The sequence below is a fragment of the Triticum urartu genome, chromosome 6A, assembly GCF_056163025.1.
Source record: "Triticum urartu cultivar PI428250 chromosome 6A, HENAU_Tu73, whole genome shotgun sequence".
NCBI lineage: Eukaryota > Viridiplantae > Streptophyta > Magnoliopsida > Poales > Poaceae > Triticum > Triticum urartu.
Window position 1 is genome coordinate 524582441 of NC_141878.1, and position 144179 is coordinate 524726619.

The 144179-nt window shown below is 46.9% G+C and overlaps 2 protein-coding genes, 1 long non-coding RNA gene and 1 other non-coding gene across 5 annotated transcripts; all 4 read left to right on the forward strand.

Annotated features, from left to right (window-relative positions):
* The first annotated feature begins 28597 nt into the window (after window positions 1-28597).
* Window positions 28598-29545, forward strand: LOC125514617 (uncharacterized). Its single transcript, XM_048679952.2, has one exon. The coding sequence runs from the start codon at window positions 28741-28743 to the stop codon at window positions 29275-29277; it is 537 nt and encodes a 178-aa protein (XP_048535909.1). The 5' UTR covers window positions 28598-28740; the 3' UTR covers window positions 29278-29545.
* Window positions 29546-34109: 4564 nt separating this feature from the next.
* On the forward strand, window positions 34110-38759 carry OXP1 (oxoprolinase 1). Of its 2 annotated transcripts, XM_087528605.1 has the most exons (3): window positions 34110-34299; window positions 34635-38391; window positions 38653-38759. In XM_087528605.1, the coding sequence occupies exons 2-3, from the start codon at window positions 34680-34682 to the stop codon at window positions 38754-38756; spliced, it is 3816 nt and encodes a 1271-aa protein (XP_087384731.1). In that variant the 5' UTR covers window positions 34110-34299; window positions 34635-34679; the 3' UTR covers window positions 38757-38759. The 2 variants fall into 2 exon arrangements, with proteins under 2 accessions (XP_087384731.1, XP_048535910.1); XM_048679953.2 differs by lacking the exon at window positions 38653-38759 and having other exon boundaries at window positions 34111-34299; window positions 34635-38589.
* Window positions 38760-42352: 3593 nt separating this feature from the next.
* LOC125512545 (uncharacterized) lies at window positions 42353-54499 on the forward strand. The gene is made up of 3 exons (XR_015608717.1): window positions 42353-43574; window positions 44363-44470; window positions 54244-54499. It is a non-coding gene; the product is annotated as an uncharacterized LOC125512545 (transcript).
* Window positions 54500-67268: 12769 nt separating this feature from the next.
* Window positions 67269-71382, forward strand: LOC147966056 (uncharacterized). Its single transcript, XR_015608719.1, has 2 exons — window positions 67269-69711; window positions 70953-71382. It is a non-coding gene; the product is annotated as an uncharacterized LOC147966056 (long non-coding RNA).
* Window positions 71383-144179: the final 72797 nt, after the last annotated feature.

Here is a 144179-nt window from a genome sequence, read left to right on the forward strand (position 1 = left end):
GTCAGGATTCTTGAAGCACTTTCGAAGCTGAGAGACATGGAACACGTCATGAACATTTGCAAAGTTTGAAGGAAGCTCGAGTTGATAGGCGAGGTCACCTCTCTTGCTGACAATCTTGAAAGGTCCCACGTATCTAGGGGCAAGCTTCCCTTTGATACCGAAGCGACGAGTACCTTTCATAGGAGAGACACGGAGGTAAACATGATCTCCGATCTCGAAAGCCAAATCACGGTGCTTACTATCATAGTAGCTCTTCTGGCGGGATTGGGCTGCTTTGAGGTTATCTCGAATGACTTTGCACATTTCCTCTGCTTCTGTGATTAAGTCATTACCCAGCAGCTGACGTTCACCGATTTCAGACCAGTTGAGAGGGGTACGGCACTTCCTGCCATACAGAATTTCAAATGGGGCCTTGCCCGAACTTGCTTGAAAACTGTTGTTGTAAGAGAATTCAGCATAAGGAAGACAATCCTCCCACTTCATGCCGAAGGAGATCACACAAGCCCTGAGCATATCTTCAAGAATCTGGTTGACACGCTCGACTTGACCGCTTGTTTGAGGATGGAAAGCAGTGCTGAAGCGGATGTTAGTGACCATGGCCTTCTGGAAAGAATCCCAAAACTTCGAGGTAAAGATGCTGCCACGGTCTGAAGAGGTCACTTGAGGAATACCGTGCAAAGAGACAATGCGGGAGGTATAGAGTTCCGCCAATTGAGCTGCAGTGATTGACTCTTTGATAGGCAGAAAGTGAGCCACTTTGGTGAGCTTGTCGATGACAACGAATATAGCATCATTGCCACGCTTGGACTTTGGAAACACAGTCACGAAGTCCATTTCAATGTGGTCAAACTTCCATTCTGGAATGGCAAGAGGTTGGAGGAGACCAGCTGGCCTTTGGTGTTCTGCCTTCACTCTTCTGCAGACATCACATTCATTCACGAATTGAGCGATCTCGCGCTTCATTCGAGTCCACCAATAAGCTTGCTTAAGGTCCTGATACATCTTCGTACTCCTAGGGTGGATGGAGAGGAGAGAATTGTGAGCCTCGTTCATGATCACTTTACGAAGTTCACCTTTGGGCACAACAATACGATCCTCGAAGAAGAGAGTGTCCTTGTCATCAAGGCGGTAGCACTTGTACTTGGACTGACTCTTGGCAATCCCAATCTTCACCTTTTTCACCATAGCATCAAGAAGCTGGGCTTGGCGAATCTGGTCTTCTAAGGTAGGAGAGACTTGAAGGTTGGCGAGGAAACCTTGAGGAACAACTTGCAGGTTAAGCTTGCGGAAAGCTTCACAAAGCTCGGGTTGATAAGGCTTGAGAATCAAACTGCTGCAGTAGGCCTTTCTGCTCAAAGCGTCAGCAATCACATTGGCCTTGCCTGGAGTGTACTCAATACTCGGATTATACTCTTGAATCATTTCGACCCATCGAGTTTGCCTGAGGTTGAGATTAGGCTGAGTGAAGATGTACTTGAGACTCTTGTGATCAGTGAAAATGTCCACTTTTCTTCCCAATAGAAGATGTCTCCAAGTCAACAAAGCATGCACAACTGCCGCCAACTCGAGATCATGAGTGGGGTAGTTCTTCTCATTAGGCTTCAACTGGCGAGATGTATAAGCAACAACTTTCTTCTCTTGCATCAAAACTGCGCCAAGGCCTTGGAGAGAGGCATCACAAAAGACCTCGTACGGCTTGGATTCATTAGGCGGAGTCAGAACTGGAGCAGTGATCAATTTCTCTTTCAAAGTGTTGAAAGAAATATCGCACTCCGGAGACCAAACGTACTTGACGTGCTTCTGAAGAAGATTAGAGAGAGGCTTCGCGATCTTAGAAAAGTTTTCAACGAATCTTCGGCAATAGCTTGCGAGACCGAGAAAACTGCGGAGTTGCTTCACGTTCTGAGGAGGTTCCCAATTCACAATCGCAGACACCTTCTCAGGATTCACGGAAATGCCCTTGGCAGAGATGATATGACCAAGATAAAGAACCTCATCGAGCCAAAATTCACACTTGGAGAACTTGGCGTAGAACTGATGTTCTCTGAGCTTATCAAGAACCAAACGCAAATGCTTGGCATGATCTTCCTTGTTCTTCGAGAAAACCAGAATGTCGTCGAGATAGACCAAAACGAAATCATTGGTGTAGGCATTAAAGATGAAGTTCATCATGCGAGAGAACGTCGGAGGAGCGTTGGCGAGGCCAAAAGACATGACAGTGTATTCATATGAACCAAAGCTTGTTCTGAATGCTGTCTTGGGAATATCTTCTTCACAAATGCGAATCTGGTGATAACCCATATGGAGATCAAGCTTGGAGAACACTTGGGCACCTTTGAGTTGTTCGAACAGCTCGTTGATGTTGGGAAGAGGGTATTTGTTCTTGATGGTCTTCTTGTTCACCGGACGGTAATCAACACAAAGTCGGTCCATTCCATCCTTCTTCTTCACAAAAAGAACACCACAACCCCACGGAGAAGAACTAGGCCGGATGAGACCCATTCTTTCTTGCTCATCGAGTTGCTTCTTCAGCTCCTTCAACTCTTCAGGTCCGAGCTTGTAAGGACGTTTGCACACAGGTTCCGTACCAGGCTCAAGATCAATAACGAATTCAACTGGCCGGTGCGGAGGCATTCCTGGAAGCTCTTCTGGAAAGACGTCTTGATATTCGCAAACGACTGGAATTTGAGAGATGGCATCCAATTCACCCTTCTCATTGAGAGAAAACAGACGGATAGTATTATCCCGAGCGGCAAAGACAATTACATCCTCAAACGAATGAGTCAATTGAATCTGCCTGGCTGCACAATCAAGCTAAGCCTTGTGCTTAGAAAGCCAATCCATTCCGAGAATAAGATCAATATCTGAGTTACCAAGCACCATAGGAGAAGAAAGGAACTTGTAGTCGCCCAATGTGATAGTAACATCCGGAGCCATCATTTTGGTGTTCATGAACAAACCCGGAGAAGAAACCGCTATCGGCTTAGGCAAATCAATAGTATGCACATCATGCATGGATGCAAAAGGCTTCGACAAAAATGATAAAGATGCCCTAGTGTCAAAAAGAACTCTTGTGGGAATGTCATTAACAGGAAGGTTACCCATGATCACATCTGGTGATTCCTCTGCCTGAGCTGCATTCAGCAAGTTGACCTTGGCGGACTTGGGGTTATGCTTGACCACAGCTGTACTTGCCGATCTGACAGGAGGAGGAGGAGGAAGACGCCTCTGGTTGAAACACTTGTTGGCATAGTGACCCTTCTGTTGGCACTTGTTGCACGTGACCTCTGAAAGCGGACGGTGATACGGAGCACTCGATCTTGGAGCTTGAGACAAAGTCTTGTTCTGAAAGCCAGGGTTGGGTGGGTGGGAAGAACCACTGCCACCTTTGCTCTTCTGCTGATACGGCTGACGGAACGGAGGAGGAGGAAGCCAAAACTTCTGCTGCTTGGCCACTTGAGTAGAGGAAGAAGGAGTAACATCTCTGACTCGCTTCCTGGAAGCATCACACCTCAACTGAGCAGCCTCTTGCTTCAGTGCCATGTTGTAGAACTCATCGTATCTCAAGGGCTCAAAGAGAACAAGAGCGAGCTGAATATCTTCTCTGAGACCACCCCTGAACTGGTATATCATGCTCTTCTCATCAGGCACGTCCTGCTTGGCAAAGCGGGCAAGCTTCTGGAACAACTTGTTGTAGTCATAGACAGACAAAGAGCCTTGCTTCAGATTGCGGAATTCCTCACGCTTGCTTTCAACCACGCTCTGCGGAATATGATGAGCTCGGAAATCTCGACGGAAATCATCCCAAGTGATAACACGTCCACCTCTGGAATCCTTGTACTACTGGAACCATTCTGCAGCTTGATCTTTGAGTTGGAAGGAAGCGAACTTCACAAAGTCCTCAGGCCTGACGTTGCTGCACTCGAAATGCTTACACAGATCCACAAGCCAATCGTCAGCATCGGTTGCCTCAACACAATTGCTGAAAGTCTTTGGCCCGTTAGCAAGGAACTGGTTGAGTGTAGCAAAGTGACTCTGATTGCTGCCTTGATTCCCTTGACTGCCTTGATTGCGCTCTTGAAGAATTTGCATGATCAGCTGTGTGTTTGCATTGGTTGCGGCCATCACAGCTTGCCATGCCTCTGGAGGAGGTGGAGGCGGTGGCGGATCAGGATTCGGAGTCGTGCGTGTTGGAGGAGCCATCCTGAAGAGGTTGACCACCATTAGCACATTGACAGATAAATATTGAAGCCGAAACCAATGGAATGAAAATTGCAACATATAGTCTTCACATCCGAACAAAATGAACGAATGCATTCCTCTTGAAATGGTCACATATCCATAAATTGAGAAGCCACGTACAATTAAGGTAGAGAAATAAATCAACAAGGTATGGATCAAGAACGAATAATCGGTAAGAAATCCCAATCTCAAACCAATATCCGTGGAAGAAGAACTAGAGCTACTAGAATTCCCACCTATGAAACTCCCGAACCTTTCCGGTTATGCAATCAGGTGTTGGGGATACAGGGGAAGCATAATATCTCACCCAAACTAGCAAATCCTACATCCAGCTGTATCCATCCTTCAACACATAACCAAGAAAACTTCGGAAACCATCTACCTCAACCTTCGAAAAGCATCCGTTATGCAAGTTATGGCGATACTCCTGAACTCCCGCCCCAGTACTGGGTGGCGTCGAGGTTATCTCACCAACGAACTGCATAAAAGAGATTTTCGATGTCGGCGAACATATCTCAAGTATTCCAGAATTGCAACGATAAAATTATGATGACAACACCTCAGAGCTCAACTCCCCGGGACACTTCCACTAAACCCCTGACAGGAGGCACCAAGTCAATGTTCTCATCATAAGCCATCGGAACGATTCCAAGATACTCGCGTGATCCTAAAAAAAATTTAGTGAAATTTGAGAAGAGAAGAGTCAAAACTCTACGTCAGGATGCCTTACTAGAGCGATAAGGAGACTGGGAAGTAAAAAGAATTCCTAAACTCTCTGATATATAATTCCTAAAGACTCAAAACATTTTTCTAGACACAACTCGGCCGCTAAAAACGATCAAGCAATGGGGCTTCTAAGGTCGGGGATGGCTCTGATTACCAACTTGTAACACCCTCGATGCGACTATAGCTCCCACGTGTCGAGGCACGACTTAGAGACATAATCGCATTGAAGGCATATGTCGCAAGTTAGGCAATCTTCACAACATCCCATGGAATATGAATAATAAAGGGAAGAACATAGTTGGCTTACACTCACCACGTTAATCAAGAACATAAATAACATTACATCATCCAAAACACTCATGGCCCGACTACGGCACCAAAATAAAAGAGAACCCAACATGCGACACGGTCCCAATCACCCCCAACTGGGCACCACTACTGATCATCGGGAAAGGAAACATAGTATCGCTGAGAGTCTTCGTCGAACTCCCACTTGAGCTCGTACTCGTCACCTGGAGCGGAATCACCTGGACCTGCATCTGGAGTTATAGTATCTGTGAGCCACAGGGACTCAGCAATCTCGCACCCTCGCGATCAAGACTATTTAAGCTTGTAGGAAGGGTAGGCAAATATATGTGGAGCTGCAGCAAGCGACTAGCATATATGGTGGCTAACTTATTCGCAAAAGAGAGCGAGAAGAGAAAGCGAAGCACGAGCGAGAAACTAGAGGAACAACCTGCGCAAGCATTACTCCAACACCGTGTCCACTTCCCGGACTCCGCCGAGAAGAGGCCATCACGGTAACACACTCAGTTGATTCATTTTAATTAATTAAGGTTCAAGTTATCTACAACCGGACATTAACAAATTCCCATCTGCCCATAACCGCGGGCACGGCTTTCGAAAGTTCAATCCCTGCAGGGGAGTCCCAACTTAGCCCATGACAAGCTCTCACGGTCAACGAAGGAATAGACCTCCTCCCAAGACGTTCTGATCAGACTCGGTATCTCGGTAACTCAAGACACTTCGACAGGTTAAAACAAGACCAGCAACACCGCCCGAATGTGCCGACAAATCCCGATAGGAGCTGCACATATCTCTTTCTCAGGGCACACTCAGATGAGCAAGACGTCGGGTGGGCCAGCCCAGAGTTTCCCCTGGTAGCCCCGGACATCGCTCGGTTGGACCAACACTCAGAGGAGCACTGGCCCGGGGGGGTTAAAATAAGATGACCCTTGAGTCTGCAGAACCCAAGGGAAAGAAAAGGCTAGGTGGCGAATGGTAAGACCAATGTTGGGCATTTCTGGAAAAGCTTTAATCAAGGCGAACTATCAAGGGGTTCCCATTATAACCCAACCGCGTAAGGAACGCAACAATCCGGGAACATAACACCGATATGACGGAAACTAGGGCGGCAAGAGTGGAACAAAACACTAGGCGAGAGGCCGAGCCTTCCACCCTTCACCAAGTATATAGATGCGTTAAGATAACATGGCAATATAATGATATCCCAACAAGTAAATAAATGTTCCAACAAGGAACGGCTCCAATCTTCACCTGCAACTAGCAACGCTATAAGAGGGGCTGAGCAAAGCGGTAACATAGCCAATCAACGGTTTGCTAGGATCAGGTGGGTTAGAGGTTTGACATGGCAATTGGGAGGCTGACAAGCAAATGGTAGGCATCGTAGCATTGGCATAGCAAAGAGCGAGCAAACTAGCATAGCAAAGATAGTAGTGATTTCGAGGGTATGATCATCTTGCCTGCACAGTTGTCAGAGTTGACTGGATCCTCAAAAGCAAACTCAACGGGCTCCTCGGTAGCGAACTCATCTCCCGGCTCTACCCAAACAAGACAAACAAGCAACAAGGATACAATTAACCACGTGCAAGGATCAAGCGATATGATGCAATGATGATATGCTATGCGGGATGCGATGCGGGATGCAAAATGCAAGATATGACAGGAAATGCATGAACCTGGCCTCAACTTGGAATTCCAAGGGTGCCACTGGAAAGATGATATGAAATCGCTTGAAAACGATATAAAGAACGCCGGAATCGGAGTTACGGTTTGGAAATGGCAAGCGTTTTAAGATATGACACCGGTCTGCGATTTACAGCAAGTAGGCATCTAAATGCAATGAAATGAACATTCTACAGCCACCAAGCATGACAACAAAATACATGGCAGGGATGCACACAAGATGCTTAACAAAATACTAGCACTGAGCCACGGCCAATTCATCCATTATGAGGTTCAAACAAGCATGGCAAAAACGCAAATGCAAAACAGATTCCAGACTTAGTGAAATTAACACTTGTCTGAAATTTCAGATCACGAAGCCCTCTTCGGAGCAGCAAAACAACATGATACATGACCTGATTAAGACAAGTAAGAACATGGCATGGAGCTACTCAACAAGCTTAACAAAATAACCAAAATGACCTGGGGCCAAAAGGGTTCACAAAATATACTAACGGGCACACGAACATAGCTAAAACACAATCAGTTTTCAGACTTAGTGAAAACTGAGACATGCTGAAATATAACTCACGAAGGCATGTAAACGAGCTCGATGCACTCACTACGGTACAAGTCATGGCAAGGCAAGCATACGTCCATTACGAAGGCAGAAAAATACAAGGTAGACATGGCAAGAACAATGGCATAGCATGCACGGATCAACTACAATTGCATCGGCAAAATCGCAAACGAGTTGATGATCTGCCCAGATTCACCACGAAGTAAAAGTAGAGCTCGATTGACTCAAGCTAGGGTGCTCCAGAATTGCAAACAAAGACATGGATGGATAGAGCATAACATGATTAACAAAACTCCTTTACTTATCATCCTCAAAAGAGACACGGATCACTAGGAAACAACACGAACATATGGCATCATGAACTAAATAATCCCAGACTTAGTGAAAACTACTAAGTCCCTGAAAACAGATTTACCGGGTGCATCACTTTGCAAGCTTGCACAAGTCACCACACATATCCTAAAAATGCATGGGTTACACCTCTGGAAAGATAACAAGATGCTTAAGAAAACATATGAAGGACTCACAGGCATATCATGCACACATTAATCATGGCAAAAATGACAAAAGTCTAGAACTAGCAGATCTGACAATTTACTCACGAAGCCTCCTTCTAACAGCATTTCGGGCATCAAGATGAGCTCAAATAAAAATGATGCAATGGAATGAAATGATGTACTCGTCGAGGCGAACATTTTGATATACTATATGTCCAAATGGGAGCTACGGATGCGGAGATACGGCAGGTCAAAGGTTGCACAAAAAATTAGAGGGAGAGGGGAAAAGTCAACTCTAGGGTTTATTTTCAGATCTGAGATCCGCACGGATTACGAGGTCGCCGGAGAACACTGTAGCGCCCGAGGTCGAGGTGGCCGAAAACGATGGCCGCGGTGGCCGGCATTGGAGGGGGCGGCCGGATCCGAGGCCGGTGAGACGAGGGGGCGCCGGGGCGCGGTCGTCGGCATCGGGCGGTGGCGGCGCGCCTAGCCGGCGAGGTGGCGGAGCTTGGCGTCGGCGGCGGCGGGGTGTGGCGTCGACGGCGGCGGTCGGCGGCAACGGCGGGGCGGTGGCGGCGGCCTGCGGGCGAGGAGGCGGCGGAGGGAGTGGCCCGCGGTGGCGGAGTCGGGGGCCGGCTCTGGGCCTTCGGGCCCGGCGGCGGAGGTAGGTGGCGGCGCCACGTGGCGGTGTCTGGTAGGCTGAGGCGGCGGCGGCGATTTCGTCCGGCCGGGTCGGACACGTCCGGCCGGCGCGAGGGAATTTTAGGGTTTCGGGGAGAGGGAGAGATCCGAAAATCGGGGGTCCTATTTATAGGCATAAGTGGAGCTAGGAGAGTCCAAAAGAGGTGCGGTTTTCGGCCACGCGATCGTGATCGAACTCTCTAGGACATGCAGCAGAGTTTGGTGGGTTTTGGGCCAAATTGGAGGGGTGTTGGGCTGCAACACACATGAGGCCTTTTCGGTCCCTCGGTTAACCGTTGGAGTACCAAACGAAGTCCAAATGATACGAAACTTGACAGGCGGTCTACCGGTAGTAAACCAAGGCCGCTTGGCAAGTCTCGGTCCAATCCGGAAATGTTTAATCCCCACACACGAAAGAAAGCTAGAAATGACCACCGGAGGAGAATGAAGCGCCGGAATGCAAAACGGACAACGGGGAAAATGCTCGAATGCATGAGATGAACACGTATGCATATGCAATGCACATGATGACATGATATGAGATGCATGAAAACGAAAACAACACACGGAGACAAAGACCCGAACCTGAGAAATAAATATAACTTAACGCCGGAAACGACAAGAGTTGGAGTACAAATTGGGCAAGTTATATCTGGGGTGTTACAAGCTTGCTCAGAGTTCGGTGCTGCACCGGGTCGAATTCCCACAGGTTGAAAGCCCGTTGTTGACACGAGAGGATCCGGCAGATGAGCATAACCTGGACTACGTTGACAAGTTTGAGCTTCTTGTCCACCAGGGTTTGGACGCATGTTTGGAGTCCAGTCAGCTCTCCTTCTTTACCCCATGACAGGCCCGTCTCTTTCCAGGAGGTGAGCCGTGTAGGGGGTCCGGATCAGAACTCAGGGGATGTGACCCATTCAGGGTCGCACGGCTCGGTGATGTAAAACCACCCCAATTGCCACCCCTTTAGGGACTCCACGAAGGAGCCCTCGGGCCATAGGACGTTGGGCATCTTGCCCACCATGGCGCCTCCGCACTCCGCCTGGGTGCCGCGCACCACCTTCGGCTTGACGTTGAAAGTCTTGAGCCATAAGCCGAAATGGGGGCGGATGCAGAAGAAAGCCTCGCACACGACGATAAACGCCGAGATATTGAGGACAAAGTTCGGGGCCAGATCGTGGAAATCCAGGCCATAGTAGAACATGAGCCCCCGGACAAATGGGTGGAGAGGGAAGCCCAGTCTGCGGAGGAAATGGGGGAGGAACACCACCCTCTCATGGGGCCTAGGGGTGGGGATGAGCTGCCCCTCTTCGGGAAGCCGGTGCGCAATGTCGTTAGACAAGTATCCGGCCTTCCTCAGTTTTTTGATGTGTCCCTCTGTCGGTGTCAAAACCGGCGGATCTCGGGTAGGGGGTCCCGAACTATGCATCTAGGCCGGATGGTAACAGGAGGCAGGGGACACGATGTTTTACCCAGGTTCGGGCCCTCTTGATGGAGGTAAAACCCTACGTCCTGCTTGATTAATATTGATTATATGGGTAGTACAAGAGTAGATCTACCACGAGATCAGAGAGGCTAAACCCTAGAAGCTAGCCTATGGTATGATTGTTGTTCGTCCTACGGACTAAAACTCTCCGGTTTATATAGACACCAGAGAGGGCTAGGGTTACACAGAGTCGGTTACAATGGTAGGAGATCTACATATCCGTATCGCCAAGCTTGCCTTCCACGCCAAGGAAAGTCCCTTCCGGACACGGGACAAAGTCTTCAATCTTGTATCTTCATAGTCCAGGAGTCCGGCCGAAGGTATAGTCCGGCTATCCAGACACCCCCTAATCCAGGACTCCCTCAGTAGCCCCCGAACCAGGCTTCAATGACAACGAGTCCGACGCGCAAATTGTCTTCGGCATTGCAAGGCGGGTTCTTCTCCAAATTCCGTGTACCTGTTGAACAGTGTCCGGTTTCTTGTAAATGTAGTGCTCCTTGGCTTCTACGCCCAATAATGGATGTTTTCCACGTGTCAAACGAATACGAAAAGTCAGGGTGTTTTTATATTTACACCCCTAGCCGCGTGAATGAGCCGCCTATTTTAGGGGACAAGGATTTAGATCCAAACCACACCTTCTCCCTTCCGCGAGTATTCATCAGAGCGTATCCGATAGAGGTCCATTCCATCATGGCCGGCCACCGCAGCTCCTCCTCTCGCCCTTCCAGCCCTCAGCCTGGAGATTGGAAGAGGTGCTCCATCCCGCACAGCGAGCTAGTGACGCTCCAGACCAAGGGATTTCTCCCCCGGCCTATATGGTCCCGGTTTGAGCCGGACTTGCCACCTATAATGGCGGAGAGCAAGCGGAGAGCGCCCCCAATCCCAAAGGAGAGCGGGTATGCCTTGCCCCTTACTTAATAAGAGGGCTCAGATTTCCAATTCATCCGTTTCTCCGGGGGCTTCTAGAGTTCTATGGCCTCCAGCTGCACAACCTCACGCCTGCCTCCATATTGCATATCGCGGGTTTCGTAGCCCTTTGCGAGCTGTTCTTGGGCTACGAGGCTCATTTCACGCTATGGAAAAGGCTATTCTTCCTTGTGCCCCGCTCTAAGGAGGGGTCAATATATCAAGTGGGCGGAGCCGAAGTGTGGCGCATCGCCGGGACCGGATATCTATCCGGAACCCCAAAGAAGGCGTCCGAAGACTGGCCTTCGGAATGGTTTTATATAGAGGACGTCCCGCTGCCGGATCCTGTCCGGATCGGCCTCCCTGAGTTTGACAGTGCTCCCCTAAAGAAGCGCCTAAGCTGGCGTCCACGGAGCCCTCAGAGGGAAAGTGACAGGGACGTTATTTACTTGATGGGCCGGATAAGATTGTTAGCTCATTCCGGACTGACCACGATCGGGGTCATGGCCGCATGCATCATGCGAGGGGTGCAGCCACTTCAGTATAGAGGCCGCCCCATGTGGGACTTCAACGGGGAGGACGACGCCACCCGCTACGGCCGTAAGGGGCCGGATTCGGCTGCCGCTCTAATAAAGACCTTGTCCGCTTTGTACAAGAGAGAAGAGGAGGAATTTCTCCACGTCAACCCACAGGGTGGATTTTCTATGTACAATCCCCCAAGTTGGGTAAGTGGACACTTTTACTTGCCCATCCGTTTTATATTCCCATTGTTAAATTTTTAGTCTAACGACTTCAACGCAGGAACTGCGCCAGGCTGTTAAAGAAATAAACAGCCCTCCTCCACAACCCGAGGATCCGGGACGGTCCCTCGACCCGGCCTCTCAAGAGGATCCGGACTTATCTATGGAGCTGATTGATGGAGTGTTTCATCAATTGAGCAAGGACAACGCCTTGGTGGCCATTACGGCCGATTATCCAGGGCTACTCCCAGCCTCACAGGTAACTGAGACCGGAGTCGTAGCACTTTGAAAAGGGATCTGTCCTCGCGTGTTTTCGATTGCCGTATGACAACCGTGTTTTGCAGGGGAGGACCTTGAGACGGGAGGCCGAACCTGCGGTGACTAGCCACCGAGGGGCGGCAAGGCCCCGCGAGCTGAAAAGAAGTGCGGTCCGAACTGAGGCACCGGCGCAAAGGTATAGCGCGCCGCCTTATTCCCAGGTGTTATTCCTTCGAGTCATATTAACGCTCATGCTCTCTTCGGGATGAAGAGACCTCGCCGGACTATATCCGGAGAGGCTGCCAATCGCGCCTCCACCAGCCAGGCTCCAAAGCCTGGTCCGGAAGCGGAGGCGAACACGAGGCGCGCACCGGACGCTCCTCTGACGGAGGATGCGGACAGGCTGTCTGCCACCAATTCTGAGGTGGAGAGTGCCATGAACCACAGGCGTCGCCGGACAGTTCTTCGCGACGCTTGTTTCTCCCAAGAGGCATTGGATGCCTTCAATTCGGGAGACGCGTACCTCCGTGCCGCTCAAAATGGTCTAGCCAGAGCCACGGAGCAGTATGTGAAAGACATACGGGTAAGAAAATTTTGGTAATTATATATATATACCAGTAGCCCCCGAGACTTGAAACAGTTGGAATAACTGTTTTAAAGATCATTTGTTATGCAGGTTCTTACAGAAAAGAATACCCTACTGTCCCAGGAGCTGGAAGAGTGCAAAGCCCAACTTGAGGCCGCACTAGCCGCGGCAGGGGAGCCCAAGGAGACCCCCTCTGGTAATATACGCTTCGAAAGATAAGTATTTTGCAAAGTGCGGCGTGGGTGCAAATCTGACAAATGAAATTGCAGATGGCGCCGGATTAAATCCGGAAGTGCAACAACTCCGACGCCAGCTAAAGGCTGGTGAGAGCGTGCTGACAAAGTTGAGGCGGGAGAAGAATGATCTCCAAGATTCCAACACCAAGCTGGGCGTTGAACTGAAGGACGTTCGTGCCCAGCTGTTGGACTCCATGAAGGAGAATCAGCGGCTTCGACGCGGCATATATAGTAAGTGCTTAAATGAACTTTGAAAGAAGAGTTCGGCGAGGAAGTCGACTAACAAAGTAATGTCTGTAGGTATGCTGACAGGTCGTCCTGCAGAGGAAATGCCCGATTCTACGGGTGACCTTCTTCCCGAGCTCTCACAACTGCATGAGCGAGTTCGGCAGGTGATGCAAGGCGTCGCCCAGGCCTTGTGGCCATCCGTCTCCATGCCCGAAGGCCTTGGAGAGCTTGTAGAGAAGATGAAGGGAGCGCGGCGGCGCTTCCGATTATGGAAGATGCCGGCCTGCCGTCAAGGCGCCAGGGAGGCCTGGGCCATGGTGAAGACGTGGTACACGAAGGCTGACCCAAACCACATGGACGAGGTCGGGCCCGCAGGGCCCGATGGGAAGGAGATCCCTGTGAGCTTAGTATACGTCCAAGTAGAGTTGGCCGCAAAGTATTCCCAACAGGACTGTAAACTAGACAGCCTATTAGATGGTATTGAAGAGGAATACAATCAGTCATATTGACTATGTAATTTTAATTGACATGTGTAATGCCTTCTAGCCGGATTGTAGATCGTTTGTCATGGCCAACCTTTTCGCTTCAACCTCGGGACCTGACGGTCCGGAGTGTGTCCGAATACCCTCGTGGTTATATAAGAACCAGAGTATGCATGGAGACTAGGCGTAGGGGTCATTAGTGCTTGAACAGACAAGTGCCCAACTAGTTATGTTATATTACATGGTTAGTAAGAAACATCTTCCAGGGAGAATAGTTCCGTTAGGGGTTCCTTTCCCTGGGAGGCATGCCCTAAAGTGCATGTCTATTCTGCGAAAAGAGACGCAGGAAAAACATCTGAGGGTGTATAGATAAATAAGTGAAAGAAAAGATCATCTTTAGTTCACCGACCGAATATAATCCCTTAAGAACGCTAGCTTTCGGCTTCACCCAGTCTGAGGTACACATCCGGCTGACCCGGCAGTAACAATCGCAGAGGTGCTCCCTTTACCACCTAGCCAAACAATCGGGAACATAGGGGTAAGCACAGAAGCCAAGCAACCCAGCTTGGCCAAAACTTAAGTCATATTGATGCATATAATGGCGAATAAAAGGTACACGCGGAAGTATGACACATGTGTTGGGCATGAAGCCCGTATAAATAAGCTTCTGTTTAAAGAAGCCCCCAAGTTTAATGAGCGCGGATAGCGCGTCACTTTATGAGCCTTTAAAGGCTATAAGAGAGAGAGGAGAAGGAGAGAAATGTAAGACAGAAAGTATATAAAAAATGGACAGAGGAAGGAGACGAACACAGAGTCCGGCGCTAGGCATAGAATCTTCGTAGACAGGCTGCGTTCCATGGGTTCGGCTCGAGTCGGTTATCCGATGCATCTCGCAGGCGCTACGCTCCACCAGTTAGGACTTGGTCGATTATGAGGGGACCTTCCCACTTGGGCTTGAGTTTGTCCTTTTTCTTGTCCGGCAGGCGTAGAACTAATTCGCCAACGTTGTAATTTTTGGCCCGTACATCTCTGCTTTGGTATCTTCGAGCCTGCTGTTGATGGAATGCGGAACGGGCTTTTGCCACGTCACGCTCTTCCTCCAAGGCATCCAAACTGTCCTGCCGATCGAGCTCGGCTTCTCTTTCTTCGTACATGTGCACTCGAGGTGAGTCATGAATTATGTCGCAGGGCAAAACTGCCTCTGCGCCGTACACCATGAAGAATGGTGTGTATCCGGTGGTGCGATTCGGCGTGGTCCGCAGCCCCCAGAGTACGGAGTCGAGCTCCTCTACCCAGTGCGTATTAGATTCCTTAAGGGACCGCACTAATCTGGGTTTGATGCCGCTCATGATAAGACCATTTGCACGTTCGACCTGGCCATTGGTTTGTGGGTGATAGACGGAAGCATAATCGAGCTTGATGCCCATGTTTTTGCACCAGAGTTTTACCTCATCGGCCGTAAAGTTCGTGCTGTTATCAGTGATGATGCTGTGGGGGACGCCGTAACGGTGTACAACCCCGGAAATAAAGTCTATCACCGGTCCGGATTCGGCCATCTTAACAAGCTTGGCTTCTATCCATTTGGTGAACTTATCCACCATGACCAGTAAGTATTTTTTCTTGTGGGTTCCGCCTTTAAGGGGTCCAACCATGTCAAGCCCCCAGACCGCGAAGGGCCAAGTGATGGGGATAGTTTGGAGGGCGGTGGGTGGCATATGGCTTTGGTTTGCAAAAAGCTGGCAACCGACGCATCGTTGGACTAAGTCCTGGGCGTCTGCCCGGGCCGTCGGCCAATAAAAGCCTGCACGGAAGGCCTTTCTTACAAGGGACCGAGCTGCAGCGTGATGTCCGCCGAGTCCGGCATGAATTTCCGCCAGGAGGTTCCGCCCTTCCTCTTCGGAGATGCACCTTTGAAGGACTCCGGTAGTGCTTTTCTTATAAAGCTCTTCCTCATGGACTTTATAGGCTTTAGATCGCCGCACTATGCAGCGTGCCTCATTTTGGTCCTCAGGGAGTTCCTGCCTGGTAAGGTAGGCGAGGAATGGTTCTGTCCACGGGGCGATGATGGCCATTATTACGTGGGCTGAAGGTGTTATTTCATTGGCAGAGCCTCCAATTATGTCAGAGTGTTCGGTGTCAGGCAGTGCGGTTGGGTCCGGGCTTTTATTGCCAGGTTCCCCTTCCCATAATACGGACGGCTTGAATAGCCTTCCCAAGAAGATGTTGGGGGGACTACATCGCGTTTTGCACCGATGCGTGCCAGGACATCTGCCGCCTGATTATTTTCCCGGGCTATATGGTGAAATTCAAGCCCTTCGAACCGAGCTGACATTTTTAGGACGGCGTTGCGATAAGCTGCCATTTTTGGATCCTTGGCATCAAAGTCTCCATTTATTTGGGATATTGCGAGGTTCGAGTCCCCGCGCACCTCTAGGCGTTGAATGCCCATGGATACTGCCATCCGGAGACCATGTAACAGGGCCTCATATTCAGCTGCGTTGTTGGAGTCTGTGTACATTATCTGGAGTACATATTGAACTATGTCTCCTGTGGGGGACGTCAAAACGACGCCAGCCCCTAGACCGGCCAACGTTTTGGAGCCGTCGAAGTGCATGACCCAGTTTGAATATGTGTCGTACTCTTTAGGGAGTTCGGCCTCCGTCCATTCTGTGACGAAGTCGGCCAAAACTTGCGACTTGATAGCTCGCGGTGGCTTGTAAGTTATGTCAAACGAGAGGAGCTCAATGGCCCATTTTGCAATCCGGCCCATCGCGTCGCGGTTGTTTATAATATCGTTAAGTGGCACTTCCGAGGCTACTGTTATTGAACACTCTTGAAAGTAGTGTCGCAGTTTCCGGGATGCCATAAATACTGCGTACGCAATCTTTTGATAATGCGGGTACCATGACTTGCACGGAGTAAGGACAGTGGACACGTAATAGACCGGCTTTTGAAGGGGGAATTTGTGTCCGTCCGTTTCTCGTTCAACGACGAGCACTGCGCTTACGACCTGATGGGTTGCTGCAATGATTAATAGCATTGGTTCGCCAATGTTTGGCGCGGCCAGGACTGGGTTTGTTGCCAAGATGGCTTTTATTTCGTCGAGTCCGGTCGTGGCTGCATCCGTCCACTCGAAGTGTTCGGTGTGCCGAAGGAGGCGGTAAAGGGGTAGGGCCTTTTCTCCTATGCGGGAGATAAAGCGGCTTAGAGCCGCCACGCATCCGGTTAATTTTTGTATTTGTTTGAGGTCCTTCGGGATATCCAATTGTGACAGAGCTCGGATCTTAGCTGGATTTGCTTCAATTCCTCTACCGGATACAATGAAGCCCAAGAGCATTCCGGCTGGAACGCCGAAAATGCATTTTTCCGGGTTGAGCTTGATGTCGTATGTTCGGAGGTTATCGAATGTTAGCCTCAAGTCATCTACTAGAGATTCGACATGTCTTGTTTTAACGACCACATCATCTACGTATGCCTCCACTGTTTTGCTGATCTGGTTTGCCAGACATGTCTGAATCATGCGCTGATATGTTGCGCCGGTGTTTTGAGCCCCAAGGGCATTGTGTTGAAGCTGAATGGGCCGTATGGTGTGATGAATGCCGTTGCGGCTTGGTCTGACTCTGCCATCTTTATTTGATGGTAGCCGGAGTATGCGTCGAGGAAACACAACGAATCGTGTCCTGCGGTAGCGTCGATAATTTGATCGATGTGGGGGAGAGGGAAGGGATCCTTTGGGCAAGCCTTGTTAAGGTCTTTGAAATCAACGCACAGGCGCCAGGATTTGTCCTTCTTTGGTACCATCACCAGGTTTGCTAGCCAGTCCGGACGTTTTATATCTTTGATGAATCCGGCCTCCAATAGCTTGGCTAGTTCCTCTCCCATGGCCTGTCTCTTAGGTTCGGAAAAACGCCGAAGAGCCTGTTTGACTGGCTTGAATCCTTTTAGGATATTTAAGCTGTGTTCGGCCAGCCTGCGTGGGATTCCTGGCATGTCTGAAGGGTGCCAGGCGAAAATGTCCCAGTTCTCTCGTAGGAACTCTCGCAGTGTGGTGTCTACATCAGGGTTTAACTGTGCCCCGATGGAAGCTGTTTTATTGGGGTCCATTGGATGGACCTGGAATTTGACTATTTCGTCCGCCGGTTTAAAGGAGGTGGACTTGGATCTTTTATTGAGTATCACATCGTCCCTATTTACCGTGGAGCGCAGCGCAGTCAGTTCCTCAGCCGCTAGGGCTTCGGATAGCGCCTCGAGGGCCAGTGCGGCTGTCTTGTTTTCGGCGCGGAGTGCTATGTCCGGATCACTAACGAGAGTGATGATTCCGTTAGGCCCGGGCATCTTGAGCTTCATGTACCCGTAATGGGGTATTGCTTGGAAGACTGTAAACGCTTCCCGCCCTAGCAGAGCATGATATCCGCTATTGAACGGGGCCACCTGGAACATGACCTCTTCGGACCTGTAATTATCCGGCGTGCCGAACACCACATCTAGTGTGATTTTTCCTGTACAGCGCGCTTCCCGACTAGGGATTATTCCTCTAAAGGTTGTGCTGCTTCGCTCAATGCAGTTCCAGTCTATTTCCATTTTTTGAAGGGTTTCCTCATAAATGAGGTTCAATCCGCTGCCGCCATCCATGAGTACCTTGGTAAGACGAAAGCAGTCCACTATTGGACTGAGGACCAATGCGGCTGGTGCTCGGGTTGTTCGGAATTTAGGTTCATCACTGGTGTTAAAAATAATAGCCGTGTCACTCCATGGGTTTATTGTTGCTACTTGGTAGACTTCGGCAAGGCCGCGGAGTGTTCTTTTTCACATATTATTTGATGCGAAAGTCTCGAAGACTGTTAATACCGTATTGGTTTCTCTGGGGTGGCTTTATGTGGCTTCTGGAATTAGAAGATCTTCGCCAATTTTTGCCACCTGCCGGAGTATCCAACATGCTCTAAGGCTGTGAGTTGGTGTGGCGCCCTCTGCACTGTGGATTTTACAGGGTCCATTAAGCCATCCTTCCAATACAGTTCCGTGCCCTGTAGAGGGCTTTTACTTTTTGGTATTGAACCCGGGTGTCTGGCGATGATGCACCCTTTTGTTTCGGATTGGGTTTGTATTCAGGGCCGGATTGTCCCAAAATATTATTTCGGCTTTCCAGGCGCTTTCCATCGCACAGTACTTTCGTACTATGGACGCCAAGTCAGCGAAGCATGTAATATCACGGCGACTTATGGCGTTGAGGATTCCCTTGTCCGTGCAATTATTGCAGAAGAATAAAATTGCGTCTTCCTCGCGGCAGTCCTTTATCCTGTTCATAACTAGGAGGAATCTGGCCCAGTAATGATGTACTGTTTCTTCGGGCTCTTGCCTAATTTGGGATAGATTGCTTATGTGCGGGTGGGTGGGCGGAATCAAATCCGAAACCTCACCCAATCTGAGACCCAGGGGCCAAGGAGTTTCCGAACTCGGAAGTTTGGATTCTTGGATGTTGTCCAATGAATCTAGCACGTCACCTGACTTTAAGTTCAGGTCTTGAGTGATGTCCTCCCCTCCGCGGGTGTCCGACTTGGAGGGATCGGGGATCCGTACATATCTAGTCCTTAAGATAGATGAAGGGTCGCCGCACTGTCCCTCTACCACGGCAACATAATGGGTGACCTGGGGGGAGTTAATCTCTCTCAGATCGGGTTTAGACCCAATCTGGACGTAATCCGTAGCGACTCCCAGGGCGGCGAAGCGATCCAAGAGCTCGTTTAGGGAAGAGAGCTCCATTGGATCTAGCTTCTCGGCGAATTCCAAGCTGATGTGAAGATTGCTTTCGATGACCCGAGAGGTCATTGTCGGCGCAGCAGCCGAACGGGTGGTCATAAGGAAACCACCTAGCCTGAGAGTCTGGCCGACAGCCAAAGCTCCCTTAGCAACGGTGCCGTCTTTAAAGACGGGATGAGGCATCCTTCCTAATGGTGACGGCACATAGGAACTCTCAATGAAAGCACCAATGTCGGTGTCAAAACCGGCGGATCTCGGGTAGGGGGTCCCGAACTGTGCGTCTAGGCCGGATGGTAACAGGAGGCAGGGGACACGATGTTTTACCCAGGTTCGGGCCCTCTTGATGGAGGTAAAACCCTACGTCCTGCTTGATTAATATTGATTATATGGGTAGTACAAGAGTAGATCTACCACGAGATCAGAGAGGCTAAACCCTAGAAGCTAGCCTATGGTATGATTGTTGTTCGTCCTACGGACTAAAACTCTTCGGTTTATATAGACACCGGAGAGGGCTAGGGTTACACAGAGTCGGTTACAATGGTAGGAGATCTACATATCTGTATCGCCAAGCTTGCCTTCCACGCCAAGGAAAGTCCCTTCCGGACACGGGACGAAGTCTTCAATCTTGTATCTTCATAGTCCAGGAGTCCGACCGAAGGTATAGTCCGGCTATCCGGACACCTCCTAATCCAGGACTCCCTCACCCTCCGTGACGGAGGAGACCATCCACTTGCCTCCCGCTCCGGACATGGCTGGAGAAGGTTGAGGTGGGGTGTGCGGACTTGGGCGCTAGAGCTCGAGTGCGCGGAAATGGATAGGCAAAGGAGGAAGAAGGCGTGGATGAAAAGGTGGATCCTTATCCCCTTATATGGGCGGACGCGACTATGCGCCCCCACCAGCCTGGTAAAACTCGCTTATCTCCCAAGCGCCGTAGTCAATGGCGCGGTTGGGTTACCCACACCTGTATTGATGGACACGATCTCTGCTTTAACAAGACTTGCCAAGGAAACCGCCTCACTAAACGCGCTGAGGTGGGACAGTAAAACGATTCGAATAAAGACTTGGCCGTGGTGTGATGTCACGCTACGGAATACGTCAGCAGATTAGATTTGTGTAAATATTATTCTCTCTATGGCAATATGTGGAAACTTATTTTGCAGAGCCAGACACTACCTTTGTGTTAAAAATCTTCTATGAAGAACTTGGAGGAGGAACCCGCCTTGCAATGCCGAAGACAATCTGCGCGCCGGACTCGTCATCATTGAAGCCTGGTTCAGGGGCTACTGAGGGAGTCCTGGATTAGGGGGTGTCCGGATGGCCGGACTATACCTTCGGCCGGACTCCCGGACTATGAACATACAAGATCGAAGACTTCGTCCCGTGTCCGGAAGGGACTTTCCTTGGCGTGGAAGGCAAGCTTGGCGATACGGATATGTAGATCTCCTACCATTGTAACCGACTCTGTGTAATCCTAGCCCTCTCCGGTGTCTATATAAACCGGAGAGTTTTAGTCCGTAGGACAAACAACAATCATACCATAGGCTAGCTTCTAGGGTTTAGCCTCTCTCATCTCGTGGTAGATCTACTCGTGTACTACCCATATCATCAATATTAATCAAGCAGGACGTAGGGTTTTACCTCCATCAGGAGGGCCCGAACCTGTGTAAAACATCGTGTCCCCTGCCTCTTGTTACCATCCGGCCTAGACGCACAGTTCGGGACCCCCTACCCGAGATCCGCCGGTTTTGACACCGACAGGGGGTGAATGTAAAAACGCCATGGCGCCTCGTATTCATTCAATGCATGAGAAATTGCCCTTATTGGGCGCAGAAGCCAAGAGGATCAACATTTATGGGGCCGGATACTATTTACAAACACTTGGAAATTGGAGAAGAACCCGCCTTGCAATGCCGAAGACAATACCGCGCGCCGGACTCGTCGTCATTGAAAGCCTGGTTCGGGGGCTACTGAGGGAGTCCTGGATTAGGGGGTCTCCGGACAGCTGGACTATATCCATTGGCCGGACTGTTAGACTATGAAGATACAAGATTGAAGACTTCGTCTCGTGTCCGGATGGGACTCTACTTGGCGTGGAAGGCAAGCTAGGCAATACAGATATGTGTATCTCCTCCTTTGTAACCGACCTTGTGTAACCCTAACCTCTCCGGTGTCTATATAAATCGGAGGGTTTTAGTCCGTAGGACAACATACAATCATACCATAGGCTAGCTTCTAGGGTTTAGCCTCTCCGATCTCGTGGTAGATCTACTCTTGTACTACCTATATCATCAATATCAATCAAGCAGGACGTAGGGTTTTACCTCCATCAAGAGGGCCCGAACCTGGGTAAAACATTGTGTCCCCTGCCTCCTGTTACCATCCGCCTTAGACGCACAGTTCGGGACCCCCTACCCGAGATCCGCCGGTTTTGACACCGACAAGCGTCGTTACCCGAAAGGGATTGACAATCTCTTTAACACGTCGGGTTGCGAGTGGTTGTTATTTGTGTGCAGCGGTTGATTACGTTGTGTTTCTTGGTTCTCCTACTGGTTTGATAACCTTGGTTTCATATTTGAGGGAAATACCTACCGCCGTTGTGATGCATCATCCCTTCCTCTTTGGGGAAAAAACCAACGTAGCTTCAAGCGACATCAATAACTACCAGAGGGGCCCACCAGGTGGCCACAACCCACCTGGGCGCGCCAGGGAGCCCAGGCGCGCCCTGGTGGGTTGTGCTCACCCAGGACCACCTTCGGTGCCCATCTTCTGGTATATAGGTCATTTTGACCTAGAAAAAATAGAGAGAGGACTTTCGGGACGGAGCGTCGCCGTCTCGAGGCAGAACTTGGGCTGGAGCACTTTTGCCCTCCGACGGAGCGATTCCGCCGAGGGAACTTCCCTGTCGGAGGGGGAAATCATCGTCATCATCATCACCAACAACTCTCAAATCTTGGGGAGGGCAATATCCATCAACATCTTCAACAACACCATCTCATCTCAAACCCTAGTTCATCTCTTGTGTTCAATCTTGTTACCGGAACTATAGATTGGTGCTTGTGGGTGACTAGTAGTGTTGATTACATCTTGTAGTTGATTACTATATGGTTTATTTGGTGGAAGATTATATGTTCAGATCCAATATGCTATTTAATACCCCTCTGATCTTGAGCATGATTATCATTTGTGAGTAGTTACTTTTGTTCTTGAGGTCACAGGAGAAATCATGTTGCAAGTAATCATGTGAACTTGATATGTGTTCGATATTTTGATAGTATGTATGTTGTGATTACCTTAGTGGTGTCATGTGAACGTCGACTACATGACACTTCACCGTATTTGGGCCTAAGGGAATGCATTATGGAGTAGCAATTATATGATGGGTTGCGAGAGTGACAGAAGATTAAACTCTAGTTTATGCGCTATTCCGTAAGGGGCCAATTGGATCCAAAAGTTTAATGCTATGGCTAGAATCTATTCTTAATACTTTTCTCGTAGTTGCGGATGCTTGTGGGAGGGTTAATCATAAGTAGGAGGTTTGTTCAAGTAAGAACAACACCTAAGCACCGGTCCACCCATATATCAAATTATCAAAGTAACGAACACAAATCGAACCAATATGATGAAAGTGACTAGATGAAATTCCCGTGTATCCTCAAGAACACTTTGCTTATCATAAGAGACCATTTTGGCCTGTCCTTTTCCTAAAAAGGATTGGGATACCTTGCTGCATTTTTGCTACTACTATCGTTACTTGCTCGTTGCAAATTATCTTGCTATCAAACTACTCCGCTACTTACAATTTCAGCACTTGCAGACATTATCTTGCTGAAAACCACTTGCCATTTCCTTCTGCTCCTCGTTGGGTTCGACACTCTTACTTATCGAAAAGATCTACAATTGATCCCCTATACTTGTGGGTCATCAGTAAGCCGTAAAGCATGGTGCACTAAACTATCAAGTAGTCATCATACCGAGCTTGTCAAACGTTCATAATGTTTGCATCTGCTCCTGCAATAGGTCTGTCACCTAGCGGTGCATCACGAACATAATTCTTCTGTGTAGCAATGAGGATAATCCTCAGATCATGAACCCAGTCCGCATCGTTGCTACTATCATGTTTCAACTTAGTTTTCTCTAGGAACATATCAAAAATAAAACATGGGAGCTATACGCGAGCTATTGATCTACAACATAGATATGCAAATACCATCAGGCCTAAGTTCATGATAAATTAAGTTCAATTAATCATATTACTTAAGAACTCCCACTTAGATAGACATCCCTCAAGTCATCTAAATGATCACGTGATCCATATCAACTAAACCATGTCCGATCATCATGTGAGATGGTGTAGTCTTCAATGGTGAACATCTCTATGTTGATCATATCTACTATATGATTCACGTTTGACATTTTGGTATCTAGTGTTCCGAGGCCATGTCTGTACATGCTAGGCTCGTCAAGTTTAACCCGAGTATTTCGCACGTGCAAAACTGTCTTGCACCCGTTGTATGTGAACGTAAAGCTTATCACAGCCGATCACCACATGGTGTCTTGGCACGACGAACTGTCGCAACGGTACATTCTCAGGGAGAACACTTATACCTTGAAATTTTAGTGAGGGATCATCTTATAATGCTACCGCCGTACTAAGAAAAATAAGACACATAAAAGATAAACATCACATGCAATCAGAATATGTGACATGATATGGCCATCATCATCTTGTGCCTTTGATCTCCATCTCCAAAGCACCTTCATGATCTCCATCGTCACGGGCTTGACACCTTGATATCCATCGTAGCGTCGTTGTCGTCTCGCCAACTATTGCTCCTACAACTATCACTAACGCATAGTGATAAAGTAAAGCAATTACATGGCGATTGCATTTCATACAATAAAGCGAAAACCATATGGCTCCTGCCAGTTGCCGATAACTTTTACAAAATATGATCATCTCATACAACAACGTATATCTCATCATGTCTTGACCATATCACATCACAACATGCCCTACAAAAACAAGTTAGACGTCCTCTACTTTGTTGTTGCAAGTTTTACGTGACTGCTACGGGCTTCTGGTAAGAACCGTTCTTACCTACGCATCAAAACCACAATGATTTTTTGTCAAGTGTGTTGTTTTAACCTTCAACAAGGACCGGCCGTAGTAAAATTCGATTCAACTAAATTTGGAGAAACAGACACCCGCCAGCCACCTTTATGCAAAACAAGTTGCATGTCTGTCGGTGGAACCGGTCTCATGAACGTGGTCATGTAAGGTTGGTCCGGGCCGCTTCATCCAACAATACCGCTGAATCAAAATATGATGTTGGTGGTAAGCAGTATGACTATGATCGTCCACAACTCTTTGTGTTCTACTCGTGTATATCATCTACGCATAGACCTAGCCCGGATGCCACTGTTGGGGAACGTAGCATGGAATTTCAAAAATTTCCTATGATCACGCAAGATCTATCGGAGATGCATAGCAACGAGAGGGGGAGAGTGTCCACGTACCCTCGTAGACCGAAAGCAGAAGCATTAGCTTAACGCGGTTGATGTAGTCGAACGTCTTCACGATCCAACCGATCAAGCACCGAACGTACGGCACCTCGAGTTCTGCACACGTTCAGCTCGATGACATCCCTCAAATTCTTGATCCAGCAAAGTGTTGAGAGAGAGTTTCAAGACCACGACAGCGTGGTGACGGTGATGGTGATGTGATCCGCGCAGGGCTTCGCCTAACCACTACAACAATATGACCGGAGGCGTAAACTGTGGAGGGGGCGCCACACACAGCTAACAATGTTTGTTGTGTGTTCTAGCGGTGCCCCCCCCCCACATATATATAGATAGGTTGGAGGGGAGGAGAGGTAGCCAAGGGCGCGCCCCAAGTAGGAGAAATCCTACTTGGGGTCCTCCCAATTCGGCCTCCCCCCTTTCCTATTCCTATTCGGAGTAGGAAGGGAAGAGGGGGAAGGGGGAATCATATTCCCTTTTTTCTTTCCTTCTTCCCCTTTCTTTCTCCAATTTGGCCAACTCATAGGGGGGGCACACCAGCCCCTTAGTGGCTTGTGTGTTTCCCCTCTTGGCCCATTAGGCCCATATAGTTTGCCAGGGGTTGCCCGGAACCCCTTCCGGTGATCCAATACATACCCGGTACCCCCAGAACACTTCCGGTGTTCGAATATTATCGTCCTATATATGAATCTTTACCTCTCGACCATTTAGAGACTCCTCGTCATGTCTGTGGTCTCATCCGGGACTCCAAACAACATTCGGTCACCAAATCACATAACTCATATAATACGAAATCGTCATCAAACGTTAAGCGTGCAGACCCTACGGGTTCGAGAACTATGTAGAAATGACCGAGACACTTCTCCGGTCAATAACCAACAGCAGAACCTGGATGCTCATATTGGTTCCTACATATTCTACGAAGATCTTTATCGGTCAAACCGTAATGACAACATACGTTATTCCCTTTGTCATCGATATGTTACTTGCCCGAGATTCGGTCGTCGGTATCTTCATACCTAGTTCAATCTCATTACTGGCAAGTCTCTTTACTCGTTCCGTAATGCATCATCCTGTAAGTAACTCATTAATCACATTGCTTGCAAGGCTTATCATGATGTGCATTACCGAGAGGGCCCAGAGATACCTCTCCGATACTCGGAGTGACAATCCTAATCTTGATCTATGCCAACCCAACAAACACCTTCGGAGATACCTATAGAGCATCTTTATAATCACCCAGTTATGTTGTGACGTTTGATAGCACACAAGGAATTCTTCCGGTATTCAGGAGTTGCATAATCTCATAGTCAAAGAAATATGTATTTGACATAAAGAAAGCAATAGCAATAAAACATAACGATCATTATGCTAAGCTAACGGATGGGTCTTGTCCATCACATCATTCTCCTAATAATGTGATCCTGTTCATCAAATTACAACACATGTCTATGGTTAGGAAACTTAACCATATTTGATTAACAAGCTAGTCTAGTAGAGGCTTACTAGGGACACCGTGTTTTGTTTATGGATCCACATGTATCAAGTTTCCGGTTAATACAATTCTAGCATGAATAATAAACTTTATCATGATATAAGGAAATATAAAATAACAACTTTATTATTGCCTCTAGGGTATATTTCCTTCAAGAACCGCGCCATCTGGAGGATGGCCGACTACATCGACTCCTCGTCCTCTTCCAACGTCACCGACGGCTCTAATGACCTCCTGGCGCCGAATCCTACACAGCCGGCTACAACTGTGCCAATGACCGTGAGGGCAAAGGCCGGCAAGAAAGTGGTGAAGAAGCTCGACCCTCTCCATCTTTATTTTGGTTTTTTAGTAATTTTAGTTTAGAACTATGTTTCTGGACTGAAGTGTGGTGCTTTTTTGTCTAATGTTCGGATTATGTGGATTTGTATGTCCGTTTGTTTATTTCATTGATCACCTATCATAATAGCTTTCATGTTGTTTGCCTAGTACTTCCTCCTTTCCATAATGTAGTGCATCCACACTTTTCGAGATTTAAACTTAACCATAAATTTAACCAGCATGGGTGATTGCGGCGGGAGCAAAAATTATACCATTGAAAACTTCTTCTGAATACGAATTCATACCATTGAAAATTTCTTTTGAATACGAATCTGTACCATTGAAAACTTCTTTTGAATACGAATTCAATGGTATAATTTTTGCTCTCGCCGCAGTCATCCATGTTAGTTAAATTTATTATTAAATTTAAATCTCAAAAAGCACGAGTGCACTATATTATGAAATGAAGGGAGCATAAATTAGTGTTTTCAGATATGAGATAAACGACTGTGGACCGAGTTGAAGATTAACCAGTCACGATGTACGGACGCGTCCGCGGCAGATTTATATGGTGTCGTGTTTGGTATGTATGGCTGGAGATGCTGTTATATGCCTGAGATACTGGACGGTACGATGGCTACTCCATGGCTTGCTGTGGCCCATTGGTGATCGATCGGTCGATCGTATCCAAACACGCACGCTCGATCAGGTCCATCTGCTTTCTTTCTTATCCTTTGGGATGGGGCGGTCAATAGCGGTCCTTTCTCCATTCCTCTCTACATATTTGAGACAAAAGTTATCTGAGACAAAAGTGAATCCTGATCATCATCATTCTGAAAAGAAGAATCGACAGCCATGATCAAACTGATACCTGAACGGATAGACGAAGACACAGCCCAATTCGCTGTGGTATGCCTGGAGCTGCGGCCACAAGGAATCCAGATCCAGGCTGCTGCTTGGCCTGGACTCGAAAAAAGATAGACCCACGCTGGTCTACATAATTAAGCGTTCCCTTAAGCGTATTATACAACGAACTGACAGCAGAAAGATAGACAGCTATTTGGCCTGAACACGAACAAGCGCCATTATCGTCTCCCGTCAAAACCTGCTCACGTACAGTACATGCACAGTCAGCCGCCAGCAGTGCAATGATCTGCTGCCTGTCAGCAAAATCAATTCCTTAATCATACAGTGCCAGAGTCCATGCAGCTGCGAGTAAGCAAAACCTCGTGCCGGCGAATCCGCGGGCCGTTCGCGGCGCAAATGGCACGCCGCTCGCAACCGCTTCGCACGACCGGCAGCAGCAAGATCTCCCGCTCCCCGTCACCCGCAGGACAGAGCGCCCGATGTGTCCCGGCCAGCTTCGTCCCCCGGTGTCCGCGCTGTCGCTTCGATCCCTTCCGACTCCACCCGGCGCACTTCATCATTCACTAAAGCAAAAGGCGCAGATAAATGTGATCTTTTTGGATAAAAAAGCACGGGATGAAATGAATCTCATGTGACTAGTAACGCACTACTATGCCGATCGCCGTCAGAAACAACCGTGAAGCAGCCTGAAGCTGAATGTTTCTCCAACGCCACCACCGGATAATAATAGTAAAAGATCCACAGCCTGTTGATCGGACCGTGTCATGTTTACCACGACTCCAAGTGGACAGTGCCAACGAGCAACCTCTTCGCTGATCTGCTGCGAGACGAGGGAGAAAAGTAGTAAGCGTGTCAGTTTTTTTTTTAAGAATTAGGAAGCGTGTCAGCTTGGTAACAAAAGATCTACTCTGGCGAACGTTGGGCCCCGCGGATTCCGGCCCACGTCAGCCGGCCGCGCCCACCGTTGACTCCCCCACCCCGCCCACGGCCTGCCCGCGGCGGGCGGCCCCCCGATAAAAGGCCCGCACGCCATCCGCTGCCACGACACGGCGCAACTGCACGACAGGCCGAAGAGACCAGACCCAACCACATCGGCTCGGCGGCCGGCGCAGGGGTTTCCTTCCCTCCTTCCATCCACGATCCACGGCCGCGGCGAGGCGAGGCGAGGCGATGGACGCCGACCACGGCGGCGGTGTAGACGAGGCGGAGGCGGCCTTCTTCGCGCGCCGGGGCAGCCGGTGCTGCTGCTTCCCCTGCTGGCCCTCCTCCGCGCCCTCCTCGTCCTCCGCGCTCTCCCACCAGCGCGCCGGCGGCGGGGCGGCGGCGGCGACGCTGGGCGGGGAGGAGGAGCACTGGTGGCAGGGCGCGGTGGACGCGCTGCTCAAGGTGCGGGAGTGGTCGGAGCTGGCGGCGGGCCCGCGCTGGAAGACCTTCATCCGGCGCTTCGGCCGCGGCCCCCGCCCGCACCACCACGCCTTCGGCGGCGCCCGCAAGCTCAACTACGACGCGCTCAGCTATGCGCTCAACTTCGACGAGGGCCACGGCGCCACCCCCGACGCCGGCGGCGACCACGCCGGCGGCTACCGCGACTTCTCCTCCCGCTTCGCCGCCCCGCCCGCCTCCGCCAAGTCCTCCATGGACCTCGGCGGCCGCGACGCGCCGCCGCTCTTCCCCCCGCCGCCCGCCGACGGCGCCCCGCGGGCCTGACCTCCCCTCCGCCCCCCGTCCCCCCGGATCACACAACACCACAGGGAAAGTAAAGGTATCGGTCGATGGATGATGGTGGTCAAACTTCAAACTTTCAAAGCGTGGCAAAAAGACGGTGGCCTTTTCTCGGATGGTTCGGCTGCGATGGGGATCGTTTCTTTCTTCCAGTTCTTTCTCTCCTCTCCTGCTCCCATGATTGATTGATATTTCGTCGCTGTACAAAGAAAAACGAAGAAGAAGAGAATCCATTGTTACATTCGTTGTCATACTTATTCATCCGTCTTATCAAAGTTTTGTCCCCGATTACGGCTGAGAAATTCTTCACTCGCGTCAGCAATTTCGCCATTGTTTTGCTTTGCATAAACAAAAGTTGAGTGTCCGGCCGGAAACTTGCGCGATTGGTAAGAAGAAGAGGAATTCTGAGCCGAATTCTAAACGCTTGGCGTGCTCCAGCTGGGACTGATTGCGACCCAAGAAACGACGGGTGACCTTCGGCTGGAGGCGTTCGAGAGCCAGGATAGAGATGCTTGTCGCGACCGTGCACGTCTTGCACGAGACGGCGGTGTTCTTGGCCTCTTGGGACGCATGTCCCCACTTTTCTCAAGCCTTCCACGGCTCGGTACATGTGAACGATTATCAATCGCTGTTACTCCTCGCTGTGAATTGGATGGTGGAGGGAATTGATGTGAATTCATCGCGGGAGCCGTGATCTCGAGAGAATCACGGACCGCGGTATCGAATTCCAGACGGACAGCCTTGCTTGATGTTAACCTCCAACCATCCATGGCCGGACCAGAATAGAATGCTCCTGGGTTGTCGTGTGGATACAGGTCGCACTGGGAGCACAAAGTACTCCTACAAACTTTGAATGGTTTGTGCAATGAAGCCATCATCAGCCCATAGTGGATTCCTCCCTGGAGTATGTAGACCATCTTTGACAAATATGAAAACCATACGCCATGCTCATCAATCATGGTCAGGTGCATGAATATATGTAGCATCATCTTAACTTTGTCACGACCCACGGCTGTGACGAGCTCATGCAGTGCTCCGTCCATTTCAATCATGCAGAGGAATAATAATCCTAGTCTCAGGGCTTTGTTGGGTATTGCAATGCTGATCTGTGCCGAGTGCTCTGCCATCAGATTTTGTAAGGGGCGAACCTGGCTTTCCAACAGAAAGTATATGTTATAAGCTGTATCATACCATCAGATATGACAACTAACAGCAGCAACTGAAAACTATGGTGTAAACAAACAAACAATGATGATGCACTGCCGTATCAGCATCTGGTTGATGGATGATTGCAGCAGCTGTGTGGGCATCTGGTAGTATGTTCATCCCTAGTAGTTGAACACTAATCATTTCCACACAAATACATAATTTAGTAGACCAGTAGCATTAGCAGTAGTAGCTCACATCTCAAAAGCAAACTGCTGGAATTATTGTCGGCATCTCCGGTTGTTTAATCATCAGTATGGGTGTGTGTGTGGAGGGCTGTCAGTTGTCACCTCTTCTTGCTGTCTGATTAAGTATGCTGGCTATCATGATATGATAATCAGATAACGTACATAACTTGCACTGTTCCACACCACTTACAGCTTTCTGTCAGATAACAACATTATAAAATCTCGAGTGCAGCCAGAAACCTGGCAATCTCGAGTAAGCAGAAGGTGGCGGGATTTCGATTTGGATGCCGAATACTTGCGGACACGATGGGCTGAACAGGGTGCAAGGGTGCAGGGATCGAACGGAACTGCAGAAATTGCACTGAAATTTCAGTGGACATAAGCCGATGCAGAGCATGAATTGGAACAACGGCTCGAGAGACTGGCGCTGAAAGAAATTAACGGTGAGAGCATTCTGGCAACAGTTTAATTAACCATGTGTGCGTGCAGGCAAACACCCTGATCGGATCCCTGACAAGGCAGCAAACAGGACTGCAATGTGGCATGACTCATGTGTCATGCCCCAGATGCCATCGACAGATGCAGTTTATTCGACGTTGATCTTGGCTGGTGAATGCATTTTCTATAAAATTTTACTATCCAAATAGGGCTACAACATAACATGAAAGAAAGGGAGGTCGTTGGTACGTGAGATAGGTCTATTTGACCCCTAAACTATGTCTTTTTGGACACTTCTCTCTTTATTTCATTTTTTGGTCTATTGTAGCTTGTCCGTGTCCGGTAATCCACATCTGAGTCCAGGCTCAAATATCCCGTGAGCAGTAAATTCTGGAAATAGCAACACAAATTAGAAAAAAACTATTTTTTTAATTCAAGATGGTCGAGTTTTCTAGGAGCGTGTAAATTTTCATGCTCAAATGCAAGGATTGAAAAGGCGGTAGGCGTAAGTGAGGCGGTTGGCCTTCGCCTAATGCCTAGGCGGTGCCTAAGCGCCCTAGGCACGGCCTAGGCGGTAATATTGTTTTTACTCCTAGTATATATGTGATTATTATATGGGTGTTGATATTAGTTTAGGACATATAAATAAGTGAATTACTGCCATTGGAATATAACCTGTTTGATATGTCAGTGTAGTATGTGGCATGATTTCTTGCTTGGGTAGGCAATTCCTTACTTACCCTGCCTAGACCTCCATTTATACCCTAGACGAGGCGTTTGGCAATTGCCTAGTGCCTAGGCGTGCCTAAGCGTCTCCTAGGCATTGCCTTTTTCAACAGAGCTCAAATGATATTTCGAGAAGCTCATACAAAAAAAGTAGGGCCTAAGCAACGCAACTTTTCAAAGTTTCTCCCAGAGACATTTTTTCTCTTTTCTTTTTGCCACGAGCTCCTCACCCATCTGAGGTAAAGAAAATGTTTTTTAATGAATTTACTGTTCACGCATGGGTGTGCGTGCATTGATGTTGTCTTGTGCATCTCAACTCTGCTAGGTCGGGTGGGTGCCCATTGTGTTTGTATCCTCCTAATGCTTTACTTTGAGCCAATAAAATCCATACTTTGTCGATAAAAGAAACTTCGGGGCTTAGGGTTGACCGCCGTCACTAGGTGGCGCCCAAAAATCAAGCTACCTATTTAAGAAAAGTATACCAAGGGTTGCAATCCTGCAAAATTCATTAGAAACCCCTTTACATCAAAATCAAATAAGCAAAGAATCAAACCATCGCAAATACCCTAGCCGGCAGCAAGTCTCCTCCACGCCGCCGCCTGCCCTCCCTCCCCTCTTATTTCCCGTCCAACAGTTCATTGGCCGCTAGAGGAGTAGGGACTTCTCCCTTCCATTTTTTAAGGTCGAATGTGTTCTTGTTTTTCTTAGATTTTCTGTTAGCTTGGTGTGTCAACAACGGGGTGGCGGCGATGTGCATTGGGATAAAGTCTCTTCTGTCCCTTCCTACCTCAACGACATCTTACTCAGTTCCAAGCGAAGGGCCTATGAGTGTAGGTGTCATCAGATTTGTTGACTCTTTTCAGATATTACCAACTGGCGTGTCAATCAATGAAAACCGTTGGCTGAATTTTGGTGTGACGACTTCGACATGTTCTTTCGAGTTATTTTGCGGCATGGCTTGATTTCTCTACCCATCTGGACTGATGGTGAAGAACTGCAAGCATGCATTGCGTGAAATAATGCCTCAACTAATGTTTCTTCGGTGGCTACTAGATCTTATTTTCCAGTGATGATTGGCTATTGCCTCCTTCAAAGCGTGTTATGGGCAAAGCGTTTGTAGTGTCCATTTCCCTTACTATTGGTCCACTATGTTTTTCAAACTCCAGCAGGCTGCGTGCAATCGAATGAAAAATACAACCAATATGATCTTTTATGTAAGTTTATTTTTTTACTGATTGTTTTTGTCTTGATGCCTTTACATAGTACCGTTAACTTTGTTTTATTTAATGATATCTGTTTTTTAAATGCCACTCAAAAGCCCAAGGGCGTTTGATATTTGATATTTATCAAGAAAAATAGTAGACAATACAAATGAACGAGACACAATACAATATGTAAAAATAATAAAATTACATAGAAAATCATACTAGTCATCTTCTTCCTTCACTTGTTCGTCGCCCGTCGAAACTTTAAAAATACACTAAACATGCAATGAGCGACATGGACACATGCAAACTCCATTGTCATACAAGACTTTGAAGATCATAATAGCCACTCGCTGCAAACAATAAGATCTCGTAGCTGCTGAAGGAATTTCGGTTAGGGCAACATTCCACGCAGCATAGACCACAATCCTTCACAGCCAATCCAAAGGGTTATAAAAACAGGACATTGTTGTGGGACAAAATAAATGAAGAGGTTGAAATCCCACCCGAATAATCAGCCAACTGTTTCCTGTCTTAGACACATCAACTGCCAAGATCCAAAGAGAACCAACAGATCTGGCAAAGCTTACCGTCACACGCCCTTCGTTGAAGCTGAATTGAACTCCCTTGAGATAGACAGAGGCCGAAGAGACCTTATTCCAGTTCCACGTTGTCGCCGCCATCTAGCCGATGCCGCTATGGAAACAAAATCTAAAAAAACACACGACTTACTAGAAAAAACAATGAAGAGGACAGGTCTCCACTACTCTAACCCTCGGCGTGGCCGCCAAAAGGAAGAGAGAAAAGAGTCGTGAAGACGCTGCAAAAAACCCCCTCACAAGAGTATTTTGAGTTTGATTTCGTCGACAATAATATTCAGTTTTATGGATTTTTGGTGCCTTTTCTCAATAATATTATTTTGAAATGGCAAACTTCTGAAGAAAAATCCTTGAAAATTAGCAAACCTTACCCAAAACCCTTGTGTGAAATGAGAGTCTTGTGTGCAAAAACGACCCCAGAAAACAGAAAAATCGCCGTGTCACCCCTCCTTATCCTCTTCGTTTCCTTTTTCGATTTTGCCTCCCCACTCCAGTGTCGACGGCCACGGCGGCAAGGCCACCACCGCCAAGCAGAAGACGGCTCGACGCCTACTTCCCCCGGCTCCCAGATTCTCACGGCACCATCACCCCTCGCCGCCGGACGCTCCCCCGAGCCCCTCGCCGTCGGAGCACGCCACCGCGAAGGTATTCTTCTCCCACAGCCCCCCCCCCCCCCCCCCCCCCCCCCCCCTACTAAACTGGAGTGGAGATCCGTCCGGGATTGGGTTGATTCCTTCCGCCGGTAGAGTACTCTAGCTTGCTTGGATCGTTGGAAGAAGTTTGTTCTAGTCTTCGCTGCTGTGAGCAATCTAATCTAAATCGTTATATCTGGGATGAGATACTCCAGTTGATCCCATGGTTGGATTTTTTTGTACTCCAGTGGATCCAGTTTCCTACGGATTCGTTTGCTCGGCGGAGTAATGCTAGCTGGTTGCAGGTTATAGGCAGTTACTAACGACCATGTTGTTTAATGCTTTCAGAGGACTCAGATTCCCGGGGTGTTTGATATCTGAGGAGGGGGGAAGATGGGCAGCGTGGACAAGTTCAGGTTCTGCATTGATCGGGGCGGCACGTTCACCGACATCTATGCCGAGGTCCCCGGCAGGCCGGAAGGCTATGTCATGAAGCTCCTCTCCGTCGATCCGTCCAACTATGACGATGCTCCGATAGAGGGGATCAGGAGGATTCTAGAGGAGTTTTCTGGTGAAAGAATCCCCCGGTCGTCCAAGATCCCAACCGGCATGATCGACTGGATCCGGATGGGCACCACGGTGGCCACAAACGCGCTTCTTGAGAGGAAGGGTGAGAGGATCGCGCTCTGTGTCACCCGGGGCTTTAAGGACTTGCTTCAGATTGGTAACCAGGCCCGGCCGAACATATTCGACCTCAAGGTCTTGAAGCCTTCGAATCTCTACGAGGAGGTGGTCGAGGTCGATGAGCGGGTTGAACTTGTTCTTGATGGTGAGAGGGATGATTCAGCTATTGAAGGGATCTCAGGGGAATTGGTCAGGGTGGCGAAGCCAGTTGATGTGGAGTCATTGAAGCCTTTACTTAAAGGTTTGCTTGACAAGGGTATACGGTGTCTGGCGGTGGTGCTGATGCATTCATATACCTATCCCCATCATGAGCTCCTCATCGAGAAACTAGCCCTGGAAATGGGATTTAAGCATGTATCTTTGTCTTCGTCGTTGACACCGATGGTACGCGCAGTACCTCGGGGCCTCACAGCCAGTGTGGATGCTTATCTAACACCAGTCATCAAAGAGTACCTATCAGCATTCATGTCAAGATTTGAAGGGGGAGCTGAACAAGTCAATGTGCTGTTTATGCAGTCAGATGGTGGTCTTGCCCCAGAGAGCAGATTCTCTGGGCACAAAGCAGTATTGTCAGGCCCTGCAGGTGGTGTTGTTGGCTACTCACAGACCTTGTTTGAACTTGAGACATCAAAGCCACTCATTGGGTTTGACATGGGAGGTACATCCACCGATGTGAGCCGCTATGATGGAAGCTATGAACAAGTTCTTGAGACCCAAATTGCTGGGGCAATCATTCAAGCTCCCCAGCTTGACATAAACACAGTGGCTGCTGGTGGCGGATCAAAGCTTAAGTTTCAGTTCGGAGCCTTCAAGGTTGGGCCAGAATCGGTTGGAGCACACCCTGGTCCAGTTTGCTACAGGAAAGGTGGTGAGCTGGCAATTACTGATGCCAACTTGATCTTGGGGACCGTTATTCCTGAGTACTTCCCATCCATATTTGGTCCTAATGAAAATTTACCCCTTGATTATGAGGCTACAAAAAAGGCATTTGAGGAACTTGCTGTTGAGATAAACTCTTATCGGAAGAGTCAGGACCCATCGGTGAAGGGCATGACAATTGAGGAGATTGCTCTTGGGTTCGTCAATGTTGCAAACGAGGCAATGTGCCGACCTATACGCCAGTTGACAGAAATGAAGGGGCATGATACTAAGAACCATGCACTAGCGTGCTTTGGTGGTGCAGGTCCTCAGCATGCATGCGCTATAGCAAGGTCCCTAGGCATGTCTGAGTTACTTATTCATCGTTATTGTGGCATATTGAGTGCATACGGGATGGGCCTTGCTGATGTTATTGAAGATCTGCAAGAACCATATTCTGCTGTTTATAACACAGATTCTGCCGCAGAGGCATCTCGAAGAGTAGCTCATTTGGTAAAGCAGGTGAAAGAAAAGCTAGTGGAGCAGGGATTTGGAGATGAGAGCATCAGGACAGATTCATACTTGAACTTGAGGTACGAGGGAACTGATACAGCAATCATGGTTAAAGAGCCCGAGAAAGACTCTGGATGTGATTATGCGGATGAGTTTGTTAAAATGTTTCAACAAGAGTATGGCTTCAAATTATTACACAGAAATATACTCATATGCGATGTAAGAGTCCAGGGTGTTGGTGCCACCAACATTTTGCAACCTCGTGAACTGACGCCAATATCAACTAAACCCTTGCAAGAAAGTTCATGCAAAATTTATTTTTCACATGGATGGCAAGAAACTCCACTGTACAAGCTCGAGAATTTGGGTTATGGACATGTCTTGGAGGGCCCTGTGGTTATTATGAATGGGAATAGTACAGTGATAGTAGAAAAAGACTGCAAGGCTGTCATCACTAAGTATGGCAACATAAGAATTGAGATCGGTGCATCTCTGAGTACTGTAGAAATATCAGAAACAGTAGCTGATGTAGTTCAACTTTCTATCTTTAACCACCGATTCATGGGTATTGCTGAACAGATGGGTCGGACACTTCAAAGAACTTCCATTTCTACAAACATAAAGGAACGGCTGGACTTCTCTTGTGCTTTATTTGGTTCAGATGGTGGCCTTGTTGCAAACGCCCCTCATGTTCCTGTACACTTAGGAGCCATGTCTAGCACTGTATGCTGGCAACTTAGTTATTGGGGTGATAACCTGCATGAGGGCGATGTTCTTGTTACAAACCATCCATGCTCTGGGGGTAGCCATCTGCCAGATATCACAGTTGTCACACCAGTGTTTAATGATGGTAAGCTGATCTTTTTTGTTGCTAGTAGAGGTCACCATGCAGAGATTGGAGGTATCACGCCAGGAAGCATGCCTCCTTTCTCAAAATGTATCTCGGAGGAAGGTGCTGCCATCAAAGCGTTTAAACTTGTGGAAAGGGGTGTTTTCCAAGAGGAAGGAATAGTTCAGTTGCTGCAGTCACCCTGTTCTGATGAACTTACCGGTGATAAGATTCCAGGAACACGCAAGATCGCGGACAATCTTTCTGATCTCCGTGCTCAGGTGGCAGCAAACCAACGAGGAATAACACTTATCAAAGAACTGATAAATCAGTATGGCTTGATCACAGTGCAGTCTTATATGAATCACGTCCAAAAGAATGCCGAGGTAGCTGTGAGAGAGATGCTCAAGGTAGTCGCATCTAGAGTTGAAAAGGAGACAGGGTCTTGTGTTATTGAAGATGAAGACTACATGGATGATGGCTCTGTGCTCCATTTGAAGCTCACCCTTGATTCTCGTCGAGGTGAGGCTACCTTTGACTTTGAGGGCACCAGTCCTGAGGTGTATGGTAACTGGAATGCTCCTGAAGCAGTAACAGCAGCTGCTGTCATATACTCCCTGCGATGCTTGGTGGACGTAGATATACCCTTGAATCAAGGTTGCCTAGCTCCTGTCAAGATCATCATCCCCAAAGGCTCTTTTCTTTCACCAAGCGACAAAGCAGCAGTGGTTGGCGGCAATGTGTTAACCTCTCAGAGGGTGACAGACATTGTCCTAATGGCGTTCGAAGCCTGTGCCTGCTCCCAGGGCTGCATGAACAACTTGACCTTTGGAGATGACACTTTTGGTTACTACGAGACTATCGGAGGTGGCTGTGGTGCCGGGCCGAGCTGGAATGGTACAAGTGGTGTTCAGTGTCACATGACGAACACAAGGATGACTGATCCAGAGATCTTTGAGCAGCGGTACCCGGTTCTTTTGCACAAATTTAGCATCAGAGAGAGCAGCGGAGGTTCTGGTTTCCACAGAGGCGGTGATGGCCTTGTAAGGGAGATTGAATTCCGCCGCCCTGTTGTTGTGAGCATTCTTTCTGAGAGGCGGGTGCATGCTCCCAGGGGACTGAAGGGAGGGGAAAATGGAGCCCGTGGCGCAAACTATCTAGTCAGGAAAGATGGCCGCAGAGTTTTCCTTGGAGGGAAGAATACTGTCACAGTTAATGCCGGTGAGATTCTTCAGATTCTCACTCCTGGTGGTGGCGGTTTCGGCTCTCCTTGATGGTGTCCTTGTGGACGCTCATCTGCCTTGTTTTCTATTTACATAGAATAAAGCTTGCACATACATTATCTGGTACAGATCCCAGCTGTTATCGATGCTTCTGAGGCACTAGAGCTGAATAAATCATGATCATTGCTTGCTTTTATCCGAACTACTTTTGCTCGGCGTTCTAATTTGGCCTACTAATATGCTGAATCATGTTGTCCATGAACTGTGCTGCTTGTTTCCTTCCTGCATGGTTCACTTTTGGTCTCCACTTCTCATGCTGCCATCTATGCTCATGACAGTACAGACAAACAAAATCATATCTAATCATTGCCCCTGGTGCCTTGAAGCTTTACTGTTTGCAACACATCCATTCTGTTAATTGTTTGTTATTTTTCAGTTCTGTGATCTTTGGGATGGTACCGACCAATATTGTCCGTTTATCTATGAGGAACTGTGACACAATTTTATGCTACTAGCTTTTCTGTAGTACTCGCATTAGGCACTCTTTAGAGGTTCATAATGTTGGATATCGGGCTCAAATTGGTCTGCCTGAAAAGAGCGAATATGAGAGCATCTGGCGCCTCAAACAACCGGACGGACGGCCTGGTCAGTGGCCGGTCAAAAAAATGTGTCCCAGATTTGCACCTTAAACCAGCCTCAAACGCCCAGGTTGAACTATACCCTTCATATCCAGCCCAAATCTGGGGCGAATATGGGGAGGCCTGGGTGCTTCTGCCAAGTCGGAGCCGGAGCACGTTGGCCCACCCTCCTCCACATATATTCTTTTCCCGTTTGCTTCCCGGACCAAATCTTAGCCACTCCACCCCTCTCAGTCCAGTCGTCACCCAAGCTCGTGAATTTGAACTGCTAAAAAAAAGCTCGTGAATTTGAAAAATGTTCGTGATTTCAAAAAATGCTCGTGAACTTAAGAAATGTTAAGAATTTCAAAAGTGTTCCCAATTTTGAAAAATATTGGTGAATTTTGAAAATGTTTGCAATTTCAAAAAAAAATCACGAATACTAAAAATGTTCACCCCAACCTGTTTTGGGCTCGTTGAGGAAAGAAATGTAGGTTTTGCCCATGCACACCCCAACCCAACATGATGCATAGGCCCACCCCCCTGAGTGAGAGCCGAGAGGGAGGAGAGGACACCGCACCAGAGAGCCACTTGTCTTGGGCGAGGCTTGCGAACGAAGTAGCAGCTCTCGCCTTGCCACCTCGCTCCGGAGAGCTCGCCGCCGCCTCCTCCGCCGCCAGGTAGCGTTCTTCTGCCGCGCTCCGGCCGAATCGCATCCTCGCCGCGTAGATCTCGTGTAGAGTAGAGCGATTCCAACTTGCCTAGATTTCTCGGTGTTCCCGCCCGTCGCGTTTTCCAGTTCTGCTGCGGCACCGCAGCGCAGGCGGAACCCTAGCAGTAGCCCCCGTTCCTCTGCTCTTCCCGTGCCTCCGCTGGAACCTGCCGTTCTAGATGCCTTTCTTTGTTCTTGTCGATTCGGCGTCTTGGGGCTGTGGGGTTTTGCGGTTTGGGGGTCTCCCCCCTCTGCTTTGCGTCTATTTCGTCGGACAGGGTGCGGTTCGTCGAAGCCCCGCGATGTCGGCGCTAGGTTTTTTGGATCAAAAGGTTCGTTCTTGGCGGGGATTTCACATGTTTGTTGGTGATTCCAGCCGAAAATCGACCTTTTTGTTTGTTTGGTTGGTTTCTTTCGCGCAAGCTTCATTCGTGGAGAGACGCTATCAGGAGCCATTTTCTATGGATTATTATGTCACAGCTGATAAGTCGTTTGAACCAGTTTCTATGGATTATTATGTCATGGATGTGATAAGTAGGAAGTGTGCAATCTTGGACATGGTTCAAACATGATGTTATGAGAATGTCACAGCTGATGTTTCCGCTGTTATGTTTATGCATGGTCCATGTCTCTTATTTTGAGGGGCGACGGATGAGCCGTCGTCTCCAGGACCACCCGGAGGTTGATGACATGCATCAGCGGTGCGTCATGAGGGCGGCCAAGCTTCGTGACATTGATGTCACTATTGGTATGTCAGTCAATACCTCTAATTTCATTCTGCATTTTTCTAATAATGAGATTATTAATAATGCAAGTCAATTAGGAGTCTCACTAGGAAGAAATGATAGTGAAATCTCCAATTTCGTAAATGATATTCTGGATTTGGAAGCGGAACGAGCTTTAGAAATGATTCGTCACTTAGCTGCGGTCAGGCCTATAAATGATTCTGAGATAGATGCGTTGGGGGTCAGGGTACTCGATAATTTTTGTGCGGATCTTGTACCATCCAATCCTGAGTCAGAGGTAGAGGATGATACCTTTGATGATGAAGTAGTTAGGTCCACGGAGCCCGGTTGTGAGGATCGGGTGGAGGATCAAAACAAGCCTAAACGCAAGTGGAAGCGGAAGATCTATCTTGCATCGGCGGTGCGTAGGAGTGCTAGGATTCGTACTACTAAAAAATTTCATGATGAAATATGAAAAGAATCTTTTGGAATAGCAGATGTCTGAAAGACTTGGCTAAGAGAAGATTTCTTGCAGATGCGTCTATCGAGCATAGGTTGGATTTTATTGCACTCTCGGAAACTGGTAGAGATAATTTCTCTCCCCAGTTTCTTAGTAATTTATCGGGCGGTATCGATTTCGATTGGCATTGCTTGCCTCCGAGAGGAAGATCGGGTGGGATCTTACTTGGAGTTAGATGCGATTCGATGGAAGTCCGAAGTGTAGTGATGGGAGATTTTGCAGTTAAGTTCCGGGTTAGGTCGAAGGCCGATGGGTTTAATTGCGCTCTAGTGGTGGTTTATGGTGCCGCATAGCCCGAACTCAAACCAGAGTTTTTGGCAGACCTCGTTAGAATTTGCGGTTTCGAGCAGCTTCTAATCCTGGTTGGGGGTGATTTCAACATTATTAGAAGAAGAGAGGAAAAGAACAACGATAACTTCGACGGCAGGTGGTCGTTCATGTTTAATACCATAATTGAAAGATTGGATCTGCGAGAGATAGAGCTTTCGGGTAGAAAGTTTACCTGGGCAAATACTTTGCCAAATCCGATGTTTGAGAAGCTGGATCGAGTCCTTACAAGCGTCGAATGGAAACAGAAATTTCTTTTGGTTACGGTCCAGGCGCTTTCGCGCGGTATTTCTGACCACACGCCTTTGCTCGTGGACTCTGGTGAGGCCACTCGCATGGGGAACAAAAATTCATTTTCGTTCGAAATGGCATGGTTTGAACGAGAAGGCCTTTTCGATCTGATAGCCAGGGAATGGGCTAAGGATGCAGGAGGTAGGACCGCAGTTGAGCGTTGGCAGAATAAGATAAGGCACTTGAGAAGTTTCTTGCGTGGGTGGGCTAAGCATCTTTGTGACGCCCCGAGTCCGATGCGCCATGTGTCTTTCAGTTATTCGCCGACGTTGCCATGTCATTTGCTTGCGTGTTGCATCTTACCATGTCATCATGTGCATTACATCATCATGTTTTCAAAACTTGCATCCGTCCCGGCCTCCCCGTTTCTTCCGTTGTCCGTTCTGAGTCCAGACACCCTTGCACGCGCCCGCGACACGTCCGAAATATTATTTTATAAGTGACCGGAAAATGTTCTCGGAATGGGTTGAAAGTTGGCATGCGGTGTTGTTATAGTGTAGATAGGCCGCCTGCCAAGTTTCATCACGTTCGGAGTTCGTTTGACGCCCCAACGGATAACTATCGCGGCAATATAGCCGGTCTAACGTCGGACGTTTTCGGTCTTCAGAAACAATCGCCGAGCCTTTCTCTCTTCTCTTTTCTCAACCTGAGGCCTTCTACACAGTCCACTACCTACCGTCGGGCCCAACCTAACCTCTCTCATCAGCCCGTAGCCTCCTTGCGCGCGCGTCCGAAAAGCTGTCCCGGACCCGACCCGGGCAGTCGTCACTGTTGGGTCCGGATTATCCCCAAACATCTACAAAACGTCTTCGTTTTATTATTTGGGCTTCCTAGTGTATTTTTCTCGACCGCTCGATTTTAATCGGAGGGACGGATTAGCCCCTAAACTCTCCCCTTTTTTCCTTATATATACGCCTTAGTCTAAACCGGGACAAAACTCTAAAACCGAGGGCACTTGTCCCATCTTTCCCTTTCGGCCGCCGCCACTCTCTCATCGGGATACTCCCCGATCCACCCACCTCCGCTCCCTTGAATTCCCCATCTGGCCAATCCCGCAGCCTCCTCCCGATCCACCAGCCAGCCACCACCAAATCCTCCTCCTTGCCTCGATCAAGCCCACAAGAGAGGAGCTCCTCCTCTGCTTTCTCCTCGAGGCCGCAACCTCCTCGTCCCGATGCATGAGCGACTCGTCGGAGTCCAGTCGCCGGTCCAGTAGCTCCCCTGCCTTTCCCTTCCCTCTCTCTCTCCCTCTCATCTCCCTGCTTCCTCTCTCTCGCAGGGAACCGTGCCTCCAAGGCGTCGTCACCCCGACTGCCTGGACCGCACGCGCGTCAAGTCTGCTCGTCCGCTTCGACCCGCCGCCCCACCAAATCGTTGGAGTCCGCCGTGGCATCTGAACCCCGCTGCTGCATCCTCTCCATCCTGCTCGTCCCGCCGGCCTCCCTGTTGCCGCGAGTGCAGACGCCGGTGAATCTCGCAGGTCGCCGCCTCGCCAAGTCCCTCGCCTCGCCGTCCTGCGCCTGGAGCCGCGCCCCTCCGTCATCTCTTCCTTGAGCCACCGCAGCAGGCGGACCTCCGCATCCGGCCACGCCGCCGGCAAGCCCTGCCTCCTCCACCTCAACTCCGGCCGGATCGGTTCGGTTCCCCGCCGCCCCGCCAAGTACAGGGAGCCGCCTCTGCTTCGATTCGGCAGGGAACAGGACCCCGACGACCTCCACCGCCCGGATCCGTGTCACCCATGCCGCCAACTTCCGCGTCTACTTCTTCTACCCACGCTGGCGCGCCGCCCTTAGCCAAGTCCACCGTCGCCGGCCTCCGCTTGCTCTGCTTCGAGCAGAGACGAACCTCTGCAGCCGCCGCGCCCTGCTTCTCTGCGCTGAGGACGAGTAGCGGTGCCCGCCTTGACTCCCTCCGTTTTGACCGAGCCGGCCCACCTTTTCTTTTCCAGCAAGGCCGGCCTACCTCTCCAGATCTGGGCTTTGGCCCATGGTGAGAAACCCCAGCCCATCTACCCGTCTGCCCCTGCGCACTGTTGGGCCATTCAGTTTCGGCCCGATATCTGTTTTTTTTCCAGTTCCGCGATTTAGTTATTATTCCAGAGAACGCCAGTTTTGCAGTTTAGACCCCTAAAATCATGCATATTTTAACTCACAAACTAAGCATCACATGTAAAAACTTAATATATGAAAAATGCTTAGAATCTTGTCTAGTTTCATAATATGCAATTTTCATCCATGTTTAAAATATTTAAAATGTTGTTTGATTAATTTTTTCTCTATGCCATGTTAAAATGCTTTAATTCATAACTAAATAACCATAGCTCCAAATTGTATAAACTTTATATGTAAATGGGGTAGAAAAATGCATAGTTTAACATGGTGGAATCTCTTTGCATGTTTAACAACTATAAAATATGGTTTAGGGCAGAACAGTACCAAATCCATAATTATGCTCATGAGGATTTTTCCGGACTTGTTGCTTGTTGTTCCGTCCTCATTTAAACTTGTCTAGATAGGTAGTTTCTTTTGCTTCACCCTCTTGCCATGTTTAACAACATTTAATATTGTTGGGTACATAAACGAGATCGAACTAAATAACTTGAATGTGGTGTTCCGTCAATATGCAACTCGTTGCATATTGAGCTCCACTTAATTTGTAGGATTGTTTGTGCACTTTGCCATGCCATGTATCATTAAACCAGACATGCATCATACTTGGTTGTGCGTCATGCCATGATTATGTGTTGGTTGTTTACTATGTTGTGTGCTTCTTTCCAGTGTTGCTTCTTCGGGTTGGTTCCGATAACGTCGCGTTTGTGAGGACCCGTTCGACTACGTCCGTTTGCCTTATTCATGGACTCGTTCTTCTTCCTTGCGGGATTTCAGGCAAGATGACCATACCCTCGAAATCACTTTTATCTTTGCTTGCTAGTTGCTCGCTCTTTTGCTATGCCTATGCTGTGATACCTACCACTTGCTTATCATGCCTCCCATATTGTTAAGCCAAGCCTCTAACCCACCTTGTCCTAGCAAACCGTTGTTTGACCATGTTACCGCTTTGCTCAGCCCCTCTTATATTGTTGTTAGTTGCAGGTGAAGATTGGAGTTTGTTCCTTGTTGGAACATGGATATTTGTTGGGATATCACAATATCTCTTATTTAATTAATGCATCTATATACTTGGTAAAGGGTGGAAGGCTCGGCCTTATGCCTGGTGTTTTGTTCCGCTCTTGCCGCCCTAGTTTCCGCCATATCGGTGTTATGTTCCCGGATTTTGCGTTCCTTACACGGTTGGGTTATAATAGGAACCCCTCGACAGTTCGCTTTGAATAAAACTCCTCCCGCAAGGCCCAACATTGGTTTTACCATTTGCCACCTAGCCCTTTTCTTTTCCCTTGGGAGTCGCGCTCCCGAGGGTCATCTTTATTTTAACCCCCCCGGGCCAGTGCTCCTCTGAGTGTTGGTCCAACCTGTCAGCTGCCGGTGGCCACCAGGGGCAACTCTGGGCTGGTCTACCGGAACCTTGGACAATCTGGTGTGCCCTGAGAACGAGATATGTGCAGCTCCTATCGGGATTTGTCGGCACATTCGGGTGGCTTTGCGGGTCTTGTTTTACCATTGTCGAGGATGTCTTGTAACCGGGATGCCGAGCCTGATCGGATTGTCTTGGGAGAAGTAATATCCTTCGTTGACCGTGAGAGCTTGTGATGGGCTAAGTTGGGACACCCCTGCAGGGATTTGAACTTTCGAAAGCCGTGCTCGCGGTTATGGACAGATGGGAATTTGTTAATGTCCGGTTGTAGAAAACCTGAAGCTTATCTTAATTAAAACGCATCAGCTGCGTGTGTAACCGTGATGGTCTCTTCTCGGCGGAGTCTGGGAAGTGAACACGGTGTTGGAGTAATGCTTGACGTAGGTGTTGGAAATATGCCCTAGAGGCAATAATAAATTGGTTATTATTATATTTCCTTGTTCATGATAATCGTTTATTATCCATGTTAGAATTGTATTGATAGGAAACTCAGATACATGTGTGGATACATAGACAACACCATGTCCCTAGTAAGCCTCTAGTTGACTAGCTCGTTGATCAATAGATGGTTACGGTTTCCTGACCATGGACATTGGATGTTGTTGATAACGGGATCACATCATTAGGAGAATGATGTGATGGACAAGACCCAATCCTAAGCCTAGCACAAGATCATGTAGTTCGTATGCTAAAGCTTTTCTAATGTCAAGTATCATTTCCTTAGACCATGAGATTGTGCAACTCCCGGATACCGTAGGAGTGCTTTGGGTGTGCCAAACGTCACAACGTAACTGGGTGGCTATAAAGGTACACTACAAGTATCTCCGAAAGTGTCTGTTGGGTTGGCACGAATCGAGACTGGGATTTGTCACTGCGTGTAAACGGAGAGGTATCTCTGGGCCCACTCGGTAGGACATCATCATAATGTGCACAATGTGATCAAGAAGTTGATCACGGGATGATGTGTTACGAAACGAGTAAAGAGACTTGCCGGTAACGAGATTGAACAAGGTATCGGGATACCGACGATCGAATCTCGGGCAAGTATCGTACCAATAGACAAAGGGAATTGTATACGGGATTGATTAAGTCCTTGACATCGTGGTTCATCCGATGAGATCATCGTGGAACATGTGGGAGCCAACATGGGTATCCAGATCCCGCTGTTGGTTATTGACCGGAGAGTCATCTCGGTCATGTCTGCATGTCTCCCGAACCCGTAGGGTCTACACACTTAAGGTTCGATGACACTAGGGTTATAGGGAAAGTATGTACGCGATTACCGAATGTTGTTCGGAGTCCCGGACGAGATCCCGGACGTCACGAGGAGTTCCGAAATGGTCCGGAGGTAAAGATTTATATATGGGAAGTCCTGTTTTGGTCACCGAAAAAGTTTCGGGTTTTATCGATAACGTACCGGGACCACCGGGAGGGTCCCGGGGGTCCACCAAGTGGGGCCACAAGCCCCGGAGGGCTGCATGGGCCAAGTGTGGGAGGGGACCAGCCCCAGGTGGGCTGGTGCGCCCCCCCACAAGGGCCCAAAGCGCCTAAAGGGGAGGAAGGGGGCAAACCCTAAGGGCAGATGGGCCTTAGGGCCCATGCCTGGTGCGCCTCCCTCTTCCCCTCCCCTTGGCCGCCCCCTAGATGGGATCTAGGGGCTGCCGCCACCCCTAGGGAGGGAACCCTAGGTGGGGGCGCAGCCCCTCCCCTCCCCCTATATATACTTGAGGTTTGGGGCTACCCAACATAGGTGAATTCTCTCCCAGTTGGCCCAGTCCTGCCCCTCTCCCTCCTCGTCTCTCGTAGTGCTTAGCGAAGCCCTGCTGGAGTCCCGCGCTCCTCCTCCACCACCACGCCGTCGTGCTGCTGCTGGATGGAGTCTTCCCCAACCTCTCCTTCTCCCCTTGCTGGATCAAGGCGTAGGAGACGTCACCGGGCTGTACGTGTGTTGAACACGGAGGTGCCGTCCGTTCGGCACTAGGATCATCGGTGATTTGGATCACGACGAGTACGACTCCATCAACCCCGTTCTCTTGAACGCTTCCGCGTAGCGATCTACAAGGGTATGTAGATGCACTCTCCTTCCCTCGTTGCTAGATTACTCCATATATTGATCTTGGTGATGCGTAGAAAATTTTGAATTTCTGCTACGTTCTCCAACAGTGGCATCATGAGCTAGGTCTATGCGTAGTTTCTATGCACGAGTACAACACAAAGTAGTTGTGGGTGTTGATTTTGTTCAATATGCTATCCGTTACTAGTCCAATCTTGATTCGGCGGCATTGTGCGATGAAGCGGCCCGGACCAACCTTACACGTACGCTTACGTGAGACCGGTTCCACCGACTGACATGCACTAGTTGCATAAGGTGGCTGGCGGGTGTCTGTCTCTCCCACTTTAGTCGGATCGGATTCGATGAAAAGGGTCCTTATGAAGGGTAAATAGCAATTGGCATATCACGTTGTGGTTTTTTTGCGTAGGTAAGAAACGTTCTTGCTAGAAACCCATAGCAGCCACGTAAAACATGCAAACAACAATTAGAGGACGTCAAACTTGTTTTTGCAGGGTATGCTATGTGATGTGATATGGCCAAAGGATGTGATGAATGATATATGTGATGTATGAGATGATCATGTTCTTGTAATAGGAATCACGACTTGCATGTCGATGAGTATGACAACCGGCAAGAGCCATAGGAGTTGTCTTAATTTATTTATGACCTGCGTATCAACATAAACGTCATGTAATTACTTTACTTTATTGCTAACTGTTAGCTGTAGTAGTAGAAGTAATAGTTGGCGAGACAACTTCATGAAGACACGATGATGGAGATCATGGTGTCATGCCGACGACAATGATGATCATGGAGCCTCGAAGATGGAGATCAAAAGGAGCAATATGATATTGGCCATATCATGTCACTATTTGATTGCATGTGATGTTTATCATGTTTATACATCTTATTTGCTTAGAACGACGGTAGTAAATAAGATGATCCCTCATTAAAATTTCAAGAAAGTGTTCCCCCTAACTGTGCACCGTTGCGAAAGTTCGTCGTTTCGAAGCACCACGTGATGATCGGGTGTGATAGATTCTTACGTTCACATACAACGGGTGTAAGCCAGATTTACACACGCGAAACACTTAGGTTGACTTGACGAGCCTAGCATGTACAGACATGGCCTCGGAACACAAGAGACCGAAAGGTCGAGCATGAGTCGTATGGTAGATGCGATCAACATGAAGATGTTCACCGATGATGACTAGTCCGTCTCACGTGATGATCGGACACGGCCTAGTTGACTCGGATCATGTAATCACTTAGATGACTAGAGGGATGTCTATCTGAGTGGGAGTTCATAAGATGAACTTAATTATCCTAAACATAGTCAAAAGGTCTTCGCAAATTATGTCGTGGCTCGCGCTTTAGTTCTACTATTTAGATATGTTCCTAGAGAAAATTTAGTTGAAAGTTGATAGTAGCAATTATGCGGACTAGGTCCGTAAACTGAGGATTGTCCTCATTGCTTCATAGAAGGCTTATGTCCTTAATGCATCGCTCAGTGTGCTGAACCTCGAATGTCGTCTGTGGATGTTGCGAACATCTGACATACACATTTTGATAACTACGTGATAGTTCAGTTAAACGGTTTAGAGTTGAGGTACCGAAGACGTTTTGAAACGTCGCGAAACATATGAGATGTTTCGAGGGCTGAAATTGGGATTTCAGGCTCGTGCCCACGTCAAGAGGTACAAGACCTCTGACAATTTTCTTAGCCTGCAAACTAAGGGAGAAAAGCTCAATTGTTGAGCTTGTGCTCAGATTGTCTGAGTACAACAATCGCTTGAATCGAGTGGGAGTTGATCTTCCAGATGAAATAGTGATGGTTCTCCAAAGTCACTGCCACCAAGCTACTAGAGCTTCGTGATGAACTATAACATATCAGGGATAGATATGATCCTTGAGCTATACGCGACACCGCAAAAGTAGAAATCAAAAGGGAGCATCAATCGTTGATGGTTAGTAAAACCACTGGTTTCAAGAAGGGCAAGGGCAAGAAAGGGATACTTCATGGAACAACAAATCAGTTGCTGTTCTAGTGAAGAAACCCAAAGTTGAACCCAAGCCCGAGACTAAGTGCTTCTGTAATAAGGGGAACAGTCACTGAAGCAGAACCACACTAGATACTTGGTAGATGAGAAGGCTGACAAGGTCAATAGAAGTATATTGGATATATATTGTGTTAATGTGTACTTTACTAGTACTCCTAGTAGCACCATGGTATTAGATACCGGTTCGGTTGCTAAATGTTAGTGAACTCGAAATAAAAGGCCGCGGAGTAAACGGAGACTAGCTAAAGGTGAGCTGGCAATATGTGTTGGAAGTTTTTTCCAAGCTTGATGTGATCAAGCATCGCACGCTCCCTCTACCATCGAGATTGGTGTTTGCGTTGAGCGTAGACATGATTGGATTATGTCTATCGCAATACGGTTATTCATTTAAGGAGAATAATGGTTACTCTGTTTATTTGAATAATACCTTCAATGGTCTTGCACCTAAAATGAATGGTTTATTGAATCTCGATCGTAGTGATACACATGTTCATGCCAAAAGATATAAGATAGTAATGATAGTACCACCTACTTGTGGCACTACCACGTAAGTCATATCGGTATAAAACGCATGAAGAAGCTCCATGTTGATGGATCTTTGGGCTCACTCGTTTTTGAAAAGTTTGAGACATGCGAACCATGTCTATTGGTGTATATGCATGAAGAAACTCCATGCAAATGGACCGTTTGTACTCACTTGATTTTGAATCACTTGAGACATGCAAATCATACCACATGGGCAAGATGACTGAAAGCCTTGTTTTCAGTAAAATGGAACTAGAAAGCAACTTGTTGGAAGTAATACATTTTGATGTGTGCAGTCCAATGAGTGCTGAGGCGTGTAGTGGATATCGTTATGTTCTTACTTCACAGATGATTTGAGTAGATGTTGAGTATATTTACTTGATGAATCACGAGTCTGAATTATTGAAAGGTTCAAGTAATTTCAGGGAGAAGTTGAAAGATCGTCGTGACAAGAGGATAAAATATCTATGATATGATCATAGAGATGAATATCTGAATTACGAGTTTGGCACAGAATTAAGACATTGTGGAAATTGTTTCACAACTAATACATCCTGGAACACCATAGTGTGATGGTGTGTCCGAACATCATAACTGCACCCTATTGGATATGATGCATACCATGATGTCTCTTATTAAATTACCACGATAGTTTATGGGTTAGGCATTAGAGACAACCACATTCACTTTAAATAGGGCACCACGTAATTCCGATGAGATGACATCGTATGAACTATGGTTTAGAGAAACCTAAGCTGTCATTTCTTAAAAGTTTGGGGCTGCGACGCTTATGTGAAAAAGTTTCAGGCTGATAAACTCGAACCCAAAGCGGATAAATGCATCTTCATAGGACACCCAAAATGGTTGGGTATACCTCCTGTCTCAGATTCGAAAGCAATAAGGGATTGTTTCTAGAATCGGGTCCTTTCTCGAGGAAAAGTTTCTCTCGAAAGAATTGAGTGGGAGGATGGTGGAGACTTGATGAGGTTATTGAACCGTCTCTTCAACTAGTGTGTGGCAGGGCATAGGGAGCTGTTCCTGTGCCACCTACACCAATTGAAGTGGAAGCTTATGATAGTGATCATGAAACTTCAGATGAAGTCACTACCAAACCTCGTAGGACAAGGATGTGTACTACTTCAGAGTGGTACGTAATCCTGTCTTGGAAGTCATGTTGCTAGACAACAATGAACCTACGAGCTATGAAGAAGCGATGGTGGGCCCGGATTCCGATAAATGGCTCGAGGCCATAAAATCCAAGAGAGGATCCATGTATGAAAACAAAGTGTAGACTTTGGCAGAACGGCTTGATGGTCGTAAGGCTGTTGAGTACAGATGGATTTTAAAAGGAAGACGGACAATGATGGTAAATTTCACCATTAAGAAAGCTCGACTTGTCGTTAAGATGTTTCCCGACAAGTTCAAGGAGTTGACTACGATGAGACTTTCTCACTCGTAGCGATGCTAAGAGTCTGTTGGAATTATATTAGCGATTACTGCATTATTTATGAAATCTTGCAGACAGGATGCCAAAACATTGTTTCCTCGATGATTTTCTTGAGGAAAGGTTGTATGTGATACAACCGGAAGGTTTTGTCAATCCTGAAAGATGCTAACAAGTATGCAAAGCTCCAGCAATCCTTCTAAGGACTGGAGTAAGCATCTCGGAGTTGGAATGTATGCTTTGATGAGATGATCAAAGATTTTGGGTGTATACAAAGTTTATGAGAAACTTGTATTTCTAAAGAAGTGAGTGGGAGCACTATAGAATTTCTGATGAATATATGTTGTTGACATATTGTTGATCAGAAATGACGTAGAATTTCTGGAAAGCATATAGGGTTATTTGGAAAGTGTTTTTCAATAGAAAGCCTGGATTAAGCTACTTGAACATTGAGCATCAAGATCTATAAGGATAGATCAAAACGCGTAATGGTACTTTCAAATGAGCACATACCTTGACATGATCTTGAAGGTGTTCAAGATGGATCAGTCAAAGAAGGAGTTCTTTCCTGAGTTGTAAGGTATGAAGTTAAGACTTAAAGCTCGACCATGGCAGAAGAAAGAGGAAGGATGAAGGTCGTCCCCTGTGCTTTTCTCATAGGCTCTATACGGTATGCCATGCTGAGTACCGCACCTGATGTGTGCCTTGCCACATATCTGGCAAGAGGGTACAAAGGTAATCTAGGAGTAGATCACCAGATAGCGGTCAAAATTATCCTTAGAGGAATAAGGATATGTTTCTCGGTTATGGAAGTGATAAAGAGTTCGACGTAAAGAGTTACGTCGATGCAAGCTTAACACCTATCCGGATAGCTCTGAGTAGAGATACCGAATACGTATAATGGAGCAACAATTTAGAATAGCTCCAAGTAGAACAATTATTTGAAATGGCTTCAAATGTAGCGTAGTAGTTGCATCCACAAGATGACATAGAAATTTGCGAAGTACATACGGATCTGAATGTTGCAGACCCATTGACTGAAACCTCTCTCACGAGCATAACATGATCAAACCCAGAACTCTTTGGGTGTTAGTCACATGGGGATGTGACCTTGAGTGTTAATCACATATCGATGTGAACTGGATTATTGACTCTAGTGCAAGTGGGAGACTGTTGGAAATATGCCCTAGAGGCAATAATAAATTGGTTATTATTATATTTCCTTGTTCATGATAATCGTTTATTATCCATGCTAGAATTGTATTGATAGGAAACTCAGATACATGTGTGGATACATAGACAACACCATGTCCCTAGTAAGCCTCTAGTTGACTAGCTCGTTGATCAATAGATGGTTACGGTTTCCTGACCATGGACATTGGATGTCGTTGATAACGGGATCACATCATTAGGAGAATGATGTGATGGACAAGACCCAATCCTAAGCCTAGCACAAGATCATGTAGTTCGTATGCTAAAGCTTTTCTAATGTCAAGTATCATTTCCTTAGACCATGAGATTGTGCAACTCCCGGATACCGTAGGAGTGCTTTGGGTGTGCCAAACGTCACAACGTAACTGGGTGGCTATAAAGGTACACTACAAGTATCTCCGAAAGTGTCTGTTGGGTTGGCACGAATCGAGACTGGGATTTGTCACTCCGTGTAAACGGAGAGGTATCTCTGGGCCCACTCGGTAGGACATCATCATAATGTGCACAATGTGATCAAGAAGTTGATCACGGGATGATGTGTTACGAAACGAGTAAAGAGACTTGCCGGTAACGAGATTGAACAAGGTATCGGGATACCGACGATCGAATCTCGGGAAAGTATCATACCGATAGACAAAGGGAATTGTATACGGGATTGATTAAGTCCTTGACATCGTGGTTCATCCGATGAGATCATCGTGGAACATGTGGGAGCCAACATGGGTATCCAGATCCCGCTGTTGGTTATTGACCGGAGATTCATCTCGGTCATGTCTGCATGTCTCCCAAACCCGTAGGGTCTACACACTTAAGGTTCGATGACACTAGGGTTATAGGGAAAGTATGTACGCGATTACCGAATGTTGTTCGGAGTCCCGGACGAGATCCCGGACGTCACGAGGAGTTCCGAAATGGTGCGCCCCGGAGGGCTGCATGGGCCAAGTGTGGGAGGGGACCAGCCCCAGGTGGGCTGGTGCGCCCCCCACAAGGGCCCAAAGCGCCTAAAGGGGAGGAAGGGGGCAAATCCTAAGGGCAGATGGGCCTTAGGGCCCATGCCTGGTGCGCCTCCCTCTTCCCCTCCCCTTGGCCGCCCCCTAGATGGGATCTAGGGTCTGCCGCCACCCCTAGGGAGGGAACCCTAGGTGGGGGCGCAGCCCCTCCCCTCCCCCTATATATACTTGAGGTTTGGGGCTGCCCAACATAGGTGAATTCTCTCCCAGTTGGCGCAGTCCTGCCCCTCTCCCTCCTCGTCTCTCGTAGTGCTTAGCGAAGCCCTGCTGGAGTCCCGCGCTCCTCCACCACCACCATGCCGTCGTGCTGCTGCTGGATGGAGTCTTCCCCAACCTCTCCTTCTCCCCTTGCTGGATCAAGGCGTAGGAGACGTCACCGGGCTGTACGTGTGTTGAACACGGAGGTGCCGTCCGTTCGGCACTAGGATCATCGGTGATTTGGATCACGACGAGTACGACTCCATCAACCCCGTTCTCTTGAACGCTTCCGCGTAGCGATCTACAAGGGTATGTAGATGCACTCTCCTTCCCTCGTTGCTAGATTACTCCATAGATTGATCTTGGTGATGCGTAGAAAATTTTGAATTTCTGCTACGTTCCCCAACAGTAGGTTGTTCTAGGATCACTTCTTGATCATAGTTTCTCGACCGTGCTTTTGCCTTCTCTTCTCGGTCTCATTTGCGTATGTTAGCCACCATATATGCTAGTCGCTTGCTGCAGCTCCACCTCATACCTTTTACCCTTTCTATAAGCTTAAATAGTCTTGATCGCGAGGGTGTGAGATTGCTGAGTCCCCGTGACTTACAGATACTTCCAAAACCAGTTTGCAGGTGCCGATGTTACCGAGCAGGTGACGCAACCAAGCTCAAGGAGGAGCTCGATGAAGATCTTGTCCTTTGGGTTGTTTCGTTCTAGTCGATCAGTAGTGGAGCCCAGTTGGGGTCGATCGGGGATCTGTGTAGCATTTGGGGTAGTCTTCTTTTATTTTGGTTCCGTAGTCGGACCTTGATTGTATCTGGATGATGTAATGCTTTATTCATGTTTTGTGTGAAGTGGCGATTGTAAGCCAACTATGTATCTTTTTCCCTTATGTATTACATGGGTTGTGTGAAGATTACCTCACTTGCGACATTGCTTACAATGCGGTTATGCCTCTAAGTCGTGCTTCGACACGTGGGAGATATAGCCGCATCATGGGTGTTACAAGTTGGTAATCAGAGCCTTCCCCGACCTTAGGAGCCCCCTGCTTGATCGAATCGTTGGCGTTGTTGAGTCTAGAAAAATGTTTTGAGTCATTTAGGATTATATATATATCGGAGAGTAGGAATTCTTTTTACTCCTCAGTCCCTTCATCGCTCTGGTGAGCCATCCCGACGTAGAGTTTTGTCTCTTCTATTCTCAAATTTCACTAAAAAATTTTTTAGGATCACACGGGTATCTTGGAATCGTTTTGATGGGTTTGTGACAAGAACATTGTTCTTGGTGCCTCCTGACATTTAGGGGTTGTGGCAGTGTCCCAGGGAGTTGAGCTCCGAGGTGTTGTCGTCACAATTTTATCGTTGAGATTCTGAAATACCTGAGTTTCGCCGACATCGAAAATCTCTTTTATGAAGTTGTTGGCGAGATAACCTCGACACCACCCAGTACTGGGGCGGGAGTTCGGGAGTATTGCCATAACTCGTATAACGGATGCTTTTCGAAGGTTGAGGTAAATGATTTCCGAAGGTTTCTTGGTTATGTGTTGAAGGATGGATACAACTGGATGTAGGATTTACTAGATTTGGGTGAGATATTATGCTTCCCCTGTATCCCCAACACCTAATTGCATAACCGGGAAAGTTTCGGGAGTTTATAAGTGGGAATTCAAGTAGCTCTTAGGATATCTTTCCGACAGATGTATGATATGAAATTGGGGTTCGACGTCTAGTGGTCCGCCTATCCATGGTTGATTTTACAGTGGCCTCGTTGTGTCTTAAAGAGTCCTTGGCTATGCTGACTCGGGGACGCTTCGTATGTCATGTGCACTGCCTTGTACATGATGGTGCTGTACGATCGAGCCCGTGTAGGCCCCACCACGAAAACTTCGGACGGAATCTCTATCATATGTTTGTTACGGCTTATTCTGCAAGCCAATCCTTTGTTTTCTTTTCAGTTGTGGTATTCGAGTTGCTTCGAAGTCAACTGTTGATTCCATACCTTTCCTAAGGGGTGCTCTCATACCTCTATGTGAATACTAATCCTTCATGATAATCGAGATTGTCATGTCAATTCTTTTCAACCGGCGTGTCTCTCTTCAAGTGGATCCGTTCATTTCAACATCCGCAAGATCAACTCAAAGTCTTCTCAACGTTGTTTGTTTCATCCGTCCTAAGTTGTCTTTGTTTTCTCGCCCTCCCACCCTTTTTCTTCAAGGACTCATATATCTTAATCAAGTATCCATTTTATTCATGTGAATTTTCTCCATTCCTTTCTTTCAATGTTCTTACCTGGTGATTCTCATGAAGATACTAATGGGGCCTCAAGTTCATCATTCTTCATTCGTTTTCTTCTCCGGTGGATTCAAGTCAAGCTTTGTTGATCATATCCTTTCCTCGTTTCCATGCTTTCTCATGCCGGTGCACCTCTTAATCATCCATTTCTCGCTATTCAATTGTTCCGAAGTGCTCAAGATATCTCAAAAGGCTCGTCTAGTCATTCAAGATCCATTCAACCTATTTTGAGGATATTATCTCATTCAAGCCTTTTAATTCAACCGGTGCATTCTCTCTTTTAAATCGTTCAACGGTGTTTTCTTTTGAGTGGGTCCTAACCCACAAGTCTTTCCCAGGATCTTACCTGACTCTTCTTATTCTTCCGGAGCTTTTCAAATTCTTTTCCAAATTTGTCATAAGAATGATTCATCATCAGTCATATGTATTTCTCCAAGATCTTTCAAATTCTTTTCATCATTTGGTTCAACCTTTCTATTCGTCATCCCGGAGTATCTCAACAATTCATGGTGCTGTCTCTCATCGTCATTCTCAACATTTGAAGACCGAAGAAGAGTTTTACCTCCAAATCTTGTCCGTTCTCTCAGAGATTCGTGATTCTAGCTTGTTGCCATCCTCTCATAACTATTTTTGATTGTGAGATATTATTTTCACCCATCTAGAGTAATTCAGAGTATTTTCAATTTGATTCTCCGGAGCCCATCATCTCATAATTATTCATTCCCAGTTTTCAGTTATCGTTCACCTAATCTTACCGGTGCATCGATCAAATATCCTCTAATCAGTTCTTGATCTCTTCGTTCTCATGTATCTAAATCCCCTCAAGCTTCTTCGTTCATTTGCTAATTCTTCGCGATGTTTCTTTATCTTTTCTTCGTTGATTTTCAATTCTTACAGTGGTTCATTCAAGATTTCTCTTCCTGGTTTATCATATCAATTCATTCGTTCTTTCCAATCCTACCGATGGTTCGTGGAAGACCTTTCTAAAGTTGGCGCTATATCTATCTAAATCTTTTCTACGAGAATAAGTAGTATGCCAAACCCGTTGCTTGCCATCAACTTAAATTGGTGAAGGATACGCATACGATAATTCTTATTCTTGCTTCATCCAAATGATGGATTCGTTCCTCCGGAGTTTGTTCACAATGACTAATTCTCGTTGTCAATTGTTCATCTTCTCTTTTTCCCGGAGTTCCAACCTCTTTCAATTATATCACCACGGAGATTCACCTAAATCGTTACAAGGATTCACCTTGTGTTTTCAACTTCTCTTTCCTTTCGTTTGATCATTCTTTTGTTTACCGGAGTTCTTCATGAAGGTTTTGCATGATGGTTCATAAAGGATTTAATTCCTTCTCGAAGTGTTCATCAAGATTCTTTTCAGAGGAGATCAAGCTTTCTTCATCTTGCAATCCGGAGTGCAATTCTTTTTACCTCATCTTTGGAGGTGGTATTATGTCATTCTTGATCATTTCCCTTCGTGCTTCGTGATTCACAAGTTATCAAGAATGAGATATTTTAAATCCATCAACCTCTTCGTTGGAATTATCTTGGGGTTATATTTCATCTAAAGCCTTCCCTAAGGATTGTTGTTATCTATGGTGCTTATAAATGATCCAAGTCCTTCATTTATCCTCCTGGTGATATAAGCTTCTCGTATCCTTGTTGATATCAATCCAATCTATCGTTTCCGTCAGTGGCAGAATTTCAACTCAGTTTTGAGATGTTTTCCATAAGCCCACAACAAGCTTACTCTTTTCGTCGTTGTTTTTCCAACTACTCCGTTCGACCCTTCTCCTAAGTATGCCTTTTCAAGCTCTTTTGTGAGAGAAGTTGGCATTTTCTTCTCCATTCTCCTATTTCAATTATCTATCTTCTATTATTTTGTTCTGGAGGCTTTGCGATGTTGTTCTTTTCACCCATCATTTCGTTTTGTCAAAGATCATGTTCTTTTCATGCCTATCCATTTAACCAGAGTGTTGTGCCCTTTTTGCTCAAGTTCTTTTCACCTTATCAAGCCTTGCATCTCTTTTCAACCGGAGTGCTGTCTGAGATCTTTCTTACCCCTTGCTCCATTCATTCAATAGTTCCGGAGGCAGTGTGTTGTCATTTCATCAAGTATCTTCTCATCTTACCAAGTTCTTATTCAATTCCTTTTCTTTTCAACCGGAGTGCTTCCCGAATTTGTTATTCCTTGTTCCTCTTTTCTGACGGAGATTGTCAATTACGTTTATCTCTGTTGTATTCTTTTCTCGAGATGGTTTAAACTTTCAAGGTTCTTTGGTTTCACTCGTTTGTCAAAGAAATAACTTAGTTTTACCTCTTCTCTTTCTCTTCCGTTTTTCCCTCCGGTGCCATCCTAGATCTCGGGACGAGATCCTCTCGTAGTGGTGGAGTGTTGTGACTGTTGGGGAACGTAGTAATTTTAAAATTTTCCTACGCACACGCAAGATCATGGTGATGCATAGCAACGAGAGGGGAGAGTGTTGTCTACGTACCCTCGTAGACCGACAGCGGAAGCGTTATGACAACGCGGTTGATGTAGTCGTAAGTCTTCACAGCCCGACCGATCAAACACCGAAACTACGACACCTCCGAGTTATAGCACACGTTCAGCTCGATGACGATCCCCGGACTCCGATCCAGCAAACTGTAGGGGAAGAGTTCCGTCAGCACGACGGCGTGGTGACGATCTTGATGTTCTACCGTCGCAGGGCTTCGCCTAAGCACCGCTACAATATTATCGAGGATCATGGTGGAGGGGGGCACATCACACGGCTAAGAGAACGATCTCCAAGATCAACTTGTGTGTCTAGAGGTGCCCCCCTGCCCCCGTATATAAAGGAGCAAGGGGGAGGGGCGACCGGCCAGGAGGAGGCGCGCCAGGGAGGAGTCCTACTCCTACCGGGAGTAGGACTCCCTCCTTTTTCCTTGTCCAACTAGGAGAGGGGGAAGGAAGGGAGAGAGGAGAGGAAGGAAAGGGGGGGCGCTGCCCCCTCCTTCTCCAATTCGGACTAGAGGGGGAGGGGGCGCGCGGCCTGCCCTGGCCGCCCCTCCTCTTCTCCACTTTGGGCCCATGAGGCCCATTAACCCTCGGGGGGGGGGGGGTTCCGGTAACCCCCCGGTACTCCGGTTTTATCCGAAACTTCTCCGGAACACTTCTGGTGTCCGAATATAGCCATCCAATATATCGATCTTTATGTCTCGACCATTTCGAGACTCCTCGTCATGTCCGTGATCACATCCGGGACTCCGAACAATCTTTGGTACATCAAAATATATAAACTCATAATGAAACTGTCATCGTAACGTTAAGCGTGCGGACCCTACGGGTTTGAGAACAATGTAGACATGACCGAGACACGTCTCCAGTCAATAACCAATAGCGGAACCTGGATGCTCATATTGGCTCCTACATATTCTACGAAGATCTTTATCAGTCAGACCGCATAACAACATACGTTGTTCCCTTTGTCATCGGTATGTTACTTGTCCGAGATTCGATCGTCGGTATCTCAATACCTAGTTCAATCTCATTACCGGCAAGTCTCTTTACTCATTTCGTAATACATCATCTCGCAACTAACTCATTAGTTGCAATGCTTGCAAGGCTTATGTGATGTGCATTACCGAGAGGGCCCAGAGATACCTCTCCGACAATCGAAGTGACAAATCCTAATCTCGAAATACGCCAACCCAACATGTACCTTTGGAGACACTTGTAGAGCTCCTTTATAATCACCTAGTTACATTGTGACGTTTGGTAGCACACAAAGTGTTCCTCCGGCAAACGGGAGTTGCATAATCTCATAGTCATAGGAACATGTATAAGTCATGAAGAAAGCAATAGCAACATACTAAACGATCGGGTGCTAAGCTAATGGAATGGGTCATGTCAATCACATCATTCTCCTAATGATGTGATCCCGTTAATCAAATGACAACACATGTCTATGGTTAGGAAACATAACCATCTTCGATTAACGAGCTAGTCAAGTAGAGGCATACTAGTGACGTTTAGTTTGTCTATGTATTCACACAAGTATTATGTTTCCGGTTAATACAATTCTAGCATGAATAATAAACATTTATCATGATATAAGGAAATAAAATAATAACTTTATTATTGCCTCTAGGGCATATTTCCTTCAGTCTCCCAATTGCACTAGAGTCAATAATCTAGATTACACAGTAATGATTCTAACACCCATGGAGCTTTGGTGCTGATCATGTTTTGCTCGTGGAAGAGGCTTAGTCAACGGGTCTGCTACATTCAGATCCGTATGTATCTTGCAAATCTCTATGTCTCCCACCTGGACTAGATCCCGGATGAAATTGAAGCGTCTCTTGATGTGCTTGGTTCTCTTGTGAAATCTGGATTCCTTTGCCAAGCCAATTGCACCAGTATTGTCACAAAAGATTTTTCATTGGACCCGATGCACTAGGTATGACACCTAGATCGGATATGAACTCCTTCATCCAGACTCCTTCGTTTGCTGCTTCCGAAGCAGCTATGTACTCTGCTTCACATGTAGATCCCGCCACAACTCTTTGTTTAGAACTGCACCAACTGACAGCTCCACCGTCTAATGTAAACACGTATCCGGTTTGCGATTTAGAATCGTCCGGATCAGTGTCAAAGCTTGCATCAACGTAACCATTTACGATGAGCTCTTTGTCACCTCCATATACGAGAAACATATCCTTAGTCCTTTTCAGGTATTTCAGGATGTTCTTGACCGCTGTCCAGTGATCCACTCCTGGATTACTTTGGTACCTCCCTGCTAGACTTATAGCAAGACACACATCAGGTCTGGTACACAGCATTGCATACATGATAGAGCCTATGGCTGAAGCATAGGGAACATCTTTCATTTTCTCTCTATCTTCTGCAGTGGTCGGGCATTGAGTCTTACTCAATTTCACACCTTGTAACACAGGCAAGAATCCTTTCTTTGCTTGATCCATTTTGAACTTCTTCAAAACTTTGTCAAGGTATGTGCTTTGTGAAAGTCCAATTAAGCGTCTTGATCTATCTCTATAGATCTTAATGCCCAATATGTAAGCAGCTTCACCGAGGTATTTCATTGAAAAACTCTTATTCAAGTATCCCTTTATGCTATCCAGAAATTCTATATCATTTCCGATTAGTAATATGTCATCCACATATAATATCAGAAATGCTACAGAGATCCCACTCACTTTCTTGTAAATACAGGCTTCTCCAAAAGTCTGTACAAACCTAAATGCTTTGATTACACTATCAAAGCGTTTATTCCAACTCCGAGAGGCTTGCACCAGTCCATAAATGGATCGCTGGAGCTTGCACACTTTGTTAGCTCCTTTTGGATCGACGAAACCTTTCGGCTGTATCATATACAACTCTTCTTCCAGAAATCCATTCAGGAATGCATTTTTGACATCCATCTGCCAAATTTCATAATCATAAAATGCGGCAATCGCTAACATGATTCGGACAGACTTAAGCATCGCTACGGGTGAGAAGGTCTCATCGTAGTCAATCCCTTGAACTTGTCGAAAACCTTTTGCGACAAGTCGAGCTTTGTAGACAGTAACATTACCGTCAGCATCAGTCTTCTTCTTGAAGATCCATTTATTCTCAATTGCTTGCCGATCATTGGGCAAGTCAACCAAAGTCCACACTTTGTTCTCATACATGGATCCCATCTCAGATTTCATGGCTTCAAGCCATTTTGCGGAATCTGGGCTCACCATCGCTTCTTCATAGTTTGTAGGTTCATCATGATCTAGTAGCATGACTTCCAGAACAGGATTACCGTACCACTCTGGTGCGGATCTTACTCTGGTTGATCTACGAGGTTCAGTAGAAACTTGTTCTGAAGTTTCATGATCATCGTCATTAGCTTCCTCACTAATTGGTGTAGGTGTCACAGAAACCGTTTTCTGTGATGTACTACTTTCCAATAAGGGAGTAGGTACAGTTACCTCATTGAGTTCTACTTTCCTCCCACTTACTTCTTTCTAGAGAAACTCCTTCTCTAGAAAGTTTCTGAATTTAGCAACAAAAGTCTTGCCTTCGGATCTGTGATAGAAGGTGTATCCAATAGTTTCCTTTGGATATCCTATGAAGACACATTTCTCCGATTTGGGTTCGAGCTTATCAGGTTGAAGCTTTTTCACATAAGCATCGCTGCCCCAAACTTTAAGAAACGACAATTTTGGTTTCTTGCCAAACCATAGTTCATAAGGCGTCATCTCAACAGATTTCGATGGTGCCCTATTTAACGTGAATGCGCCCGTCTCTAAAGCATAACCCCAAAACGATAGCGGTAAATCAGTAAGAGACATCATAGATCGCACCATATCTAGTAAAGTACGATTACGACGTTCGGACACACCATTACGCTGTGGTGTTCCGGGTGGCATGAGTTGCGAAACTATTCCGCATTGTTTCAAATGTACACCAAACTCGTAACTCAAATATTCTCCTCCACGATCAGATCGTAGAAACTTTATTTTTTGTTACGATGATTTTCAACTTCACTCTGAAATTCTTTGAACTTTTCAAATGTTTCAGACTTATGTTTCATTAAGTAGATATACCCATATTTGCTTAAGTCATCTATGAAGGTGAGAAAATAACGATATCCGCCACGAGCCTCAACATTCATGGGACCACATACATCTGTATGTATGATTTCCAACAAATCCGTTGCTCTCTCCATAGTACCAGAGAAAGGTGTTTTGGTCATCTTGCCCATAAGGCACGGTTCGCAAGTACCAAGTGATTCATAATCAAGTGGTTCCAAAAGTCCATCAATATGGAGTTTCTTCATGCGCTTTACACCTATATGACCCAAACGGCAGTGCCACAAATAAGTTGCACTATCATTATCAACTTTGCATCTTTTGGCTTCAACATTATGAATATGTGTGTCACTACTATCGAGATTTAATAAGAATAGACCATTCTTCAAGGGTGCATGACCATAAAAGATATTACTCATATAAATAGAACAACCATTATTCTCTGATTTAAATGAATAACTGTCTCGCATCAAACAAGATCCAGATATAATGTTCATGCTCAACGCTGACACGAAATAACAATTATTTAGGTCTAATACTAATCCCGAAGGTAGATGTAGAGGTAGCGTACCGACCGCGATCACATCGACTTTGGGACCATTTCTCACGCGCATCGTCACCTCATCCTTAGCCAATCTTCGCTTAATCCGTAGTCCCTGTTTCGAGTTGCAAATATTAGCAACAAAACCAGTATCAAATACCCAGGTGCTACTGCGAGCATTAGTAAGGTACACATCAATAACATGTATATCACATATACCTTTGTTCACCTTGCCATCCTTCTTATCCGCCAAATACTTGGGGCAGTTCCGCTTCCAATGACCAGTCTGCTTGCAGTAGAAGCACTCAGTTTCAGGCTTAGGTCCAAATTTGGGTTTCTTCTCCTGAGCAGCAACTTGCTTGCTGTTCTTCTTGAAGTTCCCCTTCTTCTTCCCTTTGCCCTTTTCTTAAAACTAGTGGCCTTGTTGACCATCAACACTTGATGCTCCTTCTTGATTTCTACCTCCGCAGTTTTTAGCATTGCGAAGAGCTCGGGAATTGTCTTATCCATCCCTTGCATATTATAGTTCATCACGAAGCTCTTGTAGCTAGGTAGAAGTGATTGGAGAATTCTGTCAATGACGCAATCATCTGGAAGATTAACTCCCAATTGAATCAAGTGATTATTATACCCAGACATTTTGAGTATATGCTCACTGACAGAACTGTTCTCCTCCATCTTGCAGCTATAGAACTTATTGGAGACTTCATATCTCTCAATCCGGGCATTTGCTTAAAATATTAGCTTCAACTCCTGGAACATCTCATATGCTCCATGACATTCAAAACGTCGTTGAAGTCCCGATTCTAAGCCGTAAAGCATGGCACACTAAACTATCGAGTAGTCATCAGCTTTGCTCTGCCAGACGTTCATAACATCTGGTGTTGCTCCAGCAGCAGGCCTGGCACCCAGCGGTGCTTCTAGGACGTAATTCTTCTGTGCAGCAATGAGGATAATCCTCAAGTTACGGACCCAGTCCGTATAATTGCTACCATCATCTTTCAACTTTGCTTTCTCAAGGAACGCATTAAAATTCAACGGAACAACAACACGGGCCATCTATCTACAATCAAACATAAACAAGCAAGATACTATCAGGTACTAAGTTCATGATAAATTTAAGTTCAATTAATCATATTACTAAAGAACTCCCACTTAGATAGACATCCCTCTAATCCTCTAAGTGATCACGTGATCCAAATCAACTAAACCATGCCCGATCATCACGTGAGATGGAGTAGTTTCATTGGTGAACATCACTATGTTGATCATATCAACTATATGGTTCACGCTCGACCTTTCGGTCTCCGTGTTCCGAGGCCATATCTGTTATATGCTAGGCTCGTCCAGTTAAACCTGAGTATTCTGCGTGTGCAACTGTTTTGCACCCGTTGTATTTGAATGTAGGGACTATCACACCCGATCATCACGTGGTGTCTCAGCACGAAGAACTTTCGCAACGGTGCATACTCAGGGAGAACACTTTTACTATGATAATTTATGAGGGATCATCTTATAATGCTACCGTCAATCAAAGCAAGATAAGATGCATAAAAGATAAACATCACACGCAATCAATATAAGTGATATGATATGGCCATCATCATCTTGTGCTTGTGGTCTCCATCTTCGAAGCACCGTCATGATCACCATCGTCACTGGCGCGACACCTTGATCACCATCGTAGCATCGTTGTCGTCTCGCCAATCTTATGCTTCCACGACTATCGCTACCGCTTAGTGATAAAGTAAAGCATTACAGCGCAATTGCATTGCATACAATAAAGCGACAACCATATGGCTCCTGCCAGTTGCTGATAACTCGGTTACAAAACATGATCATCTCATACAATAAAATTTAGCATCATGTCTTGACCATATCACATCACAACATGCCCTGCAGAAACAAGTTAGACGTCCTCTACTTTGTTGTTGCAAGTTTTACGTGGCTGCTACGGGCTTAAGCAAGAACCAATCTTACCTACGCATCAAAACCACAACGATAGTTTGTCAAGTTGGTGTTGTTTTAACCTTCGCAAGGACCGGGCGTAGCCACACTTGGTTCAACTAAAGTTGGAGAAACTGACACCCGCCAGCCACCTGTGTGCAAAGCACGTCGGTAGAACCAGTCTTGCGTAAGTGTACGCGTAATGTCGGTCCGGGCCGCTTCATCCAACAATACTGCCGAACCAAAGTATGACATGCTGGTAAGCAGTATGACTTATATCGCCCACAACTCACTTGTGTTCTACTCGTGCATATAACATCAGCACATAAAACCTAGGCTCGGATGCCACTGTTGGGGAACGTAGTAATTTCAAAATTTTCCTACGCACACGCAAGATCATGGTGATGCATAGCAACGAGAGGGGGGAGTGTTGTCTACGTACCCTCATAGACCGACAACGGAAGCGTTATGACAACGCGGTTGATGTAGTCGTACGTCTTCACGGCCCGACCGGTCAAGCACCGAAACTACGGCACCTCCAAGTTCTAGCACACGTTCAGCTCGATGACGATCCCCGGACTCCGATCCAGCAAATTGTCGGGGAAGAGTTCCGTCAGCACAACGGCGTGGTGACGATCTTGATGTTCTACCGTCGCAGGGCTTCGCCTAAGCACCGCTACAATATTATCGAGGATTATGGTGGAGGGGGGCACCTCACACGGCTAAGAGAATGATCTCCAAGATCAACTTGTGTGTCTAGAGGTGCCCCCTGCCACCGTATATAAAGGAGCAAGGGGGAGGGGCGGCCGGCCAGGGAGGAGTCCTACTCCTACCGGGAGTAGGACTCCCTCCTTTTTCCTTGTCCAACTAGGAGAGGGGGAAGGAAGGGAGACAGGAGAGGAAGGATAGGGGGGCGCCGCCCCCCTCCTTGTCCAATTCGGACTAGAGGGGGAGGGGGCGCGCGGCCTGCCCTGGCCGCCCCTCCTCTTCTCCACTTTGGGCCCATGAGGCCCATTAACCCCCGGGAGGGTTCCGGTAACCCCCCGGTACTCCGGTTTTATCCGAAACTTCTCCGGAACACTTCCAGTGTCCGAATATAGCCGTCCAATATATCAATCTTTATGTCTTGACCATTTTGAGACTCCTCTTCATGTCCGTGATCACATCCGGGACTTCGAACAATCTTCGGTACATCAAAATATATAAACTCATAATGAAACTGTCATCGTAACATTAAGCGTGCGGACCCTACGGGTCCGAGAACAATGTAGACATGACCGAGACACGTCTCCAGTCAATAACCAATAGCGGAACCTGGATGCTCATATTGGCACCTACATTTTCTACGAAGATCTTTATCGGTCAGACCGCATAACAACATACGTTGTTCCCTTTGTCATCGGTATGTTACTTGCCCGAGATTCGATCGTCGGTATCTCAATACCTAGTTCAATCTTGTTACCGGCAAGTCTCTTTACTTGTTTCGTAATACATCATCTCGCAACTAACTCATTAGTTGCAATGCTTGCAAGGCTTATGTGATGTGCATTACCGAGAGGGCCCAGAGATACCTCTCCGACAATCGGAGTGACAAATCCTAATCTCGAAATACGCCAACCCAACATGTACCTTTGGAGACACTTGTAGAGCTCCTTTATAATCACCCAGTTACGTTGTGACGTTTGGTAGCACACAAAGTGTTCCTCCGGCAAACGGGAGTTGCATAATCTCATAGTCATAGGAACATGTATAAGTCATGAAGAAAGCAATAGCAACATACTAAACGATCGGGTGCTAAGCTAATGGAATGGGTCATGTCAATCACATCATTCTCCTAATGATGTGATCCCGTTAATCAAATGACAACACATGTCTATGGTTAGGAAACATAACCATCTTCGATTAACGAGCTAGTCAAGTAGAGGCATACTAGTGACGTTTAGTTTGTCTATGTATTCACACAAGTATTATGTTTCCGGTTAATACAATTCTAGCATGAATAATAAACATTTATCATGATATAAGGAAATAAAATAATAACTTTATTATTGCCTTTAGGGCATATTTCCTTTAGTGACGCCCCGAGTCCGATGCGCCAGGTGTCTTACAGTTATTTGCCGACGTTGCCATGTCATTTGCTTGCGTGTTGCATCTTGCCATGTCATCATGTGCATTGCATCATCATGTTTTCAAAACTTGCATCCGTCCCGGCCTCCTTGTTTCTTCCGTTGTCCGTTCTGAGTCCAGACACCCTTGCACGTGCCCGTGGCACGTCCGAAATATTATTTTATAAGTGGCCGGAAAATGTTCTCGGAATGGGTTGAAAGTTGGCATGCGGTGTTGTTATAGTGTAGATAGGCCGCCTGCCAAGTTTCATCTTGTTCGGAGTCCGTTTGACGCCCCAACGGATAACTATAGCGGCAATATAGCTGGTCTAGCGTCGGACGTTTTCGGTCTCCGGAAACAGTCGCCGGGCCTTTCTCTCTTCTCTTTTCTCAGCCTGAGGCCTTCTGCACAGACCACTACCTACCGCCAGGCCCAACCTAACCTCTCTCGTCAGCTCGCAGCCTCCTCGCGCGCGCGTCCGAAAAGCTGTCTCGGACCCGACCCGGGCAGTCATCACCGTTGGGTCCGGATCATCCCCAAACATCTACAAAACGTCTCCGTTTTGTTATTTGGGCTTCCTAGTGTATTTTTCTCGACCGCTCGATTTTAATCGGAGGGACGGATTAGCCCCTAAACTCTCCCTGTTTTCCTTATATATACGCCTTAGTCTAAATCGGGACAAAACCCTAAAACCGAGGGCACTTGTCCCATCTTTCCCTTTCGGCCGCCGCCACTCTCTCATCGGGATCCTCCCCGATCCACCCACCTCCTCTCCCTTGAATTCCCCATCTGGCCAATCCCGCAGCCTCCTCCCGATCCACCAGCCAGCCACCACCAAATCCTCCTCCTTGCCTCGATCAAGCCCACAAGAGAGGAGCTCCTCCTCTGCTTTCTCCTCGAGGCCGCAACCTCCTCGTCCCGATCCATGGGCGACTCGCCGGAGTCCAGTCGCCGGTCCAATAGCTCCCCTGCGCCCCTGCCTTTCCCTTCCCTTTCTCTCTCTCCCTCTCATCTCCCTGCTTCCTCTCACAGGGAACCGTGCCTCCAAGGCGTCGTCACCTCGACTGCCTGGACCGCACGCGCGTCAAGTCTGCTCGTCCGCTTCGACCCGCCGCCCCACCAAATCGTTGGAGTCCGCCGTGGCATCTGAACCCCGCTGCCGCATCCTCTCCATCCTGCTCGTCCCGCCGGCCTCCCTGTTGCCGCGAGTGCAGACGCCGGTGAATCTCGCAGGTCGCCGCCTCGCCAAGTCCCTCGCCTCGCCGTCCTGCGCCTGGAGCCGCGCCCCTCCGTCATCTCTTCCTTGAGCCACTGCAGCAGGCGGACCTCCGCATCCGGCCACGCCGCCGGCAAGCCCTGCCTCCTCCACCTCAACTCCGGCCGAATCGGTTCGGTTCCCCGCCGCCCCGCCAAGTACAGGGAGCCGCCTCTGCTTCGATTCGGTAGGGAACAGGACCCCGACGACCTCCACCGCCCGGATCCATGTCACCCATGCCGCCAGCTTCCGCGTCTACTTCTTCTACCCACGCTGGCGCGCCGCCCTTAGCCTAGTCCACCGTCGCCGGCCTCCGCTCGCTCTGCTTCGAGCAGAGACGAACCTCTGCAGCTGCCGCGCCCTGCTTCTCTGCGCTGAGGACGAGTAGCGGTGCCCGTGTTGACTCTCTCCGTTTTGACCGAGCCGGCCCACCTTTTCTTTTCCAGCAAGGCCGGCCTACCTCTCTAGATCTGGGCTTTGGCCCATGGTGAGAAACCCCAGCCCATCTACCCGTTTGCCCCTGCGCACTGTTGGGCCATTCAGTTTCGGCCCGATATCTGTTTTTTTTCTCAGTTCTGCGATTTAGTTATTATTCCAGAGAACGGCAGTTTTGCAGTTTAGACCCCTAAAATCATGCATATTTTAACTCACAAACTAAGCATCACATGTAAAAACTTAATATATGAAAAATGCTTAGAATCTTGTCTAGTTTCATAATATGCAATTTTCATCCATATTTAAAATGTTTAAATGTTGTTTGATTAATTTTTTCTCTATGCCATGTTAAAATGCTTTAATTCATAACTAAATAACCGTAGCTCCAAATTGTATAAACTTTATATGTAGATGGGGTAGAAAAATGCATAGTTTAACATGGTGGTATCTCTTTGCATGTTTAACAACTATAAAATATGGTTTAGGGCAGAACAATACCAAACCCATAATTATGCTCATGAGGATTTTTCCGGACTTGTTGCTTGTTGTTCCGGCCTCATTTAAACTTGTCTAGATAGGTAGTTTCTTTTGCTTCACCCTCTTGCCATGTTTAACAACATTTAATATTGTTGGGTACATAAACGAGATCGAACTAAATAACTTGAATGTAGTGTTCCGTCAATATGCAACTCATTGCATATTGAGCTCCACTTAATTTGTAGGATTGTTTGTGCACTTTTCCATGCCATGTATCATTAAACCGGACATGCATCATACTTGGTTGTGCGTCATGCCATGATTATGTGTTGGTTGTTTACTATGTTGTGTGCTTCTTTCCGGTGTTGCTTCTTCGGATTGGTTCCGATAACGTCGCGTTTGTGAGGACCCCTTCGACTACGTCCGTTTGTCTTCTTCATGGACTCGTTCTTCTTCCTTGCGGGATTTCAGGCAAGATGACCATACCCTCGAAATCACTTCTATCTTTGCTTGCTAGTTGCTCGCTCTTTTGATATGCCTATGCTGCGATACCTACCACTTGCTTATCATGCCTCCCATATTGTTAAGCCAAGCCTCTAACCCACCTTGTCCTAGCAAACCGTTGTTTGGCTATGTTACCGCTTTGCTCAGCCCCTCTTATAACGTTGTTAGTTGCGGGTGAAGATTGGAGTTTGTTCCTTGTTGGAACATGGATATTTGTTGGGATATCACAATATCTCTTATTTAATTAATGCATCTATATACTTGGTAAAGGGTGGAAGGCTCGGCCTTATGCCTGGTGTTTTGTTCCACTATTGCCGCCCTAGTTTCTGTCATATCGGTGTTATGTTCCCGGATTTTGCGTTCCTTACATGGTTGGGTTATAATGGGAACCCCTTGACAGTTCGCTTTGAATAAAACTCCTCCCGCAAGGCCCAACATTGGTTTTACCATTTGCCACCTAGACCTTTTCTTTTCCCTTGGCAGTCGCGCTCCCGAGGGTCATCTTTATTTTAACCCCCGGGCCAGTGCTCCTCTGAGTGTTGGTCCAACCTGTCAGCTGCCGGTGGCCACCAGGGGCAACTCTGGGCTGGTCTACCGGAACCTTGGACAATCCGGTGTGCCCTGAGAACGAGATATGTGCAGCTCCTATCGGGATTTGTCGGCACATTCGGGGTACTTTGCGGGTCTTGTTTTACCATTGTCGAGGATGTCTTGTAACCGGGATGCCGAGCCTGATCGGATTGTCTTGGGAGAAGTAGTATCCTTCGTTGACCGTGAGAGCTTGTGATGGGCTAAGTTGGGACACCCCTGTAGGGATTTGAACTTTCGAAAGCCGTGCCCGCGGTTATGGGCAGATGGGAATTTGTTAATGCCCGGCTGTAGAAAACCTGAAGCTTATCTTAATTAAAACACATCAACTGCGTGTGTAATCGTGATGGTCTCTTCTCAGCGGAGTCTGGGAAGTGAACATGGTGTCGGAGTAATGCTTGACGTAGGTTGTTCTAGGATCACTTCTTGATCATAGTTTATCGACCGTGCTTTTGCCTTCTCTTCTCGCTCTCATTTGCGTATGTTAGCCACCATATATACTAGTCGCTTGCTGCAGCTCCACCTCATACCTTTTACCCTTCCTATAAGCTTAAATAGTCTTGATCGCGAGGGTGTGAGATTGCTGAGTCCCCGTGACTCACAGATACTTCCAAAACCAGTTTGCAGGTGCCGATGTTACCGAGCAGGTGACGCAACCAAGCTCAAGGAGGAGCTCGATGAAGATCTTGTCCTTTGGGTTGTTTCGTTCTAGTCGATTAGTAGTGGAGCCCAGTTGGGGTCGATCGGGGATCTGTGTAGCATTTGGGGTAGTCTTCTTTTATTTTGGTTCCGTAGTCGGACCTTGATTGCATCAGGATGATGTAATGCTTTATTCATGTTTTGTGTGAAGTGGCGATTGTAAGCCAACTATGTATCTTTTTCCCTTATGTATTACATGGGTTGTGTGAAGATTACCTCACTTGCGACATTGCTTACAATGCGGTTATGCCTCTAAGTCGTGCTGCGACACGTGGGAGATATATCCGCATCGTGGGCGTTACAATCTTAGTGGGATTTATAAGGTTGAAAAGGAAAGGCTCCTTACACTTATGCAGTCCCTTGATCTAAAAGCCGAGTCCACGATTCTTTAAGTCACGAAGCTTAATGCAAAACTAGAGGCGGAGATGAGATTGAAAGAGATTCTTCGTGAGGAGGAATTGAAGTGGGCGCTGCGGGTTAAGGTTCGCAAAGTCGTCCAGGGGGACGTGAACACTCAATTCTTTCACATGATTGCTAATGGCAAGCATCGAAAGAAGAGAATCTTTCAGCTTGAACAAGACGAAGGGACAATTCTAGGACAGAAAAACCTAAAACTTTACATAACCGAATACTATAAGCAGTTGTTTGGGCCGCCGGAGGATAATTGTGTATCCCTGGATGAGTCTAGGATTGAAGATGTTCCTCAACTGGTTGCTGCTACCTCTTGAGCACTGCGTTGGTTTTCCCCGAAGAGGAAGGGATGATGCAGCAAAGTAGCGTAAGTATTTCCCTCATTTTTTGAGAACCAACGTATCAATCCAGTAGGAGGCTACGCGTGAGTCCCTCGCACCTGCACAAAACAAATAAATCCTCGCAACCAACGCGATAAGGGGTTGTCAATCCCTACGCGGCCACTTACGAGAGTGAGATCTGATAGATATGATAAGATAATATTTTTGGTATTTTTGGGATAAAGATGCAAAGTAAAATAAAAGCAAAGTAAAAAAGCAAAGGAAATAACTAAGTAGTAGGAGATTAATATGATGAAGATAGACCCGGGGGCCATAGGTTTCACTAGTGGCTTCTCTCGAGAGCATAAGTATTCTATGGTGGGTGAACAAATTACTGTTGAGCAATTGACATAATTGAGCATAGTTATGAGAATATCTAGGCATGATCATGTATATAGGCGTCACGTCCGAGACAAGTAGACCGACTCCTGCCTGCATCTACTACTATTACTCCACTCATCGACCGCTATCCAGCATGCATCTAGAGTATTAAGTTAATGAAAACAGAGTAACGCCTTAAGCAAGACGACATGATGTAGAGGGATAAACTCATGCAATATGATGAAAACCCCATCTTGTTATCCTCGATGGCAACAATACAATACGTGCCTTGCTGCCCCTACTGTCACTGGGGAAGGACACGCAAGATTGAACCCAAAGCTAAGCACTTCTCCCATTGCAAGAAAGATCAATCTAGTAGGCCAAACCAAATTGATAATTCGAAGAGACTTGCAAAGATAACCAATCATACATAAAAGAATTCAGAGAAGATTCAAATATTGTTCATAGATAGACTTGATCATAAACCCACAATTCATCGGCCTCAACAAACACACCACAAAAACAAGATTACATCGAATAGTTATCCACAAGAGAGGGGGAGAATATTGTATTGAGATCCAAAAAGAGAGAAGAAGCCATCTAGCTACTAACCATGGACCCGTAGGTCTAAGGTGAACTACTCATACTTCATCGGAGGGGCTATGGTGTTGATGTAGAAGCCCTCCGTGATCGATGCCCCTTCCGGCGAAGCTCTGGAACAGGCCCTAAGATGGGATCTCGTGGATACAGAAAGTTGCGGCGGTGGAATTAGGGTTTTGGCTCCGTATCTGATCGTTTGGGGTTACGTAGGTATATATAGGAGGAAGGAGTATGCCGGTGGAGCAATAGGGGGCCCACGAGGGTGGAGGGCGCGCCTGGGGGGGGGGGTAGGCGCCCCCCCTACCTCGTGGCCTCCTCTTTTGTATCTTGCCGTAGGGTCCAAGTCTCCTGGGTCTTGTTCGTTGAGAAAATCACGTTCCCGAAGGTTTCATTCCGTTTGGACTCCGTTTGATATTCCTTTTCTTTGAAACCCTAAAACTGGCAAAAAACAGCAATTCTGGGCTGGGCCTCCGGTTAATAGGTTAGTCCCAAAAATAATATAAAAGTGGATAATAAAGCCCACTAATGTCCAAAACAGTAGATAATATAGGATGGAGCAATCAAAAATTATAGATACGTTGGAGACGTATCTATCGGATTTCGGGTTCCGGCAGACCCTTGAGGTTCGAACACTGGGGTGCGCGCAGAGATTTCGCCTCCTACCTACCTGCACCCCCTGCCTTGCTAGGATCTGAACTAAGGAAAGAACAACGCAAGAGACACAGGGTTTATACTGGTTCGGGCCACCGTTGTGGTGTAATACCCTACTCCAGTGTGTGGTATGGTGGATTGCCTCTTGGGCTGATGATGATGAACAATACAAGGAAGAACAGCCTCGTGAGGGTCTGTTCTTGACTGGGGTGATGAACTGCTGGGAGGAGCTCAGTCACCTTTCTCTCTCTCTTTCTCCGTCCTCTCTTTCTCTCTCTTTCCCTGCCTGCCCCCTTTGCGCTGTGGGTGGCTGGTCCTATTTATAGAGGCCCTGGTCCTCTTCCCAAATATCGAGCGAGAGGGGAGCCAACATTGGCGGGCTAATTTGAAGGGGGACAGCTAGTATCAACTATCCTGACAAAAGTAGTCTTCGCCTGCGCAAAGCTCTGGCGATGACGCCGTCTTGGGCTCCACGGTGACCTCCGTATCGTAGTCCTCCTGGTCTTGGTCTCGTTGCACCGAAATGGCAACCTTTGCCTGATGCCTCGATACTCCGCGGCTGCGCTTGCCCCCTTTGCACCAAAGAGGAAGGGAGGACACTGCGCAGGGTGGCACCCGCCTGGCGCCCCCGGTCATCATGGCTTGCGTCACGGGCACCTCGTGAGGTACCCCGCCTTGATCTCTCCGCCTCCTTGTGAGCCAGCCTGACGAGGCCGTGCCTGAGGAAGCTCCGCGTCGTCCGCCCCGCGAGGCTTGGCCCCTCGCGAGGGTCTTGGGTTTGTGTTGGTGAAGATGGGCCGTGCTGGGCCCCCCTTTGAGCCACGCCGCAAGCCGCAGGCAGGCAAGTCTGGGGACCGCGTTCCCAGAACGCCGACAGTAGCCCCCGGGCCCAAGGCGCGCCCGGACTTGGCCGTGCAGGGAGGCGGAAGGGCAAGGGCGAAGCGCCGCGGGCCCTAACAGCCTGCGGCCTTGGGCGCCGCGTGGCGGTTGATTGGACGTGGGTGCCTCCACTTCCCCATGGCGCCTCGGCAACTGCACGAATTGGACAAGTCCCTGCATGCAAAGTGGGTCATGATTACCTGTAGTCGTGGAGGTCGGCGGTTGGCCTTCGCCGGCCATAAGTATGGGACAGCGCGCGCCCTTCCAGTCCATCCCTCCTTGCTTCTCCTTCTTTCCGATCCTTGCCCCGTCTTGCTGCGATGGCTCCGATCCGCCGGTTCCTGACGGCAGAGAAAGGAAAAGCTCCCCGAGAGGATCCAGACCCACTTCCGCCGAAGAAACGGCTCGTCCCCTGTGGCCCGGACGAAGGGGCCCTTCAGATGGTGTCGAGGCCTTGGTGCGAGCGGGTGCCGCCAGGGTTCCTGCTGCCATTGTACGCCCACGTCGAGGGCCCCGAAGGAGCTGATGCTGACCGCCATGGGCGGCGCCGCCGTCGGCGCCGACGGGTCACGAAGGTGTGGGTCGTCCCTCCTGGGGTCCACACCGAGGGCTCCTCCCAAGAGTTCGTGCTCCACGTCGCCATTCCTCTTCAGTCTTGGATCCGCCTTCCTCCCTTCTCCGCCTCCATCATCCCGCAGGGGGAGCCCCTGGAGCTCTGGCTGCAGCACACCGGCTGCAGCACCCTCGCGACTGAGGCAGAGGTCGCGGTCGTTGCCCCGGGCGAGGTCTTCATGTCTCGGGGCTGGAGAGAGATCACCCGGGTTTGCAGGGTAAGGGGCGTCTTCGCGGTCCACTTGGATTATGACGGTGCTTCGGTGATGCTCTTCAAGGTCTTCGATGCGAGCGAGCGCCGGCTGGAGTGCTGCCCCGGGGAAGGTGGCCCGTACCCTGCCGCGACGAGGACTGGGCCCGCCAACCGCTCCCTTGGCGGCTCCTCAGGCGGTGGAGGCGTCGGAGGCTCCAGCGACTCCGGTGAGCTCTTCGCGACTCCGGAGACAAGCGACGACAGCTACGAGCCCCCGAGCCGGCGCCGCTCCTGGAGTAGGGCGGGCTCGTCAGGCCGCCACCGACTCTGATCTGGATGGGGTTGGCGTCGGTGCTTGACGGCCCACTGTTGATGATGGCGTCTTTTGTAGGGTCGTGCGTAGTTTGAGTCCCTTTAGGATCTGTTCCCTGCGAGGAATCAAAAACGCGCCCCGTGGGGGCTTGTAAGGTGCCTGTGATCCTGTTTGTTAATACAACCCTTGTTGTAGAATTGCGCGAGTTGCTCATTCCGTCTTATCTCAGTCCTCCCTTTCGAACCTCACGAGGGCTTGGTGCTCTGCACCGACAGGTCCCAGTCCCAAGGCGGCTTCAGCCGTCGCTGGTATGCCAGGTCGCGATGCCGTGGTCAAGGCCAGGAGGTGAGCAACCCGGAGTCCGGTAAGAGCCCCTGAGTCACGATGCTCAGGAGGTCCCCTTTGGCGCCCAAGCAGTCGTCGCTTGGTGAGAAAGGAGAGCGGCGTCGCTAACACGTGATAGCATTAGGTGCGGGGATGGTGCCACGGCAGCTGGCGCTTCCGGGTGATGACTTATCTCGAGGATCAGGGGCCGCTCTCTGGTGTGTCGCCGGGTCCGTGCATCGGCAGGCGCGAGGTTGCTCAGCGAGGTCCTCGTGTGTCTCTCCCCTCTCGCCTTCGCTCCCCTTTCTGCTCTACGTCCTCAGGTCCCGGCCCTCGAGCGAGTCTCAGCCGTCGCTGGTATGCCAGGTCGCGATGCCGTGGTCAAGGCCAGAGGGTGAGGGCTGGAGAGCCAGTAGGAGCCCTGAGTCGCGATGCTCAGGCACCCCCCCTTTAACGTGCAAGCGGTTCACGCGGATGAGAGCGAAGGAGACACCGCAAGGGCCTCGCCTAACACAGCTCCTTCAGGAGGTCCTGCAGGTCCATCATAGAAAAAAACAAGGGGTTGCCATGACAACTGACAGTCAGCCGTTGGTTGCTTCCAAGGGGTAGTGAGGCACTGAAGGCTTGACGAGGTGACGCTATGCGGGGCTGCCGCGGCCAGAGCTCAGCCATTCAGGTTTGTCAGCGTTGCAGGGACGGACCCATGCGCAAGCGTCGTGCCGTTTGGGAGCAGCTCCGTTAGTTGGCGTCAGCTGAGCAGGCAACTAGGTAAAGCACATTAGCCGCGAAGGAGTGGATTCGTTCAAATAGATGCTGGGAATGCAGACATCACTGGGTCAGGCCCGAGCGACTTGGGGGTCATGCAGCCCGAGGGGTGCCCCCAACAAGGTAAGCTAACAACATGGAATAAAAAAGGGATACACGCCGCAGGGATGGACCCACGCGGCATGGGAATAATGCAGCCCTGGGGGGCGCTCCCAGCTGGAAATAAAACTCGAAAGATGTCACCTGATGATGTTGAGGATGAAGGAGCGTTGTTGTAGCAGGCTCGGTGGGCTGCGGGAGCCGATCCTCACGAGCCCCCAGGCCTAGGGGCCTCGGGGGGCTCCGGAGGCGCTGGCGGCTCCTCACGGGCCATCTCCATCCCTGCCAGGGCTGCGGAACGCCTGGCCTCTCGTGCCTCCGTGATGCCCCTCATGAGGCGCTGGTACGTGTCAGTCGCGTTCGGCAAGCCGTAAGGCATGCGAACGTAGCTGTGGGGTGGGCCTCCGCAGCGCCCCACTCACGAGGGCCAGAGGCGCTCCAGAGAGGCGACTCGGTTGAGCCCTGGTATGTCGATGCAGACGCGCAGCCCACCATCCTCGCCTGGATGGGGAGCCACTGCGGGTAGGCGGCGGCCGCCTTTCATGACTCTTGACTCCTGTAGCTCCTGAATGGCCTTGCTGACGAACTCCTGAGGGTCTGGATCTCCTTGCCTTGCTCCTTCTTGAGGGAAACGTGCTTCGAAACACGCCTCCATGTGGTGCCCAAGCGCCTCCCTCGTGACCCTGGCTAGGTCGGTGGCCCTCCAGGGGAGAGCCCCCGATCCCTGCCTGAGGAGGGCACCGGGCGCGCTTTCCTATGCGATGGAAGGAGGTTCCCCTGGGCAGGCGAGGGCCCAGAGGGGCCTTCCTCCTGAGTGGTCGGGCCGGACGATGTCTTCTTCTTCTTAGGGGCGGTCTCGGGAGGCCTCCTGCTTCCACGATCTGGGTCTTCCAGTGACGCGGCCTGAAAGGCTCGTTCCAGGGAACACACCGCGTCCTTCTCTTCACATGGCACCGTGATGACTCCGCCGCTTCCTGGCATCTTGAGGACGTTGTAGCCGTGGTGAGTTACGGCCATGAGCTTGGCCAGCGCTGGGTACCCAAGGATGGCGTTGTATGGCAGGCGAATGTGAGCGACGTCGAAGTCGATGAGCTCGGTGTGGTAGTTGTCGCGTGCCCCGAAGGTGACAGGGAGGCGAACCTGCCCAATCGGGACCGTGGAGCCGTCGGTGATACCGGAGAAAGGCTTGGTTGGCTGAAGCTGGCTGTAGGGCACTTGGAGGTTGTTGAATGTTTCCACGGACAGGACGTTGAGCCCTGCCCCGCCATCGATGAGGGTCTTGGTGACCACCACGTTGCTGATGATTGGGGAACAAAGCATCGGGAGGACTCCGGCTGTAGCCGCACACTTGAGCTGATCTGCTGAGCTGAACGTGATGGCGCACGCCGACCACCTGAGAGGGCGTGTGGCTTCGAGCCTGGGGAGGACTGCGTTCACTTCGCAGGCGAACTACTTGAAGATGCGCTGAGAGGTTGGGGCTTGTGCCCCGCCCAGGATGCAGGCGATCGCGCGCGGCTCCTGGAAGCCCCCAGCCCCCTCGTCCTGGTGGCGGTCCTCGTTTCTCCTTGGCTGCGGTGGCAGCGGTGGGAGGCCTGCGTTGCCTTGCGGGCGCTCCTCGCGAGGCTGATCCCTCCAGTTTCCCTCGTGAGGCTGATCTCTCTAGCCTTCCTCGCGAGGCGGGTCTTGCCAGCGATCCTCGCGAGGTTGATCGCGCCACCCTTGGCGCGGGCCACGGTCTTCTCAGCGTCCTGCGTTCCTTCCTCCTCCTCGGTCGTAGCCCCGGTCACTGCGGTCAGGGCGACGGCCGATCCTTCCTTCTCGCACGGCTCGGAGCTCTTGACATTCGTTGGTGTGTGGGTGTGGAGGTCGTGGTACACACAGTACCGGCTGCCCTTGGAAGGTTCGGGCTGATCTCTACCCCGCTTGGTGTCTGGTTCTGCCGCGAGCACGGCACACCTTGTGCTTCACATCCTTGGCCTTGGGCTTCTTCTCTTCCGGGTCTGCGGCAGGCAGCTCGAGGAGGGAGAGACGCCCTTCCTCGGCCCTGGCGCACTTGGTTGCCAGGTTGAATAGTTCCAAGGAAGTGCACAGGTCTTCATGCATCGCCAGCTCCTCCTTCATCTTGACGTCGCGCACGCCGTCGGAGAAGGCCGAGATGATGGACTCCTCAGTCACCTTGGGAATCTTGAGGCACGCGTTGTTGAAGCGCTGGATGTACTTCTGCAGGGTCTCCCCGGGCTGTTGCTTGATGCGGCGCATGTCGCTCACGGTGGGTGGCCAGTCGCGAGTGCCTTGGAAGTTGGCGATGAAGCGGGTGCACATCTCGTCCCAGGAGGAGATTGTGCCTGGAGCCAGGTTCAGGAGCTAGGTGCGGGCCCCGTCCTTGAGTGCCATGGGGAACCAGTTCGCCATGACCTTCTCGTCTCTGTTGGAAGCTTCGATGCCCAGCTCGTAGAGCTGGAGGAACTCCGCAGGGTCAGCCGTGTCGTCGTAGCGAGGAGGCAAGTCTGGCTTGAACTTGCCGGGCCACGCGACGTTGTGTAGCTCGGCGGTGAAGGCGCGACAGCCTTCTCTGACCACGGGAGGCCTTGGATGACGGGGAACTTGGTCTTGCATGTCCCCAGGCATTGCAGCTGGGAGCGGCGCAGGGTCTTGACGCGCGGGAGCAGGAGCATGGTCGCGACGTGCTGGAGCAGGGAGCGCCCGGGCAGCTTCTTGTGGGCGAGGGACTTCTTGACAGCTCTGCTCTTGCTGCGCTGGCGCCTGACGGAGCGGGTTCCGCCCAGGGGCCTCGCGCCTTGGAGCCATGGCGCCTTCCTGAGGAGGAGGCGGCCGGGGCGCCGCCGGAGCTTCACTGCCCACGCGGGGCAGGGTGCGGTGCAGCGGAACGGACGGCGCAGGAGAGCCCCCTGCGGCGCAGACGAGCTCGGCGACGCGGTCGAGCCATTCTTCGTAGACGTCGTCGACGGGACGGTAGCGCAGGAGCTTGTTCGCCGCGATGAGTGCAGCCCGAGCCTCCATGGGCGCGCGGAGCGCGCGGGATGAAGAACCAGCTGGGGTGAGCGAGGGAGTTGCGGTGCGGTCGTCTTGCCGCACGGACGGATGCTGGGACGATGCTTGATGCTCGTCCACCGCTGGGCCGGTGGCGGCGTTGATGGCAGGTGACGGGGAACGGCGAGGTCGCCTGCCGACAGGGGCCGTCTGGGCGACGCGGAAGCGAGCGCAGCCCGGCGCTCAGCGCGGGCCCGACAAGCGTTAGACATGGGCGTGATGGTCGGAGGAGAACGGGGTGGTGGAAGACGAATCCTGGCGCACCCCCTACCTGGCGCGCCAAATGTCGGATTTCGGGTTCCGGCAGACCCTTGAGGTTTGAACACTGGGGTGCGCGCGGAGATTTCGCCTCCTACATACCTACACCCCCCCGCCTTGCTAGGATCTGAACTAAGGAAAGAACAACGCAAGAGACACAGGGTTTATACTGGTTCGGGCCACCGTTGTGGTGTAATACCCTACACTAGTGTGTGGTGTGGTGGATTGCCTCTTGGGCTGATGATGATGAACAATACAAGGAAGAACAACCTCGCGAGGGTCTGTTCTTGACTGGGGTGATGAACTGCTGGGAGGAGCTCAGTCGCCTTTCTCTCTCTCTCTCTCTCTCTCTCTCTTTGTCCGTCCTCTCTCTCTCTTTCCCTGCCTGCCCCCTTTGCGCTGTGGGTGGCTGGTCCTATTTATAGAGGCCCTGGTCCTCTTCCCAAATATCGAGCGGGAAGGGAGCCAACATTGCCGGGCTAATTTGAAGGGGGACAGCTAGTATCAACTATCCTGACAAAAGTAGTCTTCGCCTGCGCAAAGCTCTGGTGATGACGCCGTCTTGGGCTCCACGGTGACCTCTGTCTTGTAGTCCTCCTGGTCTTGGTCTCGTTGCACCAAAATGGCAACCTTTGCCTGATGCCTCGGTACTTCGCGGCTGCGCTTGCCCCCTTTGCACCAAAGAGGAAGGGAGGACGCTGCGCGGGCTGGCACCCACCTGGCGCCCCCGGTTGTCATGGCTTGCGTCACGGGCACCTCGTGAGGTACCCCGCCTTGATCTCTCCGCCTCCTCGTGAGCCAGCCTGACGAGGCCGTGCCTGAGGAAGCTCCGCGTCGTCCGCCCCGTGAGGCTTGGCCCCTCGCGAGGGTCTTGGGTTTGTGTTGGTGAAGATGGGCCGCGCTGGGCCCCCCTTTGAGCCACGCCGCAAGCCGCAGGCAGGCAAGTCTGGGGACCCCCGTTCCCAGAACACCGACGGTATCAAGCATCCCCATGCTTAATTCCTGCTCGTCCTCGAGTAGGTAAATGATAAAAACAGAATTTTTGATGTGGAGTGCTACTTGGCATGATTTTAATGTAATTCTTCTTATTGTGGTATGAATATTCAGATCCTAAAGATTCAAGACAAAAATTTATATTGACATAAAAATAATAATACTTCAAACATACTAACAAAGCAATTATGTCTTCTCAAAATAACATGGCCAAAGAAATTTCATCCCTACAAAATCATATAGTTTAGTCATGCTCCATTTTCGTCACACAAGAATGCTCTCATCATGCACAACCCCGATGACAAGCCAAGCAATTGTTTAATACTTTAGTAATCTCAAACCTATAAACTTTCACGCAATATATGAGCGCGAGCCATGGACATAGCACTATGGGTGGAATAGAATATAATGAGGGGGGTTATGTGAAGAAGACAAAAAAGGAGAAAGTCTCACATCAACGTGGCTAATCAATGGGCTATGGAGATGCCCACCGATTGATGTTAATGCAAGGAGTAGGGATTGCCATGCAACGGATGCACTAGAGCTACAAATGTATGGAAGCTCAACAAAAGAAACTAAGTGGGTGTGCATCCAACTTGCTTGCTCACGAAGACCTAGGGCACTTGAGGAGGCCCGTTGTTGGAATATACAAGCCAAGTTCTATAATGAAAAATCCCACTAGTATATGAAAGAGACAAAACAAGAGACTCTCTATCATGAAGATTATGGTGCTATTTTGAAGCACAAGTGTGGCAAAGGATAGTAACATTGTCCCTTCTCTCTTTTTCTCTCATTTTTTTGGGCCTTCTCTTTTTCTTTATGGCCTTTCTCTTTTTTTAGACCTTCTTCTTTTTTTGTAATTCCTCACTTGGGACAATGCTCTAGAAAATGATGATCATCACACTTCTCTTTATTTACAACTCAATGATTACAACTCGATACTAGAACAAAATATGACTCCATATGAATGCCTCTGGCGGTGTACCGGGATATGCAATGAACCAAGAGTGACATGTATGAAAGAATTATGAACGGTGGCTTTGCCACAAATACTATGTCAACTACATGATCATGCTAAGCAATATGACAATGATGAATATGTCATGATAAACAGAATGGTGGAAAGTTGCATGGCAATATATCTCGGAATGGCTATGGAAATGCCATAATAGGTAGGTATGGTGACTGTTTTGAGGAAGATATAAGGAGGTTTCTGTGTGAAAGAGCGTATCATATCACGGGGTTTGGATGCACCGATGAAGTTTGCACCAACTCTCAATGTGAGAAAGGCCAATGCACGGTACCGAAGAGGCTAGCAAGGATGGAAGGGTGAGAGTGCGTATAATCCATGGACTCAACATTAGTCATAAAGAACTCACATACTTATTGCAAAAATCTACAAGTCATCAAAAACCTCGGCACTACGCGCATGCTCATAGGAGGATAGATTGGTAGGAAAAGACCATCGCTCGACCCCGACCGCCACTCATAAGGAGGATAATCAAATAACACCTCATGTTTCAAATTTGTTACATAACGTTTACCATACGTGCATGCTACGGGACTTGCAAACTTCAACACAAGCATTTCTCAATTTCACAACTACTCAACTAGCACGGCTTTGATATTATTACCTTCATATCTCATAACAATCATCAAGCATCAAACTTCTCTTAGTATTCAAAACACTCATAAGAAAACTTTACTAATCTTGAATACCTAGCATATTAGGATTTTAAGCAAATTACCATGCTATTTAAGACTCTCAAAATAATCTAAGTGAAGCATGAGAGATCAATAGTTTCTATAAAACAAATCCACCACCGTGCTCTAAAAGATATAAGTGAAGTACTAGAGCAAAACTATATAACTCAAAAGATATAAGCGAAGCACATAGAGTATTCTAACAAATTCCAAATCATGTATGGCTCTCTCAAAAGGTGTGTACAGCAAGGATGATTGTGTTAAACTAAAAAGTAAAGATTCAAATCATACAAGACGCTCCAAGCAAAACACATATCATGTGGCGAATAAAAATATAGCTCCAAGTAAAGTTACCGATAGAAGTAGACGAAAGAGGGGATGCCTTCCGGGGCATCCCCAAGATTTGGCTTTTAGGTGTCCTTAGATTATCTTGGGGGTGCCATGGGCATCCCCAAGCTTAGGCTCTTGCCACTCCTTGTTCCATAATCCATCAAATCTTTACCCAAAACTTGAAAACTTCACAACACAAAACTCAAAGTAGAAAATCTCGTGAGCTCCGTTAGCAAAAGAAAACAAAAGACCACTTCAAGGTACTGTAATGAACTCATTATTTATTTGTATTGGTTTTAAAACTATTGTATTCCAACTTCTCTATGGTTTATAAACTATTTTACTAGCCATAGATTCATCAAAATAAGCAAACAACACACGAAAAACAGAATCTGTCAAAAACAGAACAATCTGTAGTAATCTGTAGCTAGCACAAGATATGCAACCCAAAAAATTCTAAAATAAATTGCTGGACGTGAGGAATTTATCTATTAATCATCTGCAAAAAGAATTACCTAAATAACACTTTCCAAATAAAAATGGCAGCAGTTCTCGTGAGCGCTAAAGTTTCTGTTTTTTACAGCAAGTGTAACAAGACTTTCCTCAATTCTCCCCAACGGTTGTACTTGACACAAACACTAATTAAACACAAAAAACACAACCAAAACAGAGGATAGATAAATTATTTATTACTAAACAGGAGAAAAAAGTAAGGAATAAAAATAAAATTGGGTTGCCTCCCAACAAGCGCTATTGTTTAACGCCCCTAGCTAGGCATAACAAGAAAGGATAGATCTAGGTATTGTCATCTTTGGTAGGTAATCCATAAATGGCTCTCATGATTGATTCATAAGGTAATTTAATTTTCTTTCTAGGAAAGTGTTCCATACATTTCCTTAATGTAAATTGGAATCTAATATTTCCTTCCTTCATATCAATAATTGCACCAATCGTTCTAAGGAAAGGTCTACCAAGAATAATAGGACATGAAGGATTGCAATCTATATCAAGAACAATAAAATCTACGGACACATAATTCCTATTTGCAAAAATAAGAACATCATTAATTCTTCCCATAGGTTTCTTAATAGTGGAATCCGTGAGGTGCAAGTTTAGAGAGCAATCATCAAAATCACGGAAACCTAACAAATCACACAAAGTCTTTGGAATCGTGGAAACACTAGCACCCAAATCACATAAAGCATCAAGGCATCATAAAGTTTTCTAGGGATAGAAACTTCCAATTCAAGTTTTTCTTCATAATATTGCATCAAGGCATCAATGATATGTTTAGTAAACGATTTATTTTGACTATAAGCGTGAGGAGAATTTAGCACAGATTGCAACAAGGAAATACAATCAATCAAAGAGCAATTTTCATAGTTAAATTCCTTGAAATCCATAATAGTGGGTTTAGCAACATCTACGGTTTTAATTTCTTCAATCCCACTTTTATCAATTTTTGCATCAAGATCAAAAAATTCTGAATTCTTGGAACGCCTTCTAGGTAAAGGTGGATCATATTCAGTCCCATCATTATCAAGATTCATATTGAAAAACAAAGATTTATAGGGGACACATCAATAACTTTTAGATCTTCATCTTTATTCTCATAGCAATCCGGTTTAGCGGCCATCCTATTAACTAAGGTAGCCTGCCTATCCGAAATTTCAGCAGTCAATTTCTCAAGACGAGCAATCTGGGATCTTAAACCATCAAATTCTTTAGACATATCATCAAGCTCTTTATTCATAAAACTCATAAAAATTTTCTGTTCCTTAAGCTCGTTTCTGAAGAAACTATTATGTTCAAATTGCAAAACCATAAAACTCCTAACATTGCTTTCGATCTCTTCTAACCTTTTAAGGTGAAGATCACCAAATTTAGGTAGAGCCATAGTGGCAAGCAAGCAAACTAACACACAAGCAAACAAAAAGCAAGTGGGCAAAAAGAGGCAAATAGAGAAAGAGAGGGAGGATAGAGAGAGAGGGCGAATAAAACAGCAAGGGTGAAGTGGGGGAGAGGAAAACGAGAGGCAAATGGCAAATAATGTAATGTGGGAGATAAGGGTATGTGATGGGTACTTGGTATATTGACTTTTGCGTAGACCTCCCCGGCAACGGCGCCAGAAATCCTTCTTGCTACCTCTTGAGCACTCCGTTGGTTTTCCCCGAAGAGGAAGGGATGATGCATCAAAGTAGCGTAAGTATTTCCCTCAGTTTTTGAGAACCAAGGTATCAATCCAGTAGGAGGCTACGCGCGAGTCCCTCGCACCTGCACAAAACAAATAAATCCTCGCAACCAACGCGATAAGGGGTTGTCAATCCCTACACATCCACTTACGAGAGTGAGATCTGATAGATATGATAAGATAATATTTTTGGTATTTTTGTGATAAAGATGCAAAATAAAATAAAAGCAAAGGAAATAACTAAGTAGTAGGAGATTAATATGATGAAGATAGACCCGGGGGCCATAGGTTTCACTAGTGGCTTCTCTCGAGAGCATAAGTATTCTACGGTGGGTGAACAAATTACTGTTGAGCAATTGACATAATTGAGCATAGTTATGTTGGGGAACGTTGCAAAAAACAAAAAAATTCCTACGGTTTCACCAAGATCCATCTATGAGTTCATCTAGCAACGAGTGATCGGATTGCATCTACATACCTTTGTAGATCACGCGCGGAAGCATTCAAAGAACGGGGATGAGGAAGTCGTACTCGACGTGATCCAAATCACCGGAGATCCTAGCGCCGAACGGATGGCACCTCCGTGTTCAACACACGTACGGTCAGCGTGACGTCTCCTCCTTGTTGATCCAGCAAGGGGGAGGAGAGGTTGATGAAGATCCAGCAGCACGACGGCGTGGTGGTGGATGCAGCAGTCACCGCAGCAGGGCTTCGCCGTTCTTCTGCGAGAGGGAGAGGTGTAGCAGGGGAGAGGGAGGCGCCAAGGGTCAAGGGTGCGGCTGCCCCTCCCTTCCCCCCTTTATATAGGCCCCCTAGGGGGTGCGCCGGCCCTAGGAGATGGGATCTCCTAGGGGGGGCGGCGACCAAGGGGTGGAGTGCCCCCAAACCAGGTGGGGCGCCCCCCCACCCTAGGGTTCCCAACCCTTGGCGCATGGGGTGGGCCAAGGGGGGAGCAACAGCCCACTATGGGCTGGTTCCCCTCCCCACTTTAGCCCATGGGGCCCTCCAGGATGGGTGGCCCCACCCGGTGGACCCCCGGGACCCTTCCGGTGGTCCCGGTACAATACCGGTGATCCCCGAAACTCTCCCGATGGCCGAAACTGCACTTCCTATATATAATTCTTCACCTCCGGACCATTCCGGAACTCCTCGTGACGTCCGGGATCTCATTCGGGACTCTGAACAACTTTCGGGTTACTGCATATTCATATCTCTACAACCCTAGCGTCACCGAACCTTAAGTGTGTAGACCCTACGGGTTCGGGAGACATGTAGACATGACCGAGACGGCTCTCCGGTCAATAACCAACAATGGGATCTGGATACCCATGTTGGCTCCCACATGCTCCTCGATGATATCATCGGATGAACCACGATGTCAAGGATTCAAGCAACCCCGTATACAATTCCCTTTGTCAATCGGTATGTTACTTGCCCGAGATTCGATCGTCGGTATCCCAATACCTCATTCAATCTCGTTACCGGCAAGTCACTTTACTCGTACCGTAATGCATGATCCCATGACCAGACACTTGGTCACTTTGAGCTCATTATGATGATGCATTACCGAGTGGGCCCAGAGATACCTCTCCGTCATACGGAGTGACAAATCCCAGTCTTGATCCGTGTCAACCCAACAGACATTTTCGGAGATACCCGTAGTATACCTTTATAGTCACCCAGTTACGTTGTGACGTTTGGTACACCCAAAGCACTCCTACGGTATCCGGGAGTTACACGATCTCATGGTCTAAGGAAAAGACACTTGACATTGGAAACACTCTAGCAAACAAACTATACGATCTTGTGCTATGTTTAGGATTGGGTCTTGTCCATCACATCATTCTCCTAATGATGTGATCTCGTTATCAATGGCATCCAATGTCCATAGTCAGGAAACCATGACTATCTGTTGATCAACGAGCTAGTCAACTAGAGGCTTACTAGGGACATGTTGGTGTCTATGTATTCACACATGTATTACGATTTCCGGATAACACAATTATAGCATGAATAAAAGACAATTATCATGAACAAGGAAATATAATAATAATCCTTTTATTATAGCCTCTAGGGCATATTTCCAACAGTCTCCCACTTGCACTAGAGACAATAATCTAGTTACATTGTGATGAATCGAACACCCATGGAATTATTGTGTTGATCATGTTTTGCTCTATGGAGAGGTTTAGTCAACGGATCTTCTACATTCAGGTCTGTATGTACTTTATAAATATCTATGTCTCCATCTTGAACATTTTCACGAATGGAGTTGAAGGGACGCTTGATGTGCCTGGTCTTCTTGTGAAACCTGGGCTCCTTGGCAAGTGCAATAGCTCCAGTGTTGTCACAGAAGAGTTTGATTGGCCCGACGCATTGGGTATGACTCCTAGGTCGGTGATGAACTCCTTCACCCAAATTGCTTCATGCGCTGCCTCCGAGGCTGCCATGTACTCCGCTTCACATGTAGATCCCGCCACGACGCTCTGCTTGCAACTGCACCAGCTTACTGCCCCACCATTCAAAATATACACGTATCCGGTTTGTGACTTAGAGTCATCCAGATCTGTGTCGAAGCTAGCGTCGACGTAACCCTTTACGACGAGCTCTTCGTCACCTCCATAAACGAGAAACATTTCCTTAGTCCTTTTCAGGTACTTCAGGATATTCTTGACCGCTGTCTAGTGTTCCTTGCCGGGATTGCTTTGGTACCTACCTACCAAACTTACGGCAAGGTTTACATCAGGTCTGGTACACAGCATGGCATACATAATAGAACCTATGGCTGAGGCATAGGGGATGACACTCATCTCTTCTATATCTTCTTCCGCGGTCGGACATTGAGCTGAGCTCAATTTCACACCTTGCAACACAGGCAAGAACCCCTTCTTAGACTGATCCATATTGAACTTCTTCAATATCTTATCAAGGTATGTGCTTTGTGAAAGACCTATGAGGCGTCTTGATCTATCTCTATAGATCTTGATGCCTAATATATAAGCAGCTTCTCCAAGGTCCTTCATTGAAAAACTCTTATTCAAGTAGGCCTTAATGCTGTCCAAAAGCTCTATATCATTTCCCATCAAAAGTATGTCATCTACATATAATATGAGAAATGCTAAAGAGCTCCCACTCACTTTCTTGTAAACGCAGGCTTCTCCATAAGTCTGCATAAACCCAAACGCTTTGATCATCTCATCAAAGCGAATGTTCCAACTCCGAGATGCTTGCACCAGCCCATAAATCGAGCATTGGAGCTTGCACACCTTGTCAGCATTCTTAGGATCGACAAAACCTTCCGGCTGCATCATATACAATTCTTCCTTAAGGAAACCATTAAGGAATGCCGTTTTGACGTCCATTTGCCATGTCTCATAATCATAGTATGCGGCAATTGCTAACATAATTCGGACGGACTTCAGCTTCGCTACGGGAGAGAAAGTCTCATCGTAGTCAACCCCTTGAACTTGCTGATAACCCTTAGCGACAAGTTGAGCTTTATAGATGGTAACATTACCATCCGCGTCCGTCTTCTTCTTAAAGATCCATTTGTTTTCTATCGCTCGCCGATCATCGGCAAGTCTGTCAAAGTCCATACTTTGTTCTCATACATGGATCCTATCTCGGATTGCATGGCTTCAAGCCATTTGTTGGAATCTGGGCCCGCCATCGCTTCTTCATAGTTCGAAGGTTCACCATTGTCTAACAACATGATTTCCAAGACAGGGTTGCCGTACCACTCTGGTGCAGAACGTGTCCTTGTGGACCTACGAAGTTCAGTAGAAACTTGATCTGAAGTTTCATGATCATCATCATTAACTTCCTCTCTAGTCGGTACAGGCACCTCAGGAACATTTTCTTGAGTTGCGCCATTTTCCGGTTCAAGAGGTAATACTTCATCAAGTTATACTTTCCCCCCACTTACTTCTTTCGAGGGAAACTCCTTCTCTAGAAAGGATCCATTCTTGGCAACAAAGATCTTGCCTTCGGATCTGAGGTAGATGGTATACCCAATAGTTTCTTTAGGATATCCTATGAAGACGCATTTTTCCGACTTGGGTTCGAGCTTTTTAGGTTGAAGTCTCTTGACATAAGCATCGCATCCCCAAACTTTTAGAAACGACAGCTTAGGCTTCTTCCCAAACCATAATTCATACGGTGTCGTCTCAATGGATTTCGACGGAGCCCTATTTAAAGTGAATGCGGCAGTCTCTAAAGCATAGCCCCAAAATGATAGCGGTAAGTCGGTAAGAGACATCATAGATTGCACCATATCTAATAGAGTGCGATTACGACGTTCGGACACACCATTACGCTGAGGTGTTCCAGGCGGCGTGAGTTGTGAAACTATTCCACATTTTCTTAAGTGTGTGCCAAATTCGTGACTCAAGTATTCTCCCCCACGATCTGATCGCAAGAACTTGATTTTCCTGTCACGTTGATTCTCAACCTCACTCTGAAATTCCTTGAACCTTTCAAAGGTCTCAGACTTGTGTTTCATTAAGTAGACATACCCATATCTACTCAAGTCATTAGTGAGGGTGAGAACATAACGATAACCACCGCGAGCCTCAACACTCATTGGACCGCACACATCAGTATGTATGATTTCCAATAAGTTGGTTGCTCGCTCCATTGTTCCTGAGAACGGAGTCTTGGTCATTTTACCCATGAGGCATGGTTCGCACGTGTCAAATGATTCGTAATCAAGAGACTCTAAAAGTCCATCTGCATGGAGCTTCTTCATGCGTTTGACACCTATGTGACCAAGGCGGCAGTGCCACAAGTATGTGGGACTATCATTATCAACCTTACATCTTTTGGTACTCACACTATAAATATGTGTAGCATTACGCTTGAGATTCATTAAGAATAAACCATTCACCATCGTTGCATGACCATAAAACATATCTCTCATATAAATAGAACAACCATTATTCTCGGATTTAAATGAGTAGCCATCTCGTATTAAACGAGATCCTGATACAATGTTCATGCTCAAACTTGGCACTAAATAACAATTATTGAGGTTCAAAACTAATCCCGTATGTAAATGTAGAGGTAGCGTGCCGACCGCGATCACATCGACCTTGGAACCATTCCCGACGCACATCGTCACCTCATCCTTCGCCCATCTCCGCTTATTCCGCAGCTCCTGCTTTGAGTTACAAATGTGAGCAACTGCACCGGTATCAAATACCCAGGAGCTACTACGAGTACTGGTAAGGTACACATCAATTACATGTATATCACATATACCTTTCGTTTTGCCGGCCTTCTTGTCCGCTAAGTATTTGGGGCAGTTCCGCTTCCAGTGACCACTCTCCTTGCAATAAAAGCACTCAGTCTCGGGCTTGGGATCATTCTTTGGCTTCTTCCTGGCAGCTTGCTTGCCGGGCGCGGCAACTCCCTTGCCGTCCTTCTTGAAGTTCTTCTTACCCTTGCCTTTCTTGAACTTAGTGGTTTTATTCACCATCAACACTTGATGTTCCTTTTTGACTTCTACCTCTGCTGATTTCAGCATTGCAAATACTTCAGGAATGGTCTTTTCCATCCCCTGCATATTGAAGTTCATCACAAAGCTCTTGTAGCTCGGTGGAAGCGACTGAAGGATTCTGTCAATGACCACGTCATCCGGGAGATTAACTCCCAGCTGAGTCAAGCGGTTATGCAACCCAGACATTTTAAGTATGTGCTCACTGACAGAACTATTTTCCTCCATCTTACAGCTGAAGAACTTGTCGGAGACTTCATATCTCTCGACCCGGGCATGAGCTTGAAAAACCATTTTCAGCTCTTCGAACATCTCATATGCTCCGTGTCTCTCAAAACGCTTTTGGAGCCCCAGTTCTAAGCTGTAAAGCATGCCGCACTGAACGAGGGAGTAATCATCAGCACGTGTCTGCCAAGCGTTCATAACGTCTTGGTTCTGTGGGACGGGTGCATCACCTAGTGGTGCTTCTAGGACATAATCTTTCTTGGCAGCTATGAGGATGATCCTCAGGTTCCGGACCCAGTCCGTATAGTTGCTGCCATCGTCTTTCAGCTTGGTTTTCTCTAGGAACGCGTTGAAGTTGAGGACAACGTGGGCCATTTGATCTACAAGACATATTGTAAAGATTTTAGACTAAGTTCATAATAATTAAGTTCATCTATTTAATGAACTCCCACTCAGATAGACATCCCTCCAATCAACTCTCAACTAAATTTTCTCTAGGAACATATCTAAAACAGTAGAACTATAGCGCAAGCTACGACATAATTTGCAAAGACCTTTTGACTATGTTCATGATAATTAAGTTCATCTAATCAAATTATTTAATGAACTCCCACTTAGATAGACATCCCTCTAGTCATCTAAGTGATACATGATCCGAGTCAACTAGGCCGTGTCCGATCATCACGTGAGACGGACTAGTCAACATCGGTGAACATCTTCATGTTGATCGTATCTTCTATACGACTCATGCTTGACCTTTCGGTCTTTTGTGTTCCGAGGCCATGTCTGTACATGCTAGGCTCGTCAAGTCAACCTAAGTGTTTGCATGTGTAAATCTGTCTTACACCCGTTGTATGTGAACATTGGAATCTATCACACCCGATCATCACGTGGTGCTTTGAAACAACGAACTGTCGCAACTGCGCACAGTTAGGGGGAACACTTTCTTGAAATTATTATGAGGGATCATCTTATTTACTACCGTCGTTCTAAGTAAACAAGATGCAAAAACATGATAAACATCACATGCAATCAAATAATAATAGTGACATGATATGGCCAATATCACATAGCTCCTTTGATCTCCATCTTGGGGCTCCATGATCATCTTGTCACCGGCATGACACCATGATCTCCATCATCATGATCTCCATCATCGTGTCTCCATGAAGTTGCTCGTCAACTATTACTTCTACTACTATGGCTAACATGTTTAGCAATAAAGTAAAGTAATTTACATGGCGTTTCTCAATGACACGCAGGTCATACAAAAAATAAAGACAACTCCTATGGCTCCTGCCGGTTGTCATATTCATCGACATGCAAGTCGTGATTCCTATTACAATAGCATGAACATCTCATACATCACATATATATCATTCATCACAACTTCGGCCATATCACATCACAAAACACTTGCTGCAAAAACAAGTTAGACGTCCTCTAATTGTTGTTGCAAGTTTTACGTGGCTGCAATAGGGTTCTAGCAAGAACGTTTTCTTACCTACGTGAAAGCCACAACGTGATTTGTCAACTTCTATTTACCCTTCATACGGACCCTTTTCATCGAATCCGCTCCAACTAAAGTGGGAGAGACAGACACCCGCCAGCCACCTTATGCAACTAGTGCATGTCAGTCGGTGGAACCGGTCTCACGTAAGCGTACGTGTAAGGTTGGTCCGGGCCGCTTCATCCCACAATACTGCTGAAGCAAAATAAGACTAGTAGCGGCAAGAAAGTTGACAACATCTATGCCCACAACAAATTGTGTTCTACTCGTGCAAAAAGAACTACGCATAGACCTAGCTCATGATGCCACTGTTGGGGAACGTTGTAGAAAACAAAAAAATTCCTACGGTTTCACCAAGATCCATCTATGAGTTCATCTAGCAATGAGTGATTGGATTGCATCTACATACCTTTGTAGATCACGCGTGGAAGCGTTCAAAGAACGGGGATGAGGAAGTCGTACTCGACGTGATCCAAATCACCGGAGATCCTAGTGCCGAACGGACGGCACCTCCGTGTTCAACACACGTACGGTCAGCGTGATGTCTCCTCCTTCCTGATCCAGCAAGGGGGGAGGATAGGTTGATGAAGATCCAGCAGCACGACGGCGTGGTGGTGGATGCAGCAGTCACCGCAGCAGGGCTTCGCCGTTCTTCTGCGAGAGGGAGAGGTGTAGCAGGGGAGAGGGAGGCGCCAAGGGTCAAGGGTGCGGCTGCCCCTCCCTTCCCCCCCTTTATATAGGCCCCCTAGGTGGTGCGCCGGCCCTAGGAGATGGGATCTCCTAGGGGGGCGGCGGCCAAGGGGTGGAGTGCCCCCAAACCAGGTGGGGCGCCCCCCACCCTAGGGTTCCCAACCCTAGGCGCATGGGGTGGGCCAAGGGGGGAGCACCAGCCCACTATGGGCTCGTTCCCCTCTCCACTTTAGCCCATGGGGCCCTCCGGGATGGGTGGCCCCACCCGGTGGACCCCCGGGACCCTTCCGGTGGTCCTGGTACAATACCGGTGATCCCCGAAACTCTCCCGATGGCCGAAACTGCACTTCCTATATATAATTCTTCACCTCCGGACCATTCCGGAACTCCTCGTGACGTCCGGGATCTCATCCGGGACTCCGAACAACTTTCGGGTTACTGCATATTCATATCTCTACAACCCTAGCGTCACCGAACCTTAAGTGTGTAGATCCTACGGGTTCGGGAGACATGTAGACATGACCGAGACGGCTCTCCGGTCAATAACCAACAGCGGGATCTGGATACCCATGTTGGCTCCCACATGCTCCTCGATGATCTCATCGGATGAACCACGATGTCGAGGATTCAAGCAACCCCGTATACAATTCCCTTTGTCAATCGGATGGGTGGCCCCGTATACGAGATTCGATCGTCGGTATCCCAATACCTCGTTCAATCTCGTTATCGGCAAGTCACTTTACTGTTACCGTAATGCATGATCCCGTGACCAGACACTTGGTCACTTTGAGCTCATTATGATGATGCATTACCGAGTGGGCCCAGAGATACCTCTCCGTCATACGGAGTGACAAATCCCAGTCTTGATCCGTGTCAACCCAACAGACACTTTCAGAGATACCCGTAGTATACCTTTATAGTCACCCAGTTACGTTGTGACGTTTGGTACACCCAAAGCACTCCTACGGTATCCGGGAGTTACACGATCTCATGGTCTAAGGAAAAGATACTTGACATTGGAAAAACTCTAGCAAATGAACTATACGATCTTGTGCTATGTTTAGGATTGGGTCTTGTCCATCACATCATTCTCCTAATGATGTGATCTCGTTATCAATGACATCCAATGTCCATAGTCAGGAAACCATGACTATCTGTTGATCAACGAGCTAATCAACTAGAGGCTTACTAGGGACATGTTGGTGTCTGTGTATTCACACATGTATTACGATTTCCGGATAACACAATTATAGCATGAATAAAAGACAATTATCATGAACAAGGAAATATAATAATAATCCTTTTATTATAGCCTCTAGGGCATATTTCCAACAAGTTATGAGAATATCTAGGCATGATCATGTATATAGGCATCACGTCCGAGACAAGTAGACCGACTCCTGCCTGCATCTACTACTATTACTCCACTCATCGACCGCTATCCAGCATGCATCTAGAGTATTAAGTTAATGAAAACAGAGTAACGCCTTAAGCAAGATGACATGATGTAGAGGGACAAACTCATGCAATATGATGAAAACCCCATCTTGTTATCCTCGATGGCAACAATACAATACATGCCTTGCTGCCCCTACTGTCACTTGGAAAGGACACCGCAAGATTGAACCCAAAGCTAAGCACTTCTCCCATTGCAAGAAAGATCAATCTAGTAGGCCAAAACAAACTGATAATTCGAAGGGACTTGTAAAGATAACCAATCATACATAAAAGAATTCAGAGAAGATTCAAATATTGTTCATAGATAGACTTGATCATAAACCCACAATTCATCGGTCTCAACAAACACACCGCAAAAAGAAGATTACATCGAATAGTTCTCCACAAGAGAGGGGGAGAACATTGTATTGAGATCCAAAAAGAGAGAAGAAGCCATCTAGCTACTAACTATGGACTCGTAGGTCTGAGGTGAACTACTCACACTTCATCAGAGGGGCTATGGTGTTGATGTAGAAGTCCTCCGTGATCGATGCCCCCTCCAGCGGAGCTCCGGAACAGGCCCCAAGATGGGATCTTGTGGATACAGAAAGTTGCGACGGTGGAATTAGGGTTTTGGCTCCGTATCTGATCGTTTGGGGGGAACGTAGGTATATATAGGAGGAAGGAGTACGCCGGTGGAGGAATAGGGGGCCCACGAGGGTGGAGGGCGCGCCTGGGGGGGGGGGGGGGGTAGGCGCGCCCCTACCTCGTGGCCTCCTCTTTTGTGTGTTGACGTAGGGTCCAAGTCTCCTGGGTCTTGTTCGTTGAGAAAATCACGTTCCCAAAGGTTTCATTCCGTTTGGACTCCGTTTGATATTCTTTTTCTTCGAAACCCCAAAACAGGCAAACAACAGCAATTCTGGGCTGGGCCTCCGGTTAATAGGTTAGTCCCAAAAATAATATAAAAGTGGATAATAAAGCCGAGTAATGTCCAAAATAGTAGATAATATAGCATGGAGCAATCAAAAATTATAGATACGTTGGAGACGTATCAGCTGCTGATGAGAATGACATTTTGACTGCCCCATTTTCAGAGAAGGAGGTGTTTGAAGCTATTTCTCAGATGAAAAATAATAAGGCTCCAGGGCCGGATGAATTTCCGGCGGAGTTTTATAAAAAGTGGTGGCATATTATTAAGAGGGATTTGTTACCGATATTCCATGATTTATTCTCTGGGCAGTTTCAGTTATTTCACCTGAATTTTGGAATGATAACCCTGCTTCCTAAGAAAACAGAGGCTGTGAGGATTGAGTAGTTCAGGCCGACATGTCTTCTTAATGTTAGTGTCACATTTTTTACCAAGGTTTGGACTAATAGGCTCACGCAGATTGTGCATTATGTGGTGCAGCACTCCCAAAATGCTTTCATGCCGGACAAAACACATCCTAGAAGGGGTTGTGGTCCTTCATGAAACGCTCCACGAAATTCATTCGAAAAAACTAGATGGTGTGGTTTTTAAGGTGGATTTCAAGAAGGCGTACGATAAAGTTAAATGGCCCTTTCTTCAACAAGCCTTACGCATGAAAGGTTTCGATGAAGCCTGGCAACGCCAGGTAGAGTCTTTCACACAAAAAGGGAGTGTTGGAATTAAAGTGAATGGCGACATAGGTCATTATTTCCAAACACATAAGGGCCTAAGACAAGGTGACCCGATGTCTCCCATTTTGTTCAACATTGTAGTGGATATGTTGGCAATTCTAATAGGAAGGGCTAAGGAGGCTGGTCAGGTGGGTGGTTTAGTGCCTCACCTAGTGGACGGAGGTGTCTCTATCCTACAGTACGCCGATGATACGATCATCTTTATGGAGCATGACGTAGTGAAAGCGATAAATATGAAGCTGGTGTTATGCTTATTTGAACAATTGACCGGGTTAAAGTTTAACTTTCATAAAAGCGAATTGTTCTGTTTTGGAAGAGCCAATGACGAACAAGAGGCTTATAAGCAATTGTTTGGGTGCGAATTTGGGGCTTTACCTTTTACGTATTTAGGTATACCAATTCACCATCGTAAGCTGACAAATAGAGAATGAAAGTGCATTGATGATCGCTTTGAGAAGAAACCGAGTTGCTGGAAGGGCAAGCTCATGTCATACGGAGGCTGATTAATTCTCATTAATTCGGTTCTCACGAGTATGCCTATGTTTCTCTTGTCTTTTTTCGAGGTTCCAGTTGGAGTAAGGAAAAGGCTGGACTTCTACCGATCCCGCTTCTTCTGGCAGAGTGATGAGCTAAAAAGAAACTACAGACTCGCCAAATGGGATATCATTTGTCGACCAAAAGACCAAGGGGGTCTTGGTATTGAAAATCTTGAAGTCAAGAATAGATGTCTTCTCAGCAAGTGGCTGTATAAGTTATCTGTTGAGACTGAGGCCACTTGGGCGCAGATTCTCCGTAGTAAGTATCTTCAGTCCAAAACATTGTCCCAGGTGACAGCGAGGCCGATGGACTCGCCATTTTGGAAAGGGCTCATGAGAGTTAAAACAGCCTTTTTCAATAGGACAAAGTTCATTATCGGAAATGGCGCCAACACGCGGTTCTGGGAGGATACTTGGCTAGGAGAGACACCCCTCGCGCTTCAATACCCGTCTCTTTATAGTATTGCTCAACGACACGATGCTTACGTTGCAACAGTACTTCAGTCGACCCCCCTTAATATTCAATTCAGACGGACGCTAGTCGGAAATCGTTGGGAAGCGTGGCTCCATTTAGTGTGTAGACTGATGGAGGTTCAGCTGTCTCAACAGCCTGATAAGTTACACTGGAAGCTTACTAGGACTGGGGAGTTTACAGTTAAATCAATGTATCTTGATGTCATCAATTCTAGCTCCATTCCTAATTCCAAATATGTTTGGAAAGTCAAGGTTCCGTTGAAAATTAAAGTATTTATGTGGTTTGTGCATAAACAAGTCATCTTAACTAAGGACAATCTGGTAAAGCGTAACTGGAAAGGACCTACTAGGTGTGGCTTCTGTGATCGGGGTGAAACTATCAAACACCTCTTTCTGGATTGTCCGTTGGCCAAGGTTCTATGGAGGACGGTGCACATAGCATTTAACATTACTCCTCTGAGCTCTGTCATCTCGTTATTCGAAACGTGGCTTAATGGGATAGAGGCCCAAACAGCGAGCCACATTCGCGTAGGAGTATGTGCTTTATTGTGGGCAGTCTGGAACTACAGAAATGATTTGGTATTTAACAGAACATCAACTATTCATTTTTTGCAGGTTATCTTTAGGGCCACTGCGTTCATCCGTATGTGGTCGCTACTCACTTCGACGAAGGCCAGGGAGCGTTTGGTTACTGGATCTGTCCGGTGGGAGATGGTAGCATGGGATATCTTCAACCGGTTTGGATGGCGGTCATGTAATAGGATAAGCAATTAGTTTTCCTATCTTTCTTGTGCCAGCCGGTTGTGGCTTTTTGTGGCCTGCTTTTTTGGCTCTTTGTGAGCTTTTCTGTACTTGTTTCGCGACTTTAAGACCTTGTTGAACCTATTTGCTTTTATAAAGGTGGCCGTATGCATCGTTCTGATGCAGAGACCGGGGAGTCTCCCCTTTTCGAAAAAAATGTCTCTTATTTCTATCTTTTGTTCCTCTTGATGCAGAGCTGTATTTTTGAAAAGATAATATGCAGAAGAGAAGATGTTCTTATGTACTCCCTCCTCCGTCTCAAAATGTATAATGTCAAAAATGATCTTACATTTTGGGATGGATACTCTATAAAACAACACGGATGCTGTTAGTACATTTGCGCGGATTACTTTACTACTCGATTCATATTAATTGACATTGAAACGAATGTATTAGATTTGAGTACTAGATACATCTATTTAAGCGATAACTAATATGAACTGAATGGATGTTGTTGGCACATTTGCGCGGATTACTTTACTACTCGATTCATATTAATTGGCATTGAAACGAATGTATTAGATTTGAGTACTAGATACATCTATTTAAGCGACAACTAATATGAACTGAATGGATGCTGTTGGCACATTTGCGCGGATTACTTTACTATTTCCCCCTATCCATATTAATTGTAGCTGAAGCGAATGTATATATATGTATTTCAGTAATAAATACATCCATTTGAGCAACAACTAATATGAATTGAAGGAAGTAATTTTTTTAGAAAGGATTACTATACTAGTAATTCCAACCATAAAACCTTAGCTACCGCCCAAATTAATCTTCCATATCTAAATAGCTAGCTCCCACTAATCTATTTCTCTTAACATGCAAAGTATGCCACCTCATCACACAACATGCATGGAGAAAAGCCCACCCCCACTAACACTAATTTCCTCAACATACAAGCATGTCATCTCATCACACAACACACATGGAAAAAGGCCCATCCCAACTAATATATTTCTCTAAACATGTAAGCGTGCCGCATCATCATGCAACATGCATGAGAAGAGACTCACCTCAACATGCAAATATGCATAAGAATTTCCACTTTATTATGATATTTATATTTAATAAAAGAATTGCAGGAGGACGGAGGGAGTATTATACAACTATATACAATAATCAAACAGAATAAGTCATATGTATTTTTAATTCTAGCTCTTATATTACCATTACTTCAAACATCCATCTTTCATACAAGGAATCTCATTGAAATATGTTGTAAACTATGCCGCAACAACGTGCGGGTATCATCTAGGAGTAGTTACAGTTAGGCCCGCCCGACCTCCACTAAATCCAACCCTTCAACCTAACTCCGGAGAAGGGAAATGCCTCCATGTATAGTTGGTGTTAAAACAATGTGGTGGGAGAGCCGGACCAAGTTCCTGCAGGGGATGATCGACGATCAACAGAAGGAGGTGGAGGGGGCGAGGGGGGACGGAGGAGGACGATGATCGGGGCACTGCTCTCCACCCGAGGTGATGCTGAGAGCGCGCGAGGAGATAGATGCGTGCATAGGAGAACCATCACGGCTTCTCGAGGCGACCGATCTCCCAAACCTGGCTTACCTCCGATGCATCATCATGGAGACCCTCCGGCTGTACCCGCCGGCGCCGCTACTCGTCCCCTACGAGTCACGTCGGCGGGTTCTACATTCCCCAGGGGACGATGCTCCTCGTTACATGTTTGATATCCACATGGATCCTCAACAATGGCATGAACCATCAAGCTTCGTTCCTGAGAGGTAGTGGTGCTAGATTAGCATGGCAAATGTGGTGATGCTCAATTAACTTGTATCTGCATACATATTTTGGCAGGTTTGAGGATGGGAGAAATGGAGATAAGATGGTGATCCTGTTTGGCATGGGTAGACGACGATGACCGGCCGAGCAATTGGGCATGCAAGGCCTTGCTCTTGGGACGATGATTCAGTGCTTCGACTGCGAGAGGGTGGAACAAGACCTTGTTGACATGACTGAGGGGTCTAATCAAACCATGCCAAAGCACTTACCTTTGGAGGCTTTCTATGAGCCTTGAGCTTCTATGGTTCATCTTTTCGGGATAGAGTAATTGTTGTTGTGTAATATATACATGGTTGTTTCATTCTACTACATAGTACTCCCGTGCGTTGGTGCAAGAATTTATAGCAATAAACTTATCAGGAATAAAATTGTAATATATGAAGAATAATATATTTTCATGTTCTCGTTCTATGTCATTGGTAGCGGACCTAGCATTAAATGGAGAATGGTTGTATTTTAGGCTGCTCGTAGTGGGTAGTATCATAACTTAGTATTATGCATATGAGGCCCCTCCCAATGCTTCACCTTGTACAGGTGCTAAGCATGCCATGTAGGCAAAAAATCTGATGTGGCAAGACAATTAAGAGGAGATTGATTGATTTGATGACCCCGGAAGAACAAATGCCAAGCACGTGAACCTAGGCAAAACATTTAAATGAAGCAAGCTCACCAATGCATGAAAGAGTTTAGTAGCTAAATCATTAAATGAAGGGAGCTTAGCAACAACAAGTTAAGCACCTATGCATTGGGGACTCTATTTGCTAAAGTATTTAATGCGCTTAGCACCTCATCTAATCACATGTCCATTGGAAGAGGTCTGATACTATTGTATTCTAATGCATGGTATCATATAGCAGTATCACAGATGACCTTATTTATTACCATGCATTTTTTCCGACCTACAGAGGATTACAATTTCTAAATCAGAGAGAGAATCTGGGAGTATTTATTTCTGATGGACAAATGCATAAAAAGCTACTCTCGTTTTTACGTATGCAACAGCTAGCAGCTAATACATATGAAGTCCCCTTTCATATGTAGTAGCAGTCATCTTTATTTTCACCTATTCATCGAGACTTGATCGGCATATCAAGTCTTCCTTCACATGGACTTTGGTACCATTGGCAGGATGATTAGCTACCCAAGCATGTGGAATGACGTAAATCTATGCAATTTCATACAACTAGACATACATACATACATACATACATACATACATACATATCAACACAGTAGTTTACAGAACGTGACAGTCTAGCTTTTTTGTCAGTTCCCAACACACTTAATCATTATCGTAGCCATAGGTCAAGTCAAGCATGTCTTGAAGACTTGAAATAAAGAAAGAAATGAGTGCAGCTTAAACCCGAAGACTCTGATCAATCGGCATACCAAGTGTCATCAGATGATTGGAAGTTTCTCGCAAAATAAAAAAAATAAAAAATAGAGCATCTCTCTTCACGAACAAGCAACTGGCAATGTATATTCTCTAGCTTTTATAGTCATACCCAAGGGGCATTGCACCAGATCTATTTAATTATCCGAGGCCTAGTGCACACGGCAAAGGCAGCAATACTCATGGCAGATCCTGCCGGCAAATTAATTTCAGTAAACCGCAGATTTGCCGAGAGCATATCATCGGGCCCTACTGCAAAGTTATGCCGAGAGCCGAATTTAAGTTCATGACAAACAAAACGTGGAGACGGGTGGGAGACGGTGACGGCGACTTTGACAGGTGGGTCCACGTGTTATTAGATATTTGACATAAGCAAAAATAATCTCTCGGTAAACCGTTGGGAACCGCCGCCGTTGACCTTGGCCACCATCTTCGGGTTAGGCTGGTGCTTGGCGAAATTGGCAGGGTTGCTAATCACTCCTTGTTGATGTGCTATGCTCACAACCCTGCCAGCTTTGCAAGCACACCAACACAAAGGGGGCTGGTGCTTGGCGAAGTTGGCAGGGTTGCTTGTGTGTTGCAGTGATCAAGGCAGGGTTTTCTCTAATACACATCCGCTCTCATCATGGCAATGTGGGTTAGTCATTTGTTTCCCAATTGCCCCATAGATTCACGGGCTTGGTAATTTGTCTCCTAACTTGGCCCAGGATCATAATTTCACCATGGATTCAGCGACACGAGTGTGACTAGCATTGACGACCACGACGACGAAGCCGAAAAAGACATCACGCAAGAGCGCGCGTTAGGGTTGCAAACTTGCGATACGTGCTTTGATTCTTACAATTATGAGTAATGCTAGATGCACAGAGGGAAGGATTACGGGACTCACGGACTTGCAAACGTGGGAGATTGGGATTGGAGAAGAGGGAAGGATAGGCCTCACCCCGGCTGAAAATCAGAGGAAAGAGAGATTAATTAGAGAGAGAAATCCGTAAAGCACCGTAATAATCCGTGCGTCTAGGATTACCATGCAATTATTTCCCGTACGTGGCAAATACTAGAACTAAGATGGTACTATATGTGATCACGGGAGGGAGCATAACCATGCACCATGATTCATAATCTCACTCATACAAAAAATATACTTACATGACGAATCATCACAGGAGAAACAAACATATGTAAGGATCGCGATCAACCGACGGCCAAAAACATGACACACGATATGGTCATATGGATGATTAAACGGAGAAAACCGCATACATGCATGCAGGCGTCTAGCGCAGGGACACCAACGGCTAGCACCGGCCGGGGCCGGCGACGGGCGTCGGGGCTGGGGCCGAGGACGGCGCCGGCTTGTTGGAGGCGAGGAAAAGGATGGACATGGCGGCCACGGCCAGCACGGCAGCGGCGGCGAGATGGGAAGCCATCACGTACGTCGGAGCAGGAGGACCTCGGTGGGTTGCTCTGTGAGAAGTAGAAAAGGAGGAGGTCGGAAATGGATGGATGTTGATCGGGCGTCCGGATTTTATATAAAGAGGGAGGGTAGAACGGCCGGCAGAACGCCACATGCTGTGCTACACCTTAGGCACACATGCCACGACGATACACCTAGACACCCACGCCATGAAACATCTCCGGCAAGTACGATGGTTCTTAGGTAGCCACGATCTTATATAAAAGAAAACGTTGGGTAGGCAGAGTGCAAGTTGGCTTTGGATATCACTCCACACGGATAGTTTCTTCTCCCCTTACCACATCGTTTTATCTCTATTTTAATGGAACAGTTGATAGTCTCGCTTTCAGGGTTTTTCGTCCCATCTTTTATGATTTTTTTTACCTCCTTTCACCTTCGCTGATTTTTTTCATAGATTTTTTTCGTCCCCTTCCCCACTCCATCGGTTTATTTTCGTGTCACCCTCTCACACAACAAAAGAAATCTGAACAGATCAGAACTTTTCATACTGACGTAAGTTATTTAGTAATGTAGAATCAATCACGAACAATCTCTCTAAAGATCAAATCTAAATTAATTAACCTTACCTTAAATCACTCAATCACATTAATTAAAAAACAAATATTTGATTTTCAGAAAAATCGCTCAATCACATTAACTTTACCTTAACTCACGGATGGTAATCAATCTCCAAACAAAAGAAACAATACATCGAGGGAGCAGTAAATAAACTCCCTTTCTTATGACATGTATATGATTTTCCCTTCTCTCTCCGTTGTCGAGCGTTCTAGATTCTCGAGGGCGATGCTTGGGCTGCGTCATAGGGTCGCGACGGTGCCGGAAGACGAGGACGGCGAGGCCGGGTGCCGCGGCACCGCGTTGGCCGCGGCCGGTGAAGGGGGCGAAGAAGGGCGGCTTCCCTGGCCGTGGCCGTGGCCCCTGGGAGTTGGTGCGGTGGAAGCGGCACTTGAAGGACCCGGCGGGGGTGGCCGGCGCGCAAACGCACATGGAAGCGGGCCCGTGGCCCGCGCCGAACGGCGCCGACGCCGACCCGGACTACCTCCTCCGCGTATTCTTGGAGTTGTGGTTGGTCGATTTACATGAAATTAATTCCCTCAGTTGTGGTGGCAAATATAATACACATAATCCATATTGTTATGCACTAATGTATGTGTGAAATAGATGGATTATGGTCCCGTACCCAATAAGATGAAAATGTGTGTGTGTGTGTAGAAAGAGAGAAAGGGAGAGGGGGAGAGAGAGTGAGGAAGAGGGAGGGAGAGTGTGTGTGTGAGGATTTGATGGTAAAAAAGGTCGCCAATGTCACTTGATATGTATGAAAATATTAATATTAAACTCTTAAAATTAATGTGGCCCCGCTGCAACGCACAGGCGTTCTTCTAGTCAAATGTAACTTATCGGTAACCGCCGAGGCTTTACTCGTGATTACACTCTGAAAGGATCGATATGGTTGACTAGAGGGGGATGAATAGCAACTAACAACTTTTAGCTTTTCTTTAATAATTTAAACTTTGCATCAAAGTAGGTTGTCTAGATATGCAACTAGGTGAGCTACCTATATGATGCAACAAGGATAGGAACACAAGCAAGCAAGAGATATAACACAAATAAGCTGGCACAATTAAAGGCATGAGATAACCAAGAGTGGAGTCGGTGGAGACGAGGATGTGTTACCGAAGTTCCTTCCCTTTGAGGGGAAGTACGTCTCCGTTGGAGCGGTGTGGAGGCACAATGCTCCCCAAAAAGCCACTAGGGCCACCGTATTCTCCTCACGCCCTCACACAATGCGAGATGCCATGATTCCACTATTGGTGCCCTTGGAGGCGGCGACCGAACCTTTACAAACAAGGTTGGGGCAATCTCCACAACTCAATTGGAGGCTCCCAACGACACCACGAAGCTTCACCACAATGGACTATGGCTCCGCGGTGACCTGAACCGTCTAGGATGCTCAAACACCCAAGAGTAAGAAGATCCGCAAGGGATTAGTGGGGGGAATCAAATTTCTCTTGGTGGAAGTGTAGATCGGGGCCTTCTCAACCACTCCCGAGCAAATCAACAAGTTTGATTGGCTAGGGAGTGAGATCGGGCGAAAATGGAGCTTAGAGCAACAATGGAGTTTAGGGCTGGAAGAGATAGTCAACTCGAGGAAGAAGACACCCCTTTTATAGCTTAGGACAAAGATTCAACCGTTATCCACCAACCAGCCCGCGACCAGCGGTACTACCGCTCTAGACCAGCGGTACTACCGCTCTAGACCAGCGGTACTACCGCAGGTCCACGCGGTACTTTCGCTTGCTGCCAAGCGGTACTAACGCAAGGCCACGGGGTACTACCGTGCAGGCCCGCGGTACTACCGCAGCACCCGCAGCAGCTAGGGCAGACATGTAGCACAAGTGCTGAGAGTGGTACTGCCGCGGCGCGGTACTACCGCTCCCCCTTGCGGTACTACCGCAAGGCAGGAAACCCCTAGCCTGGGAAGAGTGCGGATAAGGATACATCCGTGCCTACTTCCGCTGGTAAATGGAAGAAGTAAAAACCCGACACAGTACTACTGCAGAGAGGCGGTACTACCGCCTGGCAGCTGAGCACGGTACTGCCGCGGAAGGGTTGCGGTACTACCGTGGTAGCGCGGATGTAAAAAATTTCATCCACCCCTACTACCGCGAGGGAGCGGTACTTGGCCTTGGGGCCACGGAAGTGCGCCTCCAGAGGAGCGGTACTACCGTGGGCACTTGCGGTACTACCGCGCCACAGCACGGTACTACCGTTGGTGCCTACGGTACTACCGCTCACCTAGGAGCAGTACTACCGCAAGCCAACAGAGCAACCAGAACAGGGTGAAGAGAAAACAATGGAGGATGCTCCAAGGTGCAGGGGAAAGGAGGGGACTAGGAAGAAACGTGTACGTGATGATTCCACCCAAACCTTTCTGACGCGGACCCCCTCTTAATATACGGCTTTCCTACGACTCAAATTCACCAAAAAGAAACATAGAAAAGACGCCGTCTTCAAGAGTCTTCGAGGGGCACCAAGCCGTCTTGTGCCTAGCGATGAAACGTCTGGAATACTCAAGGCACACTATTAGACGCAAACGCATTGTCATCAATCATCAAAACACCTTAGGGATAAATATGCCCTTACAATCTCCCCCTTTTTGGTGGATTGATGACAATACGGAATTTGTACAAGGAAAATAATATTAAGCAAATGCAAACCCCTCCTCTCTAGAATATAGACGGGCTCTCCCTAGATGTGTGCCAACTAGATGGGTGCTTTGGACTGCACGACACACATACTAGGATCAATGCTCCCCCTATATTATAGAGACAAGGCATATCTAGCAATAGAAAGGCTAACACTAGACAAGATAGCACAACCATAAGTTAACTAAGATAGAATAGAGAGCATATGTCTTACACCATATGAAGGATAAGTCTCGAAGGCACAAACCAAACAAAGGCAAACGATGTTCAAACGACAAAGAAAACACACCAAGCACGACATACGACTCGCAAACACGCAAATCCCTACACTCTCTCCCCCTTTGGCATCGAGACGCCAAAAAGGCAGAGAGGACACCTACACACACGGGGTGGCTCAGGCAGAGAAGTCATCCCACTGCTCCTCGTGCTCCTCGTCAGACTCGGCGGCGGGGATGGTCTCCTCGATGTCCTCCTCAGAACTAGTCCACTTGTACCCCTGCTTCGTCATCCATGCAGCCTCTGGCGTGATGGAATCCTCAGAACCGCCAGAGACATCCTCTCCAAAGAGCCTCATGACCTTCTTGTCGCGGCGGCGACTCTCCTTGTCTGCCACATGAGTCCTGTACTGCCCCTTCGCCTGCATGCAGAAGAGAGTCTTCATCTTGTCCTTCAGCTTCTTGGTCCACGACGGCTCAGAGGAAAGTGTGGAAGGCCTAGCAGCACGGTCCTCAGCAACATTCTCTGCACCAACCTCCTCCTCACTAATAGCCCTCCTAGCAGCAGACGCCTCAGCATGGTTAGTAGTGTTGGCCAAGTTGGGCTTGACGCGGAGACTGATGGACTCATGCCGAATCCAGTCTGGAGTAAGGAACTCATCACCAGGGTACATCTTCTCCCAAGTCGAGGAGAGCAGCAGAAACAGGTATGGTCCATAGATAGGTACATTGCGGGTGTACACCGCAAACCGAAGCTCACACCACATGATGTGTGAGACATCGAGTGGCTGAGTCTGGGACGAACGTGCCTCCACGCACAGGAGCAACATGTCCACCAGATAGGAATGAACCTTGTCCTTGTCGCCAATGCGAGGGAACAGAGTGTTGCGGAAGATGCGATGCATGATATCCAGAAAAGAGTTCAGCACCCAAGTCGACTTGCCACTGGGAAGCACCTTCTCAACATAGTACGGCCGGAGCAAGTTCTTGTTAGCAGACTCAGAGTTGGCGTGGGGGCGAACACCAACGGGTGTGTGAAGCCCGTCATCAGGAATGTGGAGCAGATCCATGAACTCCTTCCATGTAGCAGACAGCTGACGGCCGTTGGTCATCCTCCGCTCATCCCCGGGGTGAAAGTGAACTGAGGCAAAGAACTGACAGATAAGCCCAGGGTCATAGTCAAGGTGAAAGGAGATCACAGGCTCAATAGCAAACTGCTCCACCAAGTCCAGAGCTTCTCCAAAATAGTCACGAAACTTGTCCTTCCTCATGTGATTCATGTCTATCCACTTGACATCCACGAAGGTATTCTGCTTGTTCTTGATCACATCCAGATAAATGAGAGCCTGCTGCTTGGTCCAAAACAACTCAGTGCCTCTGAGGACAGCACGAGGATTCACATACGGGTTGATCTTCCGGCGTACGACATACTCATTGAGGGGAATCTCGTCCATGCCCTTAGCAGGTTCCTTTTGCTTGCTGGCAGTGGTCTTGACATTGCGCTTGGGGGCACTGGAGCCCTCTGGTGCTTCATCTTGAGGATTGCGCAGTCGCTTGGAGCCAGTGTCACGACTAGGATTGGAACGGCAAGAGCCACCACCTGAGACACAAAGCGCAAAACACACACGACAAGCAAGAAGGATCAATGCAAAGACCACAATAAAGCAACAGAAACATGTAGGAAGCACACATGATAATTGCCATGAGAGAGATTTGACCCCAACGGTAGAACATCCAAGTGCTGCGGTACTAAGATTTTAGTACCGCTCCTAGTCGCGGTAGTACCGCGTGAGGTCACGGTAGTACCGGGTCTAGGAGCGGTAGTAGGATCTTGGTGCCACAACTAGCGTGGTAGTACCGCACCTGACGGGCGGTAGTACCGCACAAGCGGTAGTACCGCACACGAGACACGGTAGTACCGCACCGCGTCAGATCCAAACCAGTTCAAATCTGAGAAAGACCGCGAAACCACGGCGGTACTATGGTTGATCAAATCTATCACAGGACAACATATCAAGTATAATTCCTACGCAACACGACTCTCCTACATCCTACTCTTGCACAGATTTGGCCTAAAATCTCAAGAACAACATGCATCTCCCCAAAAACCTAGAAGCAAAAGAACAACCAAGAAAGAGAGGGATTTGGGGAAAAACCTTGTTCCATGGCAAGATGAAGTGGTGGGGAATGATCCCACCGGTCGGAATCCGAGGAGAGTGGCCGGAGACGGAGATCCGGCGAGGACCTCCGGTGCCGTTCTTGAGCGAGCAAGAGAGAGAGAGAGACATGGGGAGAGAGACAAGTGAATGGGTATGGGGAGTTGAAACTCCCCTGCCCGAGTCATAACCCCCACGCCCACTCGACGGTGCGGTAGTACCGTGCATCATCGCGGTAGTACCGCTCGGCGGAAGTACCGCACTTGAGCGGTAGTACCGCTCTCCAGCACGGTAGTACCATGCCCTCTCAACGCGGTAGTACCGTGGCTAGCCGCGGTAGTACCGTGGGCTCAAGAAGTTGCATGTTTCAAGCACACGAAAAAGAAGTCTTTGCATGAAAACTTCGAGGCAACACGACACCACAAGACCACGCGACACATGAATGCAGAAAGGCAAACGACAACACGAAACAACCACGAGACACCACCTCTCCAAAGAGAGGGCGGTGGCCAGAGCCACCTATGTTTGAGTCAATTGGTATGGCACCGTGAAGAATTATCCTTGGGCCCATGAACAAAACTCGTCTTTGAAGCACAAGTACCATCAAACATGGCTAATGTGAAAGACTTGATCAATTTATGCATAATGGGGGGAGGGAGAGTTCATTGAGAGAACAACACTCCCCCTATGTCCATGTCTACATTTAAACAAGACAACAAGTTGAGTATGGTGGGGTGTGCAAGGGTTCAAGCAACATTGCTCGAATCAATGATATTTAGCTCATGCCTTAACTCACAAAATCTTGCTTCATCCAACGGCTTCGTGAAAATATCTGCAAGGTTATCATGAGTGTTGACGTAGTTGAGCTCGATCTCCCCTCGCCTAATGTGATCCCGGATGAAGTGATACCGAATCTCAATATGCTTCGTCTTGAAGTGTTGCACCGGGTTGAGAGAAATCTTGATGGCACTTTCATTGTCACACCAAAGAGGCACTTTGTCACAAATGACATCGTAATCCTTTAAAGTTTGCCTCATCCATAAGAGTTGTGCACAACAACTACCGGCCGCTACATACCCCGCTTCGGTGGACGAGAGAGACACACAAATTTGCTTTTTGGAAGACCAACTTACCAAAGAGCAACCAAGGAATTGGCACCCTCTGGAAGTGGACTTCCTATCCACTTTGTCTCCCACCCAATCGGAATCCGAATACCCTACAAGCTTGAAGTTTGCTCCTCTTGGGTACCATAAGCCAAAGTTTGGGGTATGAGCCAAATATCGAAAGATTCGTTTGACCGCCACATAGTGACTTTCCTTAGGTGCGGCTTGAAACCGTGCACAAATTCCCACACTCAACATGATATCCGATCTAGATACACAAAGGTAAAGCAAGGAGCCTATCATGGAGCGATATACCTTTTGATCCACCGCTTTACCATTGGGATCTATGTCAAGTTGGCACTTGGTGGGCATTGGTGTGGAAGCCGGCTTGACATCACTTAGCTTGAATCTCTTGAGCATGTCTTGAGTGTATTTGGATTGGTTGATGAAGGTTCCTTCTCTTCTTTGCTTCACTTCAAACCCTAGAGAGAACTTCAACTCTCCCATGGAAGACATCTCGAACTTTGAGATCATGAGAACGGCAAATTCCTCATTGAAAGCTTTGTTAGGGGAACCAAAGATAATATCATCAACATATAATTGGCATACAAACAACTCCCCTTTGACCTTCTTAGTAAAAAGAGTGGGGTCGATTAGCCCAACTTCAAAACCACGGTCTTGTAACAACTCGGTAAGGTGATCATACCACGCATGTGGGGCTTGTTTAAGGCCATAGAGTGCCTTATCGAGTTGATACACATGATCGGGAAAGTAGGGATCCTCGACCCCGGGGGGTTGCTTGACATAAACCAATTCATTAATAGGACCATTAAGAAAAGCACTCTTCACATCCATTTGTTGCAACTTAAAGTTATGATGAGAAGCATATGCAATCAACAAGCAGATGGATTCAAGACGAGCAACGGGAGCAAAGGTTTCATCGTAGTCGATACCCTCGACTTGGGAGTAGCCTTGTGCTACCAAGCGAGCCTTGTTGCGAATGATAATCCCATGGGCATCTTGATTGTTCTTAAATATCCACTTGGTTCCAATGACATTGTGGTTCCCCGTCGGTCTTGGCACCAATCTCCACACTTTGTTGCGCTCGAAGTTGTTGAGTTCTTCATGCATGGCATTGAGCCAATCCGGATTTTCGAGCGCCTCATAGACCTTGTAGGGTTCGACACAAGAGACAAACGCGTGATGTTCACAATAGTTTGCTAATTGTCTACGAGTGTTTACCCCCTTTCTTAAGCTTCCAAGCACATTCGTCATGAGATGATCCTTGGTGGAGAGCTTGGAAGCAACCTTGGCGGCACGACGCTCCAATTCCTCCTCGGGGGTGAGACGAGGAGTGGTCACTTGATCATCTTGGGCGTCGTCTTGAGCTTGTTCTCGTTCTTGAACTTGATCGGAGGAGAGAACTTGACCTTGGGCATCACTGGTGTGTCAACACCGTCTTGAGCATGATCTTGCCCTTGGTCTTGTTCTTGAGGATGAGGGCCTTCACGTTGTTCTTCAGAAGCGTGTGGGCCTTGGGTTGGTGATGGCTCCACTTGAGTGGAGCATTGTCCTTCTCCTTCGGCCACAAGGGGTTCCTCAATGGGTAGGATAAAACCAACACCCATTCTTCTTATGGCTTGAGGAGGAATTTCATCACCTACATCACAAGTGCCACTTTGCTCCACTTGGGAGCCGTTATTCTCATCAAACTCCACGTTACATGTCTCCTCAATAAGTCCCGTGGATTTATTGAGGACACGGTAAGCATGAGAGTTTGTAGCATAACCAACAAATATGCCCTCATAAGCTCTAGCCTCAAATTTAGACAACCGAACACCTTTCTTGAGAATGAAACACTTATACCCGAACACCCGAAAGTACTTAAGGTTGGGCTTGTTGCCAGTGAGTATCTCATATGGAGTCTTGTTCAAGCCCTTGCGGAGGTAGAGCCGATTGGATGCATGACAAACGGTGTTGATGGCTTCGGCCCAAAAGTTGTATGGAGACATGAACTCCTCCATCATGGTCCTTGCCGCATCCATCAACGTCCGGTTCTTCCTCTCCGCAACACCGCTTTGTTGAGGGGTGTAAGGTGCGGAATATTGATGCTTGATCCCCTCATCACTAAGAAACTCATCCAAGGTGTAGTTCTTGAACTCGGTGCCGTTGTCACTTCTTATTGTCAAGATCTTTGCATTGTGTTGACGTTGTGCTTCATTTGCAAAGTCAATGATGGTTTGTTGGGTCTCGCTCTTCCTCTTGAAGAAATACACCCAAGTGTATCTTGAGTAGTCATCTACAATCACCAAGCAATACTTCCTACCCCCAAGACTATCAAAGGATGGAGGCCCAAAGATATCCAAGTGAAGGAGCTCCAAAGGCCTCTTTGAGTAAATGATAGTCGTGGGAGGGTGAGCCGTCTCATGTAGCTTTCCTTTGATACAAGCACTGCAAGCACGATCTTTAGCAAAACTAACATTCCTTAGTCCACGGACATGGTCCCCCTTGAGAATACTTTGCAAAGATCTCATATTGACATGGGCTAAACGGCGATGCCAAAGCCATCCCACATCAACTTTAGCCATTAGGCATGTCGCGGTCTTAGTGGGTCGCTCCGAGAAGTTAATCACATATAGACCATTCTCGACATGACCAACAAAGGCTACTTTAAGAGTCTTGCTCCACAAGAGGGCCACGTTATCAATATCAAAGAAAGTGGCAAAGCCCATGATTTCAAGTTGACGAACGGAAAGTAAATTGTATGCAAGGGACTCAACAAGCATGACCTTCTCGATCGTGAGATCATGAGAGATGACTACCTTGCCAAGTCACAATACCTTAGAAGATGAGGCATCACCCCACTCGACATTGGTGGGCTTAGATGGAATCTTGTGCACGTCTACCACCAAGTCCTTGCTTCCGGTCATATGATTTGTAGCTCCGCTATCGAGCAACCATGATCCCCCGCCGAAAGCAAACACCTACAAGAGATCAATGCTTAGTTTTAGGTACCCATTTTGTAATGGGTCCTTTGATGTTAGTAACAAGGGTCTTTGGAACCCAAATAGACCATTCAATGTACTCATGAGGAGAACCAACAAATTTGGATGGACATGCCCATCACTAGCACGACATAACACATAAGAAGGATTAAAGTCGCCGGCTTTGATGGAAGGGGTGGCATTACCCTTTTTGACACCGCCACCCTTCACATTGTTCTTCTTCTCCTTGGAAGCACTCTCTTCCTCCTTCACAAAGGTTTGCATGAGAGTAGGAGGTCGTTTGGCCTTGTCATTCTTCTTCTTGTTCTTGGACTTGGGCATGTACCCAATCCCTTCCTTGGCCACAACTCCCTTTTGGTTGGTCAAGAGGTCGTTGAGATTCTTCTCGCCTTGTATGCAAGATGCAAGACCTTTCTCCAGTTGCACCTTTAGCTTAGTGTTCTCCTCAACAAGATGCACATGCTCACAACACAGGTTAGTAGCATTTGCATTCTCAATTAACATCATACGAGGAAAAGTGGCCTTTTCCTTGGTTAGCTTTACTTGAAGTTGATCATGAGACTCTTTGAGGCTAGCATGAGCACCCTTTAAGACCTTGTGAGCCTTGTCAAGTAGATCAAACTCCTCTTTGAGTCTAGCAAGATCAACCTCAAGTTCGGCCTTCTCGGAGTTTAGCACATGAGAAACAATGAGAACATGATCATAATCTTTCTTTAACTTAGCATGATCAACGTTGTGTGACTCCTCAAGAGCCAAACGAAGACCATGCTCTTCCTCAAGAGCATTGGGAAGATCTGAAATCTCATCAGCATAGTCACGACTATGCCCTTCCATCTTAGTGATGGTATCTTCATGAGCCTCAATCATGTCATTGGCTTCACCAAGTTGTTCCAAGAGAGCAACAAAGTGCTTCTTGGATTTACCCTTAAGTTTGCCCATAAAGGCCTCAAACTCATTCGCCTCCACATTAGCTCCCTCATGTTCATCAATGCTATCCACCGAAGAAGGATGATTAATGATGGTAGTTTTGATGTTGGGGGTTACCTTGTTGGTGGCTTTAGCCATGAGGCACTTGGTGGTGATGCTCTCATTGGGTGAGTCGAAGAGAGAAACCCGTGGAGTCGTCGCAATCGCAACTGAGGCCATGGCAACCGACTCACCATCTTCATCATTGTCATCATCCTCATTGTACTCTTCTTGTACCACCAATACCTTGGGAGGAGTCTTCTTGGTGAAGTTGCTCTTGTTGGGGAATGACTTGGCCTTGTCCTTTCGGATGAGCTTGCCACCATTGTCTTCCCTCTTCTCATACGGGCACTCCGCAAAAAAATGACTCACATTGCCACAATTGTAGCAAGTCCTTACATGTTGCTTGCTCTTCGTGCCACTTGAGTTGTTTTTGTTAAAGTTTGGCCTTGAGTTTTTCTTGCTCCAAAATTGCCTTGAAGCAAGTGCCATGTGTTCATGATATGCATACTTTGTATCTTCAGGGTTGCTCTCCTCTTCTTTCTCTTCTTCTTCTTCAATGCAGACCTTGGCCTTCAATGCAAGGTTGGGCTTCTTTGCCCTTTGAAAACGAAGCACCGCATTGTCGGCGGTCTTGTCCAAGATGTTCATGGCCACAAACTCATCCAACACTTCGCTTGAGGTCAAAGTGTGGAAGTCCGGCCTTTGACGAATGACGGAGGACATGGCCTTGTGGTAGGGCATCATTGCCTTGAGGAATTTGCGCTTGATCCAATTGTCATCCGTGTCCTTGCTCCTGTGATCTCGGAGTGAGACTGCGAGTTTGGTTACTCTCTGATAAAGCTCACGAGGTTCTTCATCTTCTTTCATTGCAAACTCATCGGCTTCATCTTGCACCACTTCATAGTTGGAGCGTTGAATGCTTGCGCTTCCCCGATAGAGCGAGACAACACAAAGCCATGCGTCTTTGGCCAAGGCGAAGGGCCGAAGATGAGGTAGATCTTCGGGTGGAATTGCATCTTGAATGATGAATAGAGCATTCTCATTGAATTGATTATCCGCAGCTTCTCGAGGAGTGAAGTTGCTTGGATCATGCAGATGGAAACCTTCTTCAATGATTCTCCAAAGATTAGTGTTCACATGATTTAAATGATGCTTAAAGCGGTAAACCCAAGAATCAAAGTCCTCATTTTTCACAATCTTAGGGGGAGGACCAGCATGATTCAAATGAGTGGAAGGAACCGGTCCACCATAAACAAGTGGTGGTTCCACATGAGCAAAGATGCCAGTGCCAATTTTACCACTAGAATAAGGAGCCTTTTCACTACTAGCTTCCTCCTTGTCGGAGATAGCATCCGTCACCTTGTCGGTGGGATCACCCACTTTCAACGGTGCGGTGGAAAGTTTAAGCCCTTCAAGGAATTTAGTAAACATGCTTTCAATCTCAGTCGGCATGGAGGTTTTCAATGTCTCCAAGGCCACATTGAACTCCTCACGAGAGACCGAGGTTCCCCCATCGCCCGTAGACAAGATCGGATTCACACAGGAGTGTTCCTCCACATCGTCTACGGTATCAACCATACTCTTCGGACAGTAAAGTCCTTAATAAAGAGACGAGGCTCTGATACCAATTGAAAGGATCGATATGGTTGACTAGAGGGGGGTGAATAGGCAACTAACAATTTTTACCTTTTCTTTAACAATTTAAACTTTGCATCAAAGTAGGTTGTCTAGATATGCAACAAGGTGAGAAACCTATATGATGCAACAAGGATAGGAACATAAGCAAGCAAGAGATATAACACAAATAAGCTGGCACAAGTAAAGGCACGAGATAACCAAGAGTGGAGCCGGTAGAGACGAGGATGTGTTACCGAAGTTCCTTCCCTTTGAGGGGAAGTACGTCTCCGTTGGAGCGGTGTGGAGGCACAATGCTCCCCAAAAAGCCAGTAGAGCCACCGTATTCTCCTCAGGCCCTCACACAATGCGAGATGCCATGATTCCACTATTGGTGCCCTTGGAGGCGGCGACCGAACCTTTACAAACAAGGTTGGGGCAATCTCCACAACTCAATTGGAGGCTCCCAACGACACCATGAAGCTTCACCACAATGGACTATGGCTCCGCGGTGACCTCAACCGTCTAGGATGCTCAAACACCCAAGAGTATCAATATCTACAAGGGATTAGTGGGGGGAATCAAATTTATCTTGGTGGAAGTGTAGATCGGGGCCTTCTCAACCACTCCCGAGCAAATCAACAAGTTTGATTGGCTAGGGAGTGAGATCGGGCGAAAATGGAGCTTAGAGCAACAATGGAGCTTAGGGTTGGAAGAGATAGTCAACTCGAGGAATAAGACACCCCTTTTATAGCTTAGGACAAAGATCCAACCGTTATCCACCAACCAGCTCGCGACCAGCGGTACTACCGCTCCAGACCAGTGGTACTACCGCAGGTCCACGCGGTACTTCTGTTTGCTGCCAAGCAGTACTGCCACAAGGCCACGCGGTACTACCGTGCAGGCCCGCGGTACTACCGCAGCACCCGCAACAGCTAGGGCAGACCTGTAGCACAAGTGCTGAGGGCAGTACTGCCGCGGCGTGGTACTACCGCTCCCCCTTGCGGTACTACCGCAAGGCAGGAAACCCCTAGTCTGGGAAGAGCGCGGATAAGGATACATCCATGCCTACTTCCGTTGGTAAACGGAAGAAGCAAAAACCCGACACAGTACTACCGCAGAGAGGCGGTACTACCGCCTGGCAGCTAAGCACGGTACTACCGCGGAAGGGTTGCGGTACTACCGTGGTAGCGCGGATGTAAAAAATGTCATCTGCCCCTACTACCGCGAGGGAGCGGTACTTAGCCTAGGGGCCACGGAAGTGCGGCTCCAGAGGAGTGGTACTACCGTTGGCACCTGCGGTACTATCGCGCCACAGCACGGTACTACCGCTGGTGCCTACGGTACTACCGCTCACCTGGGAGCAGTACTACCGCAAGCCAACAGAGCAGCCAGAACAGGGTGAAGAGAAAACAACGGATGATGCTCCAAGGTGCAGGGGAAAGGAGGGGACTAGGAAGAAACGTGTACGTGATGATTCCGCCCAAACCTTTCCAATGCAGACCCCCTCTTAATAGTACGGCTTTCCTACGACTCAAATTCACCAAAAAGAAACGTAGAAAAGACGCCGTCTTCAACAGTCTTCGAGGGGCACCAAGCCGTCTTGTGCCTAGCGATGAAACGTCTAGAATACTCAAGGCACATGATTAGACGCAAACGCATTGTCATCAATCACCAAAACACCTTAGGGATAAATATGCCCTTACACACTCGGAGACCAAGCAAACATGAAACATGTAACCTTTTTTTAGAAAAGAAGGATGACCTCCGGCCTCTGCATCTGAGCGATGCATACGGCCACTTTATTAATTACTCACAAGACCTTACAAAGCCATATAACAGCAAGACTAAAGCCACCGTCTAAGCAACAACTGTCGCTACACCTATCCAATTGATGAAGGGGCACAGATAGTCTGGGCCTAATACCAAATAGACATTGCAGCAAACCTAAACATCTAAGACCTGAGGTCCCAACCAGGACACCTATCGGGTATGGGGCACCTACCAGTCCGGCGCACTCCTCAAACAGGACACCTGGCGGGTATGAGGCCACCGCAGCCACTAGCTCTAGTGGTTATCCAAACTCGTACAAGAATGAAACATGTAACCTTACCGAGTGTTCTCCATCCATGGAGTACGTTACCGTTCTAACCGCGGTCGATGTACAGGTAGGGATGCAAAGCTGCGCCTGATCCGCCCAGCTCCAAATAGGGAGTGTTCTCTATGCTGGTAGTTGATTGAATGGCCTCTAGGGTAGAATTTGTTGGGTTATAGATGGGCTTTGATCCATATAACACAACAATATCTGGTTAATCTCTAAGATTCATTTAGGTGCATGTCAAGTAATGAGAAATTTAGTAGCATACACTTGGCCAACCGGAGGGTATGACTTGTTCATTCTTTTTTGCTCCTTCATGTGCTAGCAGTATATGTTCTGCTCATAGATGTCTTGGCTCTATGTATTGTACGTGCTCACATGCTTACGTATCGGTATAAGTTGCATATCGTATTTGCCATGCTTACTATTTACTCATGGATTAATCTAATCGAAAAGGTGCTCATATTTCCAACGCGCCTCTCACCAAAGAGAGAAAACAAATTACTATGTGGACTCTGTGGCTTGTCTTAGGATAGCCTTCCCAGACATTGTTAGGCTTGCTCCGACGTTGCTCTTTGCTGAGTTGGCGGTCTACTAACCATCAAACGATCCCGGCTAATCTTCATACATGAGTGAAACTCACTAATTATTTGTATGCTTTGATGTATGATACGGTTTTGAAGGAGTGGAAACTTATAGGTGGAGGTCGCATTGAGTAATACCTGAGTTGCCTCGCTGGAGTGGTGAGCGCGAATGATTGTAGTGTACTCTTTCTCTCTTAATAAATAACATTGCAGACCTCCTGCAAGTTATGAGGAAAAATGGTTGTGCTAGCTAGGTCCCGTGCCCGACGCCGGTCCATATGTTATGGGCTGTATGAGCGCCTCACAAGAGAACAGAGATCGTGCAGTGTGTTTGGGTGAGGGGTTTGTCAACTTCCTGCATTCAACTTGTTTTTCCTTAGAGTCATCATATATAGTGGAAAAAGTATATCGGCCGTCGTGAACTTCCCTTTTAAAAAAAGTTAGTGCCTTAGGGCATTTCTAACCAATCCCCTAAAAAGCCATAAGGGAGTACAAATTCAGGTATACTTCCTTGCGACGCACCTAGCCGATCCCTTATCGGGTTTAAGTATCCAACTCCCAATATCCCCTCAAATCTCCCTATTTTCACTCACTTATCTATGGCTTTCACTTGGATAGAAACTAGTAGTTTCTATGGATTATTATGTCGTGGATGTGATAATTAGGAGGTGTGCAATCTTGGACATGGTCCAAACATGGTGTTATGAGAATGTCACAAATGATGTTTCCACTGTTATGTTTATGTATGATTCATGTCCCTTGTTTCTGTCTTTTGCTCCTCTTGATGCAAAGCTGCTATTTTAAAAACAAAGACAGAAGAGAAAATGATGCTATGTACTAGTGCATCTTTTGACATGATCATCCATGTCACAGCTGATGTTTTCGCTACTATGTTAATGCATGATTCATACTTCTTAATTCTGTATTTTGTTCCTCTTGATGCAAACCTGTATTTTTTGAATTTCCATTGGAAAGAGCCAAAATACCTGAAAGGCGAAATGTAAGAGGAAGATGAATGTCCGATTTTTGTAAAATACGAGAACATGTTGTTCTACACATCTTTTGACATGATCATCACTTCATTAGAAGTGCACATATTTCCTCAGTGTTACACATGTAAAATTGTACACATACCACGAACAATTTAGTCATAAGTTATTTATGGATAGTATTTCAAATTTAGTTTAACTATTTTATCCACCCTGAGTCTGACAAAAGATTAAGTATGCCTATGTGAAGGGTGTCGACTCTTCGTCCTTGCTGTCCGATTAAATATGCAGCACTCTTCTTCTTCTTCTTCTTCTTCTTTCCGGTTCTGTCCGATTCTCCATTGCTTTCATGCTACCCAGCTACTTGAACGACTGCGACATGCCATCGTAGAACCTTGACAGCCCTCTCCTGCAATTTATCAGATCCTAAACATTTCGTCCATGATCTTGAAGTGGAAACATATATATGGCTTATGATGATGATGAAGGAAATATGCCCTAGAGGCAATAATAAAGTTATTATTTATTTCTTTATATCATGATAAATGTTTATTATTCATGCTAGAATTGTATTAACCGGAAACATGATACATGTGTGAATACATAGGCAAACAGAGTGTCACTAGTATGCCTCTACTTGACTAGCTCGTTGATCAAAGATGGTTATGTTTCCTAACCATAGACATGAGTTGTCATTAGATAAACGTGATCACATCATTAGTAGAATGATGTGATTGACTTGACCCATTCCGTTAGCTTAGCACTTGATCGTTTAGTTTACTGCTATTGCTTTCTTCCTGACTTATACATGTTCCTATTGGGGAACGTAGCAGAATTTTAAAATTTTCTACGAATCACCAAGATCAATCTATGGAGTCATCTAGAAACGAGGGAGAGGGGAGTGCATCTACATACCCTTGTAGATCGCGAGCGGAAGCGTTCAAGAGAACGGGGTTGATGGAGTCGTACTCGTCGTGATCCAAATCACCGATGACCGAGCTCCGAACGGACGGCACCTCCGCGTTCAACACACGTACGGTTGGGGAAGAAGTCTCCTCCTTCTTGATCCAGCAAGGGGAAGGAGAGGTTGATGGAGATCCAGCAGCACGACGGCGTGGTGGTGGAAGCAGCGGTAATCTCGGCAGGGCTTCGCCAAGCTCCAATGAGAGAGAGAGAGGTGTTACGAGGGGAGAGGGAGGCGCCACGGACTTGGGTGCGGCTGCCCTCCCTCCCCCCACTATATATAGGACCCCTAGGGGGGCGCCGGCCCTAGGAGATCCAATCTCCAAGGGAGGCGGCGGCCAAGGGGAGGACTTGCCCCCCAAGTCAGGTGGGGCGCCCCCCACCCCTAGGGTTTCCAACCCTAGGCACAGGGGGAGACCCATGGGGGGCACCAGCCCACCAGGGGCTGGTTCCCCTCCCACTTCAGCCCATGGGGCCCTCCGGGATAGGTGGCCCCACCCGGTGGACCCCCGGGACCCTTCCGGTGGTCCCGGTACAATACCGATTACCCCCGAAACTTTCCCGGTGGCCGAAACTGGACTTCCTATATATAAATATTCACCTTTGACCATTCCGGAACTCCTCGTGACGTCCGGGGTCTCATCCGGGACTCCGAACAACTTTCGGGTTACCGCATACTAATATCTCTACAACCCTAGATTCACCGAACCTTAAGTGTGTAGAACCTACGGGTTCGGGAGACATGCAGACATGACCGAGACGACTCTCCGGTCAATAACCAACAGTGGGATTTGGATACCCATGTTGGCTCCCACATGTTCCACGATGATCTTATCGGATGAACCACGATGTCAAGGATTCAATTAATCCCGTATTCAATTCCCTTTGTCAATCGGTACGTTACTTGCCCGAGATTCGATCATCGGTATCCCAATACCTCGTTCAATCTTGTTACCGGCAAGTCACTTTACTCGTACCGTAATGCATGATCCGATGACCAAACACTTGGTCACATTGAGCTCATTGTGATGATGCATTACCGAGTGGGCCTAGAGATACCTCTCCGTCATATGGAGTGACAAATCCCAGTCTCGATCCGTGTCAACCCAACAGATACTTTCGGGGATACCTGTAGTATACCTTTATAGTCACCCAGTTATGTTGTGACGTTTGGTACACCCAAAGCACTCTTACGGCATCCGGGAGTTACACGATCTCATGGTCTAAGGAAATGATACTTGACATTGGAAAAGCTCTAGCAAACGAACTACACGATCTTGTGCTATGCTTAGGATTGGGTCTTGTCCATCACATCATTCTCCTAATGATGTGATCCCATTATCAATGACATCCAATGTCCATAGTCAGGAAACCATGACTATCTGTTGATCAACGAGCTAGTTAACTAGAGGCTCACTAGGGACATGTTATGGTCTATGTATTCACACATGTATTATGATTTCCGGATAACACAATTATAGCATGAATAATAGACAATTATCATGAACAAGGAAATATAATAATAATCATTTTATTATTGCCTCTAGGGCATATTTCCAATAGTTCCTATGACTATGAGATTATGCAACTCCCGAATACCGGAGGAACACTTTGTGTGCTACCAAACGTCACAACATAACTGGGTGATTATAAAGGTGCTCTACAGGTGTCTCCGATGGTACTTGTTGAGTTGGCATAGATCGAGATTAGGATTTGTCACTCCGGTTGTCGGAGAGGTATCTCTGGGCCCTCTCGGTAATGCACATCACTATAAGCCTTGCAAGCAATGTAACTAATGAGTTAGTTGTGGGATGATGCATTACAGAACGAGTAAAGAGACTTGCCGGTAACGAGATTGAACTAGGTATTGAGATACCGATGATCGAATCTCGGGCAAGTAACATATCGATGGCAAAGGGAACAACGTATGTTGTCATGCGGTTCGACCGATAAAGATCTTCGTAGAATATGTAGGAGCCAATATGGGCATCCAGGTTTCGCTATTGGTTATTGACCAGAGAAGTGTCTCGGTCATGTCTACATAGTTCTCGAACCCGTAGGGTCCGCACGCTTAACGTTCATTGACGATATAGTATTTATGAGGTATGTATGTTGGTAACCGAATGTTGTTCGGAGTTCCAGATAAGATCACGGACATGACGAGGAACTCCGAAATGGTCCGGAGATAAAGTTTGATATATTGGATAATAGTGTTTGGTCACCGGAATGATTCCGGAATTCACCGAAAGGGGTTCCGGATGTTTCCCAAAATGTTTGGGTACGAGAACACTTTATTTGGGCCAAAGGGGAAAGCCCACAAGGTTTTTGGAAAGCGCAAAAGGAAGTTTTGTGGAGTCCAGGGGCCAAATGCCAGCGTCCCTGGCGTCTGGGTCCAGACGCCGGGAACCCTGGTGACGGTGTCATGGACTAGGGGGTACTCACCACGTCGTCTCCCGATCTATTAGATTGGACCGAGGCCCCCCATGGCCGTATACTCATGGGCCAGTTCGGACAGCTGCCGCATACAAGGAAGCTTCCACAAAGACTTGGCGATCAAGACAAGGACTTCTCCCCACCGGCGTATTCGGCTAGGACTCTTGTTAACCCAGGCCTCTGGTGCATTATATAAACCAGGGCCAGGCTAGTCGATAGAATATACAACATACACAACAACAATCATACCATAGGCTAACTTCTAGGGTTTAGCCTCTCCGATCTCGTGGTAGATCAACTCTTGTAATACCCATATCATCAAGAATAAATCGAGCAGGACGTAGGGTTTTACCTCCATCAAGAGGGCCCGAACCTGGGTAAAACTTCGTGTTCCCTGCCTCATGTTACCATCGATCCTAGACGCACAGTTCGGGACCCCCTACCCGAGATCCGCCGGTTTTGACACCGACATTGTTGCTTTCATTGAGAGTTCCGCTGTCTGATCGACAAAAGGATCGATGGCTCGCCTGCAGATCAACTACGACTTCGGCGTCTTCGTCACCAGTTCGACTGGTCACCTTGGTTCGACCAAGAATTGTGCCCCGTGTTCGGATCACCATGTTCGGACGAGGGCCTTCGTCAAACATCAACTCCGATCTCTATCAAGATTACGGAGGAATTATCTATGGAGCTCGGGGGCTCAACGTCAACATTGCCCTCAAGCGACCGTGCTATTTTTTTTGGACAGCAAACTCGTATCTGCCGCCACCGCCTCCTCGAGTATCGCTTTGACGATCGCTTTGGTGGAATTGTGCGGAATTGGGTCTATAACAACCCTGGAAAATTTCGTCCAGTTCCGATGGAGGAATCTCTGGCAATCCACGTTATACCGGAGCCCTGTCAAATCTGGATGGGAATTTGGACGAGTTTAGGGCGTGGTGTCCAGCTTCTAGCTCGGACGTCCTTTGGAAGATCCAACCTTTGATCGGTTGCGGAATTCCTATATCTACCACCTCTCAAAATTTCAGCTCGATCCGATCGTCCAAACTCCGGGAACCTTCCGATTAGTGCATCACTTTTCGGATCTATTTTCTGCGCGAAAACGAATCCGACCCGAGTTCATTTTTTTATGAACGGGATTTCGGGCATCCCTTTTGAAGGAGGTTTTGTATGGGGTATTGTGTTTTGTTCCCGAACACACCCCACTAACTTTAAGATCTTTTGAACATGATCTTCAACATCATGCTGGTGTCAAACCAGTCCGGCAATATTACTCCACGGCTGCCGACCTGCGCTAGACACGTCGTCACTTTAGCCGAGCTCAACTTCTTCGGGTCATCATCTCGGCAAGCCGAACAAGAGTCCGGCATCGCGAAGGATAAATCATCATCAACATCGCCGCCCACAGATTACACGGAGCGGGCATACCGGCATCGCCGCACGGTCGCTTCATCAAGCCGGCATCGACCACGTCACGACCTGCATCGACAGGGCCGCACTATTGCTTCTTCAAGCTGGTGTCCGTCACGCCGACCTACTTCGACTCATCGGCTGACGTCGAGGCTTCGACATCTCGGCTGGACCGGGGGCTTCGTCATCTCTTCATCAACCTACTCCGGACGCTTCGCCGTCACTAGCCGACCAGCTCCGTCACGTTAGCTGGGCCGAGGGCTTTGCCTCGGCGAGTCAACCTTTACCAGCATTGCCATGCCGTCGTTTTATCGCCCATCAGGCAATGGGTGTGCGGAGCGAGTCCCAATTTTGGGAATCATCTTCCTTCGGATTGCTACAACAAATAAACCAGGTGCTATTAATCCCAGTATTTTTTGCTTGTTTGGGTTCATTTTTCCCAAAGAATTATTACTCTGGTTTGTCCATCATATGTACACAGGTCTATCAAATGGTGGCCGCATTGACGACAGTGGCATGGTGGTTCGGTCAGTTTCCGTACATAGTCCGGCGAACGCCGCATCTAGAGCTCGGACCGACCTGCGAATTCAGGCTTTGCCACGCCTTTACCGCATCACGCCGACGCCCTGCACCGACATTGACTTCGGCGCCAGACCATATTTCTTTTATTACTCACTTTGCATAAATTATTTATTATGAAACGATTTTTTTTAATTATCATTATTACTATTATCTCCGGTTTGCACTATTTTTTGTGCACAGGAAAATGATCCGGGGACTTCGGCGTCACTCTGCCGGTCTGCGTTGACCGTGCTATGTCACCACTTCGTCGTGTCGAGCTCTCCGCTCCGCCACCTCGGGACCGGCTTGGGGGATGGAACCTTGCCCCGCATCAAGCTCGGACCGCGTCATCAATACCGAACACATTAGCCAGCTAAGTCACTTTCATGCTCAAAGCTTTAATTTCTAACTTGTGTTCGGTTCGACCAAGCATTATACTTTTTTGGAAAAAAGTTGCTTGTAAAAAATGTTCCTTGTCCAAACTTTGTTTGTGACACACAAATTCAAGGACCCAATTCACTTGGGGGTTTCCTTTATGAAGCTTTTCCTGTTGCATATGATTATACTTGTACGGCTTCGTTCCTTGTTCGTGTATTACGCCACAATATGCACCATATTGACTTAAGCGATTTGCAAGCTGGGTTGCCTCGCTCCTGTGTTTACCCCTACATTCCCGATTGTTCGGCTAGGGAGTAAAGGGAGCACCTCTGCGATTGTCACGATCGGGTCAACCGAGTCGGACCTCAGACTGGGTGAAGCCGAAAGCTAGCGCTCTTATAGTTTTCAATGATGGTCGGCACACAACGGAACTCATGAGTACAAAAAATCTATTGCACAAGTCTCATAATAACAATGAGCACCGAAGAAAGGTATCGGTGGGGGTACTATTTTCTTCGAAGATGCTTCTTACACTTCACGGTAATATAGCATAAGTTCCCTGAGCGCACTTTGTCTGTTACAGCCTTATGGCCTGATTGCCTGGTTATTGGAAACACCGTCGATATTCTCGACCGATGGAGTGCATAACACTTTTCGGTCCTTGACCGAAGAGGGAGAAGATGATGGTCGGTTAAGACGCGTTTAAAGTTCGGTTGAACATAGATATGATATAAGTATTTCGGTACATGCAATCATTCTTCTACCCAAGTCACTTGGGGGCTCTTAAGTTTATTTGAGCCATTTTATAATAAGTGTTCTTCTTCTTAGTCGTTGCAAAGTTTTATTATTATTTGTCACTCCTTTTTTCGACACGAGTGTGCGGTCACTAGCCGGGGAGCCTAATTTCTCTCTCAAAGCCGCTAGAGTTTAGTTTGCTAAACTGGCCTGATGAGAAGTACTCCGCCCTCGGGATAGGAGGTTGAAGCCGTAGGCTGACCCGCTCGAAGTCTTGAGATAGGATGTATCATGTTAAAGCACGACAGAAGCACTTCTTTTTTCTAAGACCAACTTTCGGATTGGCACCGAACACTTGATATTGTTCAGACGTCATGTTTTTACTGACGTTTCTTGGTTTTCCAAGCTTTTTGGCACTTTTAAACTATTTGTGCTTTTCCAGCATTAGTCTCGCAGTGCAACGCCAGACACCTTTAGGGATTCGGCAAAAACATTCTCAGATATTGCTATATATGCATCGGTTTCGAATTGTGTCTTCGGTCAATAGTTGGGTTGCCCGGCTCCTGCACTTGCTTCCTACGTTCCGTTTTGTTCGGCTAGGCGTGCAAAGGGAGAACCACTGCGATTGTGCTTCCAGCTCACATGGTTAAGCACCTCAGTGGAGAAAGCCGAAAACTGACTTTCACAATAAGCATAAACTAGTCAGCGATCCGATGACTATGTTAAATGATGGGCCGTTCATAACATTGGCCGAAGTGTTTATGGCTTGACCCCGACTGTCGCCAAACACTACCGGGGGCTATTAACTGGCCTCCCAAACTAAATCCTCAATATTTTTCTCTTACATTAGAGCTGAGGTTTAATGATCATGCTTAGCATGACCACCCAAAGAAAGGAACCGATAGCGGGAATATTTTCTTTGGAAGACATTTCCTCTGTTAAACAGTAATATAACTCTCTACGTACCTTTGTTTATAAAACCGTATGGCCAGATTGCCTTGTTTGTTGTAAATCTTTGCCCTCATAAAGGCTTTATAAAGTAGGACAAACACTCCTCGGCTACTGGTCGAGGAGGTGGAAGCCGATGGTCGGTCAACAAAGTTTTGTACAATGTGGATCCGAGCATTAATGACGTAAAGTACTTGGATACATAGAGTCATTACACATAATTTGTGATTTTACTATGGATATTGATCCTTAATTCGGCCACCTGTGCCCGCATTAAGGCTCGGGGGCTACTGGGCTTCGGGCTTATTATTTACAAATATTAAAGGGGCACATTGATCCCCTGATCCGGTGTTACCACCCGACCAGTGTCTCAGGGGCTACTGCATTGCTTGTCCAATGCAGAAAATTTTATGTGCAATATAGTTTCCGAGGAGATTTTGATCCTCAGGTTGGTCGGCCGCACCCAACCTGAGTCTCGAGGACTGAGCACGCCGCTTTTAGTGTCCCGAAGTATTCTGCCGAGCTTGGACTTGATCCTCAGGCCGATTTTGCAAATCAACCTGAGTCTCAGTGGCTACTGGGATCAGCGGTCTTACGTCATCCTTCAGGTGCATCTCAGGTTTTAGACCGATACACACCTTGAGGGCTACTGGCTATATATCTCGGCAGAGAATAAATTGCACCAATAAAAAATATTCACAAAAATCGGCCCACATTCGGGGTGGTGCACCACCTCGGAAGCAGCCCGGCATAAAGCTCGGGCGCTAGTGGCTGGCTCCATAGAGGGCATTTCCAGCATTAAGCTCGGCTAAACTCCTTCAAACTTCTTTGAACCAAGGTGATTTACGACACCTCGGATATAGTCCGGCGTTGGAGCTCGGATACAGTCTGGCGTTGGAGCTCGGATACATAGTCCGGCGTTGGAGCTCGGATACATTCCGGCGTTAGAGCTGGGAAGCGGTCCGGCGTTGGTGCTCGGTTGCAAAAGATACCTCGAATACAGTCCGACGTTGGAGCTCGGACGCAAGAGGACGCTGCCGCCCGGGAACAACTTCAAACCCGAGGTGTGGCATAAAAATAACAAGGCATTGGTAAAGGCCGGAAACTTAAAGGGGCTCCTTGGATACCCGACGTGTAAACTCGTTGAATGCATTTCGGCGATCCTCAAGATCGAAGATAAAGAAGATCTGTTGAACCAGTTTTCAAGACCGACGACCGAAGATGAAGAGCAGTTCGGAAGAATCGAGGAGCGTCCCTAACTTGAAGACCGGTTCAGGGGGCTACTGACGGTGTCATGGACTAGGGGGTACTCACCACGTCGTCTCCCGATCTATTAGATTGGGCCGAGGCCCCCCATGGCCGTATACTCATGGGCCAGTTCGGACAGCTGCCGCATACAAGGAAGATTCCACAAAGACTTGGCGATCAAGACAAGGACTTCTCCCCACAGGCGTATTCGGCTAGGACTCTTGTTAACCTAGGCCTCTGGTGCATTATATAAACCAGGGCCAGGCTAGTCGATAGAATATACAACATACATAACAACAATCATACCATAGGCTAGCTTCTAGGGTTTAGCCTCTCCGATCTCGTGGTAGATCAACTCTTGTAATACCCATATCATCAAGAATAAATCGAGCAGGACGTAGGGTTTTACCTCCATCAAGAGGGCCCGAACCTGGGTAAAACTTCGTGTTCCCTGCCTCCTGTTACCATCGATCCTAGACGCATAGTTCGGGACCCCCTACCCGAGATCCGCCAGTTTTGACACCGACACCTGGCGTCTGGCCCTGGAGTCCGAGAAGGACTCTTGCCTTCCGGGTGAAACCGACTTTGTGGAGGATTTTACTCCAAGTTTCGACCCCAAGGCTCAACATACAAATAGAGGGGTAGGGCTAGCACCCAAGACACATCAAGAAACACCAAGCCGTGTGCCGGCAACCCCTCCCCCACTAGTTTATCCTCCGTAATAGTTTTCGCAGTGCTTAGGAAAATCCCTGCGAAGATTGTTCTTCACCAACACCGTCACCACGCCATCGTGATGTCGGTACTCTCTACTACTTCGCCCCTCTTGCTGGATCAAGAAGGCGATGACGTCATCGAGCTGAACGTGTGCTGAACGCGGAGGTGCCGTACATTCGGTACTTGATCGGGACGGGTCATGAAGGTGTACGACTACATCAACCACGTTAATAAACGCTTCCGCTTTCGGTCTATGAGGGTACGTAGACATACTCTCCCCTCTCGTTGCTATGCATCACCATGATCTTGTTGGAAATATGCCGTAGAGGTAATAATAAAATAGTTATTATTATATTTCCTTGTTCAATTGTCTATTGTTCATGCTATAATTGTGTTATCCAGAAATCGTAATACATGTGTGAATACATAGACCACAACATGTCCCTAGTGAGCCTCTAGTTGACTAGCTCGTTAATCAATAGATGGTTACGCTTTCCTGACCATGGACATTGGATGTCGTTGATAACGGGATCACATCATTAGGAGAATGATGTGATGGACAAGACCCAATCCTAAGCCTAGCACAAGATCGTGTAGTTCATATGCTAAAGCTTTTCCAATGTCGAGTATCCTTTCCTTATACCATGAGATTGTGCAACTCCCGGATACCGTAGGAGTACTTTGGGTGTGCCAAACGTCACAACGTAACTAGGTGGCTATAAAGGTACACTACGGGTATCCCCGAAAGTATCTGTTGGGTTGGCACGAATCGAGACTGGGATTTGTCACTCCGTATGACGGAGAGGTATCTCTAGGCCCACTCGGTAAGACACCATCTTAATGAGCTCAATGTGACTCAGGGGTTGGTCACGGGATGATGTGTTATGGAACGAGTAAAGAGACTTGTCGTAACGAGATTGAACAAGGTATTGGTATACTGACGATCTAATCTCGGGCAAGTGCTATACCGGTATACCGACGATCCATAGTCCATCGAATCTTTACCCAAAACTTGAAAACTTCACAACACAAAACTTAACAGAAAACTCGTAAGCTCCGTTAGTATAAGAAAATAAATCACCACTTAGGTACTGTTGTGAACTCATTCTAAATTCATATTGGTGTAATATCTACTGTATTCCAACTTATCCATGGTTCATACCCTCCGATACTACTCATAGATTCATCAAAATTAGCAAACAACACATCGAAAATAGAATCTGTCAAAAACAGAACAGTTTGTAGTAATCTGGATCAAACGTATACTTCTGGAACTCATAAAATTCTCAAATAAATTTCTGGACGTGAGGGATTTATCTACTAATCATATTCAAAAATAATTAACTAAATATCTCTCTCCAATAAAAGATGGCAGCAATTCTCGTGAGCGCTAAAGTTTCTTTTTTTTACAGCAAGATCAACTAGACTTTCCCCAAGTCTTCCCAACGGTTCTACTTGGCACAAACACTAACTAAAACATAAAAACTCAATAATAACAGAGGCTAGATAAATTATTTATTGCTAAACAGGAGCAAAAATCAAGGAATAAAAATAAAATTGGGTTGCCTCCCAACAAGCGCTATCGTTTAACGCCCCTAGCTAGGCATGATGATTTCAACGATGCTCACATAAAAGATAAGAATTGTAACATAAAGAGAGCATCTTGAAGAATATGACTAGCACATTTAAGTCTAACCCACTTCCTATGCATAGGGATTTTGTGAGCAAACAACTTGTGGGAACAATAATCAACTAGCATAGGAAGGCAAAACAAGCATAACTTTAAAACTTTAAGCACATAGAGAGGGAACTTGACATTATTGCAATTCCTACAAGCATATATTCCTCCCTCATAATAATTTTCTGTAGCATCATGAATGAATTCAACAATATAACCAGCACCTAAAGCATTCTTTTCATGATCTACAAGCATAGAATTTTTATTACTCTCCACATAAGCAAATTTCTTCTCATGAATAATAGTGGGAGCAAACTCAACAAAATAATTATCATGTGAGGCATAATCCAATTGAAAACTAAAATCATGATGACAAGTTTCATGGATATCATTATTCTTTATAGCATAAAGTCATCACAATAATCATCATAGATAGCAACTTTGTTCTCATAATCAATTGGAACCTCTTCCGGGATAGTGGATTCATCACAAAATAAAGTCATGAACTCTCCAAATCTACTTTCATCAATATAATCATCATAAATAGGAGGCATGCTTTCATCATAATACATTTGCTCATCAAAACTTGGGGGACAAAAAATATCATCTTCATCAAACATAGCTTCCCCAAGCTTGTGGCTTTGCATATCATTAGCATCATGGGTATTCAAGGAGTTCATACTAACAACATTGCAATCATGCTCATCATTCAAAGATTTAGTGCCAAACATTTTAATATATTCTTCTTATAACACTTCGGCACAATTTTTCTTTCCATCATACTCACGAAAGATATTAAAAAGATGAAGCGTATGAGGCAAACTTAATTCCATTTTTTTGTAATTTTATTTTATAATCTAAACTAGTGATAAAGCTAGAAACTAAAAGACTCGATTGTAGGATCTAAAGATATACCTTCAAGCGCTAACCTCCCCGGCAACGGCGCCAGAAAAGAGCTTGATGTCTACTACACAACCTTCTTCTTGTAGACGTTGTTGGGCCTCCAAGTGCAGAGGTTTGTAGGACAGTAGCAAATTTCCCTCAAGTGGATGACCTAAGGTTTATCAATCCGTAGGAGGCGTAGGATGAAGATGGTCTCTCTCAAGAAACCCTGCAACCAAATAACAATGAGTCTGTTGTGTCCCCAACACACCCAATACAATGGTAAATTGTATAGGTGCACTAGTTCGGCGAAGAGATGGTGATACAAGTGGTATATGGATGGTAGATATAGGTTTTTGTAATCTGAAAATATAAAAACAGCAAGGTAACTAATGATAAAAGTGAGCACAAACGGTATTGCAATGCGTTGAAACAAGGCCTAGGGTTCATACTTTCACTAGTGCAAGTTCTCTCAACTATAATAACATAATTGTATCATATAACTATCCCTCAACATGAAACAAAGAGTCAGTCCAAAGTCACTAATAGCGGAGAACAAACGAAGAGATTATGGTAGTGTACTTAACCACCTCAAAGTTATTCTTTCCAATCAATCCGTTGGGCTATTCCTATAAGTGTCACAAACAGCCCTATAGTTCGTACTAGAATAACACCTTAAGACAGAAATCAACCAAAACCCTAATGTCACCTAGATACTCCAATGTCACCTCAAGTATCCGTGGGTATGATTATACGATATGCATCACACAATCTCATATTCATCTATTCAACCAACACATAGAACCTCAAAGAGTGCCCCAAAGTTCCTACCGGAGAATCACGACGAAAATGTGTGCCAACCCCTATGCATAGGTTCATGGGCGGAACCCGCAAGTTGATCACCAAACCATACATCAAGTGAATGACGTGGTATCCTGTTGTCACCATAGATACGCACGGCAAGACATACATCAAGTGTTCTCAAATCTTTAAAGACTCAATATGATAGGATAACTTCAAAGGGAAAACTCAATCCATTACAAGAGAGTAGAGGGGGGAGAAAACATCATAAGATCCAACTATAATAGCAAAGCTCGCGATACATCAAGATCGTATCACCTCAAGAACACGAGAGAGAGAGAGAGAGATCAAACACATAGCTACTGGTACATACCCTCAGCCCCGAGGGAGAATTACTCCCTCCTCATCATGGAGAGCACCGGGATGATGAAGATGGCCACCAGAGAGGGATTCCCCCCTTCCGGCAGGGTGCCGGAACGGGTCTAGATTGGTTTTTGGTGGCTACAGAGGCTTCTAGCGGCGGAACTCCCAATCTATTGTGCTCCCCAATCGTTTTAGGGTATATGGAGATATATAGGCGGAAGAAGTATGTCAGGGGGGCCACGAGGGGCCCCCCTGGGCGCGCCCCCTACCTCGTGGCTTCCTCGAAGCTTCCTTGATGTGGACTCCAAGTCTCCCGGGTTGCTTTCCTTCCAAAAATAAGTTCCGTGAAGTTTCAGGTCAATTGGACTCCGTTTGATTTTCCTTTTCTGCGATACTCTAAAACAAGGAAAAAACAGAAACTGGCACTGGGCTCTGGGTTAATAGGTTAGTCCCAAAAATAATATAAAAGTGTATAATAAATCCCATAAACATCCAAAACAGAAGATAATATAGCATGGAGCAATCAAAAATTATAGATACGTTGGAGACGTATCAGCATCCCCAAGCTTAATTCCTACTCGTCCTCGAGTAGGTAAATGATAAAAACAGAATTTTTGATGCGGAGTGCTACTTGGCATAATTTCAATGTAAGTCTTCTTAATTGTGGCATGAATATTCAGATTCGAAAGATTCAAGATAAAAGTTCATATTGACATAAAAATAATAATACTTCAAGCATACTAACTAAGCAATTAAGTCCTCCCAAAATAACATGGCCAAAGAAAGTTCAGCCCTACAAAATCATATAGTTTAGTCATGCTTCATTTTCGTCACACAAGAATGCTCTCATCATGCACAACCCCGATGACAAGCTAAGCAATTGTTTCATACTTTAGTAATCTCAAACTTTATAAACCTTCATGCAATACATGGGCGCGAGCCATGGATATAGCACTATGGGTGGAATAGAATATGATGATGGGGGTTATGTGGAGAAGACAAAAAGGAGAAAATCTGACATCAACGAGGCTAATCAATGAGCTATGGAGATGCCCATAGATTGATGTTAATGCAAGGAGTAGGGATTGTCATGAAACGGATGCACTAGAGCTATAAATGTATGAAAGCTCAACAAAAGAAACTAAGTGGGTGTGCATCCAACTTGCTTGCTCACAAAGACCTAGGGCACTTGAGGAGGCCCATTGTTGGAATATACAAGCCAAGTTCTATAATGAAAATTTCCCACTAGTATATGGAAGTGACAGAACAAGAGACTCTCTATCATGAAGATAATGGTGCTACTTTGAAGCACAAGTGTGGGAAAAAGGATAGTAGCATTGTCCCCTTTTTTCTTTTTTTTATTTGGCCTTTTATTTGGGACAATGCTCTGTTAATGATGATCATCACACTTCTATTTATTTACAACTCAAAGATTACAACTCGATACTAGAACAAAGTATGACTCTATATGAATGCCTCCAGCGGTGTACCGGGATTGCGATGAATCAAGAGTGACATGTATGAAAAATTATGAACGGTAGCTTTGCCACAAATACGATGTCAACTACATGATAATGCAAAGCAATATGACAATGATGATGCGTGTCATAATAAATGGAACGGTGGAAAGTTGCATGGTAATATATCTCGGAATGGCTATGGAAATGCCATAATAGGTAGGTATGGTGGCTGTTTTGAGGAAGATATAAGGAGTTTTATGTGTGAAAGAGTGTATCATATCACGGGGTTTGGATGCACCGGCGAAGTTTGCACCAACTCTCAATGTGAGAAAGGGCAATGCACGGTACCGAAGAGGCTAGCAATGATGGAAGGGTGAGAGTGCGTATAATCCATGGACTCAACATTAGTCATAAAGAACTCACATACTTATTGCAAAAATCTACAAGTCATCAAAAACCAAGCACTACGTGCATGCTCCTAGGGGGATAGATTGGTAGGAAAAGACCATCATCGCTCGTCCCCGACCGCCACTCATAAGGAAGACAATCAAATAACACCTCATGTTTCAAATTTGTTACACAATGTTTACCATACGTGCATGCTACGGGACTTGCAAACTTCAACACAATCACTTCTCAAATTCACAACTACTCAACTAGCACGACTTTGATATTATTACCTCCATATCTCAAAACAATCATCAAGCACCAAACTTCTCTTAGTATTCAACACACTCATAAGAAAGTTTTTACTAGTCTTCAATACCTAGCATATTAGGATTATTTAAGAAAATTACCATGCTATTTAAGACTCTCAAAACAATATAAGTGAAGCATGAGAGTTCATCTATTTCTACAAAATAAAACCACCACCATGCTCTAAAACGATATAAGTGAAGCACTAGAGCAAAAGACAAACTACTCCGAAAGATATAAGTGAAGATCAATGAGTAGTCGAATAATTATGCAACTATGTGAAGACTCTCTAACATTTAATAATTTCAGATCTTAGTATTTTATTCAAACAGCAAGCAAAACAAAAGAAAATAAATGACGCTCCAAGCAAAACACATATCATGTGGCGAATAAAAATATAGCTCCAAGTAAAGTTACCGATGAACGAAGACGAAAGAGGGGATGCCTTCCGGGGCATCCCCAAGCTTAGGCTTTTGGTTGTCCTTGAATATTACCTTGGGGTGACTTGGGCATCCCCAAGCTTAGGCTTTTGCCACTCCTTATTCCATAGTCCATTGAATCTTTACCCAAAACTTGAAAACTTCACAACACAAAACTTAACAGAAAACTCGTAAGCTCCGTTAGTATAAGAAAATAAATCACCACTTAGGTACTGTTGTGAACTCATTCTAAATTCATATTGGTGTAATATCTACTTTATTCCAACTTATCTATGGTTCATACCCTCCGATACTACTCATAGATTCATCAAAATAAGCAAACAACACATCAAAAAGAGAATCTGTCAAAAACAGAACAGTCTGTAGTAATCTGGATAAACGTATACTTCTGGAACTCATAAAATTCTCAAATAAATTTCTGGACATGAGGAATTTATCTATTAATCATATGCAAAAATAATTAACTAAATATCACTCTCCAATAAAATATGGCAGAAATTCTCGTGAGCGCTAAAGTTTCTGTTTTTTACAGCAAGATCAACAAGACTTTCCCCAAGTCTTCCCAACGGATCTACTTGGCACAAACACTAATTAAAACATAAAAACTCAATCATAACAGAGGCTAGATAAATTATTTATTTCTAAAAAGGAGCAAAAATCAAGGAATAAAAATAAAATTGGGTTGCCTCCCAACAAGCATTATCGTTTAACGCCCCTAGCTAGGCATGATGATTTCAACGATGCTCACATAAAAGATAAGAATTGTAACATAAAGAGAGCATCTTGAAGAATATGACTAGTGTTGGAAATATGACCTAGAGGCAATAATAAATTAGTTATTATTATATTTCCTCGTTCATGATAATCGTTTATTATCCATGCTAGAATTGTATTGATAGGAAACTCACATACATGTGTGGATACATAGACAACACCATGTCCCTAGTAAGCCTCTAGTTGACTAGCTCGTTGATCAATAGATGGTTACGGTTTCCTGACCATGGACATTGGATGTCGTTGATAACGGGATCACATCATTAGGAGAATGATGTGATGGACAAGACCCAATCCTAAGCCTAGCACAAGATCGTATAGTTCGTCTGCTAAAGCTTTTCTAATGTCAAGTATCATTTCCTTAGACCATGAGATTGTGCAACTCCCGGATACCGTAGGAATGCTTTGGGTGTACCAAACGTCACAACATAACTGGGTGGCTATAAAGGTGCACTGCGGGTATCTCCGAAAGTGTCTGTTCGGTTGGCACGAATCGAGACTGGGATTTGTCACTCCGTGTAAACGGAGAGGTATCTCTGGGTCCACTCGGTAGGACATCATCATAATGTGCACAATGTGACCAAGGAGTTGATCACGGGATGATGTGTTACGGAACGAGTAAAGAGACTTGTCGGTAACGAGATTGAACGAGGTATCAGGATACCGACGATCGAATCTCGGGCAAGTATCGTACCGATAGACAAAGGGAATTGAATACGGGATTGATTGAATCCTCGACATCGTGGTTCATCCAATGAGATCATTGTGGAGCATGTGGGAGCCAACATGGGTATCCAGATCCTACTGTTGGTTATTGACCGGAGAGTTGTCTTGGTCATGTCTACATGTCTCCCGAACCCGTAGGGTCTACACACTTAAGGTTCGGTGACGCTAGAGTTGTAGAGATATTAGTATGCGGTTAACCGAAAGTTGTTTGGAGTCCCGGATGAGATCCCGGACGTCACGAGGAGTTCCGGAATGGTCCAGAGGTAAATATTTATATATAGGAAGTCCAGTTTCGGCCACCGGGAGAGTTTCGGGAGTCATCGGTATTGTACCGGGACCACCGGAAGGGTCCCGGGGGTCCACCGGGTGGGGTCACCTATCCCGGAGGGCCCCATGGGCTGAAGGGGCGTGGGAACCAGCCCCTGGTGGGCTGGTGCGCTCCCCTTGGGCCTCCCATGCGCCTAGGGTTGGAAACCCTAAGGGGTGGGGGCGCCTCCACTTGGCTTGGAGGCCAAGCCACCCCTAGGGCTGCCGCCCCCCTCCCTAGATGGGATCTACAAGGGGCCGGCGCCCCCCCCCCTAGGCCCCTATATATAGTGGAGGGGAGGGAGGGCAGCCACACCTGAAGCCCTGGCGCCTCCCTCCCTCCCGTGACACCTCTTCCTCCCCGCTTGTGCTTGGCGAAGCCCTGCCGGGATCCCGCTACTTCCACCACCACGCCGTCGTGCTGCTGGATCTCCATCAACTTCTCCTCCCCCCTTGCTGGATCAAGAAGGAGGACACGTCTCCGCTCCGTACATGTGTTGAACGCGGAGGTGCCGTCCATTCGGCGCTAGGATGATCGGTGATTTGGATCACGACGAGTACGACTCCATCAACCCCGTTCTCTTGAACGCTTCCGCTTAGCGATCTTCAAGGGTATGAAGATGCACTCCCTCTCTCTCGTTGCTAGATGACTCCATAGATTGATCTTGGTGATGCATAGAAAATTTTAAATTTCTGCTACCTTCCCCAACAGTAGCATCATGAGCTAGGTCTATGCGTAGTTTCTGTGCACGAGTAGAACACAAGTTGTTGTGGGCGTTGATTTTGTCAATTTACTTGCCGTTACTAGTCTTATCTTGATTCGGTGGCATCTTGGGATGAAGCGGCCCAGACCGACCTTACACATACGCTTACGTGAGACTGGTTCCACCGACTGACATGCACTAGTTTCATAAGGTGGCTAGAGGGTGTCTGTCTCTCCCACTTTAGTCGGATCGGATTCGATGAAAAGGGTCCTTATGAAGGGTAAATAGAAATTGGCATATCACGTTGTGGTTTTGGCGTAGGTAAGAAACGTTCTTGCTAGAAACCTATAGCAGCCACGTAAAAACTTGCAACAACAATTAGAGGACGTCTAACTTGTTTTTGCAGCATATACCGTGTGATGTGATATGGCCAAAAGGATGTGATGAATGATATATGTGATGTATGAGATTGATCATGTTCTTGTAATAGGAATCACGACTTGCATGTCGATGAGTATGACAACCGGCAGGAGCCATAGGAGTTGTCTTAATTTATTTATGACCTGTGTGTCAACTTATACGTCATGTAATTACTTTACTTTATCGCTAACCATTAGCCATAGTAGTAGAAGTAATAGTTGACGAGACAACTTCATGAAGACACGATGATGGAGATCATGATGATGGAGATCATGGTGTCATGCCGGTGACGATGATGATCATGGCGCCCCGAAGATGGAGATCAAAAGGAGAAAAATGATATTGGCCATATCATGTCACTATTTGATTGCATGTGATGTTTATCATGTTTTACATCTTATTTGCTTAGAACGACGGTAGCATAAATAAGATGATCCCTCACCATAATTTCAAGAAAGTGTTCCCCCTAACTGTGCACCGTTGCTAAGGTCCGTTGTTCCGAAGCACCACGTGATGATCGGGTGTGATAGGTTCTAACATTCGCATACAACGGGTGTAAGCCATATTTACACACGCAATACACTTAGGTTGACTTGACGAGCCTAGCATGTACAGACATGGCCTCGGAACACGGAAGACCGAAAGGTCGAACATGAGCCGTATAGAAGATACGATCAACATGAAGATGTTCACCGATGATGACTAGTCCGTCTCACGTGATGATAGGACACGGCCTAGTTGACTCGGATCATGTATCACTTAGATGACTAGAGGGATGTCTATCTAAGTGGGAGTTCATTAAATAATTTGATTAGATGAACTTAATTATCATGAACATAGTCAAAAGGTCTTTGCAAATTATGTCGTAGCTTGCGCTATAGTTCTACTGTTTTAGATATGTTCCTAGAGAAAATTTAGTTGAGAGTTGACAGTAGCAACTATGCAGACTGGGTCCGTTAACTGAGGATTGTCCTCATTTCTGCACTGAAGGATTATGTCCTTAATGCATCGCTCAGTGTGCTGATCCTCGAGCATCGTCTGTAGATGTTGGGAAACATCTAACATACACGTTTTGATGACTACGTGATAGTTCAGTGCGTAATGCTAACGGTTTAGAATTGTGGCACCAAAGACGGTTTTGAAACGTCGCTGAACATATGAGATGTTCCAAAGACTGAAATTGGAATTTCAGACTAGTGCCCACGTCAAGAGGTACGAGACCTCTGACAAGTTTCTTAAGCCTGCAAACTAAGGGAGAAAAGCTCAATCGTTGAGCATGTGCTCAGATTGTCTGAGTACTGCAATCGCTTGAATCGAGTGGGAGTTAATCTTCCAGATGAGATAGTGATGATTCTCCGTAGTCACTGCCACCAAGCTATTGGAGCTTCGTGATGAACTATAACATATCAGGGATAGACATGATGATCCTTGAGCAACTCGCGATGTTTGACACCGCGAAAGTAGAAATCAAGTAGGAGCATCAATTGTTGATGGTTAAACCACTAGTTTCAAGAAGGGCAAGGGAAAGAAGGGATACGTCATGAGATGGCAAATCAGTTGCTGCTCTAGTGAAGAAACCCAAGGTTGAACCAAACCCGAGACTAAGTGCTTCTGTAATAAGGGGAACGATCATTGAAGCAGAACTACCCTAGATACTTGGTAGATGAGAAGGCTGGCAAAGTCGACAGAAGTATTTTGGATATACGTTATATTAATGTGTACTTTACTAGTACTCCTAGTAGCACCAGGGTATTAAAATACTAGTTCAGTTGCTAAGTGTTAGTAACTCGAAATAAAAGGCTACGGAATAAACGGAGACTAGCTGAAGGTGAGATGACGATATGTGTTGGAAGTGTTTCCAAGGTTGATGTGATCAATCATCGCATGCTCCCTCTACCATTGAGATTGGTGTTAAACCTAAATAATTGTTATTTGGTGTTTGCGTTGAGCATAGACATGATTGGATTATGTTTATCGCAATACGGTTATTCATTTAAGGAGAATAATGGTTACTCTGTTCATTTGAATAATACCTTCAATGGTCTTGCACCTAAAATGAATGGTTCATTGAATCTCGATCGTAGTGATACACATGTTCATGCCAAAAGATATAAGATAGTAATGATAGTACCACATACTTGTGGCACTGCCGTTTGAGTCATATTGGTATAAAACGCATGAATAAGCTCCATGTTGATGGATCTTTGGACTCACTCGTTTTGAAAAGATTGAGACATGCGAACCATGTCTATTGGTAGATATGCATGAAGAAACTCCATGCAAATGGATCATTTGGACTCACTTGATTTTGAAATCACTTGAGACATGCAAATCATACCACAAGGGCAAGATGACTGAAAGGCCTCGCTTTCAGTAAGATGGAACAAGAAAGCAACTTGTTGGAAGTAATACATTTTGATGTGTGCAGTCCAATAAGTGCTGAGGCACGCAGTGGATATCGTTATGTTCTTACTTCACAGATAATTTGAGTAGATGCTGAGTATATTTACTTGTTGAAACACAAGTCTGAATTATTGAAAGGTTTAAGTAATTTTAGAGTGAAGTTGAAGATCGTCGTGACAAGATGATAGAATGTCTATGATATGATCATAGAGATGAATATCTAAGTTACGAGTTTGGCACACAATTAAGACATTGTGGAAATTGTTTCACAACTAATACCGCCTGGACCACCATAGTGTGATGGTGTGTCCGAACATCATAACTGCACCCTATTGGATATGGTGCATACCATGATGTCTCTTATCGAATTACCACTATCGTTTATGGGTTAGGCATTAGATACAACCACATTCACTTTAAATAGGGCACCACACAATTCCGTTGAGACGACACCGTATGAACTATGGTTTAGAGAAACCTAAGCTGTCGTTTCTTAAAAGTTTGGGGCTGCAATGCTTATGTGAAAAAGTTTCAGGCTGATAAGCTCGAACCCAAAGCGGATAAATGCATCTTCATAGAATACCCAAAAATAGTTGGGTATACCTCCTATTTCAGATCCGGAAGCAAAAGTGATTGTTTCTTGAAATAGGTCCTTTCTCGAGGAAAAGTTTCTCTCGAAAGAATTGAGTGGGAGGATGGTGGAGACTTGATGAGGTTATTGAACCGTCACTTCAACTAGTGTGTAACAGGGCACAGGAAGTTGTTCCTGTGGCACCTACACCAATTGAAATGGAAGCTTATGATAGTGATCATAAAACTTCGGATCAAGTCACTACCAAACCTCGTAGGTCGACAAGGATGTGTAGTACTTCAGAGTGGTACGTAATCCTATCTTGGAAGTCATGTTGCTAGACAACAATGAACCTACGAGCCATGGAGAAGCGATGGTGGGCCCGGATTCCGACGAATGGCTCGAGGCCATAAAATCCGAGAGAGGATCCATGTATAAAACAAAGTATAGACTTTGAAAGAACTACTTGATGGTCGTAAGGCTATTGGGTGCAGATGGATTTTAAAAGGAAGACAAACATTGATGGTAAGTGTCACCATTAAGAAAGCTCGACTTGTCGTTAAGATGTTTCCCGACAAGTTCAAGGAGTTGACTACGATGGGACTTTCTCACTCATAGCGATGCTAAGAGTCTGTTGGAATTATGTTAGCAGTTACTGCATTATTTATGAAATCTTGCAGAAAGGATGTCAAAACATTGTTTCCTCGATGTTTTTCTTGAGGAAAGGTTGTATGTGATACAACCAGAAAGTTTTTGTCAATCCTAAAAGATGCTGACAAGTATGCAAAGCTCCAGCAATCCTTCTAAGGACTGGAGTAAGCATCTCGGAATTGGAATGTACGCTTTGATGAGATGATCAAAGATTTTGGGTTTATACAAAGTTCATGAGAAACTTGTATTTCCAAAGAAGTGAGTGGGAGCACTATAGAATTTTTGATGAGTATATGTTGTTAACATATTGTTGATCAAAAATGATGTAGAATTTCTGGAAAGCATGCAGGGTTATTTGAGAAGTGTTTTTCGATGGAAAACCTGGATTAAACTACTTGAATATTGAGCATCAAGATCTATAAGGATAGATCAAAAATGCTTAATAGTACTTTAAAATGAATACATACCGTCACAAGATTTTGAAGGAGTTCAAAATAGATCAGCAAAGAAGGAGTTCTTGGCTGTATTACAAGGTGTGAGTATTGAGTAAGACTCAAGACCTGACCACGGCAGAAGAGAGAGAAAGGACCAAGGTCGTCCCCTATGCTTTAGACGTAGGCTCTATAGTATGCTATGTTGTGTACCGCACCTGAAGTGTGACAAGCCATGAGTCAGTCAAGGGGTACAAGTGTGATCTAGGAATGGATCATAGGACAACGGTCAAGGTTATCCTTAGTAACTAGTGGACTAAGGAATTTTCTCGATTATGGAGGTGATAAAAGAGTTTGTCGTAAAGGGTTACGCCGATGCAATCTTTGACACTAATCTGGATGATTCTGAGTAGTAAACCGGATACGTATAGTAGAACAGTTATTTGGAATAGCTCCAAATAGAGCGTGGTAGCTGCATCTACAAGATGACATAGATATTTGTAAAGCACACACGGATCTGAAAGGTTCAGACCCGTTGACTATAACATCTCTCACAAGCATAACATGATCAAACCCAGAACTCCTTGAGTGTTAATCACATGGTAATGTGAACTATATTATTGACTCTAGTAAACTCTTGGGTGTTAGTCACATGGGGATGTGACCTTGAGTGTTAATCACATAGCGATGTGAACTAGATTATTGACTCTAGTGCAAGTGGGAGACTGTTGGAAATATGCCCTAGAGGCAATAATAAATTAGTTATTATTATATTTCATTGTTCATGATAATCGTTTATTATCCATGCTAGAATTGTATTGATAGGAAACTTAGATACATGTGTGGATACATAGACAACACCATGTCCCTAGTAAGCCTCTAGTTGACTAGCTCGTTGATCAATAGATGGTTACGGTTTCCTGACCATGGACATTGGATGTCGTTGATAACGGGATCACATCATTAGGAGAATGATGTGATGGACAAGACCCAATCCTAAGCCTAGCACAAGATCGTATAGTTCGTCTGCTAAAGCTTTTCTAATGTCAAGTATCATTTCCTTAGACCATGAGATTATGCAACTCCCGGATACCGTAGGAATGCTTTGGGTGTACCAAACGTCACAACGTAACTGGGTGGCTATAAAGGTGCACTGCGGGTATCTCCGAAAGTGTCTGTTGGGTTGGCACGAATCGAGACTGGGATTTGTCACTCCGTGTAAACGGAGAGGTATCTCTGGGCCCACTCAGTAGGACATCATCATAATGTGCACAATGTGACCAAGGAGTTTATCAGGGGATGATGTGTTACGGAACGAGTAAAGAGACTTGCCAGTAACGAGATTGAACGAGGTATCAGGATACCGACGATCGAATCTCGGGCAAGTATCGTACCGATAGACAAAGGGAATTGAATACAGGATTGATTGAATCCTCGACATCGTGGTTCATCCGATGAGATCATCATGGAGCATGTGGGAGCCAACATGGGTATCCAGATCCCGCTATTGGTTATTGACCGGAGAGTTTTCTCGGTCATGTCTACATGTCTCCCGAACCCGTAGGGTCTACACACTTAAGGCGGTGACGCTAGAGTTATAGAGATATTAGTATGCGGTTAACCAAAAGTTGTTCGGAGTCCCGGATGAGATCCTGGATGTCACGAGGAGTTCCGGAATGGTCCGGAGGTAAAGATTTATATATAGGAAGTCCAGTTTCGGCCACCGGGAGAGTTTCGGGAGTCATCGGTATTGTACCAGGACCACCGGAAGGGTCCCGGGGGTCCACCGGGTGGGGCCACCTATCCCGGAGGGCCCCATGGGCTGAAGGGGCGTGGGAACCAGCCCCTGGTGGGCTGGTGCGCCCCCCCTTGGGCCTCCCATGCGCCTAGGGTTGGAAACCCTAAGGGGTAGGGGCGCCTCCACTTGGCTTGGAGGACAAGCCACCCCTAGGGCTGCCGCCCCCTCCCTAGATGGGATCTACAAGGGGCCGCCCCCCTAGGCCCCTATATATAGTGGAGGGGAGGGAGGGCAGCCACACCTAAAGCTCTGGCACCTCCCTCCCTCCCGTGACACCTCTTCCTCCCCGCTTGTGCTTGGCGAAGCCCTGCCGGGATCCCGCTACTTCCACCACCACGCCGTCGTGCTGCTGGATCTCCATCAACTTCTCCTCCCCCTTGCTGGATCAAGAAGGAGGAGACGTCTCCGCTCTTTACGTGTGTTGAACGTGGAGGTGCCGTCCGTTTGGCGCTAGGACCATCGGTGATTTGGATCACGACGAGTACGACTCCATCAACCCCGTTCTCTTGAACGCTTCCGCTTAGCGATCTTCAAGGGTATGAAGATGCACTCCCTCTCTCTCGTTTCTAGATGACTCCATAGATTGATCTTGGTGAAGCGTAGAAAATTTTAAATTTCTGCTACGTTCCCCAACAACTGGCACATTTAAGTCTAACCCACTTCCTATGCATAGGGATTTTGTGAGAAAACAACTTGTGGGAACAATAATCAACTAGCATAGGAAGGCAAAACAAGCATAACTTTAAAGCTTTATGCACATAGAGAGGGAACTTGACATTATTGCAATTCCTACAAGCATATATTCCTCCCTCATAAAAATTTTCTGTAGCATCATGGATGAATTCAACAATATAACCAGCACCTAAAGCATTTTTTTCATGATCTACAAGCATAGAATTTTTATTACTCTCCACATAAGCAAATTTCTTCTCATGAATAATAGTGGGAGCAAACTCAACAAAATAATTATCATGTGAGGCATAATCCAATTGAAAACTAAAATCATGATGACAAGTTTCATGGATATCATTATTCTTTATAGCATACAAGTCATCACAATAATCATCATAGATAGCAACTTTGTTCTCATAATCAATTGGAACCTCTTCCGGGATAGTGGATTCATCACAAAATAA

Excerpts from the sequence above, each read along its gene's own strand:
- LOC125514617 (XM_048679952.2), top strand. The coding sequence starts at position 28,741 with ATGGACGCCGACCACGGCGGCGGTGTAGACGAGGCGGAGGCGGCCTTC.
- OXP1 (XM_087528605.1), top strand. The coding sequence starts at position 34,680 with ATGGGCAGCGTGGACAAGTTCAGGTTCTGCATTGATCGGGGCGGCACG. Across the intron at positions 38,392-38,652 it reads TACTGTCACAGTTAATGCCG|GAACTGTGCTGCTTGTTTCC; the intron begins GTGAGATTCTTC and ends CATGTTGTCCAT.